The sequence below is a fragment of the Furipterus horrens genome, unplaced genomic scaffold (assembly GCF_987537825.1).
Source record: "Furipterus horrens unplaced genomic scaffold, mFurHor1.1.pri manual_scaffold_17, whole genome shotgun sequence".
Lineage (NCBI taxonomy): Eukaryota > Metazoa > Chordata > Mammalia > Chiroptera > Furipteridae > Furipterus > Furipterus horrens.
The window spans coordinates 99,913,672-100,057,850 of NW_028327187.1; the positions used below are offsets into that span (position 1 = coordinate 99,913,672).

The 144,179-nt window shown below is 39.9% G+C and overlaps 1 protein-coding gene and 2 pseudogenes across 5 annotated transcripts; all 3 read right to left on the reverse strand.

Moving 5' to 3' along the window:
- Positions 1 to 31,652: 31,652 nt before the first annotated feature.
- GK (glycerol kinase) lies at positions 31,653 to 100,202 on the reverse strand. Of its 5 annotated transcripts, XM_090265456.1 has the most exons (22): positions 99,917 to 100,202; positions 89,985 to 90,058; positions 87,557 to 87,663; positions 80,863 to 80,940; positions 74,125 to 74,208; positions 69,912 to 69,988; positions 67,170 to 67,307; positions 65,268 to 65,377; positions 64,698 to 64,764; positions 63,595 to 63,612; positions 61,733 to 61,768; positions 61,294 to 61,361; positions 54,575 to 54,617; positions 53,876 to 53,956; positions 41,204 to 41,282; positions 40,012 to 40,108; positions 39,293 to 39,377; positions 38,656 to 38,776; positions 38,385 to 38,528; positions 37,154 to 37,234; positions 35,453 to 35,539; positions 31,653 to 33,687 (listed from the first exon to the last, which is right to left on the reverse strand). In XM_090265456.1, exons 1-22 carry the CDS (start codon positions 99,992 to 99,994, stop codon positions 33,677 to 33,679), a joined length of 1,764 nt encoding a protein of 587 aa, XP_090121582.1. In that variant the 5' UTR covers positions 99,995 to 100,202; the 3' UTR covers positions 31,653 to 33,676. The 5 variants fall into 5 exon arrangements, with proteins under 5 accessions (XP_090121582.1, XP_090121584.1, XP_090121583.1 ...); XM_090265458.1 differs by lacking the exon at positions 74,125 to 74,208 and having other exon boundaries at positions 99,917 to 100,201; XM_090265457.1 differs by lacking the exon at positions 63,595 to 63,612 and having other exon boundaries at positions 99,917 to 100,201.
- Positions 54,976 to 58,363, reverse strand: LOC149991684 (transcription elongation factor A protein-like 8; annotated as a pseudogene).
- A 41,430-nt stretch (positions 100,203 to 141,632) lies between the features above and the next one.
- Positions 141,633 to 142,384, reverse strand: LOC149991685 (heat shock protein HSP 90-beta pseudogene; annotated as a pseudogene).
- Between the last annotated feature and the right edge of the window lie 1,795 nt (positions 142,385 to 144,179).

Sequence of the window (144,179 nt, forward strand, 5' to 3'; positions counted from 1 at the left end):
TAGGTTGTGGGTTTGATCCCAGTCAAGGCACATACAAGAGTCAACCAATAAATGCATAAATAAACAAAAAAACAAATTGATCTCTCTCTCGCTAAAATAAATAAATAAAATAAAAGAATATGCCCTAAAAGTGATATTTTGTAAGTAACAAGCAAACTATTTCCTAGGAGAGAACATTTTTAGCAGTTTTTAGCTAACTGTACTTATAGATTAGCTATACATAACATTAAGATAACTAAGAGCACAAGCCTTGATATAGAGGACACCAATTATTTTTCAGCATAAGTTCTCTTTTCCCGAACTGCCTATGTAGTTCTGTCATGGAAGGAAAAGGAGAAAATCTACCAAGGTCCTGAACATGAAGAATCTTCTATTAGCCAGGATAGGTTAGCTTACGCTGTGTTAATAAGTCCCAAATCCCAGTGGCTAAATACAACAAAAGTTCATTTCTACTCAAAACAGTCACCTTGGCCTAGGCTGAGGGCAGCTGCATCATGACACTTAGTTTTACAATCACTACAGCAGGGACAAAGGAGCGAGGCAGTGTCTCCCACTGGGCATTAAACGTGACATAAAACTTGGGTAGTTGTGGTAGTTATAATTTGTACCCTGTGAATCAGAAACAGATAATGCTGGTCTATAGTGACAGAGAATAAAGATCTTTGCCTGCAGAGAGATGACAGAGTGACAGAGATGTGAAGATGACCTAGTTCTTGGCTAAGCTGCCTTTTTGTACTTAGGGTCCAAGATACACTCTAAGGCCTGTCCAATAAATGCATTTGCATTTTTATTTTATTTTTTACTTGGCTAGAGCTAGTTTTTGTTGCTTACAACCAAAAGCTTTCCTACAAAATCAACACACTGTTTAAACCAAGTGTCCCCTTACTGGTAGAGTGAGCTCCTAGCACAGGCTCAGGCCTGTGCACTCATTATTGAGATCTATACACTGTCACCTCATTCCAAAAGAAATAAGTCATGTAGAGATGTAGACACCTTCTGAATTATTGTAATATATACTCTTATAGACTGTGACATTTTCCCTCAATTTCAGAGACTAAAGCTTCCTTTATTAATACCCTAATTAATACAATAGCTGAATGTACTGAGTATTTACTATTTTAGACATTATGTTCAATACTCATAGTTTAAAAAAAACCTGTAACTTGGTTAGCTAAGTACAATGCCCAATGTCAATGACCTAGATAGTGGTACAGATGATGTGCAACCTTCTCTCTCAGATTCCAGAGTCTATATTTACGGGTCTCTAAACATCAACCTAATCTAAACATCAATATCACAAAACTGTGAAGACAGATACATTTATATTTTTCCCATTAAAACTTTTTTGTATTGCCCTGGCCCGGTAGCTAAGTTGGTTGGAGCATTGCCCTGATACGCCAAGGTTGCAGGTTCAATCCCCAGTCAGGAAACATACAAGAATCAACCAATGAATGCATGAATAAGTGGAACAAAAAATATCTCTCTTTCTCTCTCTCAAATCAATAAATCAATAAATAAAGTTTTCAAACTTATTTTTATTAAGGAAGTATAAGAGCATTGTGATGGCCTAAGATGTTTCTCCTTTCTGTTCCTATTTTCAACGAAAAATTAGACATCTATCCAAGAACAAAAGCACTTCTGTAGGAGTTGTGGGACCCAAGGGACCTCGGAGGATTCTTGCCCGTTTGTGTATCTGGAACTCAGCCTACGGACATCAGTACAGGGGCTACAGAACCAGTTGGACAGCAAAGTTGCCCTAACCCCTTCCATCACAGTTGAGAAAAAACCTGGAGAGTGCTGACCTGGGCAGATACTCATGCAAGAGAGAGAAATGGCAGAAGTCCAGCCTTTCAAAGGGGAGATTTCACTATGCCATTGGAGAAACACGCGCGCGCGTGCGCGCACACACACACACACACACACAAACACACAGACACATACACATGCTTGGACACAGAAGAAATAATAAGAACTTTACCAGCACTACCTCCCCCCACAGGCAACACTGCACAGGGCTGTACCACCAGGTAGTGCCAACGTCTCCTGCTGTGGAAAAGGAGAGAAATGAGCGAGTACCCAACTACTCCCGTGGTACGGGATGCAGCTAGAGCAGCACCCAGAGTACAGCGACAGGACCTCCACGACTGGGAGTGTAGCGAAGAAAACAGGAAAGACAGATAAGAACATAAAATGGCGTTAAAGAGACACTGTTCCGTTGATTGCACTCAGCAGAAGTCCAGCCAAAAGCCTCTGGGGAACTACATTCAGGGAACTCCCTACAAGATCCACTGGCACCTCCAATACGTTGAGTGCTAAACACAAACGTCAACACACTCTGCCGCTCGCTCCTTGTCCACAGAGTGCAAGCAGCTAGAGCAAGCAGGCAGCGAGAAAACAGGGTTTAAGGGCACGGGAGAAAGCACAACTTGAGCTATAGCGCCACCTTCTGGAAAACAGAAGAGGTTTCCAGTAGGCAGCCTGGTTAGTTGTAAGAACCAGAAAAGACATAAGAGCTTAAGAATTCTGCCACAAGAGGGAGCAAGAAGAGTGTAGTTGGTGTACGCGTACAAAAGCAAGAAGACACAAGAAAACGCAAAGAACAGAATCCCCCATCTGAAGGCAACTAAGATTTAATGAGGTATCAGTTGCTTCAAATATGAAAGCAATGAAACAAAAATATAAGGAATATGAAAAATCAAGGGAACGTATCATCACCAAAAGAATTCAATAACCCGAAAGGCACAAAATTTTGCTATCTAGCTAATAAAAAATTCAAGAGATGTCTTGAACAAACTCAAGAAGCTATAAGGAAATACAGACAATTCAGTGAAGTCATGAAAAAATACATGTTTAAAATGAGGTATTTACTAAAAAGAAATCATAAAAATGAACCAAGCAAAAATTCTGGAGCAAAAGAAATCAATGAATAAAATGGAAAAAAAATGCAATAGAAAACATCTGCAGTAGAAAAGAACAAATGAAAGACAGAATGAGAGTATAGAAAAAAATTTTAAATATACTTTATTGATTATGCTGTTACATTTGTCCCAATTTCTTTTCCCTTTGTCCCCTCCACTCAGTGACACCCCCTCCCTCCAGTTGCCCCCCACTTAGTCCATGCCCATTGGTTGTGCATATAGTTCTTCTCAACATCTTCCTGTCTACTCCACTCCCTCCTACTATGCTTCTTAATTCCTGCATCATCTCCCTCCTTTTCTCCCCTTCCCCCTCCCCACTGACCTCCCCCCAATATGTTCCCCATACTTATAATTCTTTTTCCACTTTCGTTGCCTACTTAGTTTACCTTTGTTTCAGTTCCTTAGCTTCTGTTGCTGGTTGTTGTGATACAGCTTTCATTTTAATTTTCATAGTTTTGATCCTCTTTCTCCTAAACAAGTCCCTTTAACATTTCATATAACAGTGGTTTGGATCTGATGAACTCCTTTAGTTTTACTTTGTCCTGGAAGCACTTTCTCTGCCCTTCTATTCTGAATGACAGCTTCACTGGATAGAGTAATTGTGGTTGTAGGTTTTTGCTTTTCATTACTTTGAATATTTCTTGTCAGTCTCTTCTTGCCTGCAGTCTCTTTTGAGAAGTCAGCTGATAGTCTTATTGGGACCCCTTTGTACGTAATTCTCTTCTTCTCTCTTGCTGCTTTTAAGAGTCCCTCCCTCTTTAGCCTTAATTTTTGACATTTTGATTATAATGTGTCTTGGTGTGGTTTTCCCTGGGTCCGGTTTTTTCGGAACTCTCTGTGCTTCCTGAGCCTGTAAGTCTATTTCCTTCTCCAAGTTTGGGAAGTTCTGCTTCATTATTTTTTCACATAATTTTTCAATTTCTAGTTCTTCTTCTTCGCCTTCTGGCAACCCTATGATTCGGATGTTGGCCTGCTTATAGCTGTCCCAGAGGTTTCTGAGCCTCTCCCATTTTCCTCACTTTTCATTTCCTCTTTCTGTGCTGGTTGACTGTTTTTTCCTTCCCTATGTTCTGACTTGTTGACTTGGTCCCTGGTTTTCTTTCCCTCACCACTTGTTTCATATGTGTTTTCATTCATTTCAGCAGGACTACTCTACATTCCTTCCCCATCTTGTTTAAGATCTGCTGTCAGGTCTGTAAGCATTCTTATAACCAAAACTCTGAACTGTGCCTCAGAAAGATTATCTATCTGCTGATCTGTTAGATCAGATATTTGCTGTCTGGTCAGCTGTGTGATTGGGATCTCTATCATGATCTGTGCCATCCTGACAGCTTTGTGTTTACCTTTGCTTCCTGGGCAGGGCTGTCACACCTCCTATGCTGTGGGGGGCAGAGCCCTGTGCACTTGTCACTACGAGGGGACCCTTCTCACTACGCTGTAGTGTTTTGTGTGCGGAGGTGGGGGTCCAAGATGAATTCTTGCCATTTACTCTCTGCTGAGGGACCAGGAGCTTCTTCTTCCACCCCCCTGCCCTCCAGCCTTCACAGTCTGAAGCAATGGGGGTCTGCCTTCCTCGGCGTTGGAATCATGAGCTGATGGGTCTGGTCTGCAGCCAGAGTTGCTCCCCGGGTGCTTCTTGCCTCCTCTTAAATACGGGTGTCTGTGGTGACTGCTGTCCCGCTGCTGTCACCACAGCTGCTGCTGCCAGCACAGCTTGGCCTCTTTGCCCTGACTTTGTCCCTCCTACCCATCCGGACGAGCACCACTTGTTTATAACTTTATACATTGGACTTCCATGTAGCTTTATTTTCTGGAACTTCTGGTTATTTCTAGTTTTGCAGTAGTTGTAGTCTTTCTTAGTTGTGGAGGGAGACAGAGCATGTCAGTCTAGGCCTCCATCTTGGCCGGGAGTCCGAGTATAGAAATTTTAAAGCAACTCAGAACAACAACAAAAAAGAATAAAAACAGAAGAAAGTGTGATCTGTGTGATTCCATTAAAAAAAATTTTAATGTAAATATTAGAATAATCTGGGTTCCAGAGGGACTGATGGGTAAAGGGGTAGAAAGCTTATTTGAAGAAATAATAGGTAGAAAGTAAAGGCAAAAATAAAAGAATGGAGCTACATCAAACTAAAAAGCTTCTGCACAGCAAAAGAAACTGCCAACAAAACAAAAAGGCAACCAACTTAATGGGAGATGATATTTGCCAACAGGACCTCTGATAAGGAACTAATACCCAAAATATAAAAAGAACTCATACAACTCAATAAAAGTCCCCCAAACAATCCTTTTAAAAAATGGACAGAAGACCTGAATAGACACTTTTCCAAGGAAGACATATACATACACCACAGATATATGAAAAGATGTGCAATTTAACTAGTTACAAGGGAAATGCAAATTAAAACCACAGTGAGACCACCTCACACCTGTCAGAATGGCCATCAGCAACAAATCAACAAACAACAAGTGCTGGCGAGGATGTGGGGAAAAGGGAACCCTTCTGCACTATTGGTAGGAATGCAGACTGGTGTAGCCACTGTGGAAAGCAGTATGGAGATACTGCAAAAAATTAAGACTGGAATTACCACATGACCCAGCAATTCCTCTTCTGGGTATCTACCCCCCAAAATTGAAAACACTTATTTGTAAAGATATATGTATCCTTTCACTCAGCATTATTCACAGCGGTCAAGATATGGAGACAACTGAAGTGTCCTTTGGTGGATGATTGGGTAAAGAAGATGTGGTACATATGTGCAATGGAATACTACTCAGCCATAAAAAGATGAGATATTGCCATTTGTGACAACATAAATGGACAGAGTATTATGCTATGTGAAATAAGTTAGACAGGAAAGGACAAGATATATGATTTCACTCATATGTGGGATATAAAATAAAAAAGCAACAAATAAACAACAATGCAACAAACAACATAGCTAGATATAGGCAAGAGAATGGTAGTTATCAGACAGGAAGTGGGGTGGGGAAGAGGACAAAGAGGGTAAAGGGGGTCAAATACATGGTGACGAAAGGAAATTAGACTCTGGGTGGTGGGCCCCCAATAGAGTGTACAGATGTCATTATTATAAAGTTGTACACCTGAAATTTAAATGTTATTAAGCAATGTTACCCTAATACATTTAATTTTTTTAAGTACACAAAATGGACAGTCTTGGGAAACTACAGGAATAAAAGACCCTTAAGAGTGTCTAATGCTAATGAAGTATGAATTGAAAGCTAATTCAACGAGGTAAGTAAACACAGTTTCATACCATCATCATCAACAACAGAAAATGAACTCAATATAAGTAAGCAAAATAAAAAAGAAGCAAGAGCTAACTTCCCAAACATGGGGAGAGAATTGGACACTCCAGTTCATGAAGCTAATAAATCACCTTGTTATCTCAATGCAAAAAGACCTCCAAGAAATTATAGTGAAACTGTCAAAAATCAAAGAAAGAAAATCATTAAGCAGCCAGAGAAAAGTTTAACCTACAGAGGAACACAGTATGGCCATCAGTGTATTTGTCATGTTCATGGATTAGAAAAATTAATATTGTCAAAACTTCCATACTATCCAAAGACATCTATAGATTTTATGCAATTCTATCAAAATTCCAATGGCAAATAAGTCATGAGGATGTAATGTACAGCGTGGTGACTATAGTCAATAGTACTGTGTTGCCCTGGCTGGTGTGGCTCAGTTGGTTGGAGGATCGTCCACAAACCAAAAGGTCACAGGTTTGACTACCAGTCAGGGCACAGGCCTAGGCTGCGGGTTCAGTCCCTGCTCTGGGCATATATGGGTCTCTTTCTCTCTCCCCGCCCCTTCCCCTACCCGTCTTTCTCTGAAATAAATAAATAGATCCCCAGATGAGGATTTAAATAATAATAATATTGTATTGCATACATCATAACTTTATAATGTGACAGGGAGAAAGGGAAACTAGGATTATTGTGGTGATCATTTAGCAGTGTACACAAATATTGAATCATGTTGTACATCTGAAACAAATATAATGTTTCATATCAATTATACCACAACAACATAAAAATTTACCATCTTAAAAAAAGTCCAATAGCCTTTTCACAGAACTAGAAGAAACAATTATAAAATTTGTATGGAACCACAAAAGACTCTGAATGAGAAATAAAAGGTATAGCAATTTAGAGAGTATGCTATTGCCATTTGGAAAGACACATTGATTACCCTGACCAGCGTGGCTAAGTTGGTTGGATGTTGGCCCACAAAGGAAAAAGTCACTGGTTTGATTCCCAGCCGGGGCACATGCCTGGGTTTCAGGTTTGGTTCCTAGTCAGGTTGCATGTGAGGAGCCATTGATTGATATTTCTCTTACACACAGATGTTTCTCTCCCTCGTTCCCTCCCTTCTCCTCTTTCTATAAATACATACATATATACATATATTAAATCTTAAAAAAAAAAAAGACACATTGATCAATGATACGGAATAGGGAGCTCAGAAGTAAATACCTGCATTTACAACTAATATTTGACAAAAGCCAAAAACACTTAATGGGTAAAAGGATAGTTTTTTCAACAAATGGTGCTGGGAAAATTTGATAACCACATACAGGAAAATAAAATTGGACTCCAATCTTATACCACTTACAAAGAAATTAGCTGGAAATGGATTAGAGACAAACATAAGACTTGACACTGTAAAACTTCTAGAAGAAAACATAGGAAAGAAACTCCTTGACATTGGTCTTGGCAATGATTTCTTAGATATGACACCAAAAGCACAGGCAACAAAATAAAAATGTTTTAAAAGTGGGACTACATCAGCCATGGCTGGTGTGGCTCAGTGGATTGAACATTGGCCTGTGAACCAAAAGGTTGCCAGTTCAATTCCCAGACAGGGCACATGCCTGGGTTGTGGGTTGGGTCCCCAGTTGGAGATATGTGAGAGACAACTAATTGATGTTTCTCTCCCTCTTTCTTCCTCCTTTCCCCTCTCCCTAAAAATAAATAAATAGACTTCTGGCCAAGATGGAGTCCTAGACAGACATGCTGCATCTCCCTCCACAACTAAGAAAGAATACAACTACCTCAAAACTAGAGACAACCAGAAGTTCCAGAAAATCTAGCTGCATGGAAGTCCAACAAACAAAGATATAAAGAAGAATTACTCATCCAGACAGGTAGGAGGGGCGGAGAGGATGCGGTGTGGTGGCAGCAGGAGCAGCAGGCCAGTGGAAAGCTCAGTCACCTGTTTTAAAAAGTTGGGAGGGACACCTGGGGAGCACTCCCAGCACCAGACCAGACCACACCACGCAGCTCACGGTCCCAGAGCCAAAGAAAATAAAGCCTCATTGCTTTTGACTGTGCAAACCAGTGGGGGTTGTGGCAGAGGAAGAAACTGCCAGTCTCTCTGTGGAGTCCATTTGTTTAAAGGGCCCCCACAGTCCTAGAACGTCCGCAAACCCACCCACTCTGGGAACCACAACCAGGGCAACAGCTAGAGAGGTGCCAGGCCTATATGGAAGTGGGAGAAGTGCCTGGAATAGGGGTGAGTGCTAAGCAACTGACATTGTTCCCTCTCAGACCCCTCCCACACACACAGCTGCACAATGTGGTGAAACTGGTCGCTCATACTATGAATACCTAAGGCTCCACCCCTTACAATGTAACAGGAGCAACAGCTCTGCCTAAGACAGAGAGGCAAACAAACACAGGAGCCTGTCAAGATGAGGAGACAGAGAAGTATGGCCCAAAAGGGGGGGCAGATCAAGGTTCTGGCGGGAGAACTAAGCGATGAGGAGATAGCCAACCTAACAGATGCAGAGTTCAAAACACTGGTGATAAAGATGCTCACAGACTTAACAGATATGCTTACATGTGGCAAACACATAAGGGAAGAAGTGAAGGCTATGCTAAATGAAACGAAGGAAAATCCACACAAGACCAATGATGAAGGGAGGGAAACTTGGGTGCAAATCAATGATTTGAAACATAAGGAAGAAAAAAACAGTCAACCAGTACAGAATGAGGAAACAAGAATTGAAAAAAATGAGGAGAGGTTTAGGAGCCTCTGGGACAACTTTAAATGTGCGAACATCCAAACCATAGGGGTGCCAGAAGGAGAAGAGGAAGAGTAAGAAATTGAAAACTTATGTGAGAAAATAATGAAGGAAAACTCCTCAAATGTGGCAAAGGAAATAGACATACAAGTCCAGGAAGCACAGACTCCCAAACAAGCTAGATCCAAAAAGGACCACACCAACACACATCATCATTAAAATACCAAAGATTCAAGATAAAGAGAGAATCTTAAAAGCAGCAAGAGGAAAGCAGAGAGCTACCTACAAAGGGGTGCCTATAAGACTCTCAGCGGATTTCTCAAAAGAAACTTTGCAGGCAAGAAGGGACTGGCAAGAAGTATTCAAGGTGATGAAAAGCAAGGACTTACAGTGAAGATTATTTTATCCAGCAAAGCTATCATTTAGAATGAAAGGGCAGATAAAGTGCTTCCCAGACAATGTAAAGCTAAAGGAGCTCATCATCACCAAGCTATTATTATATGAAATGTCAAAGGGACTTAAGAAAAAGAAGATCAAAATTATGAACATTAAAATGACAACAAACTCACAACTAGCAACAAATGAATCTAAAAAACAAAAACAAAATCCAACTAAGAAAACCAGAATAGGAACAGAATCATCGGTATGGGGATCATTGGGAGGGGTATCAGCTGGGAGCAGGAAGAGGGAGCAATGTGGAACTGGTGCAGGGATTAAGAAGCATAATTGGTTGGTACAAAACAGACAGGGGGAAGTTAAGATTAATATAGGAAAGAATGAAGCCAAAGAACTTATATGCATGACCCATGTACATGAACTAAGGGGGGGTGGGATGGCTGGAGGGAAGAGGGGTACTGGGCAGAGGGGAGCAAAGGGAAAAAATTGGGACCACTGTAACAACATAATCAATAAAGTATACTTTAAAAAATAAAAAAATAAAATATATTTTTAAAAATGGAACTACGTCACACTAAAAAGCTTCACAGCAAAAGAAACAACCAATAAATGAAAAAGGAACCTACAGAATGGGAGAAAATATTTTTAAATCATATCGGGTAAGGATGTTAATATCCAAAATATAGAGAGAACTCATACAATTCAGAAACAAAAAAAGGCACCCAATTTAAAAATGGAGAGAAGTAAATAGACATTTCTCCAAAGAAGATATACAAATAGCCAACAGGTCCATGGAAAGATGTTCCACATCACTAATCATCAGGAGATGCAAATAAAAACCACAATGAGATGCCACCACACACCTGTCAGAATGGCCATCATCAACAAATCAACAAACGAGTGCTGGCAAGGATTTGGAGAAAGGGGAACCCTAGTGCACTGTTGGCAGCAATGCAGACTGGTGCAGCCACTGTGGAAAACAGTACAGAGGTTCCTCAAAAAGTTCAAAACGTTCCATATGCCAGAGGAAATAAAAACATTTTGTTAAGATACTAAAATTTAATCATTTCAACCACTAAAAAGAAAGAATAATTATGTAATGTGACAGAGTTGCTAATTATCACTACAATGGTCGTCGGCAGCCGTCCGTCTCGAGAGACGATGGTGTAGCTTCTTAAGAGTCTATCTGCACCGCCGAGAATGGCTGTGTAGTCCGACTCGGGAGTGACACGGTATCTGTCTCCTCCCGTGTTGAATCGACATCTTGCGATGACGCTGGAGTGTCCTCTCCAGTGAAGCTGAAGCTACAGAGCCTGGGCAGGGTGATATGGAGGGTCTGCTGTTGCCCATGCAGCAGACCCCCCCTCTCTTCGCAGCTGAAGGGTCCAAGGGAAAGACGGAGTCAATACAGCTTGGCTTCAGGTGCGCCGCAGGAGTTGCCGGTGTTGACTACAACGTCAAACCGCCTTAGGGACTCCGGCTCCGGATTTTCTGTCGGGGTTTACTCCCTTAGCCTTTCCCCTGAAGAGGTATGCCGCAAGGCAGCGGAGGTTTTTTGGAGTCAGAGTTTTCCTTCTCTGATGTGCCCTGACTGGAAGATCGAACCAGCGACACTTAGCTCGCAGGCCGACGCTCAATCCACTGAGCCATACCAGCCAGGGACGCTACAATGGTAATCATACTACAAAACATAAATATATCAAATTAACATGTTGTGCACCTTAAATTTATTCAATGTCAAATATGTTTGATAAAAAATAAGTGAAGAGCATTGGAAATGGTACAAAATAAGGCAAATAAACGTTTTTCCCTTAAAAAAAGAAAAACAAAGGAAGTAAAACAGAATATTGAAGAGATATGCACTTCCATGTTCATTGCAACATAATTCACAGTAGCCAAGATATGGACACACCTAAGTGTCTGGCGATGAATGAATGGATAAAGAAAAGTATATATCTACATACATACATACACATACACACAATGGAATAGTATTCATGCATGAGGAAAAAAAAGGAAATCCTGCCATTTGCAATAATATCGATAAACCTTGAGGGCTTTGTGCTAAATGACATAAGTCAGAGAGAGAAAGACAAACACTATATGGAATCACTTACGTGAGGAATCTAAAAAAGTCAAACTGAAAAACAGAGTAGAATGATGGTTACCAGGGGCTGGGGGTAGGAGAAGTGGGGAGATATTATTTAAGGATATAAACATTTGAGTTATAGATAATAAGTCCTGAAGATCTCATGTATAGCATAGTGTTTATGGACAACTATACTGTGTTATAAACTTCAAAGTTGCTAAGAAACTAGAGCTTAATTGTTCCCACCACAAAAAAAAAAAAAAAAAAAAAAAAAAAGATAATGTGATGTGATGGAACTGTTAGCTAATGTTATTGTGGTAATCATATTGCAATATATATCAAATCAACATATTGAACTTCTTAAACTTACAAAATAGTGTATGTCAAATTATATCAATAAAAATATTCACACATTTATTCATTAATATACACTAATGATGCAAGTTTTATTCTTGCATTCTGAGCCAGCCCTTGACAGCATAATACATTTGTTAAAAGTCTGTGTGGCCCATGCAGTGACTTGTGATCATTAATGGAGAAGATTCAAAGGAAACATTCTGATGGGCCAATAGTTTCTGCAGCGAATATGCATTTGCCTTTTATGAATAACCAAACTAGCATCAGGACCCTGGGTGAAGGTTGGAATTGCTTCCTTGGTATTTTAGGCAGTACCTGCATTGGTGAGCATGGGCAGGGAAAGTTGGAAGGGCCCATCAAAGCAGGTGTGGTTTTTTTGTTTGTTTGTTTCGTTTTTTTTTTTTTTAAATATGATTCAGCCTCAAGCACTAGATTAGATTTTTTTAAAGATTTTATTTATTTATCTTTAAATGATTTATTTATTTTATTTTTAGAGAGAGGGGGAAGGAGAAAGAGAGGGAAGGAAATATCAGTGTGTGGTTGCCTCTCACTCGCGCCCCCAGCTTGGAACCTGACGTGCAACCTAGTCATGTGCCCTGACTGGGAATCAAATCAGTGACAGCTGGATCGCAGGCCGACGATCAATCCACTGAGCCACAGCAGCCAGGGCTTTATTTATTTATTTTTAAAGAGAGGGTAAGGGAGGAAGAAAGAGAGGAAGAGAAACATCCATTTGTGGTTGCCTCTCATGCGCCCCCAACTGGGGACCTGGCTCGCAACCCACGCATGTGCCCTGACTGGGAATTGAACCCTGACCTTTTGGTTTGTAGGCTGGCACTCAATCCACTGAGCCACACCAGAAAGGGCCAGGGAATATTTTAAAAGGTAGATTTGGAGTTCTATTTGGGTCAACATGAGTTTGAAAAATTGCTTACCAGTTATATATAGGCACCTTTAAAAATATCTTCAGCCTAGATGGTGTTATTTTGTGCTGATGTTCAAGTCCTTGGTGCTACTTGTTCTGAAGCCCAAGTTTATCCTGTCCTTTCCTTCACTTGGTTCAGCTTCACCACACACAGAGGTCTTCCAATGAATCTTATCTTTTGGCTGAAGCTGTAGAGCAGTTAACTTTTACTGCATAAGTACCGTGAAACCCTGTGGCTTAAAGCCAGCACTCATTGAGCTCATGATACTGTGTGTCAGCTGGATGATTTTGAGCTACGCTGCCTTCGTTGATCTGACCTGAATTCACTCACACACCATGCATGCTGGCAGCTGGATGACCTAGAAGATGACCTCACTAACAGTCTGGCAGGCGGGTGGCTGTTTGGCTGGGGCACTGTGGAAATGACTGGGCTATGTGGTTTCTTGTCCTCAGCAGGCCAGCTCAACAGGACAATTAGAGGGTTCCATGAAGTAGGTACAAGAGAGGGAAAGCCCAAAGGTGCAAGCACTTTTCAAACCTCTGACTGCATCACAATTTTTAGTGTTCCATTGGCCAAAGCAAGTCACATGGTCAACTCAGATTCAAGGGATGGATAAACAGACTGCGTCTTGTGAAGAGAGGAAAAGAATTTTGGCCATGTTTGCAATCTACCACCCTAGTTCTAATTGGGTTCCTATCACTTGTGATCAACTACCATTAGAGAGTATTTTTTTAATTTTTAAAAAACGTTAAGGTGGAATAATGTTTATAATCATATCTCATTGGCACAATAGTCACATAACTCATCAGGAAAACTTTACCAGAAATATAGTTAAAGTTTATAAACCAACAGTGACTTCAAAGCTGTCTCCTACTGGCATTTTAACAGGGTAAAATCTCATTTTCAAGGACTTTGGATAGGATATTTAATGATTATACATATATACATCAATTGGTTGCCTCTCACATGCCCCCAACTAGGGACCTGGCCTGCAGTCCAGGTATGTGCCCTGCTGGGAATCAAACCAACCACCTTTCAGTTTGCAGGCCAGCACTCAGTCCATTGAGCCACACCAGCAGGGGCTGTTTTTTTTTTAAAATTATTTTGTTCATGACTTCCTTTCCTGTGCAGATTATAGAAACGTTAAGTAATTATGATCACAAGGTGTTAGCCCATAGTATCACACAATTGTTTATAGATGTACATCCAGAGAAGTACCCATTTAAATTAATCTTTTGTTTACAAATTAGTTCCATGTCTACACAAAAGACCATTCAGCGGATTATTTCCAATATAAAGGAAACAAATTCTTGCCTTCTTTTGCCCATATCCTTATTTATCCCTTCAAAAATCCTCCAATTAGATTGCTCATCCATTCCAAAAATAGTTTAGCTTATTATGTGTAAGGAACACAAGGCCATGTCAGATATGGTATTTCTTTTTGCTATCCCCTCCCTATCCCAGGCTTATTCATTCATTCATTTCTTATTCGTTCAGCAACTCTGTTTGAGTATATTTTATTTATGCCAAGTGCAATTATAGCTCTACATACCAAACTCACTCAGTCAACAAATATAGGCATGGTGCTAGACATTAAACCTCCCAGCTTGAGCAAAGCTTGGCATTCTTCACCTTCTGGAGTTTATAGTGTAGCTAGGAAAACAGACACTAAACTTAAAAATCACACGAATGTGAGTATATTCAATCACAAAATGAAGTAAGAGATAAGTACAGTAAAGAAAAAGAATATAACCCTCACTGGGGACCTAGAAAAGGCTTCTCTAAGTAAATGATGCCTGAGGTAAGAGGAGAAGGTTGGGAACAGTCAGTGGGGGTTGGGGGCGAGAGGAAAAGCATCAATGGCAAAGCGACAGCACACAAAAGGGCTCTTGCAGGAGGAGCACTGCCCCTGATGGTTAGTAGAACAGAAGGAAGGGCTGGGGCAGAGATGGCTTTGGGAGGTTGTAGAGATGAGGCTGGCGGCAGGGGGCGCGGGGCAGCTCCTGCTGTGAGGGACTGTGGATCATGGGAAATACAGGGGATGAATGGAAGTGGCTCAGGGGTCAGATTAACAAAAATGTTTTTTATTAATTCACTTTTTTAGAGAGAAGGGAAGGAGAAAGAGAGGGAAAGAAACATGAATGTGTGGGGGCATCTTGCGTGCCTCCAACTGGGGACCCGCCTGCAACCCAGGCATGTACCCTGACGGGGAATAGAACCCGCAACCCTTTGATTCACAGGCTGGCGCCCAACCCACTGAGCCACACCAGCCAGGGTGGTTTTTAAAAATAATTACTCTGTTACACTGCAGTACAGCTCCAAGTGGGGCCAAGGTAAATGCAGGAAGATGGGTAGGATTCCTTGTTTAGGGCAGGATTTCAGATTTAGAGGAAGTGAAAACAGACTTTGGAGTTGGGCAGATGCAGGCTGGTGGAGAGAGAGGTAGCAGCTGAATCCCAGGTCCCCAGATGGTTCAATAATAACCTTTAGTAGGGTTTCTGCCAATGATTCAGCATCTAATTCCAATGTGTGGGCTTTCCCCCCAACACGACGCACTAATTGGGTACAATTTAACTCAATTCTGACACTGTGTACCTGGAGACAACGACAGATCCCATAGGTTAGGAGCTCAATTCTATAAAACTGCCCCCTTGCCCCTGCCTTCGACGCCAATCACAAGTACAAGACGTTACCTGTGCCTCTAACCCACCGACAATAGCTCAGAGGTTCCCAAGACCCCCACTCGAGCAAGGTCCAATTAATAGGCTACACCAGCCATAGAACAAAGAGCAACATTTTACTTACTAGACAGCAGTGTACTATGAAAAGATGTAACAGCCGGAGAGGAGCCGCTCAGGGCAAAGCCTGGGGAAAGGGCATGCTATTTTCCCCATAGGTCCACGTGTTCATTTACCAACTCGGAAGCTCTCCAAATGCAGTCCTTTGGGGGTTTTACTGGGGCTTCATTACCCAGGCATGACTGATTAAGTCATTAGCCATTGGTGATTAATTTACCCCCCAGCTCTTTCCCATCCCAAAGATCTGGGGGCAGGACTGAAAGTTTCAACCCTCTAATCACTAGTTGGTTACCCCGAGTTAGGAACTTTCCCAAAGTCACCGCAGTAACATAACCGAAGACACATTTAAGGCTCTCAACCCAGCAAATTCCAAGGGTTTGGGGAGCCCTGTGCAGGGAGCTCAGACAAAGACTAAATGTATTTTTCTTATTACAAATCGCGATACAGTATCACATCACCAACTTGTTAGAGGTGGAAAGGAGGCACACTTTCTTTGGGATAAGAATTGCAAAGGCAATCCATGAGGTCGTTCACAAGGGCTCTCAGTTAGCTTTTATCGTGTCCTAAACCACCCCGAAAAAAATGCAATGACTCAAAACGATAATCATCTATCGCACAGGTGGTTCCTCTGCCGCTGGCCTCTCTGCTCCCTCCTGTGAACGCAGCCAGCTGGCCCTTCTGCTGCCCAAGAGCCCTCAGCTGGTAACTTACTTACTGTTCCGCGGGATCTTCTCATCTTCAGTGGGCAAGCCTGACTTCTATGCCTGGGGGTCTCAGGGTTCCAGAGAATAACAACAGTAGCAATTCCCTAAGGTGCCAGCCCTTTTCAAGCTTTTGCATGCATTGCATTTACTGTTTTTTCATTGGACAGCGCATTTCGCAGCGGCTCTCGCAGAGTCATGGCGCAATAGGATCTCTCAGGGCCCTGGATGTAGGGAGCTGGGACCAAATTGGGAAAAATTACTGAAACAACCTGCCTCACGTTTTCATTTCTTTAACTAGGAGTGACTTGAAAACTTGTGGGAAGATTTCATATGATCTCAGGGATTGATGTAGATTATATCGAAACAATACCTGTGTAATTAACTGATGGTGGCTCAGACACCAAGTGGGCCATCTCTACTCCTGTAAAGGAGGAAAGAGGAAGGACATCTCTAAAATCAGAGAAGGAAAACTCTGACTCCAAAAAACCTCCGCTGCCTTGCGGCATACCTCTTCAGGGGAAAGGCTAAGGGAGTAAACCCCGACAGAAAATCCGGAGCCGGAGTCCCTAAGGCGGTTTGACATTGTAGTCAACACCGGCAACTCCTGCGGCGCACCTGAAGCCAAGCTGTATTGACTTTGTCTTTCCCTTGGACCCTTCAGCTGCGAAGAGAGGGAGGGTCTGCTGCATGGGCAACAGCAGACCCTCCATATCACCCTGCCCAGGCTCTGTAGCTTCAGTTTCACTGGAGAGGACACTCCAGCGTCATCGCAAGATGTCGACTCAACACGGGAGGAGACAGATACCGGTTATAAGCTCATCCGATTGGCGAAGGAAACGAGCGCCAGGGGTCTCCTCTGACGGTGGGAGAGGTCATCGCACCTCACTGGACAGCTACCGCCCGCCTCAAGCTGGGCAGCCCCAGCCAATTAGGTGCCGTCTCGCCATGGCTCGCCTGCCCCACTGGGTGCGTGGGGATCAGAGAGGCGCCTCTCGAAAAGTGGGCCACAAAACACCCGCACCAGTTAATTCCAAGCAAACAAGAAAGAAGCCTCCGGCTCTTCGCCTCGCTAGCTGGAACATCAGGACCATGTGCCCCGGACTTACTGCAGACCTTCCGTGGATCAAGGGTGCCAGGAAAACCGCTGTCATCGATAGGGAACTGGCACGACTAAACATCGACATTGCGGCTCTACAGGAGACCCGGTTGGCCGACAACGGAACTATCAGAGAAACCAACTACACCTTCTACTGGCAAGGGAAGTCTCCGGACCAACCAAGACAGCACGGTGTTGGGTTTGCTGTGAAGAACACGCTTGTTAACTCCATAGAGCCACCCACAGGAGGCACAGAGAGATTACTTACCCTCCAATTGTCAACAACTTTCGGCCCAGTCAGCATTCTTAGCGCGTACGCCCCAACCCTCTGCGCCACCATCGAAGAGAAAGAACAGTTCTACCATGCACTGGACGAAGCGTTATCCAAGATCCCCAGAAGTAACGCTCTCTATCTCCTTGGAGACTTCAACGCAAGAGTAGGAGCCGACCACATGGCCTGGCCCACCTGCCTTGGAAACTTTGGGAGAGGAAAGATCAATGAGAATGGTCAGCGACTGCTTGAGCTTTCGTGTCACCACGGCCTGTGCGTGACAAACACATTCTTCAAGTGCAAAGAGATCCACCAGGTGTCATGGAGGCACCCCCGCTCCCGCCATTGGCACCAGCTTGACCTCGTCATCACCAGAAGAACAGATATTGGCAGCACCCTCCTCACCCGTAGCTACCACAGTGCAGACTGCGACACGGACCATGCCCTCGTGGTAAGCAAGGTGCTCATAATGCCGAAGAGGTTGCACCACTCCAAGATGAAGGGTCGCCCACGCATCAACACCAGTTGTGCTAGCAACCCAGTTAAGACCCAGCAATTCATCAACAAGATGGAAGATGCACTCGGCAAGGGAGTGGCGGCAGATGACATTATCGAATCCAATTGGCCACGTCTCCGCGACGCCATATACAATTCCGCCATTATTGCTTACGGGAAGAAAGAGCGGAAGAACGCTGACTGGTACGAGGCTCACTGGGAAGAAATGGAACCCGTGATCAAGGCTAAGAGGAAGGCCCTACTGGCTTACAAGGCTACGCCCACTCCCAGTACACTTCAAGCTCTACGGGCTGCCAGGAACAAAGTCCAGAAGACCGCCCGCCACTGTGCCAACACCTATTGGCTAAACCTGTGCAGAAGCATTCAGGAAGCCGCCGATATAGGCAACGCACAAGGAATGTATGAGGGTATCAAGAAGGCAACAGGCCCAATCCCCTCCAAGATCGCCCCCTTAAGTCCAAGACAGGTGAGGTCATCACTGACCAGGAACAGCAAATGCGGCGGTGGACCGAGCACTACCTCGAGCTGTACGCAATGACGAACACCGTAACAGACACTGCTCTTAACGCCATCCCAGACCTACCAGTCATGGAGGAGCTAGACACCCCACCTACTGCGGCAGAGCTCGGCAAAGCCATCGACCGCCTCGCTTGCGGGAAAGCACCAGGAAGCGACGGAATCCCTCCAGAAATCCTAAAGAGCGGGAAACCAGTCCTGCTACAGCCGCTCCACCATCTACTCTGTCGCTGCTGGAAGGAGGGTTACATCCCCCAGGATATGAGAGACGCCAACATTATCACCATGTACAAGAACAAAGGAGACTGCAGCGACTGCAACAACTACCGGGGCATCTCTCTCCTCAGCGTCGTCGGCAAAGTATTCGCCTGGGTCGCTCTTGCCCGCCTGCAGACCCTTGCTTCCCGCGTCTACCCAGAGTCCCAGTGTGGCTTCAGAGCTGGCCGATCAACAGTGGACATGATCTTCTCCCTACGCCAGCTGCAGGAGAAGTGTCACGAGCAGCATAAACCACTCTACCTCGCCTTTATCGACCTTACGAAGGCATTTGATCTGGTCAGTCGAAGCGGACTCTTCAGCTTGCTACGGAAGATTGGCTGTCCACCACATCTGCTTGCTGTGGTCATGTTCTTTCACGACAACATGCACAGCACGGTGTCCTACAACGGCGCAACCTCTGAGGCCTTCCCAGTCAGCAGCGGAGTAAAGCAGGGCTGCGTCCTCGCGCCTACGCTGTTCGGAATCTTCTTCTCCATGCTCCTCCAATACGCCTTTAAGGACTGCAGCGAGGGTGTCTTCATTCACACCAGATCCGATGGCAAGCTCTACAACCTGGCCCGTCTACGAGCCAAGACCAAAGTCAAAGAGGTGCTCATCCGTGAGATGCTCTTCGCCGACAACGCAGCTTTGACATCACACTCCGAAGAGGGACTCCAGCAGCTAGTCACTTGCCTTTCCCACGCATGCAAGGAGTTCGGACTAGCCATCAGCCTGACGAAGACGAATGTTATGGCTCAAGGCACGGGGACTCCCCCATGCATCACCATCGACGGGTACACCCTGGAGGTTGTCAACGACTTCACTTACCTCGGGTCCACCATCTCGAGCTCTCTGTCAGTCGACTTGGAGGTCAACCGGAGAATCGCCAGGGCAGCCACAGTTATGGCCAGACTGAACCGGGGAGCGTGGAACAATTCCAGCCTCACTGAGAAAACCAGACTGCGCATCTACCAAGCCTGCGTACTCAGCACTCTCCTCTATGGCAGCGAGACGTGGACCACCTACGCAAGGCACGAAAGGAAACTCAACAGCTTCCACATGAGGTGCCTGCGACGCGTCCTGCATGTCGCCTGGCAGGATAAGGTCCCCAACACCGAGGTGCTGAAGCGAGCCAATATGAGCAGTTTGCATGCAGTTCTTAGCGAGAGACGCCTCAGGTGGCTCGGCCATGTCAAAAGAATGGATGCAGGCCGTATCCCCAAAGACCTCCTCTACGGCGAGCTAGCAGAAGGCCAGAGGATGACAGGGCACCCAAAACTGCGGTTCAAAGACATCTGCAAAAAGGACATGACACAATGCTCCATCAATCTCAACACATGGGAAGTTCAAGCAGACGACCGCCTACCCTGGAGGCTCGCGGTCAGGCAAGGTACGTCACGCGCGGAGGCTGCGCGCAACGAGGAGGCGGTCCAGAAAAGACCGAGGCGGAAGCAGCGTCAACAGCAGCAACAACGGCCATCTGCCTTCACCTGTAACAAGTGTGGCAGGGATTGTCACTCCCGAGTCGGACTGCACAGCCATTCTCGGCGGTGCAGATAGACTCTCAAGAAGCTACGCCATCGTCTCTCGAGACGGACGGCTGCCGACGACGACGACGACGACGACGACGATATCGAAACAATAGATTGTTATCCAGGCACCACTGCTATTTGACTTAGTGTCTAGCTGTGGTGATATCATGTATGTCCTCAGTGGGTCAAGGCCAGAGCATAGACTTGACTGATGGTCAATCCATGCCTTGGCTCTGCCCCTGAATCACCACAGCTTTGATGCATTGATTCCCTAGCTGGGTTCCCAGACACTGCAGGATCATTTAGTGTGATTTTTGTGCTTCTAATGAGGAAATTTTGAATCACTGTATTTTCTGGTTTCAAATATCTTGTATTTGACTCTGAGGATTGCATGGATCGCTATACCTTTGCTTTCCATTTAAAAAAATGTCCTTTCTAAAAAACATATCAGTCAGCTATTGGCATGTAATGACAGAACGCAACATTTCACCTAGACACGTAGCTCAGCATCATCCTGATACCCCAAGGTTGTGGATTCCATCCAGGTCAGCGCACATACATGAACCAACCACTGAATGCATAAATCTCTCTCTCTCTCCTCTCCCATCTTCTCTCTCTCTAAAATCAATAAATAAACATTTTTTAAATGTTAAAAAAATCACATTTCTATGGCATACAACAATAAACGCTGATTATACTTACATGTCTCTGGGACAGCTGGGGAATCTGCCAATCTAAGTTCTATTAGGGCCAGAGAATGACATGTTGCCTGCCTCATGACCCGCCACCTGAGTCAGGCCTGGCAAAACAGGCTACGACCAGTGGTCACTGTGTTTTCGGGAGCTGTGGCCTGCGGTCATGCAGGACCTGGGCCACCGCCTGTGCCTAAACAAAGAGGGTCTGCGTCACCAGCCATACACCTGATCACAAGGTTCCCCATTAACAGAGGCGACTAAGACATAGCTGCCGCATCCTGCTGAGAGCTAACTACACTCCCATTGCCCCTTCCCCTCTCCCTTAATCATTTCCCACAAACAAGGACCATAAGTCTCCTGACAGCCACCCCTAATCAGGGGACATTGTTCTTTCGCAAACACCTATACCCTGGACTCTGGAGCCGACCAGCAGGGCGACCCAACCCCCTGAGGGTTTGCTCCAAGCCCTTAAAGATCCCTCTACCCCTTCCCTTGGTGCTGCAGTTTGCTCAGACTCAACCGCCTGCTTTAACATCTTTCAGTAAAGGCTTTGAACTGGTCCACCCGACTCCTCCCTTCTTCTGGGCACAAACTTAACGAGTTCAAACAGGGTCAGCTCCATGTGTCTCTCACTGTCCTTGATCTATAAAGGGGTAGCTAATAAGGCTTTTCAATGGCTTATCTTTTAAATCTACTGGCCACACTGAGTTCCTGGGTTGGTTAGTTTGCTTGTGTTTTTTAATTTCTCTCGTCCTTGCTCCCCTCCATGTTTATTTAAAATGTGGTTTTTAAAAAGTTTCAAGATGTAGTAGATTATTTCTTCAACTTTTTATTTCCAATTTTTGCGTAAATTATGGTTGTTTATCTGAGATACCTTTTCTTTTATCTATTTTATTTATGTAACTTAAAATTATTTATTTATTTATTTATTTTAAGATAGAGGAGAAGGGAGGGAGAAAGAGAGGGAGAGAAACATGGAAGTATGAGCGAAACATCCATAGGTTGCCTCTTGCACGCCCCCAAACCTTTGGTTCGCAGGCCAGCTCTCAATCCACTGAGCCACACCAACCAGGGGTATTTATGTAATTTATAGAGACACTTTAGTTTGTCTATTATTTCTACACCAGTCAGTTGCCAGAACAGGTGAATAAGATATTTGTTCACTCAACTAAGTTATCAAGTGTATTACTCACTGTGCCCTTTTTATCCTAAGTATGATATATAAAGACATTCTTTCCTTTTCTGGTATTATTATTCAAAGAGGAAGGATCACCTTCTGGCCTCAACTTTAAAATGGAAGTTCTAGACATTTATCAAACATCCAGCACTTTCAAAGGCTGCTCAGGCTATTTTTTCCAGTTATCTGAGAAGCAATGGCCATGAAAAACAGCTCTGAAATTCCCCCAGAGAATCAGTGATGAAAAAAATGAATTACTTCTGGAACAGATAAATCTTTTGTGGTTGATGGCATAGGAATTTGCCAATTTAGGGTCACCTCCTTAGGCACAATTATGCATGCTTTATGGATTAATAATAAATATTAATGGCAGAGGTTACTGAAGGAGAAAATAAAGTCTTGCAAATAAATATACCTGCAAATATTCATCCTAGCAACTTTATTGAGTGAAAAGGAGCCACATTTTGGGAAGCAAGCCCGTGTCATACACCAGAATGTGGAATCAAAGCTAACACAGTAGGATTTCAGGGCAGGTGGCTGAATTGCATGTCACCACCTGCTGTCTCCCTACCATTTCCTGGTTACATTTCTGAAAATGTACATTACCCACTTTTTGGCCCCAGAAATGCATACAGCACAACAACAGTTACTCATGATCAGAAGAGAACCAATGATGTTAAAAAGTCTGCTTGAGAGCATTGACTTTGGAGTCTGACACACGTGGACTTGGGTCTCAGTTTTGTTGCTCACTTGCTCTCGACCTTGGGCAAATCACTCACCTTCTCTGAGAAGCCTCAAAGAATTCAGGAAGCTTGTCTGTCTCTGGGGAAGATACTAGTTCTAGGATCAGCCTCCTTGAGCACCAACCACTGCTCCTCCCAACTCCTGCCCACCTGAGAGGCTTCCAATGTGCCTTCCCCAAGTCTCTGTGGTGGAAACTTGGGGCTCTGTCCCCTTTCTTTCCTATCTTTCCTCACTGCCCATAGAAAAGTTTCTCTCTTTCTTCCTCTCCAAGTGATAAAAGGGGGAAAAAATACAGTAGAAAAAAACCATATTGTAATAGCTCAATAAATTATCTAGGCAGAGTGGAAATAGTATTACCTAATTTGCAGGGCATTTATGAGAATTAAATGTGACAATACATGATAAAGTATGTAAAGTGATTAAGCTGAATATATAGTAACTCAATAAATATAATTTTTGTCTACCTACTGCCTCACACGAGCAACATATTATAAACAAGAGGGCTAATACTTTGTATTAATCCTCATAGGCATTTTGCCCCGAAGACCAGCCTCGATTCAAATTCTGGCTCCCCCTTTTTAAGGACACGCAATATATTTTAGAATTTGGTAACCTGTTTCTCAAGAGCTTCTGAATTATTGTAGTTTATTCTTATTTCCCAAATGTCTGCTTTATATGATATGAATTGGATTGTGCTAACAAAGATATTGTAACAGGAACCTGCATTCCCCCATGGTGACAATCCCCATTCACACAGGATATGTGGTCTGTTTCTATAGAGTTCTGTCTCTTCCTATTTTCTTTTATGAAGAAGGGAGGGAGAAGGAGAGGGAGAGAAACGAATTGATTGCCCCTCGCATGCATGCATCCCAACTGGGGACCTGGCCCACAACCCAGGCATGTGCCCTGACTGGGAATCTAACTGGCAACTTTTTGGACTTTTTGCTTTGTGGAGCGACACCCAACCAACTGAGCCATATCAGTCAGGGCTCCCTGTTTTTTTATTTTCCCTCTTATCTCTTTACATTTCTTGTCTGGCCTCTTTGGGCATATGACTGTTTGACCTGGGCACAGGGCACAAAGGCATCAGGAGGATCCAGAAGAAAGGAGAGAAAAAAACTCCATGACTACTTACCTATTAAATGATAATAGTTAACATTTATTGAGCAGTTGCACATGACACCCATTCTAAGCTATTTGTACGTATTCTTTCACTTCATTTTCACAACTGTAAGAGGTGGAGATTGTTATATTTATTTTCTAGATGACAGAATGATGCAAAGAAGTTAAACAAAGTGAAAGGTCGATGGTTCAATTCTTGTTCAGGGCACATACCTGGGTTACGGGTTCGGTCCCAGGTCAGGGCATATATGAGAGGCAACAAATCAATGTTTCTCTCTCACATTGATGTTTCTCTCTGTCTCTTTCTCCCTCCCTTCCCCTCTCCTTAAAAGTAAACTTTATATAAAAAGAATTCTACTTAACATACATTACCCAAAAGCTACCTAATGAATTAGGGTGTTAAAATTTTTTACTCAGTAATTGTTTTATGATTAAAGAAAGTTAAACCTATTTGTAGCTTATTAACATTGAAATAAATCTATTGTGATTGTTTTTTTATAAAGTATACCTTTTGCCTAATTCAACTGTATGTGGAAAATATTTTCACCATAAAATATTCTGTAAGTTAGATTATTCGCCGTTTTTCAAATTAGTTCAGGTTTATTATAATATTTGAATGCTAAAGTGTTTATAGTGTGCCTTAATGATGTGGATCAGTGGACTGAGCATGGGCCTGTGAACCAAAAGGTCGCCGGTTCGATTCTCAGTCGGGGCACATGCCTGGGTTGCGGGCCAGGTCATGCATGCCACAGGGAACCAATTTCTCTTGCACATTGATGTTTCTCTCCCTTTTTCTCCCTCTCTTCCTCTCTCTCTTAAAGTAAAAAATAAAAGTAAAATCTTTAAAAAGTGTTTATGGTGCTTAGAACATATGATTAAAATGCTGATGGACTGTAGTAACAGAGAATACCTTTTTAATAACTTCATAAAGCTTAATATGTAAAAAGCTAATGACAATGATAATAGAATTTTGAAAGATTTGTTCAGTATTGAGACAATAGTGATGCTACAAAATAAGGTATAATTAACACAATTTTGTCTTGATTTAATAATGTTTGTGGGTTTTTATAAAGAGATTATTTCTTTATAATTTTCTAGTATCAAAGGATGAAAGGCAAAAACAATCAAATAAGGAATAATGAAAACAAGTTGGTTTGTTTTGGGAAAATAATGTAGGCGTACCTTTGTCTTGGAATTGGTTGATTGATTCTACTATGTTGTCCCCAAGAGTTAAAGTTACGATGTAATTAGTAGAGATATTCCAGTTTTTAAATTGTTAAATTACAGATTATGAAGAAAATTATCTATAAATATGACTTTTATCATGAGCTGAAAAGTCCAAGGAAAATCAAAGTTGCAGGAAAGTGTAAATGGATTGATGGCTTCACTTAAGCCTTTGACTTTATGATTCTAGCATGAAGGCATCCTGGGCATCTCCCATGGTCACTATAATGCTTTCATTTAATTATGATTACCAGCAAACCTGTACCCTAGCAACCTCTGCAGTACACCGTGACGGGAAGACGGAAAAGCCTGAGTGTGGAAAACAGCGCCACCTAGGGTTAAATTTGTTTTTAACAAGAAACGAGCTTTTCGAGTTGTTACTAGATCCTGTTGTCCATGGCCTTTGGCAAGCCGATAAAAGATTTTAGATTACAAGTGATGAACTTGAAAAGATAGAGGAATCTTGTGTAGTACACATTAATTGTGATTGGATATCTGAGACATTTCATCAGAAATGGTTCGGCATCTGTTAATATTATAGTCACTTAATGACAGACATTACAGTGTGTGAACAAAGAGAAGTGAAATATCAAGCCATAATGGGGAAAAAAAACACACAGCATAGGTAAAACCGGATAATTGTTCCATTTCAGACCTCAAGTTTCCCTTTCATAGTAGGTGATAATCATTTTGGTCACCACCCTACCATTGTGGTTTATTTTTGTGGTCTTTTAAACACATGTTCAGAAGAAGACAAATTTCACCCAATTTTATTTAAGCAATACGCTTTTGTTTCACTCTTATGAACTAGAATCTGGTTCTAGTTCTTGTGCCTGACTTAAAATCCAATACGATGATGATCACAATTACTTTTTCCCTTGATATTGAACTTAAGTGCAGAGTTCAGACTTTTCTGTTCAGAAAATTTCTACCCTTAATATGTGATTATAAATGTGGTGGGCTTACAGCAGTGTAATTAAAGTTTGTGGAAGGTACAATATAGGAAATAAAGCAAATTGGTATTTCTTTTCTGTCTTCTAAATTCGGTTCCTAACAAGTGAATGGCTAAGCAAGAATATAATTTCTAATACATATTATTTCTTCTGTATATTGACACTTTAAGTAAAAAAAAAAAGATTTTTTTTAGAATTTATAGAGACAGGGAAGGCAGCGAGAAAGGGAGGGAGACAAACAGCAATGTGCGAGAGAAACACTGATCGGTTGCCTCTTGAATACCCCAACCAGGGACCTGACCCACAACCCAGGGATGCACCCTGACTGGGAATTGAACCCATGGCCTTTTGCTTTGCAGGATGACACCCAACCTATTGAGCCACACCAGCCAGAGCTATATATTGAAACTTTAAATGGGGTGCTTGAAATAATTGTTCCAGAAGATCAGTAATATTTCGATCCTTTTAATTGGGGAAGCTATCAGGATAAACAAAATTAGCTAAGTTATGAACTTGGATACAATTAGGATGGCAACCCACTTCATCTTATTATGAAATATTTCAAGAACACAGAAAAACATAGAATATAGTAAATACATGCATACCATCACTCAGTCAAGTCTTCAGGTTTTGCTATATTTGCTTTATTTTTTTAAAAAACATGACTTTCAGGTTCCAGTGACGTTCTTTTCCCTGATTCCATCGTCTCCTTTCCCGAGGCACCCACCCACCACCCGAAACTTGGATTCTATCATCCCAATGCAAGTTTTGCACTTCTAGTTCACTTGTCCATGTTCATATACATGATGCCTAATATTGTTTTGTATGTTAAAAATTTTATGTAGTTTATGAACATTCAAAATCTATTAAAAATATTTCCTTAAAGCTTGAGGGGAAAAAAATCAAAATAACTACAGGCATTATTTTTGGACTATGGATGATTTTCTACTCTTCTTTATAATCTTATTATTTATTCCAATTATTCTGAGAGTAGTAGTAGTTATTTTCAAACAATTTGATTTAAAAGGGGGGGGCAGTAGTGCTTGTTTTAAAAAGGGCTCCCTTGGCTGCTGATGTGCAGTGTGAACTTGCAAATATTTACTGCAATTTGAATTATATTTACAATTAATTGAAGATGTGAGTCGCAAACAGACCTATTGTTTCCTATTGTTTGATTGTCAGTCAGGGCACATGCCTGGGTTGCTGGCCAGGTCCCCAGTTGGGGGCGCGTGAGAGGCACCCTCACATTGATGTTTCTCTCCCTCTCTTTCTCCCTTCCTTCCCCTCTCTCTAAAAATAAATAAGTAAAATCTTTTTTAGAAAGCTGAACTTTTAGTGCTGGCCTTGGCAGCACATATACTAAAATTGGACAATACAAAGATGAAAATGCCCCTGCATGAGGATGACTTGTAAACTTTCGTCGGCAGCCGTCTGTCTCGAGAGACGATGGTGTAGCTTCTCAAGAGTCTATCTGCACCGCCGAGAATGGCTGCGCAGTCCGACTCGGGAGTGACATGGTATCTGTCACCTCCCGTGTTGAATCGACATCTTGTGATGACGCTGAAGCTACAGAGCCTGCCCAGGCTTACTTGTAAACTAGTGGTGCTCATATATACATATTTAAAGCTGAAGGTTTAAATTGAGTTTGGGGAGAAAGATGATAGCAAAAAGATGAAATTAAGCTTAAAAAAAATTAAAAGTGGCATAGAGGGTCCACTTAGGGAAAAGTCAAGTTACTGATAATTATGGTAATATATTTTGGTTAATGCTTTCAGAAGGCTGCCTTCTCCTATATCAAGTCTTTGGGGGAAAACAAGTTAACTGTGTCTTTTAATAACAGTACATTTAAAAAAAAGATGTTATTTATTTTTAGAGAGAGGGGAAGGAAGGGAGAAAGAGAGGGAGAGAAACATCAATGTGAGGTTGCCTCTCACGCGCCCCCAACTGGGGACCTGGCCAGCAACCCAGGCATGTGCCCTGACTGACAATCAAACCAGCAACTCTGGTTCGCAGGCCTGCGCTCAATCCACTGAGCCACACTATAGCTAGGGCTAATATCAGTACATTCTATTGGACAAACCATGAAAACCCTTGGGAAGGTGAATAGAGCACCAAATCTTTTGTCGCATTGATTTCTTATGTATTAGTGATGAAAGTATTTTTCTGTTTCCAATATTAAATGCTTGAAAACAGTGAAAATGCAATGAAAAGGAGTTAAATTTGTTAACCTCCATTTCCAAGGAATAAATAAAATTCATTTCCATTGGAGAACTCATTTCAGGGGTTATAAGCTCACATGCTGTCAAAGAATTGGTCATACATAATCCCGAAAGAAACTCCATACTCATTAGCAGTCACTTCCTATTCCCCTGTTGCGCCCCCGCCCCCAACTCCCCCCCCCCCCGGCAACCATTAATCTCCTGTCTCCATGGATCTCTGTCTTCCAGACGTTTCATGTAACTGAAATCATACACTATGTAGCTTTTTGTGTCTGGTTTTTATTTTGCATAATTTTCAGGGTTCATCCATGTTGTAGCATGTATCAGTACCTTACTCATTTTCATAGCTGAGTAATATTCCATTGTATGGATATTCCACCTTGTGTTTATCCATTTGTCAATTGATAGACATTTGAGTTGTTGCCTCTTTCTGGCTCTTATGAATAACGCTGACATGATTATTCATGTTGACCTCTGAATTTAAGGTCAAAATTTAAAATTAGCCTTGTAAATAGTTAATATGTTAACCTAGTTCAGTATTATACATATTAAAAATTAACATGGTTCAAATATATATATATTCTCACATGCTAGATTATCACTGTTTTTTACATGATGAAGACAAAAAGAACAACAACTTTAACACAGACAACACAGACATTGATATTGTTCAAGATTCTCCTTACCTTGTTTCAATCAGCAATGCAAATGGACACAGCAGCCAAGAAACCAAAAGAAGGCTGAAACTCAGAAGGGCAGCAATGGCAGAATTAGGGAAGATCATCAAGAGCCAAGATGTGTCATTAGAGACCAAGGCTAAGATCACGCATGGCCTCGTAGTCTCAGTTACTATGTATGGATACTAGAGCTGGACTGTAAAGAAGGCTTGATAGGAAAAAATAAAATGATTCGTTTGAAATACGGTGTTGGAGGAGAGCTCTGTGGATACCCCAGACCCCCAGAGAGACAAGCAGATGGGTCTTAGAGCAAATCAGGCCTGAAACATCGCTGAAGGCCAACGTGACAAACCTGAAGCTGTCCTACTTCGGTGACATCATGAGAAGGCAGGGATCTTTGGAAAAGACAGTAATGCAGGAAAAACAGAAGACAGCAGGAAGAGAGAAAGGCCAAATCTGTGATGGGTTGACTCCATAAAAGAAGCCACGGGCATGAGTCTACAGCAGCTGAGCAGGGCTGTCGAGGGCAGGGCAGTGTGGATGTCACTCATTCATAGGGTCGCCAGGAGTCAGAGCTGACAGAATGGCATGTAGCACAAGTAAACGCTATTATCATCTCCTTATATGCCCTTCCAGCATGGGCAAACATCCAAGCTCTCTTTATTTTTCAAGTAGAAAGGTAACACGCGCACACCTCTCCACCTTGCTGTTTCACTGATCCTGGATGTCACTGTGTTGTAGACCGCGTTGTCATTTTTCCTAAAGCTACACATTTTCTGTTTGTGGCTGTACCAGTTTATTTAACCAGTCTCCCTGTGATGATGTTTTGGTGATGACCGAAATGATCTGACATTTACTAAATGGATCCAGAAAATGTGGTGTGTGCATACAGTGGAGTATTAGCCTTAAAAAAGAGCACTGGCTAGTGTGGCTCAGTGGCTTGAGCGCCGGCCTGCAACCAAAGGGTTGCCAGTTCGATTCCCAGTCAGGGCACATGCCTGGGTTGCAGGCCAGGTCCCCAGTTGGGGGTGTGTGAGAGGTAACCACACAGTGATGTTTCTCTCTTTCTCCCTCCCTTTCCCTCTCTAAAAATAAATAAATAGTGCTTGCTTCGGCCGCACATATACTAAAAAATAAATAACAAAAATAAAATATTAAAAAAGAAATCCTACCATTTGCAGCGACCTGGATGGACCTGGAACACATGATGCAGAGTTGTTCAGTGGGTATACAATTACAGTTTTACAAAATGAGTAAGTCCTAGAGATCTGCTATACAACTTAGTGCCTGTAGTCAACAATACAGTACTGTGCACTTAAAAAATTAAGAGGGTAGGTTTGTGTTAAACAGTCTTTACACACACACACAAAAGGAGCAAAGGGATACAAGGCAACTTCTGGAGGTGATGGATATATTTATTATCTTGATGGTGGTGATAGTATGATAGGTGTATGTGTATGTCCAAGTTCATCAAATTGCATACATTAATATATGTGTAGTTTTCTATGTATCACTTGTATCTCATTAAATCAGTAAAAAATAATTTTTTTATTTCTATTTGTTATTAGGTAGACACTATGAGGTAAATACTACCTACTCTAATGTCCATGTTGTTAGTTCGTTTGCTGTGACATCTTTCATTTGGTAGTTTCTCCTAAATAGTCATCATTCTTTTCTATATTTAAAATATTTTATTTATCTACTTTCAGAGAGGGGAAGGGAGGGAGGAAGAGAGGGAGTGAAACATTGATGTGTGCAAGAGATACATTGATTGGTTGCCTCCCACACACCCCCAACTGGGGACCTGGCCAGCAACCCAGGCATGTGCCCTGACTGGGAATCAAACCGGTGACCTTTCGGTTTGCAGGCCACCACTCAATCCACTGAGCCAAACCATCTAGGGCAATAGTTATCATTCTTCATTCCCAAACGACATAAAACATCCATAAACCAAAGAACTGAGCTTTGGGTACTTCAAAAGAAACGCACTAAAAACTTCTAAGATATCATTACAGAAGCAAAGATGCATTACTTCTTTTACTGATTTATTTGGAGAATAAAAGATTAAGGTGTTTGCTACTGAGTTGAGAGAACAATGGTATATACTTGACTCCACCGACTAACCCAGGTAAAGAAAAACAACCATCGAATGAAACCAGGAGGTCATGAGACCCTATTGATAATGGCTGCTACCCTTACCAGGGTATTTTCTGGATGCTGAAATGGGACAATGTAGCCTTTTGTAATATAATGATTGAGGTGCTGCTCATCGTTCCAGAAACTACTTCCTCAGTTGCTGGTTAATTCTTCAGAATGTGCCTGATCAAGTGTTAATTGCTGAGTTTCTTGCTTCCTAAATATCTTTCTTACTTTAACTTAGATCTCAGTTAGAGTCTGTAAATGAGCAATGCAAGTAAGAATGAGGGGTCAATTTATTTTAAGTACATTTATCATGAAATATCAATGTGTACAATTTCAAACATTTATAAATATTGCAATTTGTAGAAAATGAATGTAATCTTAAAATTATTCGAACAGTGATTTTCACAATTATTTACAATTAACTTAACCTACCTTTGTAAAAACATAATTATGTTTAAAAGTACCCGGCCACAAAGTAGTGATTTCACAGTACCTTTCTCTAATACTTATGTCCCTAAAGTGGCAGCACATCTATACAACCCAGTAGATTCAACCATTTAGATACAGCACAATGAGAACTTCAAATCCAAGTTAGCATTAATTTCAAACAAAACAAAACTTTTTATATCAATATATAAATATTTTTCCATTTTCAGCACTGATTGAAGAAAATAATTAGGAGGCAGTATATTCTTGTTTGTAGTAAACAGTAATTAATTTTAAGGTATTTAAAAAATCAACATTGAGAAGCTACATTAGGCACACATAATACTAAATATTTTGAGAAATGCTTGGTTTCATTGGAAGCCATTTCTAATAGTAAACCTTTTTTAGTTGTAATGACAGTAAGCAGAGGTAATTCTCTGTCATCCCAAATAGAAATTATAATTGCTTATCAACAATTGATAACACATTTGGATGGAAAATGATTTTGGCTTTATTCCTAAAGTTTTTTTAACTTAACTTTTTAACCATTTTTGACATCCCCTCCAAAGGACCCCAAACTGTTAAATATTATGTCAAAGGAAAATAACTTTATGTGGACTAGTATTTGTGTTTAAAAACAATATATACTGAAGTATTCCACAGTTTCTTTTTTCTTTAGCATATATCCAGCTAAAAAAATTTATCTTAATGTAAGGTGTAAGAAATATAGTTGAAGTCACAATAAAATATATTTTCTTTTGTTGAGATAGAACACATACTTTGAATTTTAAATGTTGGCTCTTTAAGAAAAAGTTTCTCCTGGTAAATAATATGTATAACCATTGCCCCAAAACACATACAGCTGTTTTCACCAAAATATTTATGCACATAGTGGTCCACTTCAGACCAGCCCCATTATAATCTACTGAATACAATGTGCTCTTAATTTATAAATGGGTGACCTTCAGTATTATAAAATATATAGGCATGTATGTAATACATACAAAATAAGAACTATTTTTTAAAAAGTGTTCTTCCCTGTTAAGATCTGGACAGAAATTAGTGAGGTCATGTAAAATGTACTCTTAATTTATAAATGGCCTACCTTCAATATATAAAATATATAGACATGTATGGTATACATATCAAGTAAAAAATGTAAAAAGGAGAGATGGGTAAAAAAAAAAAAAAAAAAAAAAAAAAGAAGGACATGTCCTTCTGTATAAGATCCAGATAGCAATTCAGTGTAATTAGTGAGACCATGTAAAATGTCTGAAGAATTTCAGTTTTGGCAAATACTTTTCAGAAAAATATCTAAGCTATGAGGGTACTAAATTTCCATTTTAAGAATTTACTAGGGGATTCCATTTCAACATTTTGTGAAGATCCTGTGGTCTTCCTCATATGCAGAAAAGGGGACTGTTGGGGGTCTGCTAAAAGGAAGCACAGTCACTCATTTTTAGCCAGTGGGTAATAACCCCTTGATCAAATGTGTGTAGTGCAGAGAATCACATCCTGGCCCATCAGCGGGTGCCTATGCTTAAGGAAAGCTGCCAATAGACAGGATCTGGATTCTTCTAGACCTTAGAGGAAATGGGCAGGAAGTGATGGCAAAGGAGGGGTCAGCTCCAAAGGTGGCTGGTCCAATCTTATGGCTGATGTTAAAAAACACACCAAATGTTTCTATAGCATTCATTCGGCTGCATTTTCTTTATTTCAGGCCACAGGTCTACTTCGAGGGTCATGCAGCAAGTGGCTTATAAATAAAATCAGAGTCTATGAATAGTGTCATCACATTAAGAGACAGAATCACTGGAGTCTCTTGTTAGGTAAAGAGCTCACTTTGTTGGAATCCATGACTTGGTATTATTTATGGGACACCTAAAATAGGGGACAAAAACCATATGTCAATTACAACATACATGCAATTTGGGAGTTAAAGCAATGAGGATTGTTGAATCATTTATACAGTTAGAAATTCCATACGGGTTCTACATATTGCTTCATGGTTAAAATGCAACACATGTAATGGCCAATTCCAAAATTAGCAAATATTAACACTATTGCTAATTGTTTAACCAAGGCAAACAAATCCCACTGTTCTCCAATCTCAGCATATGTTACCAAGAGAGAACCTAAAGATGGTAACCATATCCATTTTGGAAGCCTAGGAATTTGGAAACTTAATGCATCCTTTAGCTGAGAGACATGCTACATGTCCCCATTTTCATAGAGACCCAGTCTTTTGATCCTCTCCTGGTACCAAAGGGGAAAAAAAATTCAATGAAAACATTTAGCTGCAATATTCTTTCCTTTTCCAGATGACCAGTGTGCATCCAAAGATAACCTCAGCATGCTGAAAAAAGCATAGAACTTTCCCCCAAAAGCATGTAAGTTTCTTTACAAATTTAAATTACAGTTTTTGGGGGGAATATTTGGACTCTTCCACCAAGAAAATAGACATCTGCTAATTCACTATGGATTTATACATACAGAAGCCCTTTGTAAGGTGTAAAGCGCCAGTATCAACACAAGGTATTGTTATTATGGAAGCAGAAGATTTGAACAAATTTATCTTAAGTGTGAAGAGTACAGAAAAAGGCAATCTTAGTTTTAAATTCTCATGCAAGTAGCCCATATTTTATCAATAAGGATAATCTAATGTTCTACCAATGCAAATAATTTCCATTCCACATTTTACATAGCACTAAGCTGATGATGGCAAGCTGAATTAAAGCTTGTTGGATTTCCATAAACAGATATTTCCCTCATATCAGTAGTTCAAATTTTTACATTTTAAACCCAGGTCATCATCTAATTAAGAGAAATAATTTAACTCTCTCCCTAATCATGAAGACTTTTTAAAATGATTCACTTTCTTGGCAACATATGGAACAAGTTATTTCCATTTAAGCCATGAATTTGAAGAAAAATTGAGCTATCATTAGGAACAGCTTCCAAAATGATAAATATACTTAAATTAGTATAGGTTATGGAATGTATTTCATCACATGCCAAGCGATTTTACTTTCCTAAGAATATTCGGTACAAGTTAAGTTGCAAACATAATAATTCAGTTTTAATTCAACCCCCATTTATTTAAGCAATAATTTAAGAACTTCGGTTCACAAAATGTATTCTTTTCACTAAAGCAAAAGTGACTATAAAATTTCCCCAGTTTTAAGAGCTTTATAGAAACTCTGCTAACATACTCTGGCCAAAACAATTACCAGAATTAAAATCTTAAGCCATGCATAGCAAATTTTCATAGTATGAAAAACGTTTTATGTACATTTGAAAGCCAATTTAATGAATGTCAAAAATTGTACTTTAACTTTCATCTGTCCCTTTGAAAGTCCTGTCACTTTAACAGTAGTACTTTCATTTTTGCTCATTGCTATAGTTGCCAGCAGAATGCAGCCCCTCAAAGAAATCATCATCTACTAAAAATGGAAGAGGTTAAGCAGAGCCACAGTCCTTACTTCTGACAACTGCAAAAGATTCATTATTCTAATTAGACCTTTAATGGATTTTCCAGGTTCCTAAGCATAGGAAGAATGAAAATCACTGAAAACCTTCTGCTGAGTTATATACAAATACATTATCACTAACTAATAAAATGGTCTAATTTAAAAGAGTAACTGACCTGAGAGGTACCTTGCTCCGATTAACATTACCATGCTACTGATTATAAAAAAGCCCAAGGGTAGACTACAGAAGATACTAGGGTCACCTGCGGTCATCCAAGTAGAAGGAATTCCAGTCAAGCAAACCAAAAGAGAGACACATAATTACAATATTTGTGTTAAGAATCACATGATAGGAAAACAAATTAAGTTATAAAAATAGTATATTCATAAAAGCTAGCAAAGAGTTATTACTTCAAATCAAAAAATATATAATCAATATTGAAGGTTTATGACAATGAACAAACAATACAGATAGCATGCCACAAGTAGCCAAGAACATAATGCATGTAGACCATAAAGCCTTCCACTGGCAAAGCCCAAGAAAGCCGATGGAGAACTTTTTTGGGAGGCTGTTGATTTTAGCTTTCTCGAGTCTTCCCTGAAAGATACAATATAAGCAATCCAATTCCCTCGAAATTCAAATTTATAGATCCTTTGGCTATCGGAAAAGTTATATTAGTCTACTTAAAATAATGATCAAAACCCATTGGTTTTGTTTTCTTTTAAAAATAGAATTCAGTGTATAAGGAGATGTACCCAACTATTAATATTACTCTCATTTAAACACTAAGTTGTATTAATCTACATTCTGAAATATTATCTGAGAACATGGTTGTTCTGGTGTTCTTTAAAAATGAGTCTCAGAATAAAAGATTGATAGAAAAAAGATATTAAGTTTATTTAGGAGAAAAAAGAAAACCAGAAGTTTCAAGTAGGAACATCTAGAACTAAAAATACAGATCATGGCGATCTGTGGTAGTGGATGGTTCCAGAAGCTTCTCCTAAAAGCCAGATACATTAAAAGTGGCTCTAAGGAGTGGAGGTGGGAGAAAAAAAGTGGTTCTATACCCACTTTGGGGTCAGAAGACAGGTTATATTTCATCTATATTATTGGTCATTGGTACATTCATTATGTTCCAAACCTTACATTTAGCAAATAATTAAAATATTATGTTATATTAAAGGCCTGTTTAAGGCTGTTTAAATAGCACAGACATAATTAAAGGAAGCTTACGGCTACTTATAACTAAATGGTTTACTTAAGTTGAATACTTTCCTACCTAAATGATTAAAAAAAATACTCCTCTGTTTTCTTCCAAGAGCATGTCCTAATCTATTATGACACTTCTAATTTACTATGTTTACTACATTTTCTCCTCTCTGATTCTAATGAATTTCCATAGTATACACTCACTAAGAACTTGGAATCAGCTTAGGAAGTAGTGAAATATATTCTGAAATTAATATAGCTTTTGGTTGGTTCCAGTCATGAAGACAGCCCCCCAAAAAGGTAAAGTAAGACATCAAGAGAAAAAAAAAAAAACCAACAAAGACTGAAGTTGATTTTTTTCCATTAAGAAGAAACTAGAAAAAAAAAAGAAATAAACTAGAAATAATTTTACTTTTAGAAAGCTAAACTATAAATCGAAGTACTAGGGATAAACTAATAAGGAAAGATGTGGCAGGTTGTACACATATCAACCTGATAATTTACATTTTATGTTTAGAACTTTAATATGTTTTCAAATGTTAGAAACTGCGGTTATATGCTAATGATTTCCTTCAGAGCAGCTTTGCTAAGTATAAATGGTCAGATACTTAACTAAGCTATTTAACATACTAAGACAAAGTGACAATAATAATAAAAGCATAGTTACCACTTTGGGAAGACTCAGTTGTAACCCAGCCCATTGACTTCATCACGGCTTTCTTCCAGGTAGAGTAACGAATTTCACTTTCTAGAAATAGAAGAGAGGAAACACACACACACAAAAGGCAATTTACTGCGATATTCTAGGCACCATACTTAAGTTCACTCAGCATCCTTGATCAATTGTTACACATATTAAACCAATGTGCAGCTTTACAAGGACTCAGATTTGGGAGAGTATGGTTGCTAGTGACAACCAGTGACTGGGAGAGAAAAGCTTGTTGGAAAGTTGGAGGGGAAATTCAGCATGGTCCACAGGGTGACTGGGAGAATGGGAGACAGCCTGCCCCCGAGACCAGACCATTTGCAAGCAGGTGGTGATGGATTAGAAAAGGGGGTCTCATTTATATCTCTTTTGGGGGTGGTGTTTGGGATACAGGGAGGGGTATGCTATAATGTGGAAAAACTAGGAGGGTAATTATTTTGGGTCCAGTCAAAGGATATAACAAGTCTTGATTTCCCATAAGATTCAAATTGCATTCCTGTGAGACAGTATTTTGTTATGTTTTTAATGTTTTTATTATTTTCTTATTGATTGGTTTTAGAGAGACAGGAAGGGAGAGAGAAACAATCAATTTGTTGTTCCACTTACTTATGCATTCATTGGTTGATTCTTGTATGTGCCCTGACTGGGGAACAAATCCGCAACCTTGGCTATTGGGATGATGTTTTAACTGAGCTACCTGGCCAGGGCTGATACAGGATTTCTTTAAGGCAGAAATCCATGGTAACAGGACTAAAGAAAAATGAGCACTGGCTGCCCTTCCCAGTGTGGCACAATAGGTTGGAGTGTTGTCCTGTGCACCAAAAGGTCACTGGTTTGATTCCCAGTCAGGGCACATGCATGGGTGTCAGACCAGGTCCCCAATTGGAGGCGTGCGAGAAGCAACCGCACATTGATATTTCTCTCCCTCTCTTTCTCTCTCGCTAAAAATAAATAAATAAATGAAAAGCTTTAAGAAAAAATCGTGGTTCTAGAGGTTTTTTTCTTTTTAAAAGGAATGATTTCTCTCATCCACTGTCATTGAGTGTAGGCCAACATGCTTCGTAGCCAAACCTGAGACAGTAGCGTTTGCTATTGTGCTTAGTCACTTAACATATGAAAGGGATGCTCTCACTGCGGCTGTGTTCTGCTGTGTTCACCATATAGCATGAAAGGTTTCATTTTTAACATGTACCTTCAGCATTGATCTGGGGTTCAAACCGCTCCATTGTGACAGCTGACAGATCCTCGGGTTCCAGACTCCAGACACCCACTCCTTCTGCGGCCCCTGCTGCCATGGCGGCTCCCAGGGCAGTTGTTTCCGGCATGGAGGGCTTCACTGAGAGGAGATAGCCACATCAACAACTTTGGTTTTTTTTTTTTTTAACTTTTTTCACATATGCCTCAAAAACCAGTTCTTCCAAAAGAAACAGTCTTATGACTGAAAGGAAAGAAGGTCTACTAACCTACTGGGATATACAGAATGTCTGCCTGTAGCTGCATAAGAATTTTGTTGTTGGTCATTCCCCCGTCTACCTGCAGATGACTGAGTGGAATTCCACAGTCACGGTTCATGGCATCCAGGATCTTAAATAAAGCAATGTAACAAACGTAAGTAAACTACTTCACAGTAACATCCCTGAAAATGGCGATCTTGTACTCAGAAATGCTCAAGAGCTTCCCAAAGACTGCAGAATAAAATTGAGACTTCTTTTAGGCCCTCCTTGGTCTGGTCACAACCAACCTTTTCTCTCCCTATAGCTCTGTTCTCACCTATAACAACTATCCAGCCAAACAAGTACTTTATACTCGGGGTTCCTGCCTGGGTGCTTGTTAGTGCTATTCCCTTTCCCTAAAATGCCCCACTCAGCATCTCCCCCAACCATAACATGCCCAGTGCCTAGCAGATGACAGGAACTCAGAAGGTAATGCCAGCTGGAAACAGAGCAAAAACTTACTTTTATTAGATTAGTGTTTAGGCACATTTGATTTTTGATTAAGTATTTAATAAATTCATTGTTTAATAAATTTATGACACAAATATGTAATTTGTTTAAGAATGATGAAAGTAAATTAAGTACTAAGAAAATTCAAATTTATTACCTCTCGGGTTTGAAAGCAAACAGCTTCTAATGCAGCAAAAGCAATATGGCATTTATTGGTGAACTGAGTGAGCCCACAGATGATCCTAAGAATACAAAGATTTTCAAAGTTAGAGTGGTAAGAGCAATAAGAAACAAGTCATTAATCTGAAATGTCGTAAATATAGAAAGCTTGAATTTGGTAGATAGAAATGCGGAGAGGAAAAAAAATAGACATTAAAAAAAAAAAACACTAGTCAAGGAACTAGTATGAATGACACGGACATGGACAACAGGGCAGGGTTTGACTGTGGGAGAGGGGGTGGCAGGCTGGCAGAGCCACAGGAGAAAATTGGGTCAGCTGTAAAAGAATAACGATAAAAAAAGGCAAAATAATAATAATAATAAAGCTGGACATAAACATTAGGCAGTTTAGAAAGTCTTTGTGGTCCACAATCTGCCTCTGCATATGAAAAAGTTCTTGATCCATCTGAACAGATGACAAAATATAAAACAATATCAGCATCTATCGAGATGATGCCCCTTTGATACATCACTTGCAGGTGCCTTGAAGATAGAAGATAATAACACTAACATGAATATGGACATGGTGGACACTTATTGTCACATGACTTATAACTTTTTGGCGATTAAAGATTATGAAATTATACTCTCCAAATAGAAAAGGTTTCCTCAACAGTTTAAAATCACTTCAAAGCATACCTGATTTTTAATCCTTACCCTCTTGCACTGGGCTCCCAGTAAGGTGCATATAACCCTGAAAATGCTGGCACGAAATAGCAGCCATATGAAGTACCTACTTCTTTAGCAAGTTTTTCTAATAGTAAAAAAAAAGAAAAACAAAAACAATAGTCACTCTAACATATACTTTAGTCAATAAACACATCTATTTTTAAAAAAAATCAGGACAGTGCTTTTGGTTTCCTATTCATTAATACAACAAAATGTTCCTAGGCCCTGGCTGCTATGGCTCAGTGAACTGAGCATCGGCCTGCGAGCCAAGTGTCGCTGGTTCGATACCCAGTCAGGGCACATGACCAGATTGCACGTCAGCTCCCCAGTTGGGGGCACGAGTGAGAGGCAACCACACAGTGATGTTTCTCTCCCTCTCTTTCTCCTTTCCCCTCTCTCTAAAAATAAAATAAACAAATGAACAAATAAACAAATAAAAATTTTAAAAATATCTTTAAAAATCCCAAACCATCATAATTAAAAAAAAAAAGTTCCTAATTATAGCAGTATGCTAGGAGCAAAAAATAAATAAGTAAAAAAAATAAATTGCCCCACATTGAATAGCACCACTAAAATGTAACCTAGCCCGCCCAATAAAGGAATTAATTTGTTTCATTAACGTATTTGAGCTCATTTCCATGATTTTTAAGGTTGCTAACTATAAGATGAAGAAGTGACCTCCAGTGCAACCCTAATCAGAAATGTGTTTCTGATGATCTCACCTTCAGACAAAATTAAACAAGTTAGATGCAAAAAGTGGGTAGGTGAGTTCAAAATAATTATCCATGAACTGAAAATATCCATATTAATACTTAAATCATAGGTACTGGAGTTTTCAGGCTCCCTCTAATTCAAGAGCTTTTAAAGCTTTCTCCTCAGATAAATTTAACTGGACTACTTTACCTGAGGGTTCTGGCAATCTTTGGTGTTCAATTTTACTCCTGGGTAATTTTTATGCCCTACCTTGCCAGTTTATTAATAACCTCCACTAAATATGTCAACTCATTTTATAAATCTTCACAAAATAGTCTTTTATGTATAAATCAAACTCATAATAGGGATCTATATAATTTAATGTTGCACATGGGGCAAAAAAGCACAAGTACTAACAGATGGCAAAGGTAAAACATGAAAAATTTTTCATTATTCAGATGTTAACCCTTTGTTAGAACATACTCACCAATTTCGTCTGAGCTCTTTATAATTCCAAGATTGTCTCTTAGCCAGCGAATAACAGCACCAGCTATAGCTACAGAACCCTATGGGGAAAAAAAGGAATCCAAGAGAAATATGTTATCACTATAAAAAGTTGTATTGGGCATATGCTCTGTGTATGACATTAACACCTGGATAAAATTCAAAACCTTCAGCTTTGGGACTTCCACAAATAATAATCTAGGTCTTCTGACACAAACATAGTTTTAATCTAGGTAATTATAGAAGTTTTCCGTGACACAGAGAGAAGAGAACCCTCCAGCGCACCCTTGGACCTGTTCCCTCCCAGCCGCCCATAGGTGGACATCAATGTGTTGAGCGGTTTGCTTCTTGTACAATTGTTCTACCTGCTGCTAAGCTAAGGTATATTATCACCTAGAAGACATTCCCATCTTATCCACAAATTTATCGGGGGAGGCCACATTACAAGTTCTTTTCAAGTCTATTTCCCATATCTAACAGTATGTTAAATCAGAGAACAACAAGAGAAAAGTTAGTAGAGATGAGCACTATGAAGTAATTATTCTTTACAACAAAATCATCAGGGGATGGGGGTGGCAGCTGTGCCAATGAGAAAAAAAATAACAAAAAACGATTTGGAGTCATATGAACCAGGTTTGAGTGTTAGTTTTGGTTCTTAATTGCTGTGATCTTAGATAAATTGCTTAGGCTTTCTGAGACCCTGTTTCTTCACTTATAAATTGTGACGTTAGCAACACCTACCTAAACAAACTACTATGAAGCCCAATATGAGAATATACAGGAAGGTTCTTACTGAATATAAATATTAGCTTTGTTAATCTTTTTAAGCATTTAAAAGGTTTCCACTGCCTGATGAATGGATAAATAACATGACCCTGACTGGTGTGGCTCAGTGGGTTGGGCATCACCCTGCAAACCAAAGGGTCACCGGTTCAGTTCCTGGTCAGGGCACATGCCTGGGTTGCGGGCCAGGCCCCAGTTGGGGAAGGTGCAAGAGGTAACTGATCAATGGTTCTTTTGCACATTGATGTTTTTCTTCCACTCCCTCCCACTCTAAAAAATAAATAAAATCTTTAAAAAATAAATAAAATGCAGTGCATCCACACAATGGAATATGATTTGGTCATGAAAAAGGGTAAAGCTCTGCTACAACATGGATGAACTCTGGAAACATGTGAAGTAAAAGAACCTAATCATAAAAGACAATATATTATACGATTCCATTTATAAGAAATGTCCAGAATAAGCAAATCCATAGAGGTAAAGAGTAAATTAGTTTTTGCCTAGGACTGGGATGATGAAAATGTGTTGAAGTTAGATTGTGGTGATGGTTGCATGACTGAATATACTAAAAGCATTGAATTGCACACTTCAAAAATTATTTATTTAGTTAGTTATATTTGTTTGTTTGTTTATTTTATTTTTAGAGAGAGGGGAAAGGAGAAAGAGAGGGAGAGAAGCATCACTGTGTGGTTGCCTCTCACTCGCGCCCCCAACTGGGGACCTGATGTGCAACCTAGTCATGTGCCCTGACTAGGAATCGAACCAGCGACACTTGGCTTGCAGGCTGACGCTCAATCCACTGAGCCACAGCAGCCAGGGTCAAATTGTACACTTTTAAAAGAAAGAATCATGCAACATGTGAATTATATCTCAATAAAGCTGTTCTAAAAAGATCCTGAGGGCAAGAAATGTATTAGCACAAACCATTTGGAGTTCCATAAAAAAAGATTTTTGGTTCTGATGTTTCTTTTTTAAGATTTTTATTAATTTATTTTTAGAGAGAGGGGAAAGAAGGGAGAAAGAGAGGGCAAGATACATCAATGTACGAAAGATACATTGATTGGTTGCCTGGCGACCTTTTGTTTCATTTACACAGATTATTAATGTAAATTACAAGTGATATTAAGTGTAGGAAGCACAATGTTTATTTGTTGCCTACCTCCCAGTTCCCAGTTCAATGAACTGAATTACAAATGGTCACCCACTTCTTTTTTTTTTTTTTTTTTTTAATTATTTGTTTGTTTATTTTATTTTTAGAGAGAGGGGAAAGGAGAAAGAGAGGGAGAGAAACATCACTGTGTGGTTGCCTCTCACTGGAGCCCCCAACTGGGGACCTGATATGCAACCTAGTAATGTGCCCTGACTGGGAATCAAACCAGCGACACTTGGCTCGCAGGCTGACACTCAATCCACTGAGCCACAGCAGCCAGGGCCGGTCACCCACTTCTTGCTGTCAGTTTTTAGGATGTAAATGAAGTCGATACTGAATATGTTGATATATTCTATCATTCATGGCTTCTATGAGAACTCACTATATGTAAGTGCAAAGCTGCAGACCATCACAATTGTTCTTTATACAGTGGCCTTTTAGCTGTAAAAAATTATTTGAGGAAGAAATTTGACATTGTTGTGCAAATATAACCAGGTTTTAAAAAGGAAACAAAGAGCCCTGGCTGGTGTGGCTCAGTGGATTGAGTGCTGGCCTGTAAACCAAAGGGTTGCTGGTTTGATTCCCAGTCAGGGCACATGACTGTGTTGTGGGTCAGGTCCCCAGTTGGGCGCACATGAGAGGCAACCACACACTGATGTTTCTCTCCCTCTTTCTCCCTCCCTTCCCATCTCTCTAAAAATAAATAAATTTCAAAAATAAACTAAACCTTTTAAAAAATGGACAAAGAAAATTCAACAAATACCTTATAAGAGACTCTTAACATATTATTTCTCCCCACCCCAAACAAGTTCTTAATATACTTCCTAACTTTAAAAAAAATGTTTATTTTGCATTGGTCTCAGGTGTACAGCTCAGTGCTTAGATAATCATATACTTTATAAAGTGTCCCCCTGATATATTTCCAGTACCCACCTGGCACCATACATAGTTATTATAATATTGTCGACTATATTTCCTATGCTGTATTTATGTTGTACTTCTTAATCCCTTCACCTCCTTCACCCAGTCCCCCAACGACCTCCCCCCCCCAATCTGGCAACCACTAGTTCTATGAGTCTGTTTCAATTTTGTTTGTTTGTTTTATCTTTAGATTCCACATGTAAGTGAAATCATATGTATACTTCCTAACGTTGATATCTTATAGATTTAGGTACTTTAGTGGGACTATCGAAGGAACTAAGTAAATTTTTGCTTAGAGAGACTTGAGAATGTTACTCTCAAATTTCCTTTGGGAGCAAACAATTCGGAGACAGCAGTTCCCAAAGAGCAGTAGATGTGCACTGTAAGATTTTCTAGACCAGTGTTGTTAAGTAGAAAACCAGGGGTGGACAAAAGTAGTTTTACAGTTGTGAGTACATGAAACACAGAGTTTATTCTTTTAAAAAAATTTATTGATTTTCAGAGAGAGAGAAACATCAGTTTCTTGTTTCACATATTTATGCATTCATTGGTTGATTCTTGTACGTGTCCTAACTCGGTATCGAACCCATAACCTTTGCGTACTGGGATGTCACTTTAACCAACTAAGCTAACCAGCGAGAGCCCGGAGTTTATTCTTGTATTATTATTTAATAATTATTGCATTATTAGTTATTATTCACCTACTTTTGCCTACAACTGTAAATGTGAGCCACATATGTAATTTAAATTTTCTAGTTGGTATGTTAAAAAGGTAAAAATAAACAGGTTAAATAAATTGTAATATATCTTGTTTAACCCAATATATTAAATATATTATTACAGCCTGTAATCACAATAAAATTATTGATACTTTATAATCCACGTATAATTTGTACTAAGTCTTTGAAATAGAGTATATATTTTACACTCACAGCACATCTCAATTTGGACTCGCCACATTTCAAGTGCTCAAGAGCCACATGTGGCTAGAGGTTACCATATTGGACACCACAGTTCTAGGTCTAATTGGGAAGAAAAACCAAAAACAAAACCAGATGTCCCTTCTCCTTAAATGCTCAAAAAGACAATAACCTGAAATGACACTTAACCAAGAAATGGGCATAGTTTCAAATAGTTTTAGGTGAGTACTCTATAAATGTTAAAAAGCTATCATGCCAGAACTCTAGTAGAGTGATTTTGTGGCCATCAGCTAGTGAAATTTTCTATTTTGGGAAGCACAGTGCTGAGGTACCTCATTTCCATTGAAAAAAGCAAGATATTACATGCTTAGACAATTTTTTTTTTTTGAGAGGAGGCAATACGGTTTTATTAGAACAAAAGTTGAGGTCTTACTTAAAAGGTAACTGCTCGAAAACCAGAGGGTATTATTTAGATCAAAACAAAAGAAGAAAAAAAAGCCACTGTCAAGACTCCAGAAGAAAAACATTTTAAATGTGGCCATCAGGAGTATACAGGAGTGTTTTGTTGTGAATGAAGAAATAAATTCAATATATGAAAATCAAAGGTAGCTTAAAAACATTTACCTGAAAGAAGTATATAATTTTGGTATCAGGGTATAAACATGGCTTTAGTCTTTAAAAAATTAATAAAAATAAAAGAAACCTTCAAATTCACAAAAAGTATGGCCTTCTGTATTCAGAGGCAGACGATAATATGGAAGGTGGAAGCCTAAAATGACAGAAGGTGACTGTCTACTCGCTATCAAATAAGTTACTGTCAATTATATTCTAAATATAAAGACCGGATACTTCAGCATGTCATCTACAAATATAAATCAACCCTTGTTCTAAGTCATGAAAGGCGCACACAACACACAAGCCTAATAGCTGTACTCTAAGAAAGACAAAAGAGAAATGAGAGGGTATAAAGAAGAAGAAACTAAATGAGAACAGGACAAGAGGAATAACTTATTAAAAAACTAGACACATAGCCTGAAATAATAAAAGGCTAAGAAATAGGCAATGGGAAGGCTGGATTAAAAATAATCAAGTAGACCTCATGTAATGTCGTAACAGGTAAACATACTTTTCCTCTAATGTTCCTTGACATGGATGCCACTGCCATGAACAGATTCAGTGCAAAATAGGTATTTCAGGATGCAGTGGATTTCTATCTTACAAGAGAGTTACAGTTAAAATCAATAGGTGTGGAGAAAAATTATGTAAAATTAAAATAAACCTCAAATTGCTTAAAATCCTCCACTAGGCATAGTAAACAGGTTTGTGTATGCCACAGTAGTATCTTTCCACATATAATTTAGTCTCTACTTCATTTGTATAAGATTACAAATGCAAAATCTAACTCTATAGCATTTTTAATCGCATAGAAAACAGAAAAAGAGCACAAAGTGGAACTGGGAGAGCAGTATTTTTGAAATGTATTCTATATCACTAGTGCTTCAGCAACAAGTTAGGGCATTAAAATTGAAAGCATTTATTGCTCAGAAAGCATAGTTTCTAAAAAACTACATGGCAGAAGTCCATGAACAGTGTTTACAGGTTGTGACAGACAGATCGTTAACTAAGGCGGCCCCCAGGATCCCTGCCTCTCGGGGGTCATGTCCTTGCATGATCCCTCCCCTTGAACATGGTGGGACCTATGACTTGCTTCTAACCAACAACACATGTGAAATGTGCCAGGATGTACGTGATTATGTTGCATCAGAATATCACGTTAGCAGTCTTCAGGTGGAAAGAACAGAGGGCAGCCTATGGCTGACAGGTAGCAAGGAACTGATTCCACAACCGCAAGGGACTGAATTCTGCCAATAACCTGAGTGAGTCTGGAACAGGATGGAGCAGATGGGGCTGCATATGAGACGGCATCCACAGCCAACACCTTGGCTGCAGCCTGAGCAGAGGACCCAGCTAAGCAGTGCCTAGACTCCCGACCCACAGAAACTGAGATAACAAAATAAATGGGTGTGGCTTTAAGCCACTTACACTTACACAGCAATAGTTAAGTAATGCATAGGCATATACCTAAAATTGAATAGCTGGCTTGAGAGGCATGAAAAACTAAAAAGAACATCTTAACACTATAATTATAAATCAGACAAAAGAAGACAGGGGAGAAAGCACATTGAAAGAAACTAAGGGGGAGCCCTGGCTGGTGTGGCTCAGTGGATTGAGTGCGGGCCTGACAACCAAAGGGTCGCCGTTTTGATTCGCAGTCAGGGCACATGCCAGGGATGTGGGAGGGGCAACCACACATTGATGTTTCTTTACTTCTCTTTCTCCCTCCCTTCTTCCTCTCTAAAAATAAATAAATAAAATCTTAAAAGCAATTCTTTTAAAAAAGAAAAAAAACAAGGAGGGTCAGAATACAGGAAACCCTCTTTGAAGCTCATATTTAAATAGACATTAACAGCATAATATAGGATTTTGTATGTAAACAATACTTATTGAGCATTTACTACATGTCACTTGGCTGGGATGGAGTGGTGAAAACAGACATGTACCCTGGCCTCAGGGTATTTATATATTAGTGAGAGAATACGGAACACGGAAGTCTCAAGTCTTAAATAAACTCAAGTTCATGATCATATCAAAAGCCCCCAAAGGATTCTGTTTAGTGAAATAATATTTAGAAACAGATGAGCGAAGACAGGGAGGAATGCAGCTTCGGGAAGAAAGACATCAGAGGGGAAGCAGAACTAATCAACCGCACTCTTTTGCTTCAGTCTCTTCCATCACTGAGAAAAAAAACTTTCACCTAGAAAGAGTGGGACAAATTTAAGCAGCTAAACATGAACTTAAAACCTTAAAACAAGTAAAGGATTATGCGACCCAATTCCTTTTCAGCGAGAATGAAAGCAGAAACCTAGAGATGTTAGCATGTCAGGTCTAGATGATCACATGCCAGGGGTTAGGACGAGACTAAAAGAATTCTCTCAGTGATGAAAAAAAGTAGATGTTCACATGAACAGAGATGGTGAGTTTGCACCATCTAAACACAGAGGGTTACAGACAAAATGTAAAAAGAGAAAACCAAAATAACACATGCTGATTCAAACACAGAATAGTGTCGATGTGGACAGAAACAGAAATGCATGGCCATGTATACCTTGAAGATACAGCATGAGTGGTTCTTTAAAAAAAAAAAAATTTTTTTACTGCCCTGGCTGGTGTGGCTCAGTGGATTGAGCGCCAGTCTATGAACCAAAGGGTCACCGGTTCGATTCCCAGTCAGGGCACATGCCTGTGTTGTGGGCCAGGTCCCCAGTTGGGGGAGACGTGGAAGAGGCAACCACACATTGATGTTTCTCTCCTTCTCTTTCTCCCTCCCTTCCCCTCTCTCTAATAATCAATAAATAAAATTAAAAAAAATTACTTATTGATTGATTTTTAGGGGGTTGGGGTGGAGAAGAAAGGGAGGGAGAGGGAGAGAGAGAGATTCGTTGTTCCACTTATTTATACATTCATTGGTTGATTCTTGTATGTGCCCTGACAGGAATCAAACCCACAACCCTGGATATCAGGACAATGTTCTAACCAGCTGAGCTACTCAGTCAAGGCAAGCATGATGGGTTCTGATTAATTTCTGCAGGAGTGGTGGCTGGAAACTGGCTCCTCTGGCGGGAAGAGATCCAAAATGTCCAAAATGTCCAAAATGTTTTGTGTAACACAAGGAATAGAATCAGCTTCAGTGTTTGAAGTCAGACGCTAGGTGGCGCTCTCCTACCACTGTAGGGATGATTGCAAAAGCAACTGTCTACTTGCTGACTAAGGCTACAGCTTAATGTAACAGAGACAGGAAGTGAAAATTCAAAAATACAAGAAATCTATTATTAAGACATTAGGCAACAAAAGCTAACAGTCTGGCAAAGACTTTAAAATAAGTATGTGCTAAAAGTAATCAAAGAAATAAATTAAGGTATGGTTTCCTTTTAAAAATTCATGAAATTAGGAATCAAAAGAAAAGGGAAATAAAACGAAATCAGGTAGATATGAAAAATAACCAATTAAAAATCCTAGAAATAGCCCTGGCTGGTGTGGCTCAGTGGGTTGAGCACTTGGGCTGTGAACCAAAAGGTCTCTGGTTCAAGTCCCAGTCAGGGAACATGTCTGGGTTGTGGGCCAGGTCACTGGTTAAAGGCGTGCGTGCAAGAGATTTATCCCTCTCTTTCTCCCTCCTTCTTCTCTCTCTAGAAATGAATAAATAAAATATTTTTTAAAATCCTAGAATGAAATTACTGAGTGAAATTTAAAAATGTAATAGATTAAACTATAGGAGAGATAGAGATGATGAATAAATTAAGTGTTCCCATATACTGCTGGTGGTATTTTTATATAGTAATGAGAAAAGTCAAACAATAACTACATTAATAACATGGGTGAGTCTCACAAATACAATGTTGAATGAAACAAGCCAGATAAAAGAATACATACTGTGCGACTCAGTCTCTCTCAGTTTCTTCTCTTTCTCTTACATTTTAAATGTATAGTATATTGAAAACATGCAAAACTAATCTCTAGTGCTTTGGGTTGCACATTTAAGTGTTGACACTATAAAGAAAAGTAAGGAAATTTTCTAATAACTATGTATGGTGTCAGATGGGTACGAATCACTAAGAAAGTTATACAATGTCCAATCACTGGGCTGTTACATCTGAAACTAATAATACTGTATGTACTCTGTAATCGAAAAATAACAAATGATTTAAATTTTCAAAAAAGATAAGGAAGTGATTTTAAGAAAAGTCAGGGCAGTGGCTGCCTCAGGGGGAGGGAGGAGGCTGTGCTCCCGAGGGGCACAGAGGGGGTTCCTGGGGGTTGACAGTGTTCTGTTTGCAGACCTGGATGAGGGTACACAGGTCTTCTCTTTAGAATAACTGGTTAAGCTGTACATGACATTTCATGCATTTTTCTGTATGTGTCTTATATTTCACAATAAAAAAGGTTTCGTTCTGTTTTATTTGTTTTAAAAAGAGAATTTGAAAATGTAACGCAGATACTGAGAAACTCACCAGGAATATTGCACAGAGAAATGAAGAGACTTTAAAAATACAAAAGTTATATGTAAATGCAAGGGAACCAAAACAGCCAATTTCAAATAGTTATTTACTATTATGTAATCGTACACTTGGAACCTATATAATTTTATTAAACAATGCCACCCCAATAAATTCAGTAAAAATGTTTAAAAAATACAAAAGAGCAGTTAAGAGACAGGGAGGGTGGGGGTGAGAGGTTCCAATTTCCATACAACAGCAAGAGAATGGCAGTAATGGTAGAGAAGCAATAGTTGGAGATAATTGCTGAGAATTTTCCAGAATTGAAGGTAGACTTGTATCCAAGTACTGAACAGAATAAGTAAAGATAAATCCAAACATTCTAGTAAGACTTAGAGAGCATCAATGATAAGGAGATAACGTTAACTCTCAGATAATAAAGAAGATTATCTACAAAGGAACCAGTTAGATCAGAGCAGCAGGTTTCATTAACATCAAAAATGGCCAGAAGGGATGCAGGAAAAACAATTGCTAATTTAAGATTTTTTACCCACCCCAGACTCTTACAAATTAGATTTACTAGAGACCAGAAAACAAAATACAGTACTCCCTCACTTATCGCAGGTATTACATTCTAGATGCCCCCCCCCCCACAATAGGTGAAAATCCGTGAAGTAGAAACTACATTTATTTTAGTATTTATATATTTTTAAGGCTTTATAAACCCTTCCCACACACTTATAAACCGTTCCCAGTCCCTTATTAACCTTTCCCACTCCCTTATTAACCTTTTCCACACTTTTATAAACACTACTTATGTTCCTAAACATATTCTACACTCTTAAACCTACGTAACTTTAACAACATACATATACGGTACCGCAAAATCCCACAATATAGCAAGAAATCTGCGATAAATAATTAAATATAATATTTTAAAAAATCCTGCGACACAGGGAGGCCGCGATAAGTGAACTGCGATATGGAGAGGGACTACTGTAGTACTAATTGTTGCATGTTTAAGAAAAAAGGGACATGAAAACTAAACGCTGGTGGAGGTGGTGAGGGTGAAGCATTCAACGTCCTCATCATGGCCAGGAGGTTAAATACTAAACAACTGTAAGCACTTTTAGGGAAATATGTAATTAAGTAATACCTTAAACGTTTCAGGCACCACAAAAGAAAAAAAAAACCCAAACAAACAAAAGTTAGAAATGCATTTTGTTGCTTCCAAATCAGGAGAGGGAGAATAAAAAGACTAAATACTAAGATGGACAGCTACAGTTTCAGTTTTTTAAAAGGGTAGAAAGTGAAATTTTCATACCTCAGATTGCCAAGCCTAACAACAACAAGCTGTCAAATTAAAGAAATGAAAATTAAACGTGTGCTTTGTAAGCACTGAGAGAAAAAAGGAAGCAGTGTGACCATGTGCCATTAGCATGAACTGAATGAGAAAAAGTTTTACCAATCAAGCTTTATCCCTGCCCTCTTTATTTTTTCATTTGGTTTAATTTTTTTAAGTGTTTGTTAATTAGACTAAGGAAGTGGCATGTGAGACGCAGTGGGGAAAAAGAACTGAACTTGGGAGACTGCAGTCCTGAATATTCAGATTTACAAGGAAGGAGAAGGCCCACTGGGGTGGCGTAGGCATCTAGACTCTGAAGCCCAATAGCCTGGATATTTGCCTCCTGGATCAGCTAGCTACTCAGTAACTGTCAAAAGTTACTTGGGCCAAGTGACTCCAATTTCACTTGTCTATGCTCAGATTCCTTGTGTGTAAAACAAGGGGAGAGGAGGGTGTCACAAAGCCTGTTGCCATCTCAGCTTTAAAATTTATGAATCTAAACAAAATTACATGAATTGAAACAAAATCAAAAAGCACATGCTTGTTAAGTCTCCAGATGAGACAAAACTGAAAGAGTAACAGACTAGCATGAAAAAGAATTCAGTCTTTGTGGGTCTAGGCTGAAATCACTATCACAAAATTTAACAGGAAGAAACAAAGATCTGAAATTAGAGTAACGGAAGATCTGTGCAGATACAGAATGAAGCAGACTGGGCTTGAAATTATTCATTGGGAAAAGTGCTAGATCCTTTACCATGTGTTCCTAGAACCAACTATATGAGGTTATCAGACTCAATTAACGCAACTCTCGGGCTAGAAAAGCCAAAGCAGCGTTTATGGTCAGCGATGCCCACATCACTCTAGCGAGTACAGGTCACGTTGCACATGGAATATTCTACTCTATTCTGGAAGACCCTGGCAAAATTGGGATGCATCTAATAAAGGCAGCCCAGAACTCAAAAGCATTTAGCAATCATGTGACATCAGGGCACAAGGAAGTTTGTCCTGGATAGGAAGACCCAGAAAAACTGATAGCGGCCTCCTAGTATATGAATGCTCTTGACAGCCGATCTAGGTCCGATGGTTAGTAAGAAGCAGTTTTTGGTGTTAACTTCAAACAGAAGTTGGAAGGATATGGACAGAGGATAGAGGAGAAGGCTTTTCATATTGGGATGGAAGTTAAGGTCAGGTAACCTGTATTCCTCAGGCCCTTTGCAGGTTGAAGGTATCTATAGTTCTAAAGGACTGGCTGTCTCCCATGTAAGGAAAAAAAGAGGAACTGGTAGGAGTTTAAGTTTGAAGAAGTATTAGGATACCTTTAATATACAATTCAAGTGTTTTCACAAATGCTTTTTATTACCCATAAAAAGGGGATTGGCCCTGGCCGGTTTAGCTCAGTGGATTGAGCACTGGCCTGAGAACCAAAGGGTCACTGGTTCAATTCCCAGTCAGGGCACGTGCCTGGGTTGTAGGCCAGGTCCCCAGGTGGGGGCATGCAAGAGGCAACCACACACTGATGTTTCTCTCTCTTTCTCCCTCCCTTCCCCCTCTCTAAAAATAAGTAAATAAAATCTTTAAAAAAAATTTTTTTTTAAAAAAGGGATTGGGGCCAAGGTTACAGGGGTTATATAGGGAAAGGGCAAGAAAAAACTGAAATAACTAAAATTCTTCATGCTCTAGGCTTAACAGCTAATAAAATGTTTTAACTAAAAACAAGTCTAACACTTTTAAGCAAATTATTATTAGATACTCCAGGAAACAAGAGTCAATAAGTTTTCAGATCATATACTATATTTATATATTACAAGAGAGACATTTAAAATTGACTGTAAAGAAATGCTTTTATGAAATGTACCTGATTTTATTGAGGATTACTCTGCTTCTTTGACTTCTGAAGTAAATGTTTGCTTTTTTATGCCATGATTTCCCTTTTTTAATTTAAATCATTTTTTTATTGCCACTAGAACTGACAAACACGTTTTGAAACAAAAGCTTTCAGTGAGAAATGGCATAAATCTGCGCACTTTGTTTCCCACATCAAAATGTGACACAAAGTATTTGTATGGAGACACACGAAGAGAGCTGCACTGCCTTTTTGTGCCCAGTGTTTCTCTTCGTAACACTGGTGCACTGTGGTTACAAAAACAGAATTTTCAAGCTGAAAGCAATGTTAGAGCAAATCAATCCCTCATTAAATTTGACAAAGAAAAATCTTACACTGCGAAGCAGCTAAATAACAATGAAGTGGTTAAGCCCACAATTAATTGGGAAAAGAACTGCGGAACCAATATACTCAAGGTCTCCTGGGAGTCCTGACCCCCAGCTCAGTCCCGGGTGCCTTCCATTCAACCAAATATCAAGAAGAAAACAGTTTTTTCAGTGCTATATATTAAAATTTACCAGAAAGATGTTAGAAAACACTTGAGATTTTCTTAATTTTGAATGTTTGTCACCTTATCCATATTGACTGAAAAGTACTTACTTCCAATGCGTAATATACGGGTTTGTCTCTGCCGAGTTTGTAAGCCACTGTGGTCAGAAGGCCGTGTTCAGAAAATACACACTATAGGAAAGAGAAAAAGACTTCAGTAGTCAGGAAAATACAGACAGCTTTTTTAAAACTTAAAATAACCTAGGTACAAAATCATTCAATAAATATAACAATTAAAAAAATAAGCCTTAGAAAAATTACCAGTACTTCTAAATTAGATTTGCATTAAGAATCTATCAAGGTCCAAAAAAAAAAAAAAAAGAAAAAAAGAATCTAACAACGTAGAAGGTCCTAGTGTACATATCACACCAACACAATTAAAAACATATATATATATAATTCATGCCCTGACCGGTGTGGCTCAGTGGGTGGCTGTCATCTTGCAAACCAAAAGGTTGCTGGTTCAATTCCTGGTCAGGGCACGTGCCTAGGTTGTGGGCCAGGTCCCCGGTTGGGGCATGTGCGAGAGGCAACCAATCAATGTTTCTCTCCCTCTCTCTCCCTCCCTTCCCGTCTCTCTAAAAATAAATAAATAAAAATGTTTAAAAAAATAAAAACATATATAAAATTCAAAGAACCTAGAATGGTTCTTACTAGAACCATTCAAATTTAGTGACATTCATCATTGAGCGCATTATTTATATAAAGTTAAAGAAGACTTTCACCAATCTTCTGATCTGAAAAACCCACCTTACGGCCTGTATTACATAGTAAGAAGCAGCCTGTTCCATACCTATAATTGGGGAAAGAATAAACAGTATGACAATTTTATTAAAAGTGGTGAAACATTAATAGTACAAATTATTTAAACTGACATTTAACTTATTACAATAAAAGTCATTTTATTAAAGTTTTAGAAAAGTTCCAAAAGGTAACCAACATCACACACTGCTTTTGGAATCATGTTTTAAAGCTCAGTCTAGAAGAAAATGTACTTAGTGCAATTTTAGTGGAAAAATGCAGGTATCACATCCAGTGGTTAGCCAGGGCTTTGTTTATAAAATATCACTGAATTATAACCAATTCTACCTTCAGTTACAGTGATGTTGCTACTAATTCATGTGGACTGAAGCAATGTGATTAAGAGCCATTCACCCACCAATGGGGCTGGCCAGCTTAGCTCTATCATTAGCATGGTCACAAACAGAAACGCCACTATTTTCTGACAAGAGGAGGTCAAGTCCAGAGTGCGGGGAAGTGTAGCAGGACTGCTGGGACAGGTCTAGCTTTCCCATCTCAGCAGGATCAGGTATTCTTTTCATTGACTGATTGATTTTAGAAAAACAGAGGAAGGGAAAGAAACCTCAATTAGTTGCTCTAATTACTTATGCATTCATTGGTTGATTCCTGTATGTGCCCTGACCAGGGATCGAACCCACAACCTTGGTTTATTGGGAAGATGTTCTAACCAACTGAACTACCCGGCCAGGGCCAAAGCTGGGCATTCTTAACAGTGCTGGGAGACTGTAACATGGTTGTCATGGAAGAACTGTATTTATTCTGTGGCAGCTTTATCAGCGTAAGCTTCGGACTCTGCAACAAGTCTGGCATGTGGATGTGAGTAGTTTTGACTTGTGCCAGGAAAATAAGCAGCCCAGACTAATACCAGTACGGGCTACAGGGAAACATTTTTCAACAGAGTTGGCTGCGACTGTCACCTTGGCTTTCCACAAGCTGTCCTGCCTGAGCTCTGGATTGCCTCCCAACAGGCCCTGCTGCTATGCTCTGTGACATACTTTCTGGCAGATGGGAAAAGGGGCAGTATTCAGTCCCAGGGCAGGCAGAGGGATCCCAGCAGAAGCTACTTTCAGTCAGCACTATGTCAACAGACCCCATCTGCCGCATCTGTCTTGTGGAGCACACAGAAACCAAGGGCAATTTTTTTCCAATCAACGTTTTTCCAGATACCATAGTTCTGAGTAAGAATTAGCCCATGGCATCGTATCTCTTCCCAACCAAATATATTCTTGGCCTGCATGACGCACAGCTGACATGTTCAAGGAACATGGCATTAATGAATATCTAAGTTTTTAAAGACACCAGTCAAATAACATTAGGTATAAGTAATAATACATTTACAAATGAAGACACCTAAATCACATACCTTTTTACTTCTGCAACACCAAAAAAGCTATATATTTGAAGTTTATACATTTTAATAAATACTCATAAAAATGGAAGTTAATGATTCTGTATCAATTTAGCACCCATATAAACACCATTCACATGAACGGTGGTTTACAAGTCTTAAAAGTACAAAATTGATGGGAAGGCTCAGGGCACTTGGTAAAAGTGAATCCTTAAGTTAGTATACTTAATAAGTAATCAATGAACATTAGCAATGTATGAAGAGACCCACTGCTACACTGAGGCCACAGCTTTCAAAGCAGTACACAGGCAATTTTTTTTCCTCTTACATTTTATTACTCTTTCTTTGCAGTCATCCAACAGATTTAGTGTTTTTAGCAACAGATTTAGTGTTTTTAGCATTTATATGGTCTATCTGACCTTCCTTAAGAGTGTCCTGTGTTCAAACATCCCAGAGAGACGTCTGACTTTTCTAACCTCTGCAAAGGTGAGAAGTCCTTGGCCCAAGCTGTGAAGGAGGTTAAAAGGTCTTCTTTATTACTCTTAGTACCTCTGGGGAGAGGAGGCATCTGTCTTAGGTTCTTTCTCTTAAAAGCAAAATTGATGTTCAAGTAACTCATGTTCACTCTCAACAAGTTAGAAAATACAGGTAAACTGAAAGAAAAATTAGAATCGCCCATCGTTTGCTCCTTCACGCAGAAAGAGAGGGGTTTCCCATTGAATTCTGAGCTGGCTGTTACTGGCTCCCTACTGAGGTTCAGAGAGATTAACTGAATTCTCAGTCCCAATCTCTCCAGCCTCTTAGGACTTTGTTCTGCTCATCACTTATCTCCTGTTTATTTAACAACTTCCATCTGTTCTCTCCTCTGACTCCAAAGAAACATTCTCTGGTCTGGCTGTGACTAAAATCACAAACGAAATTCTCCAAACTTGGTATGACCCTGATTTTTTTTTTTTCTTTTTAAATTTTATTTTTTGGTTTTAATCTAACAAGTGAGTTTACCATTCCTGGATGGTTGCATTTTTGCAAAGCAGATACTGTCTTGCTACCTTTTTTTTTTCCCACCTACGCACAACACCCATTTGACCATTTGCAAGCTGGCTTCCATCTTGAACATTCCACTAAAGTCTCATCCTTGGAGGTCCCACTGAAGACCTGACTTCTATGTACAATGAATGGCCTGTTCTCATTCTCAGCCTCCACGATCTTTTTTTCTTTTTTCTTTTTCTTTTGTAATAATTGCCAGCTTTATTCCACTGGCTAAGAGATCCAGAGGTGATTTGAGGTTTATATTTTAAGTTATTTAGTCAAGAGGTCAGATGCCCTCACCACCCTTATAAGCTGGTTGAAAACTATTTGATTCTCTTATTTAAAATCATTTTAATTCTGTCTGTGACACGTGTTCATTAAAAAACACATATAAGCATAAAAAAAACTCACACCACAAAGAAATAAGAACAGTTAAGTTTTTTGATGTATGCATGTACGTATATGCACACACATGCACACACACAATTTGGGATTTTTATCCTACATAACATGAGCTGATACTAAATATGCTGCTTTGTAACTTGTTATGTTTTACTTTACAATATGGGATGAACATATTTTCATGCATTTGTGTGAAACTTCCCAGTTAAATAGACTGGAGAGTGGGTCAAAATACAAAACCCAGTAAGATGCTTGTGACAGGGAAACTACCTAAAACAAAATTCCACCAGATGATTAAAAGTAAAACAAAGGTAAAAGATACATCAGAAAATTCTAACAGAAAGAAAGCAGGGGCCAGGTTGTACATCAGATAAAAAAAAAACAGAATCCAAGGCCTAAAGCACACAGGATATGGACGTTTGCTTCCAATGCACCATCACAAACTTGTTTCTTACTTTTCTTATTTCTTCCTTAAGCCTTTCCAACTCATCTACTCTTCTTAGCTTTTCTTCTGGGTCCAAATGCCTAATGGGACTGTCCTCTTTAAATCCCTGGGCAGGCCCTGGTTGGTGTGGCTCAGTAGATTGCCGGCCTGCAAACCAAAGGGTCACTGGTTTGATTCCCATTCGGGGCACATACCTGGGTTGCAGGTCAGGTCCCCAGCTGTGGCTGAGCAAGAGGTATTCACACATCAACATTTCTCTCCCTCTCTTACCCTCTCTCTAAAACTAAATAACATCTTTAAAAAAAAAAAAAAGTTGTCCTAAATAAATCAATCAATCCTTGGGCAGGCTGAGTTAGCCCCTTTCTAAGGTTTCCTTATGCTCCCGGCTTACACCTTCTACGGAAGATTGAGGACTTCCTTCTGCCTCCTGTGGTACATCTCCTGAAGGGCGGTCTCCCGCAGCCTTTGGCATGTTCTGTGGTTTTCCTTCATTTCCTTCAGAAGACTTGTGCATGTTGAGTCTTTTTCTATGATTTCCTTTTTGAATTAAATGAATTCTGCAGGGATCCTGGAAATTTTTCTCCTTCCCTCACTCTATTTGTGTCACTCCCCAAAGACCAAGTGTCCTGAAAGGACCCGGGACACTTTTCTCCTCCGGCAATAGGGAGCTTCCACGACCTTTTTGTAGTCTTACATACTGCTGACCAAGCCTCCCTCTTAAATATCTCTGCTCTGGACTTCCACATGAATGAATAGCTACATTCTATTATTCTGAATTTCCCATCTCTGTGTCTCTTATTTCTCCTAAATATCTCCTCCTCCTGTACACTTTTTCATGCTAACTTTATCTATTACTATTGCTTCAAAAAAATCACCTGTAAACAGGGGACATTCAAAATCTCTCCTTTTATACTAAACTCATTCCACATTTCCAAATACGTGCAATATAGAGCCTACCAGTATCACAAATATTTCCCAGACTGAAATTCTCCTACTTGGACCTGTTCTTTATTTTCATGAAGCCTAACTACTCAGTGCAGGTGACTGGCTTCTATACCTACTTCCTGTATCTTGTTTCTCTGCAGTGCCATGGACATCTACCTGCAGCCTTCCTTTATCCCCACCCCTCTTAGTCCTTGCCTTAGTTACAAGTACACTGTAGTAGCCTCCTCTAGGGCCTTTGCCTCTAGTCTCGCCTCACTTTGACCTAGGACTGCCATATTAAACCAACAGTTTCAGTCACCTCTGAACACCAGCTCACAAACCTCCAGAAGTGTCCCACTGCCTATCAAGAAAAAAGTCCTCAGACTCTTTATGCCATCTGGGAGCCTGGGAAGGCTGCCAGGAACAAGACTCGGTAACGACAAATGTGCCTGGAAGGCTGTGGCCAAGGCCATGTGTGCCTGCTATAAGCAGGGTCTCAGGAACTAGAGGGAGCGCACGGCTCTTCTTAAAACTGAAGGTGTCTGTGTTCGAGATGAGACTGAACTCCATCGGAGCAAGAGATGGGCTCATGGGTACAAAGCAAAGAACAACACTGACTCCCAGTGGCAACGTGAACAGAACCAGAGTCGTCTGGGGAACGGAGCCTCTCGCTCGTGGGCACAGGGTCTGGTGCGAGCCACGTTCCTAAGCCACCTTCCTGCTTATGCCACTGCACACAGAACCGTGTCATGCTGTGCCCTCATGGATGGAAACTCACTGAAGAGCAAGTAAAGAAAACGGAGTTGTTCCCTTATTAGGAAGAAAGGAAGGAAGGGAGGGAAGGAGGAAAGAAGGAAGGAAAGAGGAAGGATGGGAAGAAGGGAAAGGGAAAGGAAAGGAAAGGAACAGAAAGGAAAGGAAAGGAAAGGAGAGAGAAAAAAACCCTCAGTCCAAAATTTAGGGCTTCATAACATGATCCTAGTCTTTCTTGCTACCACTTCCCTACCTGAATGTTCTCTATAGTCTTTAAACAAAGCCCTCCATTTCCTCCTCTCCATCTTTGTTCCTTCCGTGTTCTGTGTACTCGCCAATATGGCTCATTCCTCAAAACATCTTATTGCTAAAACAATATTTAGTAATTTTTCTCCCCTTCCTTTGGAACCCAACAGCCATATTTCAAAGTTTCTTATGGCACTGAAGTTCTCATTTATAATATGATTAACTGTATACTTGTGTCTTTTCTCCTCAGGAAGAGAAATAGGAGCCCAAAGATCTTCTAATGTGTGATTTCCCACCTCCAAGTTGCAGCGGCTACAGAGTTACTCAACAAGCTGAATATGTTTCCAGAACCATGCTGACTCAAGCTTTTTTGGTCTTGGTAAACCTTGGATACCATGGCCTGCAAAGAATTTTCATTATCTCCCCTCTCCCCGCCGTACTCACTGTCTCACACGAGGACTGCTGACCTTGCTAGACTACAAGAGCATTTAATCTAAAATGTTAGACATTCTGCTCTGGTTAGTGTGCTCAGTGGATTGAGCACTGGCCTGTGAACTGAAAGGTCACTGGTTTGATTCCCAGTCAGGGCACATGCCTCGGTTGTGGGCCAGGTCCCCAGTGGGGGGGGGGTGAGAGTCAACCAATCAATGTATCTCTCACACATCAATGTTTCTCTCCCTCTCTTTCTCCTTCCCTTTCCCTCTCTCTAAAAATAAATAAAAATAAAATCTTTAAAATGTTACACATTCCATTAGTCACAAAAGAAGAACTTAATCACTGAAGTTAAACATTGATGAGAGATTTAGGAAATTGTCAAGAAAAGAACAATTGCATGTGGACAGTCTCTTGCCAGGCCTATGGAAATCTTCACCACACAGGGGGCAGTAAAGTGTAGAGGTTAACAGCCTGGCTAATTCAAATCCCATGGATGTGGGTGGAAAGATGGCTTCTGTCACTTATTACCTCAATCTCCCTGAGCATCTGTTTTCTCATCCTAAAGTAGGAGCAATCTTATTACTCTTAGATATGGGGCTTGTTAGACTCCACGTGTGTGAGCACTAAGGAGACCAGATTAGGAGGAAAACACACCAAATCTCCACTTCTATCATTCCTTCTGCTTCTTCGCTAAGGAGAAACTCCAGACAATGGAGAGAATGCAGTGGCAGGAGAACAGCACCAAAAATTCCACAAAAATATGACTTTCTAGTCATAGTGAGAAGTCTAGGGCAGGAACAATATGTTGAAAGTTGTCATTTTAAACATGGCTCTTCCTCACCCCTGCTCAGCCCTCCCTGCCAACCTCTCCCCAAAAGCCATGAATATACTGTAAACCAAAATTTAGTTTTTGGATGGAAAAGATATTGAACTTTATAAATGAAGGTCTTCAGAAGTTTCATCGACGTGTCTACACATGGCATAGTGCATTTTATCTGACAGAGCTAAAGCGTTTCCTCATTCAAAGCACCAAAGGAAAAAACAAACAGAACACCGTTGGTTTTTAGGTCTGTTTCTTAAACTCACGTATTTTTGGCTTGTCCATCTCGGAAACACATTTGTCCCACCAATGCAGCGGACTGGTCCCCCAAACACTGCAAGTGTAAATGACAATAAGAGACACTAAGACAATATGATTTACTTCCTTTTTAGAGGAGCCATAGGATTTGTTTTCCTTTCTTATTTGTCAAGGAATGAATTATGGTTTCTTTTGCATCGCCTCCCTCTGGCCACTTCCTATTTGTTAATACCCCTTTGAGATAATAGGTATGGGAAGGGGGTGTCACAATTAATTTATTCAAAAGATTCTCAATCCACACAAGAACAAGAATTAGCCAGTTTTGCTACTCTTACTTCCTTTACAGTTTAGGAAGGGACGGATTGATGAAGACAAAGGAAGAAAGCCTTAACGTGGAAGAAGTGAGGGTGGGGAGGTAGCAGTGAGATGTTAGGTGATGAAACTTACCCCAGATATTGGCACACCTTCCAAGGACCCAGCTTTCTAATAAAAATTTAAAAAGGATTATGAGTCATCAGAAATTGTTGGCTCTACTAACATAACTGTACTAGGAACGAACATGAATAGTGACATGCCAGAGCATGTGGGGCGGACAAGACAAAGCAAGTGTTTCAACTACATGAGTGGTTCAAAGACAGATATTAGAAGTATTCCTAAAACGACAAGAAGAGACATGGCACATTGGAGAATGGACATGAAACACTGGACTGGGAGTCAGGAGATGTGGGCTCTACTTCTTGTTAGTATTAAGCCACTGAGCAGGTTGCTAACACTTCTCTGTGCCTTGATTTATTTATCTACAAAATGGGACCTGGCCTACATGAATGCTGAAGGCATTAGCACTTTGCTATTATCGCCATTACTAAGAAAAGACAAACACATTCTTTAAAATGCTGTCAGATCAGCATGGAACTTATTTATTTTGGAAGACTGCATTTTATCAACTATTTTTTCTACCCAGACTGCTCTTAAGATAAGAAACAACAATGTTCAGGTATTGGGTACTATTTGCTCATAGCTAACGTCATTTTTTAAGTTTAGATAAGCAAGAGCTAATTTATGTGATAAGTAGTGGTTTTAATTTTCATCAAGTATGGCCAGAATTCTAGGAAGAAAAACAAGATATAAAAGTGGCTGACTGTGTACTTCAACGAAGTTTATTTTAAAAAAGAAATATACACTAACACAAAGCAATATGTCCTAGTATTAAGGAATTAAGGGAAAGGAATACGATCCCTGAGTACAGGTGTGATGTACTAAGAAGAGCACCAAATAAAAGCTCTGGACCCTCCCTGGCTGGTGTGGCTCAGTGGATTGTTGGCCTGCAAACCAAAAGGTTGCTGGTTCGATTCCCAGTCAGGGCACAGGCCTGGGTTGCAGGCCAGGTCCCCAGTTGGGGGCATGAGAGAGGCAACTGATTGATGTTCCTCTCTCACAACTGGTCCCATTTGTGGGCAGGTCTGGTGGCTGGGAGCTTGGGGCTTCATATTTGTTAGAGTGAGGGTAAGAACAGGCCTCACATGGCTCTGATAAGGAAATAATAGCATATACATGGAAACTCTTTACAGAACAGAAAATACCTTCAGATCGTGGATGTTATTTTCTTTCTTTCATGCTTTCTTGTTCATTTAAGACTGCTATTTTTATTTCCTGTATATAATCTTAGCAAACCTGAACCTGGGTATTAAGTGAAAGATAAATTTCACAAAAGGGAACCTAGAGGCTGTCTAGCTTCATATATTTAAATACTAAAAGAAGGCTTTGCTTATACTATTGATGTTATTTTCCAACTACCAGCAGGATCTACTATATGAGGTCAGGCACGGAACATGTTCCTTTTTTGTCACAGGAAGGGGGTCTCTAGAAGAATCTTGGGAACATCCTCTGGTGAAGCATGCAGAAAAAGTGACAGTGCATTTCCAACTAACTGGTCTGAAAGGTTGGTCAAAGTAGATGTTTAGGACATTGAAAAACTCCATCTAACTTTCCTATTATGCTAAAGCTCAAAGCACATCACAAATGTACTTTGTAACAGGGAAATCAGAATTTCTCATGCCAGGAAACTACCGTAGACTTTTATTTTGAAACATCACTCTCAGTCTTAAGGAAAACTTAAAAACAAACAAATAAGATGAAACTTAAAAAAAAAAAAACCCTACAGCTAGACTAGAGCTTATAATAATTTGAAGAGTCATGATTCTAGATCGCTCCATTTGGTAAATGGACTTCTGCTTGTTTCAAACTAAATGGAAATGCACTGTATCTTTTCCGAGTGAATGGGTAGAATAATTGGTGGGCAACCTACTCACCAGGCTATGAGAGATTTTCTATAGTCAGCAAGGGGGAAAAAGGGGGACAGAAGCATAATGTTTGAAATGCAAAAGAAAACTAGGCCAGTTTAATGCTTTTTCAACCATCCTCTGAAACGGTTTCTCAAGAATTGTGTTATGTCTCTGATTCAAGTCAGTTTGCAGACAGCTATAAAATCATCAAAGCACTTTAACAATAAGCAGTAACTATCCTTTAAAAAGCTCCATGCTGCCTTAAAAGGCTTTATTATGAATGGATCATTCAAGAATTCTTGCTCAAGATTTGTGCAGAACATGTAATGTTCAACTTATTAGTAACTCTGTAGAGTTTCTAATATTTGCCATGAAATGTCTAAATATTTTTTGCAATTTTAAGTTTTACCATAAATTCCAAATTTTGGTGTTCAAACATCAGTTCAAATCCTCCTAGAGCTTTTCATCCCTGACATGTAATCAAGAGATATTTCAATGATGCTAAGCACATTTTTTTGCTGAAACTACTTTTTCTCAGAGAGTTTCCATGAAAATGACAGTAAAAATGTCCACTATAGAACCCAGTTTAATTAGCAACCCCATATCAGAAGCAGACCCTTTGCATTCAGTTTCTTTGCTAAAGTTGTACTCGGGCTAACAAAGGATGTAATCTAAAACATGGTTTGGCCAGTAAAAGAGATTGTATACCAACTATATTTAAATAAAAATAAAATTTTAAAATAAAGAGATTCAACACAGAAAAGAGCACTACTAAATTGTGAAGAGACCTTCCTATAAATTAAAAGCAGACACCACAACTAGTAAATAGTTATTTAGATTAAAATAATAAAATAGCTCAAAACATTCCCATGCCATCCTCTGTCATTAGATTATCCCAGTAATAATTCTAAGTACAATACTCAAAGAAAAGCCAATTCAAATATATAAAGTATAAAATGATTGGTAAAAACTTTACCACTTTTAAGTTATAAAAGTCTTTAAATACTAAATTATTACTTTACAAACTACCAACAATCAGGCAAGTCACAACTCTCAAACTATCAAATGTAGCATAATTGACATTTAAATTCTGAATAGTAAAGTTTTTAAAAATGAAAATGTATATTTACCATTAAACCATAAATTTCAGAAGAACTCCGGACATTTGGAAGAATTTTCATTGGAATTCCAAAAAATCTGAAGAAACAATAAGATAAGATTGGGTATTTAACACTGTTTTTAAGTATGTAAATATCTAGAAACATTTATATGCATTGAATGGCAAAAAATGTAAGCAACAGTTAGTAAATGGATGTATTTGAATATAAAATTAAGTAGTAACAAATAAACCAGCAGAACATAGTTGTATGCCTAGATATTTAACGTTCTAATTTTATACAAACCAATCAATAAAAAATAAAAAGCACTCAGAAACCAAAGTACTGTGCTAAAGGCACCTAACCTTCCTTGAAATCGAGGCAATAATCAAGAATAATCAAGGCAATTGTTTAATTGGCCATTTTATTGTGTATGCCACACTAATTTCTCTTAAAACAATACACAACATAGACTTGTATATTGTGGTTGAAATAGCAACATTTAAAGGTTGGTGTTTCACGGATGTCTGAGAAGAATGAGATTTAGGTCACAACGAGGTAACATAATTTGGAAAACTCTTCTTAGGGGCAGACATAACTCACTCGCAGAGCTCTTTATCCCATTGTAAAGAATGAATGTTGAAGAGCATCGTCCTGCTTGCATTTGTCACATCAGTACAGTGGACGCCTCCATTGGTTCCTCCTGTCAAACTCTAGACAGCAGAAAAAGAACATCTTACATCTGCGCTTATTTGCAATTTCATTCACATTTTGTTCAAGAGCATAAAAAGCAGGAGAATGGCGTGTTTTAATTACTTTATTTCCCAGTTTTCAGCAGTGTCCAATAGAAATAGAATGTGAGCTACATTTGTAATTTAACATGTTCTACCAGCTACATTTAAAAAATGTAAAGAAGCAGGTGAAATTGATTTTAATACTACTATACATTTTATTTCAACCCAATATATCCAAATATCCTTTTGCCACTGGGACGTTTTACCCTTTTCTTGGTACTAACTCTTTGAAATGCCGTGTGCATTTTGCACTCCCAGCACATCGCGACTCAGACTGGCCACATTTAGGGCAAAAGTGGCTACTGTCGTAGATGGCATGGTTCTCCAATAATTAACTGACAGTTCAACAGAAACCCAGTTTTGTTTTCATCCTCTTATCTCTGGAAAATGCAGACATTTCCTAAATCTGGCAAAGTGGAATAATTGAAATGTCTGCCTTTTCAGGATCTTACGAAACTCTGTGTTGCCTGCTGCTGTTTCTTTTCGGTTTGTTTTGGAATTCTCGCTGGGCTGTGCCTGTAGAGCTTTAAACTTTCTGTTGTTAACATCGTCAGACCAGAACCGAAACCGCTGTTGCTTATTTTTTTAAAAAAAATTTTAAGAATTATTTTTAAATCTTTATTGTTATTATTATTTATTTTATTTTTTTAAACTGCTTCTTTCTTTTATGTTGAAGCAATGAGGTAAGAAAGGAACAAAAGTGGAGACAGATAGCTCCCTTGAGTCCCCTGCAGCTCACGGCTCCCACGTCGTGCCTTATTTTACTTCCAGGCTATTGTCACATTGTCAGTACTATTTCGACTGTGACTGACATGTATGAAAACTCCTGGTCATGAGCACAAAGCACAGCCTGCTAACATGGGTGTGTGTGCGTGGCGGGGCAGGCTCTGAATAGCACATCGGGTTGGAAAGGATAGGGACAATATTCCCTTGAAGCTCCCTGAATGTTAAAAATACTGAAATATTTACAAATGAGATTACATGTCTGGGATTTGCTTTACAATGATCTGTGGGGAGAAAGAGTATGTGAGTATAGTTGAAATAAGATTGGCCAGAGTTTGATTGCTGTAGCCGGCTCACTGCTATACAGGTTTGTTACATTATTCCCTCTGCTTTTGGGTATATTTGACAATAGTTATAATAAAAATGAGAGAGAGAGAGAAAGTGAGAGAGAACATGTACTTTGAAAGACATATCTGCGACACGTTTGAAATGTTAGCTCTACTTATCCATGTTCAGCTTAGGCAAAAAGATTATGTATAGAAAATGTCCTCTATGATTTTTCATATTATGGCTTAATTAAATAAGAGACAGCTAAAAAAGTAGCGTAGGTGTTTTACCATGTGCAATAGTTATTTCTTCTAAACAATGGCTAGTGGAAAACTTCATGATAGGCAAGAAGAAAGGCTACTTAAATTACCAAGTACTAATTACTTAAATTACTTATTCTAAAGAAAACATATGAGACATGGTTTTGGTAATCATCCTCCATTTTTACTGAAATTAGGTAAGAAAAAAATAAAGAGCAAGTAGGCAAAAATGCTCCTCTCAAATGGAGACTGAAACGTTCTGCTATTTCTTGAGTGGCTTTTCTGAATAATGCTGCCAACTAAAAAGTTTGAACTCTTAGTAGAAAATAGATAGCAGACAAGGCAGTCTAAAAATTTTTCTGGAAAAAATTTCTCCATACAGGCATTCCGTTGAAACATACCCAAATAAGCCATGAATCAATGGTCCCAAAGAGAGCTCTATCTTCTTCCACAGCCTTTTGAACTTCTCTCACATTGTCAAGAAGCCAACGGACTTTCACAGCACTGAAGTAAGTGCTAAGTGGAAGGCCTGTCTTGGACTAAAAACAATTGCAAATGAAATTCATAACAGTTTACAATGAAACAAAACACCAAACCAAAAACCTCCACAAATCACACAATATTCAGTGGCCTTAAAGGCAATCCCACGATATGATGGATAAAAATACTTGACTTACTTATCTCATGACACAGGAAAGCATGCTTATGAACAAAGATCAGTGATATGTTTGCAGTTCAAAGAGCAGCCACGTAGCAAGGTAAAGAGAAATATTATATGGCACAGCGCCCCGTAATCTAGACTTTTGTGATGAGTTAGTATTAACCTAGTCCAAAGCTCTGCTTTTTATTTTATATTCCATGAAAGTAATATTTAAACTATTACAATCAGGAAGTATATCAGATTATAAACTAATGATCAAAACCAGAAAAATTTGTTCTAGAACATTTAAGACTTAACATTATATTTATGTGCATAAAAATATATATTATAAATATATAACCTGGCTGGTGTGGCCCAGTGGATTGAGTGCCGGCCCTGTGAATCACAGGATCGCCAGTTCGATTTCCAGTCAGGGCACAGGCCTGGGTTGCGGGCCAGGTCCCCAGTCAGAGGCATGTGAGAGGCAACCACAAATTGATGTTTCTCTCCCTCTCTTTCTCCCTCCCTTCCCCTCTCTCTAAATATAAATAAATAAAATCTTTAAAAATATATATTATAAATATATATATATATATACACGCATTCATATTCAAGTAATATAATATAAAATTAGTGGAGAATAAAGTAGAGCTCAGAGACACACCAGATTAAAGCAAAACGGAGCTGCCCTATGTAAGAAAGTAGCTGCCTAAGTGAGCGAATAGATTATAAACAAAGGGAGGGTGGACTGAATAAAGGTTAAAGTGTAATAATAAAACACATATGGGCTTACTAATCTTCCTTGAGAATGGATCAGGTCCAACTCTTATTTTTGTTTGCATACTAAATACCAAATTTTTTATAAGGGCTGACAAAAGTGGTTAAGGAAATACATAAATCAAAACAATGCTACTATCTTTCCCGTCCCCATCCTTAGTGTCCTCATTTATCTCCTAACTACAGAAAGTGATCTTTTTTTCCATTTATCTCCTATGGATATGTTTGGTAAGAAAACTCAAACCATGCCCTGACTTGTGTGGCTCAGTGGACTGAGTGCTAGCCTGTGAACTGAAAAGTTCACTGGCTCGATTCCTAGTCAGGGCACATGCCGGGGTTGCGGGCTGTATCTCCAGTTGGAGACAAGCAAGAGGCAACCAGTTGATGTTTCTTTTGCACACCAATGTTTCTCCTCACATTATCCCTCCCTTACCCTCTCTCTAAAAATAAATAAAAATAAAATCTTTTTTAAAAAAAGGAAAATTCAAACAAAAGTATGTAATACTTTCATGCATCCTATAAGTTAATAGTCTTAACTCATGGTTTTCTAGCTTTCCCAGAAAAAGAATACATCAATGATCAAACATAATGAAATGAAATAATTTATGAGAATATTCCCCCACAATACTAATAGTGAAGTAGTATACATTGTCTCATTTTCACGACTTAGGTAAAAAGTGTAAAAGTTGCCTAAAATGGCACTGGAGAGAAAAACATGCATTCCTTGAAGCAAAGTGTAGCTGGAGGTAGGGGTGAAGATTGGACAGGGTGAGAAAGAGGAATACAAAATGGCTGGTGTGGCTCAGTGGATTGAGTGCTGGCCTGTGAACCAAAGGGTCACCGGTTTGATTCCCAGTCAGGGCACATGGCTGAGTTGCGGGCCAGGTCCCCAGTCGGGGGCATGCAAGAGGCAACCACACATTGATGTTTCTCTCCCTCTGTCCTTCCTTTCCCTTCTCTCTAAAAATGAATAAATAAAACCTTTTTTAAAAAATGGTAAGGGTATATTCAGGACTAGCCTGAAGTTATGTGGGTGGGTGGGAGCAGGGAATGGTTTGTTAAGCTGCTGTAATTAATAGGATCTGAACACCAGTTTCAAAACCAAGAATCAATTGTCATAGGAGTCCCACTGAAAAATATAGAGGGGATAAACCAAAGACCAGAACTTTTTGTTTGGGCACTAGGAAAATTTGGCCTTGAACTTGCTAAGAAAAATACCCTGCTGGTTTCAAAAATTCCCTCCCTCTTCATTTATCTGAAGAGAGATGTATGTAAGGACTGAACACTAGGCAATTTTTTATTAGCCACTTTCACAGGAAGAGAGTGGAAATGTACACTACAGTTCATTCTACTTTCTCTCCCTGAATCCAGATGCCTGAACACTCAAAAGCACCCAGAACTCTCTTTGATGGACAGCAGAAAACAAGTGAAAGTCAGGGTTCAATTATAGGAAGCACCCCCCACCCCAGGCAATATGCCATGACCAGCGATACTTTATAATTCCCTCCAGCCTACCAACCTTGGAATATTATTCCTCCCATCAACCACAGGATAAGGAATAGAGAAAAGACTTGAGTTGTCCTCAATTATCTGCAGAGAAATACTCTATACATTGTATCAAATAACTATTGTGTAATAAGCTGTAAGGCCAGAACAGTCTTTTTGGTGAAATCTCTAAATGTTTTAACGAGCATTCTAATAGTATACTTTAGAAGAGCTCTCTTACCTTGACAAAATTATTATTTCCTGGAATTCTTTTACTAAGGTTCTCAACGGTAGACTGGGTTCTTAGATCAAGCCACACTATAGACCAAAATATAATAATATATATGAAAATTTTCATTAAAATAAAATCAGATCTTAATGAAATCACTGTCAAGGATAGGAGACTGATTAGTTTCCATAAGCAATTAAAATGCTATAGCTTTCAAAAGACAGAAATTAGAAAATTAGAAATGAATGGGCATATTGTTAGAAGAGAATAAATTTATGAGGGAGAATTTAAAGCTTTTATGCAAAATCACAGACCAAGTTAGGAGAATAATACAAACCTTAGGATGCTTATTTTGTATCCATTTTATAGAAAAAAAACCAAAAATGTTTTGGATATGGAATTTCTAAGAATACGTGAGTGCAGACAAAATCTGAACGCTAGGCAGTCTAGATGCCAGGGCAGAATGCACAGCCCAGACTCACCATACCATGTATAAAGCATGTATGTTTCAAAACTTGGGAGCAATCTGTTACAAAGTAGAGAACCTGATACTCTTACTCGGGGGGCGGGGGGGGGAATGAAATTTTGTCTCTGATGTATGAAATGCTTATTGACATTAAATTCTGTCAAACTAGACAAGAACCTGGAATCATTAAAATAACTATTTCACCATTCTTTCTCCATGGTAGTTTGTAAAAAACAAAACAAAACAACCAAAACCCATTTTAACAGATCAATATTACTTTTAACTAAATAACTATTGCCCACTATCTGATCCCCCTAGTAGAAAGTATTTCTGTTCTGCTTCATGACAAAAGGCTTGAGAAAGAGGAACTGTGAAAGGTAACCAATAGTATCAGCTGAGCTTTATTTGCCCGATTGCAGTTTTGTTCTTCACTTCTATCACTTATACTGTGTTAGTGGCCACTGGGTGTGTTTAGATACCAACTGTGCTCAGATGGCTAATGAAAAGATCCAGGCCCATAGCCTATTTCAAGGACACCCGGGAAGATTATACAGACTGGCCCAGGACACCTGTGAATACTAACGGTTCTTGTCTAGTGTGGGGCACTCTTAATTATAGAATTCCTTCCTCTTCATTTAAAAACGAGTAAAATTCCGGTAGTGAACTTTAATCAATTCTTTCTAATTACTTAAACTGTCATTTCCCTTGTGACCCTGGCTGGTTTGGCTCAGTGGATTGAGCGTCGGCCTGCGAGCTAAGTGTCGCTGGTTCGATCTTCCAGTCAGGGCACCTCAGAGAAGGAAAACTCTGACTCCAAAAAACCTCCGCTGCCTTGCGGCATACCTCTTCAGGGGAAAGGCTAAGGGAGTAAACCCCGACAGAAAATCCGGAGCCGGAGTCCCTAAGGCGGTTTGACGTTGTAGTCAACACCGGCAACTCCTGCGGCGCACCTGAAGCCAAGCTGTATTGACTCCGTCTTTCCCTTGGACCCTTCAGCTGCGAAGAGAGGGGGGGTCTGCTGCATGGGCAACAGCAGACCCTCCATATCACCCTGCCCAGGCTCTGTAGCTTCAGCTTCACTGGAGAGGACACTCCAGCGTCATCGGAAGATGTCGATTCAACACGGGAGGAGACAGATACCGTGTCACTCCCGAGTCGGACTGCACAACCATTCTCGGCGGTGCAGATAGACTCTTGAGAAGCTACACCATCGTCTCTCGAGACGGACGGCTGCCAACCGACCGACCATTTCCCTTGTGTGCTGTGCTTGATTTTGACAGTGGCTACCACACATGACATTTAAATCATGGACTTCAGGACACTCTTATTGGTTTCCACAGGTGTGCAAAGCAGCAAAAAGCATGTCACAACCAAGGAAACGGGAAGCGAAGAGGAAGACCACGCAGCCTATAGATGACATCGGCATTTGCTCTCCAGCATCCCATTCATCTTGCTCCTGGGAGCAGCAGTTCCTGTTCTCTTCAGGCAATCATCATCCTCTCACCTTCAGCCATGTGGTTTGCCTGAGATTTGACTGCACCCCCAGCTCCAGAACCCTGTCCCTGACCCCAGAGGTAGCTTCGGGAGAGAGCAAGGGGTCTAATCAGCCCAGCTGAGATTTGTGCTTGGTCTGCAGGAGCCCGTTTTCTCAGCCCAGGTTGGGAGCGTGTGGCTGGGGGCTGCTGCCATCATGAAGAGAACTGAATCAGTCACATCTGGAGGCATCCCAGAAAAGACAGACCTGAAGGGATCCCGGTGACTGCGTCTGGAATAAATCAGCACCTGAACTAATAAGCTACTCTCGAATTGCTGGTTCCATGGGCAAAGAATTCCTTTTTTTAAAAAAATTCCTTTTAGTGCAGTTGAATTTTCTATTACTTGCACTGTGATTGCTACAAGCCATTAGCAGCAGCATCAAGAAGTTGGCAAGATGTCCTATGTCCCAGGAACAAGGGCAGTCCCCTTTTGTACACAGTGGAAGTATTGTATGACTGTGACAAAAGTGGGCTTTCCTCAGGGGGCAAGCAGGTGTTAATGGCTTAACGGCAGTAATGGGGTAAAGTAGAGGAATTGGGAGAAAGAAGTTTTCCATCCGTGATGGGTAGAATTAACAACCACATCTTGACCTTCGGTTTTTCAAACTACAGTGGGTTAGGGGGTTTCCAAACAATTTAGTGAGTCTTGATGACCTACTTTGAAAAAATAAAATAGGATGGATTAGGAAATATTAGCTCACTGAACTTGGCAAGACAGTATTGGTTAGTGAAACTTGTAGTTCTGTGGGCTTGCTGGATCATTATGCAAAATATATTTCTTACCAAGGAAAACGAGTAAGACACATGGAAGCCATTGCTCTAGACCTTCAAAGCCTTCTAGATCAGCATTCTTCCATATTTTAATGAACATAACAATCACTAGGGAGTTCAAAGATGACGCCCCCACCCCCAGAAATTCTAGGATAATAGGTCTGGGGAGAGGGCCCAGAAATACACCTTTTAAATACACCCCTTTAAGAAATACTGCTAGACTCCATAGTAGTTGTTCTTGCCCAGAAAGCACACCAGAACCACCTGGACAACTTTGAAGTCACACATCTCAGGCCCTACCTTGCAGGATTCTGGCTGCAGGTCTAGGCAAGGAAGGCCTGACTCTGCTTAGGTTACAAGCATCCCAGGTACTTCAGTATTATACTAGAGCTTGAGAACCTCTTCTAGGGCACGTTCTTTAGGATACTAGATTTGTTCCCATCATTTATTGAAATAAAACAAAAGACAAACTGACGACCAGCTATATAGTTCCCTGAGTCCAGTGGCTCTGTGACTCTGTTGCTCCTTGACAAGGGCCACTTAAGTAACCAGGCACTTCACTCCTGATTTAAAAGCTTGCAAGTACCCACAGTGGTATCTGCTGAATTAACCCCTCACCAGAAAGAGTCAAAACACTTGGTGTGAAGTGAAATCAGGAGACCAAAGTTCTACATCTCCTAGCTTTGCAACCAACAAGCTATGTGAGTCCAGCAAGCCATTTTACCCTTTGTGGCCTGGATTTCCTGAATATAAAACAAGGCATTTGACCTAGATGCTCTCTAAAGTTTCTCTCCTTCCATTAGTCCATGAGCACAGAGGGCTGGCATAATACTTTGTTTTTTATGGCTCACAAGTTTAAGACAATTAGAATACATACAATAGCCCTGGCTCATGTGGATTGAGCACCGGCCTGCAAACCAAAGGGTCGCTGGTACAATTCCCAGTCAGGGCACGTGCCTGGGTTGTGGGCCAGGTCCCCTGTTGGGGACGCGTGAGAGGCAACCACACATTTATATTTTTCTCCCACACATTGGTGTTTCTCTCCCTCTTCCTCCCTCCCTTACTCTCTCTTTAAAAATAAATAAATAAAATCTTTAAAAAAAAAAAACAAAAAACCACATACTGTGAATTAGTAGGACTGCCAAAGAGAAAAAAAAATGTCAGTGGCTGGTATACTATTAAGCGATTCACAAAATGCTCAAAATTAATTAAGAACACACAAAAAAGTTAGAAAACTCATTAGAGAAGCTGAGATGGCAGAATTAGATTTGCAGAATAAGAGACCAAAAGCCAAAGAGAAGACCCCAAGCTGGAAGACTAAGCCCCTTGTGGAGGTCATTTCTGAGAACAATCAGAAGAAGTGCCAGATCCAGATCCAGCGGCAGTGGTCAATTTCCCCTAGCATGTCCAAGTTGGGAGGCCGGGAAGTGAGCAAGAGCCAGTGCACCGATACCTGAGGAAGGGCCAGCAGCTGGAACTGAAGAGCCAGAGGGAACAACGGCAACTGGATCTGAAGGGCCAGGAGAAACTGGAGCAGCTGGAGCATTAGGAGAAATAATGGCAATTCATGCTAGAGATGGCCAGATTCAAGGTCTGTGTTCCCTTGTTGACCACTTAGGAAACGGCAGCTCACTCGCTTGGGCAAGTTCATCAGAATGAATTTTTTTTTTCTATACATTTGAGCGTAGAAAAAGACGAGACATGGGGAAGAACGGTCTAGTCAAGAGTCTCTGGTTCAATAGGATTTTTATTTGAGCAGAGAGCAGGTATAGACCTGTTTTTGGTTCAGGATGACTCTTCCCTACCTGGCCACATGTCTGCAACCTAGTTAGAAAAGAGGCTTAGATAGTTACTGGCCACTCACTCAACCACTGGATTGCAAGGCTGTGTGATATAGTGAGTGAGCACATTCACAGGGGATGTCAGACAGTCATGCTAAGTGTCGCAGTCTCTATTGAGGCCACCTGTGGGAAGGCATGAAAGGGCTGCTTTACGAAGGCATGGCCCCAAGGAAGTGCTTCCCTGCTAAAGTGGCTGGAGGTGAAGGCCATCACCACAAAAAGAAACATCAGGTCTAGAAGGGACAGGGAATAGTTAAGTTCCAAGGTGACTAAAAAAAAAAAAAAAAGAAATGAAAAATAGATGCTAGGGAGTCCAGAATATTATACAGAATGCTTCTAGAAGGCATCTCCCTCATTTAGTCCAAGTAAATTGGATTTAAATGGTTCAGGCCATCAAATGAATTGGTAATGAAAGAAAAAAAAAACAAAACCCAACTTGGATGACCAAAATTTTTCATTTGTATTAAATAAACTCACTTCCACCCTGGCCGATGTGGCTCAGTTGGTTGGAGCATCTTCCATAGACTGAAAGGTCACAGGTTCGATTCCCAGTCAGGGCACATACCTGGGTTGTGGGTTCAGTTCCCCCTCGGGGAGTGTACGAAAGGCAATCAATGTTTTTTTCTCTCTACCCACCTTCCTCTCTCTCTAAAAGCAATGAAAAAACTGTCCTCAGATGAGGATAGTCACTTCCACTATGTCTGTTAGATTTGGTTTATGCTGAAAACCAAAGTTTTAAGAATGAAGAGAAATGCAGTTGCCTCAGTGCCCATGGACCAGGGTTAGTTTAGTGATGTAGTAACAGCACGGAGGGAAAAATTATTTTTAGAATATTTAGAAATTTGTGTTACTGTTGGTTAGTCATAACAGTAGAAGGGGAAAGTACCTAAGGAAAAAAATACACTAGAGATCACCTAGATTACTTTTGGTTGACTAGAAGCAAAGGCAAATAATACTTCTCCTCTGAGATGGGTTGTTATGAGGAGCTACTGGCCTGAGAGGAAGTGCGATGAATGGGAGGCTCCAGGTCAGGGAACACACCCTCAGCAAGGACTGCTGACAGCTACAGAAAGTGATATTGAGTCATTTTCCCCCCCAAAAGACACAATAATAGTAAACCAAATTTAACTGCCATGTGTTACCACTTGCCAAAAGTTAAGCTATTAATTAAGCTGGGTAAGAGGTTGTTTGCAAAGGGGAAGAGGTTATGTTGACTGCCCCTGATGACACTTTCAGAGATCAGGTGGGGACAAAGGCAAGATGGAGTGAGGTAGGGGATGAATTAAAATACATATATGCATATGCCAAAAATGTGGGGGCTGTTAGGTGTATAAATGCCAAAATGCCAATAATGACTGAGACAAGTGAGTATGTCCCTGGGTAGGCTCTGCATTTCCCCTAAGAACAACTGTCATGTATAAATCATTTCCTCTGGCATTCCTGGATTAAAAACGCTATCAGCCAATTCAGAGCAGTGGCCAGGGCTAATGCTTACTGAAGCCTTGTAGTTGGCTGTACTGTTTTACATACCCCGCATGTATTAACTCACTGATGTGCACCTCAGACCTATGAGGTCCGCAACTTTTAATTTCTCTAGTTTAACTGTTGAAGGAACAGGCACAGAATGGTAGTAAGTGGCAAAGCCAGGATCTGAACCCCGAGTCTGAACCCAGAATTAAGTCTCTATGATGTAGGTATAGCCAGGATGATGTCATAGTCTTAAACAGAATATGAAGAAATACTAAAGAACAAAGACCTCATAGTTGAAATCTAATTCAGCTACATTATTTTGCATTTTTTAAATTTAAATTTTATTTTTCAGTTACAGTTTATATTCAGTATTATTTTAATTCAGTTATTTTAAATGTAAACTGGCCAGAAATCAACCATTGCAAAACATGGCTGTATCTCTTTACCCGGGATTGAAGGCACTTGTAGAACTGAACTGTGTCATAAAAGACTTGAAATAATAAAAAATCAAGTGGATCTCGATAAAGCTAAATATGCTAGATTTTACAAAAGGAAAACATCTGTAAAACAATAAGAATAGAATCACACTTTTGTTGTTTAAGACCAAATATGCTTAGGAGATTTTGGTGGTTTGCCATGTATGGTTTTCATTTATGCTGATACTCTGAAACCTAACCCAGTCCAGAAAAGATTCTAAAAATTGAGTCCAAGGTTCTTTTAGATCTCAACAGATTATTACACAGGATTAATCATTGGCCCAGAGTTAATCAGTATGTAAAAAGAAAAAAAAAAAGGCAAAGAGGATGAGAAATGTTTAAAATTGCACACTCAGCCACAAGAGTTATGTGTTATAGGGACCTTTAAATCCAACATCTTAGGAGAAAGTTTTTTTTTTTTATTTGACTATTTAAATAAGGAAAATTTTGTTGGTGGTTCTCTTTTAATAGACTGAAGGTCTTCGATCAGTGGCCTTTGCCTCCCTGGATATCAGTCCTTACTGTGGTCTATCCTAGTTCAGCCAGAACGTTTCACTGGTAACATCAGGGAACGCACTAGATATCATTCATTCCAGTCTTCCCCACCTGACATTTAAACCACTTAGCTAGTATGGTACATCTTCATCAGTTTAGTCTGTGTTGTATTTATAAACTCAACCTTTTTTTCAGTAGGTCGGAGACACCAAGGTATGTAGATGACTCACTAATAAAGTTGGTTTTGGAAGAAAGAGGCTTAGAAAAATGGCAGGGAGTGGGGTGGAGGAACTCTTTGGAAAAGAATATTGATGGAAACAATGCGAGGATACTGGAAGACAGGCGAGAGCAGCCAAAGCCCCGGTTCAGATCCGGGGCCACAAAGCCCCTACAATCCACCTGTGAGGTCATAACAGTAAATGACTACATCACGGGACAGTGACTGGGAAGCAGTGATGCAAAGGGACACTTCTTCATTTTAGATACCACGCCAATGTTTACCTTGCTCAAAGAATTAACACACAGATTCTAAAAGTATATTAAACTACTAACATGGGCCATCTGCGCCTCAATGGATCCATTTAAACTTTTTTCTAGGCTTATAATTGTATCCAAAAGATGTCAGTATACCAACACATCTTTACTGCAAGCAAAAACAAACAGCCTTCCTCACTCTTCAGCTTCTTCAATGAGCGTATTTCATGTCCACTGACAGTACACTGAAATTCTCCTATCTATTACTGTACTGGGATAAGTGAGCTGACGGCCTGTCAAGGACTCCTGAGCCATAAAGAAAAGGCCAAATGAAAGGCAATTTTTAAAAAAGAGAAATGTAGACTTCTCTGATATGCTTGTCTATAGCAAATATTGCTCATTAGTTATATTTAGTAAATAGAGAAAAATGAAAAGGGCTGGCCTAGAGTGACAGAGATTGACTAGAGAAAGGGAATAAGAAAGAACACACACACACACACACACACACACACAGAAAGCAAAACCCAAACTGTAATATAAACAAAACAAAGGAGCTCCTATTGATATGTAGAAATCGGATTTTGTTTCACTCAATTGCACCTTGTATTGTTTTAAGATAAAGCTGTTAAAGGTTTAATATTATGTTGATATTCTCAACTGAAGATTTGCATGGAGATATGACACCTTAGTGTCTTCCTGGTGAAATAAGTGGGAGGCAGAATTCATCCTTGTCATTACTAAGTGGCTTCTCTTCCCAGGGAATTATTACTCCTCTCTCCTTTTCTGTTACCCCTTCTCTCTTCCAGATTCTTACACTTAGCCTTCTGTGCCTCCCTGGTTTGTCACTATGTGCCTTGGGGTCGTTACAGAACCTGGTGCCTAGAAAGGCACCTACATTTTTTATTGGATTAATTAATTTTACATTCATTCCTATAGTGAATTCATGTATAATAAACTAAAACTATCCCCTCTGTATTACCTACTTTTAAATATACATTTTGAACAATCATCTTCTAAAAGAGCCACAGATTTCTAATTACCCAGAAATTAGCTTTGAACACAAGGCCAATACTCACCTTACCCAAAAAAGAAAGGCATTTTTTCCCCCCAGGTTGGCGCCCCTTAAATATTACTTAATTTCCTTCTGTTCTCTCAGGCTAAAATCCCTGTAGCCCTGTTTTATTTTTCCCTCACCTTTATGTCCTGTCCAATTTACAAACATACAGTACAGGTTGTATCTTCCCTCTGAAAGTTCTTGCTGATCTGCCTTCTCTCTATTCTCTATTTCCATGCACTAATCCCATGAATTCATTCACAGTATCAATTTTACTGCAAAGAGATGAATCCCCTGCTTACTTTACAATCTGCCTTTTTATCTTCAGGCTCAGCATATGTTTATGTTTGGCTTTCTGTATTCTTCTTGCACAGGGATCAAAATGCTTCTTGATTCTGTGCCTTGATATTTTTCATCCCTTTGCAAAAACTTTATCATCCATCCCTCTTTCCTTTCCTTTTGGGACTCCAATTACAAATATGTTGGACCTCCCTTATCTTACTCCATAGTTCTCTTAGACTCTCTTTTCTGTATTTCTTGGGTGAAATAAGTATACACACTTTTACCTTCATAGCTTATTTACACGATCCTTCAATTCTCCCTCTTCCTAATGTAATACAATACATTCTTTGAGGCCTAACATGGAGTTCAACCTTCTCCAAAGATATGCCAAAAATTCAATATCCATATAAACCTGTACTTGCTCGAATTCTTCTTCAACTTAGAAATACACAATTTATTAACTATTTCCTAATTTTGTGTTAGCCACTTTCCAAAACTAGATTATAAACTGTTTACAAAAACAGCCAATATTTCCTATCCTCCACAACACACTCAGTATAGCGTTAAACACGCAAGAAGTTCTCAAAACATTCATTTGGCTCATGTACAGAAAAAGTGCTTCATATTCCATAGGTATGGTTTGAATTAGTACTCCAAAACACAGAGAATGGGCGAAGGGGGCAGAGGGGCACAGAAGAAGAAGAAATGAGTAAACAAGCATATCACAAATAAAGTTTTTCTGGTACAATATTTACTTGGAATCCTTCACTATAAGCATAACTTCAACTAACCTAGTTGCGTTACTTTAAAATGACAACTCAAAGTCCAAAAATTGACTTGGAGTTATCATTTAATTCAAGCTTAGAGTTTAACAGGAAATTTCTGGTTCCTTTGACTAGGCTCTTTCTTTCACTAGGAAAAGAAAAAAGTAAAACCCAAACTAGTTCAAGCAGTTGGTTGATTTGTGAAAGAGTACTCTCTTAGGTACTAATCATTAAATTGTAATATCCTGCTTTATTTATATTCAAAATGAGCTGCTCATGAGAATGAGGACAAAAATAAATATTTAAAAGACATACTTTTGTGTAACAGGAACTTTAGTTGCAATTCTTTGACAGTTTTTGAGTCTTTTTGAAATCATAACTGCAGAAGACATACTAAATGCTTTCTTATAGCACAATAACATTCAATGCCTTAGTTTTTTATAAAGATGGTTTCCAAAGGATTTAGTCTACTCTTACAAGGCACCTTTTTTAGTATATTTTCTGTTCCAATATCACTTTCTTCAAATTGACACGAAAGTAACTCTATTACTAATGTCACTGTAAAGTAAAAATAGCTCACTCTATAAATCATCCCATTTCTGACAATTTCTGCCTCCATTCCTCCCCCCACAACCTGGTATTTTATTGACAGAAATGGTGCTTTCCTATCTGTGACACAGTGATGCCTTTTAGTGATTATATATTTGGAACGAAATTTTCCTTTTAACAAGTGACAGTATCATTCAGTACTCAATTGTCATGTGCTACGAGTGATGTTAAAATATACTCACTGTCATTTACATTTAATAAGACGTGATATCTAATGGTGGTATAATTGAGATTTTGAGTTTTTGAACTACTGAAATAGCCTAACTTATAGCAGAAGGAGCTAAAATTTTGAGATTTTGTTTTCATAACCTCAGAAGAGTCCATTCAAAATCCTGGGTGGGAAGACCAAGTATACCAGATCTTTACAGAGAAATGACCACGAACATTTGTAATTTTGATTTTTGAAGGGAAGAGGAGGAGCTGAAATCTCTTTTAGGTGTCAGAAATAGCAGGCATTACAAAACAGTTCTGGCAACAGCGACCCACTTGTATAACACAAATAATCAAAACAGGGGGAGAACATGGGAAAGAGTTAATTCACAATGTGAATAAATGGCTAAAAATGGTGGGCATATAAAACAATGAATTTCTTAAAAGGACTCCTCTGCCCATCCTGTCAAATTACAGGCATCATGATTGCAGGCTTTTTTTAGCCAGATATTTTAGCGTGACAACATGTGGAAGTGGAGAAAGGCCTTCATGCGACATCCATGCACAGCAGCTTACCTACAGCATTGTAGAGAGGCTCTCCGGTTATCTTGTCCCAGACTACTGTGGTTTCCCTCTGGTTACTGACACCAATAGCTTTGAAGAGAAAGTTAAAACAGAAGAGACTAGAACATTAGACAAGCAGAAAACTACTTCAGGACAATTGTTTTTATGGGTACAACTAAACAGAACAATTCAAAAAGACATTTGGAACATCTGCAGTGGTATTGAGTTTATTTTCTTTGAGTGGCGCCAGGAAAAGAACACCCAGTGTCAAGTGTTTCTTTTTATTGCTACAGACTCCTTCCTGCTTTGCCACCAGCACTAGATGACATGAATCCAGATCAATATCCAAATAAAAGGCTCCCAGATTGCCTTATAAAATGGGAATGCATTCACTTTCCAAATTTACAGTATCCTATTTATTATTCTGAAGAGACCAACAATCACTCCATTCATTTATTTACTAATCGCTACAAGAAACTCCCGTCTAGGTGTATGCAAGTGTGTGTGTGTGTGTGTGTGTGTGTGTGTGTGTGTGTGTGTGTGTACACCTGTGTTTAAAGAAAATAGCCATGGATAAGATCCCTTACGTTAGGCAAATGCATATTATGGCTAGTTATAAATTCAATTTTATTTCTGTATTTTAATAATATAATATAAAACATAGGAGCCCTGGCTGGTGTGGCTCAGTGGATTGAGCACCAGCCTGTGAACCAAAGGGTCACCACTTTGAGTCCCAGTCAGGGCAAGTGACTGGGTTGCGGGCCAGGTCCCTGATTGCGAGTGGGCAAGAGGCAGCCACACATTGATGTTTCTCTCCCTCTTTCTCCCTCCCTTCCCCTCTCTCTAAAAATAAATAAATAAAATCTAAAAGAAAAAAAAAAGACACGAGTTTGAATCAGGCATAGGTACAATATGTGATGGCATTTCCACTATACTGACCTACATACAACTCAAGTGCTACAATTACAGTAAGTTACTGTTAAGTGAAATATGAATCCATACCTCTTATTCAATTCAGCTTAATTCCAGCTCGATTCAGCTAAATCAGAGGCTCTCACATTTGGTTGTACATTAGAATCAGCTGCAGAGCTTTAAAAAATATATCAGCGCCCAGGCCCTGGCCAAAACATTCTGATTTATCTGACCTGGGATGGGATTTGAGCATTAATACTTTTTGTTAAAACTCCCTAGGTAATTGTACTGTATAGCCCAGGTTAAACATACTGGGCTAAAAAACAATTGAGCTCTTTCAGAATTTAAGATCAAGACAAACCTTAAAGGCTATTTATATAATCAATGACATGTCTTGTGCTCAAATCTCCTCTAAGATCACCTGTCACATGACCTTTCAGAGAACACTACTAGTGACGAGATACCCACTACCTCTCTCGAGGTGGAAAAGTCTCTATTGCATAACTTTGCTATGAAAAATAAAAGTCCTTTTCTGTGTAGCTTCTACCTTTAGATCTTATTTATATTCTTTGGAGATACACAGAATGAGATTAATCCTTCCGTCACATGTCACTCTGTCATATCTAAAGTAGCTATTTTGTCCCTCAAGTCTTTTCTTCCCTTGTGTAGGCTCGACAATTCAGTTCGCTTCCACTGCCCCTGCCTCTGTATGCCATATTCCTCCTCTGCTCGGAACATGCAGCTATCTGTATTTACTCAAATTGTACACCCACAATAAAACATAAGAACATTCTGACCAACACAGGGTTGAAAGGAACTAGCAGCTCCCTTGTTCTAAAATATCTTTATCCCATGCAGATTTTACTTCCTTTAAACACTTATTCTAGATGTATGGAGATGATTGAGATTCTGCTCTGAGGAAACTTAGAGGCATAAGGTAAAAGGAAGAGATTTGGGGGTGTGTTTTTTTTTTAAAAAAAAAAGAAGGGCCCTGGCTGGTGTGGCTCTGTGGATAGAGCGCCAGCCTGCAAACCAAAGGGTAGCTGGTTCGATTCCCAGTCAGGGCACATGCCTGGGTTGCAGGCCAGGTCCCCAGTTGGGGGCACGTAAGAGGCCACACATCAATGTTTCTATCCCTCTCTATTTCTCTCAATTCCCCTCTCTCTAAAAATAAATAAATAAAATCTTTGAGAAAAAAAAAACCAGAAGGCATACACATTTGGAGGACTAGAGATAGGAGAATGGTGGGGGGAAGGAGGCTGGGAATCAATGGGACATGAACCTAATCTTTGTAGTGATACAAGGGGAGGAGATTAATGCGCAGGTGGAGGGAGGAGTCCCACGCAGGGCAGAAAGGTGGCAAGAGATCCGACATGAAATACAGAAACAGCAAGTTGAAGAATTAAGGCCCCAGAGCCTCAATTCTGTGAAGCACATAAGGTTATCTGCTGAAATGGAGCCTAGAAAAAGTTGGATCTCAAGTCTGGGGAACTATTTGGTAGTGCTCAGGCTCTGAAGCCAAACAGCTGGGGTTCAGATTCTAATTCGTCTGCTTCCTAGCAGCATAACTCTAGGTCTCAGCTTTATCTTCTGTAAAATGAGGACAATAAGAGTCTGCACCCTACAGGGCTACAGTGAGGAATCCCTAAGTTAATGCATATTAAATCAGTGTCTGGTGCAGAGTAAGCACTCAATAAATGTTACTTACTGCTGCCATTCTCATTGTCATCATAACTGGGGAGTAGAGTTAAAGAGTTGCAGAGAATGAGACTAGGCAAAGCAGGACACGTGAAGGAATTCCCCAGCAGCACTGTGGGCACAACAGAGGCTAGAGACCTCACTGGGACCCCGGTCATAGGCTACCAACGTGGAGCATTGTGAAGGTGACAACTTTACAATGTGGGCTAACAATGATTCATGGTCTACTAAACCTGCTATTCCTCCCCGCTACATGAATTTTCCACAAACAGACTGATGGCTCCCTTAGCCAGCATCTATGAGTCACTATTCTATAACCCCTCACATTACCTTTTTTTATTGGCTCATTCTAACTTGTATTCAGAATGTCATCTAGAGCTATTCCCATCTGACTCATTGGTCACAGGTTCCTCCCTGACCACTCCTTTCCCCTCTATCTTAATTCCTTCGTGCCAAGTAAAACTTTTTCTTGCAAAGTCCAGTGAAATAGCTTCTCAGGATTCTCTTGCAGCCAGAAATACAGCTATTAATGGTTTCTCCCCAGAGCACACAGGCCTTATGTAGGGCCCTGAACGTTTTCAGTGTTCTAATTTCTTGTCATTTCCCCCCCGAAATCCTGTTTTTCTCGAAAACTTTATTGATTGCTAACCCCAGTATTTGTGCCTCTGTTAATAGCTCTTATTTTCTCTTTCTCAGAATAACACATTCGGGTTTTGTAATTCTCCACCCTAGTTCACTACCATTTAAGAGCATATGAAAGTCACTGTATGTCCTGGCCTTAAAGTCTTTTGGTTATAGATGCTATAATCATTGGCATATGTAAACTCAATGTAGCACTCCTACATCTAACAGGTTCATGCTTCACTTATACATGCTTTCTCAGGGGGTATTTTTGTTAACTCTGACTATCTCTAGTGAAATTAATGAAATTAACTACTTAAATGCTACATTTAACACCTCTGGTTGAATTGTATAGCCTTTGATTAGTAGAAGTATGTACTCTTTCTTAAAATAAAGTGAATCAAATATTTCTGTAGATAGGAGTGGGCAAAAGTAGGTAGTCATTTGTATGAAAACATAATAAAAACACAAGAATAAACTCTGGCCCTGGCTGGTGTGGCTCAGTGGATTGAGTGCCAGCCTGCAGACTGAAGGGTCACTGGTTCGATTCCCAGTCAGGGCACATGGCTGGGTTGCGGGCTGGTTCCCCAGTGGGGGGCGTGCAAGAAGCAGCCAATCGATGTTTCTCACGCACATTGATATTTCTCTCCCTCTCTTTCTCCCTCATTTCCCCTCTCTAAAAATAAGTAAATAAAACATTTTTAAAAAAGAATAAATTCTGTTTAACATACTCACAACTGTAAAACTTGGTAGTTCCTTCAGTCCAGTGACAGGCAAACAGAGCTGTTTACTCTCTTAAGTCAGGAAGGAAAGACACAGCCTATTTACTTGTCTTGTGCTCATGTGTGCTGTTCAGCTAGAGAGTGAACTTTTAATTTTTGGAGGTATTGTTCCTAGGGACCTGAAATCAACCAACTTTCTGAAAGCTGAGGACAACTAAAAACAATGAAACTGGAATTTGCAAAAGAAATACAACCAGCTCTAATGACCTCTTACTGATTCTCGGGGAAGACTATAAATGACAAATTGCTCTTCAGTTAGAAAAAAAAAATCATTTATTTGCAGCTAAAAACTGAAGTGGTTTATGAGGTTTCTCATCGGTGCGGCTCAGGAAAGAGAGCATAGGACCAGGAGACACATTGTCTACCACTGCCCAGCTATGTGACCCGTAGTAAGTCCCCTTCCCCCACTTGCAGCTAGGCCTAGGTGACCAAAAATCCTTCACAGCATCAGTGTTCATGATGTAGAGTTCTATACAGGCAAGCAAAAGCTTGGTCCTTGGCAGGGCCAATCAATAAATTACCTGGGGGGAAAAACTACCACAATTGGCTTGATAGCGCTGAGCAGGAAGTGCTGGATACCTTTGGCTCAGGTGTAGGTTTCAGACTGGCCAGACAGAGGAGTGTAGAGCAGAAAGCAGAGTGTTCAGTACTTTTACAGACCAGTTAGTGCAAGTGAACGACAAGTCACTTGGATTGGAGTTTGCCACATAACAAGAGAAAAGGGCACGGCAACTGAGTGGATATAGAAGGCCAATTTGTTGGAGCCTACCTTACCTGCACAGGAGGTGAATAGTGTCAAACCCACAGCCAACTGCCCTGGAATCTATATCCAGTACAAAGCTTTAAGCTACTCAGATGACTTACATCTCTGGTAATGAATGTTTTGACAACAGAGTGTGCTACTGAATGCCTCTTATAGGTTCACACTGTTTAGACTGAAAGCTGTGAGAACAATTCAAGGAAATGTCCAACAGCCACGGGGATGCACAACTGACCTGAAAATGCAAGTCTAAAAGTTTGAGACACTTCCACTTAGTTGTAGGGATAAAGTGAGGGTAAGATATTTAAAAATTGTTTAGTCTTTTTTATTTTCTAAATTTTTAAAAAAGATTTTATTTATTTGTTTGTTTGTTTTTGGGAGGGGAGAAAGAGAGGAAGAGAAACATCAATGTGTGGTTTCCTCACACGTGCCCCCAACTGGGGACCTGACCCACAACCCATGCATGTGCCATGACTGGGAATCTAACCAGCTACCCCCTGGTGTGTAGGCCAGTGCTCAACCCACTGAGCCACACCAGCCAGGGCTGTTAAGTCTTTTTTAGAGTGACTTTTATTTATACAAGTTGGGGACAGTCTGAAGAAAAAAATCACCACATTTCATCTCAGGAGTGCTGGTAAATCTCAGAGTCAAGACATGACATGACTCTCAAAGTCCTGCCATCACCAACTACATAATGAAGGAAAAAAAAAACAGCCCTTGAATGATGAACTTATAAAATTTAAACTATAAAGATGTGGCCATTACCACATTATGCTTCTGCCCTTTTCACTATTTTACCAATTTTGGATGACTGGGTTATTTTTTTTTCTCCCTGTATAATGATGTAAAGCCCTACTTAGGTAGATATTCTATTAAACCTACTAGGAATTAACAGAGATCTGTAATAGTCTAACAGCCTCAAACGATTATTTCAGGGAGGTTTTACAAGCCAAGTGTTTGGATTTCCAACAACCCTCCCCTTTCCTGCTGCTCCTTATTCTAGTCCTTTTCTCCTTAGGAAAAGGCATCCCCACCTGTCCAGCAGCTCCAGCAAACACCCAAGCATCATCTGTGACCATTCTTCCCGCAACCCCACTACTCTCTTTACTCCTCTGACAACCAGTCCATCAGGAAGTTCTGGCCCTTTCTCCGCAACTTCACTGCCATCATCCTTTCTCTCAGGACTCCCACAGCAGCCTCTCCACCAGTCTCTTTGTGTCCACACTAAGGCCTTTACCATCTACTCTCTACATGGCTCCACACAGCAGTCAGGGAGTTGTCTTCAAACCACAAATCAGAGCCTGTCACTGCTTGTTGTCTTGCCTAAAACCTTTTCATCGCTTTCTGTGATACTAAGAATAACATCCGATTCCTGACTGGAGCTACAAAGCCCTGTCTACTTCCCCGGTTTCAGCTCCAATTAAAACCTCTTACCCACACCCCTCTTGTACTCTGTTTTTGACGTGCTGGCCTTCTTTCTGATCCAGTAATGTGCGACAAGCTTGTCCCTACCCCAGGACCTTTGCATGTGCTGCTTCCTTTTCCACAAATACTCTTCCCCCAGCTATTTGCATGGCAGGCCCCTTTTGGTCTTTGAGACCTCAGTAACAGTGTCACCTCCTCAAAGAGGCCTTCTCTAGCCTTCCAATTTAAAGTAAGCCTCTCTAGGCGCACCCTACCACATTACTCAGTGTCATTTTCTGCATGGAACTTATCAATATCTAAAATTAGCTTGTACTTGTCTGCACTAATTGTTGGTCTCAAACCCACCAAACAAAAGCCTCATGAGAACAGGGACCTAATTTTCCCATTTATCGTTGTGTCCTCAGTTCTCACAGAAATGCCTGGTGCTACACTGGCACTCAATTCTGTGCTGAACGAATGAATTCAATTGAGATAATCACACCATGGAGTAATATTGTATTAAAAATACCTTTTATGTTGGAAATGTCAATATTGAGCTGTTCAAGTTTCTCACATGTTTTCTCTATACACTCATAGACAGACATCAGAATTTCCTTAGGGTCTTGTTCCACCCATCTTTGAACAAAAGAAGGCATTTGGTTAGTTCACAAGAAAGCAATACAACGTAAACTTATATCTCTAGAAATGTTTACTTATGAGGGTGTGGCTGGTGTATAAATTAAAATCAGATGAGCCAAGCATATTCAATACTCTAAAGAAATGATTTAAAGAAAAGGCTATTTTCTTTCCCTTACATTTTTATTATTCTTCATACAGTAATCAATCATTTGAAAGGAGGCAAGGAATAACAGATAACAAAATAGCAAATATTCTGCCTACTTTTAAATCACTTTTTCATACCCAGTAAGTAACTAGTCCCCCAATTATTTATACCTGTGGGCTTGGTAAATTGATAAACTATCTGCATATTTCATAGTTACTAGTTATTTCTTTCTTAAAAAATTATTTTTAAGTAGACTGATATCTGTCAATCTAGAAGAGGAATGCTGAAAAGTCAAATAAATATACTAATGTCTTCTGCTATTTTTCTCAAAATGTTTTGTTTAGTATTTAGGGACTAATTTAAATTTGTTCTTGTAACTACTTCAGGTAGACAAGTGATAGGTCCAGGTTTTCAGATCCAATCCCAGCACAATTTTGGTAAGGTACCAGGACTTTGGAAGGCTGAAAGGCTCATAATAAATAATGAGGAAGAGAAACCTGGAAGAAGCAAATGGCAACTGAGGAGACCCCCAAAGCAGAAGTGACACAAACTGAAAGAATTCTACCCCTAGGATCTGCAAGTTTCAAGAGAATTCCAAATGCCTTTCTTCTCTGCATTCCTCAGGCCTGCCTGGCTTTCCTGAGCTTTGAGTACTGTCTCTAAACTCTCTTTTTCCAAAAACGCAATCTCCTTTCACATATTTCTGAGTTTCATCCCTCCAAGACACAGGTATCCTCTTCCAGACTGCACTGGGATCAGGCCTGTGGACAGTCATTTTAATGCTGCTAACATATCAATAGCTTTTATTATTAAACAAATGAATTCTTTAAACAGAACTTTTTAACTTGGTAGGACACCAATCTTTTCCTTTTCTTAAATTGAAGTAAACTTTACAGTGAAATGAACAGATCTAAAGTGCACAATTCATTGAGTTTAATAAATGTATATACTCATGTAACCAACAACCCAGTGAAGATACAGAATGTTTCCGTCATTCCAGAAAGCTCTTCTATGCCTCCCTCATGTCAATCACATACTCCATGGGCAACCAATTTTTGGACTTCTGACATCCTCAATTAGTTTAGCTTCGCCTTGAATTTCAGATACAGCCATGAAGTATGCATTCTTTGGTGTCCAGCCTTTTCCACTTTCCATGATATCAACAAGCTTCATCTATGTTGTTGCGTGTATCAGTTCACTTTTTAAAAACTGCTGAACAGTATTTCATTGTTACCCATTCTACTGATGACAGACATTTGGGTTGTTCCCAGTTTGGGTTATTATGAATAAAGCTGCTAAAAACACTCATGTGTAAATCTTTTTTTAGAAATATCCTTTCACTGTTATTGGATTAATTCCTACGGGCGCAATACTACAGATGTGAGAAACTGCCATATAGGTTTTCAAAGTGGTTGCATAATCTACATCATTAAATTTTAAATCAGCAATTTTCAACCTTCTTATTTCATGGCACACATAAAACTAATTAATAAAACTCTGTGGCACACCAAAAAATACTTTTTGCTGATCTGACAAAAAATATATAATTTTGCTTTGTTTATACCAGATGGCTATTGTTATGTTGGCTATTGTGATATTTTATTTGATAATCTAAAAGAAAAGATGTCAATGCCCCTGACTAAATAAATAAGGTATTGCATGTTTTAAAAATTCTTGCAGCACACTAGTTGAAAATTGCTGTTTTAAATAATATACTTGACATTCTATCTAATCACAATCACTACATTTGAATATTATTCTAAAAAAGGATGATTTTAGTATTAGATGATAAGATATATACATGCTGTTTAGAAAAACATATCTTTATTTAAGAAAAAAACACACACTCAAATCAGCGAACAGCAGTTTGGCAATGATGTGGGTGCAGAACTAAATGACTACAAGGTTAATGCAGAATTTCCAATATTTAGTACATCTTTGTTTTATTACTTTATCATTCCCTTCTTTTCTGTCACTGAATTTCTAAGCCATCAAATACCCAGATATTTTGCTGAGCTACCAAGTTATTGCTCCTTTTCCTGACTAACACCTACCTCTCAAGCCTTCTCAGGACAGTATTGGGTCAAGTTGACTTTAGAAAACCCCAGGGCAGGTGGGGTGAGATGGGCTAGTAAATGTGCTATGTCTTTACATATTAAATCAGGAAACATACCCTTCTCTTGGAAATTCTTGTTTTATTTCCACTTGATGATGACTAAGTAGTTCAGCTGTTTTTGAATTGAAAACCTGAAAAATATATTGCAATATTATGGTCAAAATGCAGGCAGAGAGCAAAGATGTTTAAAGTTATTCAGCAACTCAAGTTCTTATTTGCCGATAGGAAAAGTCCAATCAGATGAAATGCCATAACATAAAAGTTATAAGGTAGCTTCAGAAATAATAACTTTCCTTCAGATAAATAAAAGACTATTGAAGATAAAGCTAAAGAGGCAATTCCTTATTCTTTAAAAAACAAAAATGGCTCCAGATGTAGGGGCCAACCAATTACTAGTATGGTTTTCTTTTCAAGAATAGGAAAACCAAGAATAAACGAGAGCTGGCAAAGCGCTAATAGTGATGGCGCAAGGTTCCATTCGGCATCCATCTTGGATAGGGAGACAGAAGAGTCAGAAATGCCTCACAGGGAAGTGTACTGCGGAACTTCCTTTGGCGGGAAGGGCAGCAATGCACCTAGCACCTATAAGAGGTAAATAGAAGTATATCCTGGAATCCAGCTGAGGGCTCTCTGTGATATCCTTGTCATGAATAGCTGACCCCTGATACAGGGCCTTAAAACCCAATGGATGAAAGCTAACAAAGAAGGGCTGTACAACCCTTTACGAATTTAATGCTACTAAAACAACACTTTAAAAAGCTTAGCAACCTTTTTTTTCATACAGAGTTGACTCTTGAATAATGCGGGGCGGAGGTTGTTCTCTCCCGTGCAGTGGAAAACCCTCGTGTAACTACACCCACATACTTGGAGTCCCCACTGCACAGCTGACCCTTGAGCAACATGAGTCCATTTAACTTCTGCCACTTTTTAAAAAATTCGTTCTTCAAGAGTCAACTGTATATTGTTTTTCACCTGGGAGTAGCTATAACCAAATACCAAAGTACTTAATCTTTCAGAGTCAAGATTCGTGTTTTCATTAAAGTTAACTTCCAAAATCACTGTAATTGCAGTGGTGGAGTCACATCCAATTAGGTAAGAACATATTTCCACGCTTAGATTTCCAGTAGGAGAAAATTACCTGAGCAGTGAAGACTAAGAAAGAGAAAGAAATAAGAGAAAACATGTGGTGTGAGTTGCTGCTTTGCCCCCTCACCCCCACCTCGTTTTGGGGAGGAAGTGATGCACATAACCAAAGGAAGAAGGCAAATTCCCAATCTTGTTGAGGAGATAAAATATTTTACAAGTCAAAAGTTAACTTAATACATCATAAGTAAAGGGTACTTGGCAGAAGCCCATGTAGTTCACAACTTAGCATCTCCATGCCTGGCATAGAGTTGGTGTTCAATGAATATTTGCTGCCTGTTGGAAAAAATATGGTCTATCAGATACTTATTAGGACAAACATTATCAAATAAAATAAGAAACAGTTATGTAGCCTAAACTCTCATAGGGAAACCACAGTTGTATTCTTTTCATTCATATTACTGCTCCTCCCAGGATCTATTCTTAAATCCCCAAGGGACTCTGGTGCCATAACAATGTGTCCCTTTTTGCTGGCTGGATGCAGAAAATTTTCAATAGCGAGACTTAACGGTGACCCTTTTTTCACCACCTCCTAATTTTAGCTAGCCTAACGTCAGGACCCTCACACTAAAAATGGATTTATAGGCCTTTGAAATAGGTAAGAATCTGAGCAGAGAGTGGATACCACCATTAGCTGTTCAGAATTTGACTCTGTGCACCACTCCCAAGCTTGTTGACACTTTTTAGATTGAATGCTTTTAGAATCTGCAACTTTCTTAGTGCAACACCACCGAATCATAATGTGATGCAAATCACAAACACAAGCCACATCTGTAATTTAAAATTTTCCCATTAAAAAAGTAGTAAGAAGGAACAGGCAAAATTAATTTCAATAACACATTTTATTTAAACCAATATAAAATTATCATTTCAACACATGACCAGTATAAAAATTATTAGTGAGAGCCTTCATTTAAAAAAAAGTTTTTTTAGAGCATAGTCTTTGGAGTCTGGTCACAGAATGGGTTAGATTGACATCAGGTAACCCACCAACTTCAAGAAAAATTTCCAGGCACCCAGGAATGCCATAAAATAGCACACAATCCCCAATCCCAAGGAACGTCCCCCTCACTTAGGTATTGGTCTGGCTCCCAGAGGCCTAAGGCTTAACTAAAGCTGTTAATGTGCATGTAAAAAAAAAAAAAAAAGCAGTGTTTTTCTTTCATTCTGAGTGTTGGCTCACTACCTGGGGCTTTTATTATCTTCTCTTTTGTCATTTTGTGGATCCATGACAGCTTTCAAGGGACTTTATCTTTAACATGGGATCTTCACACTCTAAAAAGTTCCTTCCTTGCTTTTAAAAACATAATGGACCAATTTAGGCAAAATAATTTAAAACGCAAAACATTTCTTTTAAGTTGACCTCAGAATACCCTCCCTAACCTTAAAAGAGGAAGATTCCAGTCCCCTTGGGAACAATGGACTGCATTCTTTTATTGATATGTAGAAGCTTCTAAGAGACAAAATGACTTTAGAAAGACAAAACAGCTCTAAAAGGATCCTAAAAGAAACTTTTGGCATCTGGGCTAGTACTTTAAATTTTCTTACTAGTTTTCCCACTGGAAACCTGACAAGATATTTGAGAGGTCTTAACTTTTAATCAGAAACTTGGCAAAATTGGAAGGTAAATATTCAGAACCTAATAGAAAAAAATTTTTTTTAAAGCCTTCTCCTCTAAGGTAAAATAAACTATATACCCAGATGGAAAGAAGCAAATTTGGAATGACGTACTTAGACTGGTAGGTCAACCTACCATGTCACATAACTTACAGTCAAATTCCTTGGGGAGAGGAGAGCAAGTGTACTTATCTTACAAATCTTTAGGGAACCGGAAATGCAACTCGAGAAGCAGTTCAAAGCCCACCATCTTGACCACCCTTAAGTCCTAGGACTAAAAATAAAATATAGCCAATGAGGGTTATTCATGTTTGTTTTTAAAGTCCAGACTGCTGCTCTGGCTCTTTGGCACCTTGCCAAGAAATATTAATAAGAAAAAGCCTTAGCCACTTGAACAAATAAACTTAACTTATTCCAACTGTTACACATTAGTGGATTTTTTTCCTTATTGTACCTGTCTTATGGCTAAAATTTTAATTTTATTATATCCTAAGCTGAGGACATTTTTTCATTGCTTTTAGAGAGAAAGGGAGAGAAAAACATCGACGTGAGAAACATCAATTGGTTGCCTCCCATATGTGCCCAGACCTGGGATCAAACCCCAACCTAGGTATGTGTCCTGGCCGGGAATCGAACCCAAAACCTTTTGGGTATGGGACGATGCTCCAACCCACTGAGTCACACCAGCCAGGGCTCATGGCTAAAATTTAAAAAACAAAACTATAAGGTCTCTGGTTACATCTAACGTTAGTGTATGTATGTCTACCTCCAGAGAATATTACTAGGATTGGTTTGCAAGAAGCTCTGTTTAATCAGCTTAAAGGAATTAAATGCTTATATAATAATTCTCAAAAATAAAATAGAAAACTAACCCAAATGCTCTTTCAGGGTCATGTCATATGAGTAAATATTTGATCCTAAGTCTGGTTTGAGTTTGGTTTGGTTTCTTAGGCATGTCCTCAGGGTATCGTCTTTAAGTATAACACTTTTATTCTACCTGGGCTCATTGGGTCAAGTAAGTCCATATTTTCTCCGTTGCAAAATTTGCCAGCAAGAAAAAGAAATTCAGTGTGATGAAATTTCATAAGTAACTTAAACCTAATTATTGAGAACAAATAAAATAAATAGATGAAGATGGGTTAAAAAAATTTAGGTAACTTCTCAGCAACATTAGTTTTAAGACAAGACTACGGACTGGGAATTAAACCTACAACGTTGTGGTTATAGGATGGTGCTCCAACCCACTGAGTCACACCAACTAGGGCTCATGGCTAACATTAAAAAAATAAAACTATAAGGTCTCTGGTTACATCTAGCATTAGTGTATGTACATCTACCTCCAGAGAATATTACTAAAATTGGTTTCCGAAAATCTTTTGGTAATTTGAAACCTTCAAGTTTTGCCAAGTTTAATAAGTCAGGTTAAATCCATTGAATATGTAGATCATTTTCAAATATGATAAAATACTGAAACATTAATTGTTAAATAAATCTAAGTTTATCTACGTCTTGTTACAGATCAACTAAAAGATACATTTTGGACTAGTTAATAAGGCAGATGAGAGCTTCATGCCGGGTGTAACAGGGGGCTAGGAGCACAGAGCGCAGGCTTGGGGGGTACAGAGCTGGGGGAGAGGGGTCAGGCCAGCCTTGACCCCATTGGCTATTTAACTTCTCTGAACCTCGGCTTTTCCATGTGTAAAAGGATTAAATAAAATAATTTATGAAAAAATTTGGCATCTGAAAGATTCACCACTACTGTTGCTGCTATGACTGCTACTATTTGTATTACTGTTGCTACTATTACCACCACCACCACCACCACCAATATGCGATAAGAGTTAGGATTTGAAATCACCACTTCCACATTCACCTCTAAGCCTAAATCATGTATCCCGATTTTGTTTGGTGAGGAGGACAATAAAAAAATGGGAGCTACAAGGGAAGTTACTATAGGAATGGGTTTGAGCAGCGTAGGCACATACCATACACCCAGAAGATATTACCACTACCGCTGCTATTACTACTACTGTACCTCATCATTGTTGTTACTGCTACTACTCCTACTATTACTTATAAGTGGTAGGATTAGAATTAGAAGTCAGTAGCTCTATAGTCTCCTCTATGCCTAAATCATGACTCAGTTCCAGATTTGGAAGAGGGGGATAGTTAAGAAAACTGAAGGGAGAAGGACAATTATTTTCCTAAAAAGTTATTTAAAAAGAACTTTCTGAAACAATACATCCCCTCTCTTAGAAGAGTGGAGAGGCAAAGTGCTGTTCTTACCTAGTAACTGTCCTTTAGGCTTGCCTCACTCATCCTATGACTAATTCAGCCACCCCATCATAAATATGCACATTCATTTCCCTCCCCATGTGATTTCCCCACCAGCCTAGTCTTTTATGCCACACTCAACTTGACTATGTGATAAGACTATTCTCAGGAATGTAAATTCCCTCTCTAGGACACTATGATACTATATAAATTTAAATGACCTAAAATAAAAGTTACATTGCAAATTTGACCACAAAAGGCATAGTGGCATCTTCCAACAAGCCACAGGAGGAAACATAGCAAATGACGCTGTATTTTTCTTCAAAATGAAATTGTTTCAAATCGCTTACACATACATCTAACACATATAGAGTTGCCGAATTTCACTCTTTCCAGACCCCACAAGGTTTAGCTTCCTAGTCTTCCAATACGGGACTTCTAGTCAACACCTCTGAGCTCTGTAAGGCCCCTCTCTTGGAAGGTCTATTCATACGACAAGCACCTACCACATGCCAGATGCTGTATTAGATTTGGGGGGAGGGGAAAAAAGACAGGATTCTGCCCCTCAAGGAGCTCAAAATTGAAAGCGGACAAAAGAAGATGGCAGCTCTCTGCTGAGAATGTGTTCTTGCTACTTGTGTAATGGGATGGGTAAGAAAACAAACCAACTTAGTGGCGGGTGGCTGGGGGGGAACCCCACAAAAGGAATCACAACCATAGTTATCACAAGAGTGTTCATGCCAGCTATGAATCAAATTAGTTTTACCAAATTTACTGTTCATTAGTCCCTGGCCCCTAATGGGTGCTTAATAAGTGTGTTGAATAAATAAATGAAAGAAAGAAAGCGGAAATCTGTCCCTGAGCCTCATGAGGTCTCTAAGTATAATGAGACAACTGGGGCCAAGGCAGTGTTTCCTGCCAAAATAAGCACAGAACTACAATTCTGCTCATTCTTCATAGATGTTGGCTATTGGAACAAAATGGTTACACAACCATTATCCATGGTGACTATACTTGAACCCAGCCCGGGACCTACTGAGTCACAAGATGATTAAATCATCAGTACTCATTCAAAGGCCAAATTTTTCACATATTGCAAAACCAAGCTGTAATTATATTTTTCTTGATCAAGATTCATTTGTGACCATATAATCGGAACTGACACTTGAGTGATAGGTAAGTAAGTGGCCTCCTTCAGCCTCCCATCTTCCTTTGAACAGACTCCAGGCAGCCAGGGAGCCATGGCAAGGAGTCAGGAGGACACGCTTCCAAGTGCTCCAGACCTGAACTTGAATCCTAGTTTCACCAGTTACTCTGCGACCTTGGGCACAATCCCCAGCAGAGTCTAATTACCTATGTAAAGGAGCTTAATAGCACTACCAGCGTCACAGTTGTTATACCGGTTAAATGAGATAATGCTGGAAAAGTCCTTATGTAATAACTGATACATTTCCAATTACAACACATTCTAAGCCCTTGTTTATTCTTTAACATTCAAGTTAATGGGGGAAGAAACAAAGTTACCAAACCTAAGAAGGAAGTTGACTGATTAAGTTGCAACTTTTGTCTTATAAAGAAATGGCCCCTCCTTAAAACCTGTTACAGTAATTATCTTTCCAAGAAGTTGTTACTCTGTAATCTGAGTAACCATGTGCCAACCACAGTTCACTTTCCTATGGGACAAGTTAGAAATTTTCCTTTAGTACAAAGAATATTCATTCATAGGTTGCCAAGAGTAATTCTTTGACAACTGGAGGAAGAAATGAATATATTCTAAAGCTGCAGATCTGTTACTAAAACAGAAGAAATTAAGTAATCGAACATGCCCAAGTTAGAAAGTTTTAAGATTTTTTTTTTGACTAGGTAAAGAAAGATAACCAGAATTAAAATTCAGCTGACCTATTAAAGAGAAATAAAATCTATTCAATATGTATAAGGTACTCCCTGTAGACAAAACAAATGTTCATTTGTTGTGTTGACCAAGATGTCTTAAAGAATACAAAGATGAACTAGACTTAAAAGGAGTTCCCTGCTCTCAAGCACAGCAGGTATAGAATTTTAATACAAAGCAGAAAATACGAGCTACTAAGGGACATATGAAAACTGGCTGGTGTGGCTCAGTGGATTGAGCGCCGGCCCGCGAACCTAAGGGTTTCCGGTTGTTACCGGTTGGTCGGGAATCCTTGCCTGCGTTGTGGGCCGGGTCCCCAGTTGGGGGCGTGCAAGAGGCAACTGATCTATGTACCTCACACATGGATATTTCTTTCCCTTTTTTCCTCCCTTCCTCTCTCTCTAGAAATAAATACATAAAATCTTTTTTTAAAAGTTCTATAGAAAGGAGGAGAAATTCTGACTAAGGGGTTGAGGAAGATTTCTACTAAGAGATGGCAGTCGAGCCACTATATGGAGGCAGAGTAGAATTTCAAGAAGGTATGGGGAATAGGAGAGGAGGCGTTTTCCTCGGATGAAAGACTATAAATAAAGAAAACTTGTGTCCTTTATGGGAGAAAGTTAATATCATTAGCAGAGAAAAGGTGAGAAGCTTGGAGAGGTTATTGGTCTTGTGAAAGTTGAACTGGATATGCAAATTGAATGAGTAATGTCCAGGAAATTATTTAAATGCCTTTAACTTTATAAGCTTCCTTATGACAGTTCTTATCCACTGTAGTCTTTTTAAGAAAGAAAGCAATTATTTTTGAGTCATAATTACAACGTGGAACAACTCCTGGGAATCACCTTGGGATTGAAGCACTTATTCAGCAAATTTATTATCTGCATTTTGCAGGGAGTGGTTTAACAAGCTCTTTTCTTTTAACAAAAGTGGGGGGGGGGCTGCTAAACCATTCCTAAGTTTTTCTTGACTTTGCAGAGGTTCTCTAAGTGCTTTATTTAACTCTGAAGCACTTTCCTTAGTTGTTTCTCCAGGGGTGGAAAACTTTATTGATCGACTTTTACATATCATACTATAAGCAGTATGGGAATCTCCTGAATTTGCACCTTAGCTTACTTATTGAGATCATGCCATACGGAGCCCAATAAACAGAACTCAACTTTCAAAAGCTCATGTTGTTCATGTCACATACTAAACAAATGATTGTGAGAATACGAAGTGGACTTATTCTTTCCCCGCCAGTGCAGAAAGATGTCTATTGGGCAACAGAATCTGAGGGACCAGGAACAACCTGCAGTGGATCAAGAAGATTGCTGGGTCATGTGGAGAGCAAGAGTGAAGAGTTGAAAGAAGAGAAGCTCAGTCAGGCTGGCTCCTAAAAGGCCCACAAAGCTATAAAATATTTTATGGACTTTCATAGAAGGCAATGGCTGGATAAACTTGAAAACAATCACCTTGTTTGATTTGGCCCCCATGCTGCTTTATGAAGTACTTGCCAACATTCAAGAATAGGAGGATTTCACCGAAAACTCAAGATGATCACATTTTCTTAAAGAACCTGAAAATGTGGCAACACTGCGCTTGTGTTCCTGCTTGGCAACTATAGACTATTCTCTTGGCCTGGGTCTATTCTCCAGTTCACTCCCCAACTTCTACCTGCCTGGCCCCTGCAGGCATTTGCGTGGGCAATTCTTGAATATGGCTTCAAAACTCAACCCACAAGTTAGATAGAACTTGTGTCTTAATGGTACTTTCTTCATTTTAAATACACAATGATGACTAAATATTAATCAAATCCAGTTGGGCAGACATCCTTACTTATGATTCAGGATTACTTTACAAACATTTATGAAAATAAGACAAAGTGAAACCTGCCCTGGGTGATCAAAAGATAAACAATGTAAGAGGTTGCAGAACTGTGTCTTGGCAGCTTCAAGTAAGGTAAGTCATGAAGTAAGATTCAAAATAAAATTGCACCGAAGGTTTTCCAATGTAGAAAAGAGAACAGTACCAAAATGAAGGCGCAAATGAAGGTTTTAGTCAAGCGATCAGCTAAACAGAAGTTTGGAGCAACATATACACTATATGTATAATGTATACATATAGTATACATCCACATACATATACATACTAAATAATGCACAAAAATATGATTTGAGGTAAAGTAATGAAGATAGAGCTAAATAATCATTAAATATTTACATCAACTTGCCAGGTTAGTCCAATGGGCTCTTAACCAACAACTGTTTATTTAAATTACTTTAAAATTATCTTACTCAACTCAAGAGGTATGGTAGATAGATCACTTTAAGAGTAAAATTTCTAGCAGAGAATCACTCAAATAGCAGTCTAGTATGGTAAATAAAAAGAGAAACAGAATTTCCCCGTCATTCTCCGCTGTGAAGCAGTAAGTGTTTGTAATAGGCAAAGTATCAGAACTGGAATTTGCGAGGGTAGATTAAGTAAAGGTTCTAATAAAAGTGATATACTGTCTTTTTCCTAATCTGTTCTGCGCGCCCTAGCCTCCCCGTAGCATTCTACCTTCTACAATTTCTGTGAGAGGATGACAGCGCATCATCACGCTAATACTATATTTGTTCTAGCGCTCCAAAGGACGTTGTGTTAGGCTCTCACTGCCGTGACACAGCTTTCCCCCCTTCCAAGGACGTCCTGCGCCCCGCAGGCCAAATGCTCCAAGGGAAGACCGCAGCAGCGGTCAATGTGACCACCTGTCTCTGGCTGCAGGCGGGCGGCTCCACACAGATGCTCGCCGATTCCTAGTTTCTTTTGGAGTTCCCCATTAGTAGGTGACCCCGCTCCACCACCGAGGCCGGGGCTGCTCAGCTCGGACGCCGGGGTCGCGAGAAGCCGAGGTCCCCCGGGCCCGGGATGGGGCAGCTCCAGCGTGGCAGGTCCTGCTCTGGGGGCCTTGGCCTCCTTCCCTTGCCTAGAGGCAGGGAGCCGGGGGAGCAGAGGGAGGCGCGGGATGGGGACGCGACACCCAGCGCCGGCGTCCCGGGGCTCCCGCCCCGGCTCAGCTCCTCAAATGTCACCCCGGGCTCACCAAAAAACGCGTCGAGCTGGTGCCCTGGTCCACTGCCCCTACCAACGGCCCCAAAACTGCTTTCTTCGCGGCTGCCATGAAACCAGCTTCGGGTCGGCGGGAGATCGTGGCCGGTTTCCCCGGTGACAGCTACCGGAGGAGGGGAGGCGGCGTGTGACCGCAAAACGATCAAACGGCGCTCCAGGCAGCCCCTTTACGCGCGCGGAGTCTTCTCACTCCGCCCCTCCGGTCCAAGTCCGTCCCCAGTCGCGGTCCCCAGGACTCTGGAGGCGTGGCGGCAGGGGCGCTGTCTGCCAGACCGGCCAATTGACAAACGCAGAAAGAAACTGAACGTCGGGACAGAGGGCTCTCTGACGTCACGGGGGCGGGGCCTGGGCGCGCCGGGGGCGGTGGCCCGCGCGGTAGATCACGTGGGGCCCGGCGACTCGGCCGCGGCGGAGCCAACCTGCCGCAGGGCCGGGGACGGAGGCTGGTGCTGTCCATTGGCAGGGAGGGCCACTAGCCCGTGGCAAGGGCACAACCCCACCAGCGCCTCCCGCGCCCGGGGCCTACTGCCTGCGGATGGGTCTCAAACTGCAGGACTGCTTGTTTCTCTGATGGGCTGTGCCCTGTGCGGTGTGAATCGCTTTTTGGACCTAACCAACCCGCCCGGCCTTCCTGCGCTCCCTATATCCCACCCACCTTACACGCTCTTCGCCCTGGGTAATAATAATAATCCCCTCTACAAGGACTGACCCCAAGTAGTGTCACCGCCAGAAGCAAAGCAAATCCCTCACCTTTGTCGGCTTTTCAGGGACAAGGAACGCGGAAGTTCTTTTGATTTACCATTTAAAGGAAGCGCTCAAAATTAACCTCCCCAAGTCCCTTAATTGACTATCCAGGCAAAAAGCACTTCCCTGTCCCGTTGTGCCCGCCCTTCCTTCTCTCTTGACCTCACTCTGGTGCCCCCTCCCTCACACGCCATTTCCTCTCCGTCCCTTAACTACTCTGATCGGCAAAGGGGGAGAAAGGGAGCTCTCATTTGACCTTGAATTTACCTTGCCAGGATCCTTTCCGGTCCTGTGTTTCAGGATCTTTCAAACTTCGAACCAAGACCCATTGTAGGAAATAGTTTGCAAAGGAGCCCCAGGCGTGTGTGTCCACGTTCATTTATTTATAATATATATTACAGTTACATATACAAAAATACACTTTATATATATTTACGTGAGGGAGGAATAAATTTTTCTCTATTCTTCTAGGTTCTTTCAGCTAGTCTAATAATAAAACCCACATGAGACAGATTAACAAGAGAAAATAACCAAAGTTAATTGCATACGTTATTGATAGAAACCCCACATGAATGAAAGAGTTAGAGACCCACATGCATGAGAGGTTCGGAGACAGAAAGGGAAAATGAGGTCTGTATGGCATTCTGGCTTAATGATGAGGTGAGGCACCTGAGGCTTCGGAGGGGAGGAAGGTCATTCTCAGGATAAGAAGAGCAGATGTTGCGTACTTAGAAGTTTGCCCTGCCCTATAGATAGGTCATAAAAAGTAATTCCTGATAACTCATAATGGGCAAGACCCCCCCAATTTGAATTACTTAAGGGAGAAGTAAATTTCTCCTGAGCCAGCAGATTCCCCAATGCCTTCAGCCAAAAATAATTCACATGTCAGAGGAAGACAAATACCATATGGTTTCACTTATATGTGGAATCTAAAAAGAAAAAAAGAACGAACAAACAAAACAAAAGCACGCTCATAGAAACAGGGATCAAATTCATGGTTGCTAGAGGGAAGGGTGAAAGGGGGGTGGAGGGGTGGTTAAAAAACGTTAAGAGGACTACAATCAATAATATTGTGATACATTTGCATAGTGATAGATGATTACTAGACCTAGTGGGGCGATCACATTGGAAGGTATACAAATGCTAAATCACTATATTGTACACTTGAAACTAAAATAATATTGTATACCAACTATACTTACATGAAAATAAAGTTTAATAAAAAACTTTTTTTTAAATTAAAAATAAAGAAAAGTAATTTACATGCCAAAGTTTCAAACCTGGGGGAAGACTGTCCTGAACCTCTTCATTTACATATATTAAAAATGTTTCCAAAACAATATTTATTCTTCCATCTATGCATTCTATATTGTTTTACTCTGTTGCATAGCATTAAAAAAAACAACGCTGGTTGAAAACCACTAAATTGATTTTGTAAACCACCATGCTTTCTATCAATTTTGAAAGCACTCTACTGTTCCAACTCTTACTGTTTTCCATCCTTTTCCCCCATCTCTCAGTGTTCCGAAACATCAGTTCCTTTTCTCCTCTAGCCTTACTGTCTACACCACCTCACTTGTCCATCTCCGCATTTGTGGTTTTACCACACTTGCTCTGGAAGTAAGTTTTCCTAGACTGTTTAGAAATCAGATTCTGGTGTCTCAGATGAGGCCTGCTAATGGGAACGCTGCACTTGATAACTACTGATAAACTGGCTGGCTTTAGGACAGGCGGGATACAGATGAATCAGCATTTCTGAATATCCTGGAAGAGGAAAAGACAGACAGGCACAGCAGGCAAATGTAAAGGAGCTAGGCTAATGTGCCTCTAAACACCACGAAAGGCATTGATTGAATGATGTGGATAAGGATTTCTGAGACTCTAGAAAGACACATTAAAAAAGAAATTCTCATCGTTTTTGAACTTTCGCACATTTTTGACTCAGATTCAAACTGCACAGCAAATTATTTGTTTGGCAGTAGAGTGGGATCAGAATTCAGACATTTCAGAATAAGTAGGGCTAGATGTACATGAGAGATTTTCAAATGTATTGATCCCGTGGTCCTCACAACAGTCTGTTTTCTACATCTTCATTTCTTTTACCAAAACAAAACTGACAGGTCAAAATGTTATTTGAGCTGTCAGGAATCACATACATACATGTAAGCTTCCTTTTAGAGATCAGGGAAGGTCAAAGGGAAGGGTCCTAAATGGGAAGAGTCTAACTCAACCTATCTTGATTCCACATCCTAAATACTTACTCTGACTCTCATAGACCCATTGCCCTACTTCCTTTTGGAATTACTCCCATTTGTCTGCTCTTTCTCATTTCTTCAAGCCACATCTGCAGTCTGAAAATTCAAATTTAAACAAATGTAAAAATCAGCCAATAGGTATTCTGACTGCATTTATCATGCTACCATTGAGACAGAGTTGGATGTATCAATAGGGCACACTTGAGGCCAGAGAGCCCAAGTGACTTGTCTAAGACCAGCCAGCCTTTGTGGCAGAACCAGAACTAGAATATTGATTTCCTGACATCAAGCCTAGTGTACTTTTCCTGCAGCCTGAGGGAATGGAAGCTGAGGAAAATTAGGAAGGAAAAATGATAAAAAGGAAGAAAGTAGGATGCTGGTCCACCTGGATCTCCCCGCCACCTACCCCAGATCTGAAAGCAAAGCAGTAGAAGAAACATTGGATTGGAAAGTGAAGAACCTTGGTCTGACCTTGGCCCTGCCATTCAACACTTGATCTTCCTGACTTTAAGTGATTCATGTCCTCCTATGGCTTCCTTTTGCTCATTGGTAAAATAGGGATAATGTCACTGATGTCGGTGGGTTAATGTGACATAATGCCTGAGAAACCACTCTATCAGCAGCACAGATAATCCCAAAAGGCAAGATGTATTCTCACTGGTAAGTCTGTTTCCACTAAAGAAACCCACAGGTGAAGATCAAGGTCTTTCATGCAAAAGATTTAAGTAGCTTGAACCATCTGAAGCTCAATGTGATGATTTCTGACTGATAGAGCAAGAAATCAACGTTAATCCCCATTTACTTCTCCTCTGGTTTTCCCTGTTCTTTGTTAATTTACACAACAGAATTTATATAAGAAGGAAAACTACATTTCCTTAGAGAATTTATTTTTTTGGTACAGTAACACTTCTTGGTCTTCTTATATTTGCCTCACTTATTCTGTCTAGTCTAGTCTATTTGGTAAATTAGCCTTTCCTTAATCTCTCTTTGCTGTTCTAATGACAACTTGGCTATGGATTGATATGGATTTGGAAAGCATAACATGGAAAATTAGTGCTGGAAAGAAGACAATAAATAGCACAGGCACTCCTTTTTTCTAATGGACTGGGGTGATTTAGGCAGATATAAGAAAAGATTTGTCCAAGGTAGCAGAAGGAGTTGAAGACAGATTAAGAATTTAAATATACTTGATAACAATAACCAAATTGGGAGCCTTCCCTCCACCCCCACATGCAAACTGGAGAATCTACTCACATGAGTGTTAACTATCTCAGTGTAACTACCTAAAGTTATGTATCACTTCATGCAATGTTGCAGATGTAAATAGAGTTAGAATATGGCAATGATTCTCAAACTTGACCTACATCAGAACCATCTAGAGGACTTGTTAAAACTTGGTTGCTGGGCCCCAGCACCAGAAATTTTAGGTTAGTTGGTGAGATCTGAGAATTTACATTTCTAACAAGTTCCCCCGTGATGCTGTTACTGATAGCACAGGTACTGCCCTTTGAGAACCACTGGGCTATGAGTCTGCAGGAATCTCTTATTTTTCTAGGTGTGGATGGAAAGTGGCCACATTCTAACAAGCTCAGGGGAGGCCTGCATAGCAGAGGCAGCCTTACAAACTCAGAGACCTGAAGTAACCACATAAGCTAGTCTAAAATTAAAACTTTTTAACCAAAAGCAGTTCATGGTGCAGTCTTGTCCTAGGGCAGTATTTTTCTCTAACCAAGGTCAATCTGCAAGTGGAAACACACACATGCACACGCATGGTCAGTCTTCACTTTGACTGAGCCTGTCTGTTGTCCTTTTGCATCTAGGATAACACGCCTGATAAGCAAGCCTTTGAAATATCAAAGTGATTTCCTTCCCCACCCCACCATCCCTCATCACAACTGAACCAGAGCAGAGGCAACAAATTCCCTCATTGTTATTGTCATCTTGTTGTTGATTATTAACTATCATGTACCCACCTGTGTAAAGGAAGTATGACTTTACTTTTTATCCAATCTCAGAAGTACCCCCACCTTTGCTTTCTTCCACTTCTCTAATCTATCACCAGTGGGTTTCATTTAATTCACTTATGCCTCCTTTTGATTGTAACATTATAAAGTAAGGGGCAAAACATCAATTTCCAGACCAATTTCTCAATCCATTGAGGTTTTGCTTCTTGGCAATTGTCATCAGTTTGGTTCAAATAAACTCATAAGAATTCTTACAGGTTTGGACGTTTATAATGTTGACATAGGAGCTGACAGAACTGAGTGGTAAGAGGAATCTGCCTTCTGATTTGTGTTAGTGCACTTTTCTCACAAATCTTCATTTTCTGCTAACAGTCAAGCGATCCACTTGATTGCTTGAGAATACTGCTAGAGAAAGGCTTAGGCACAGGCTCGCAAACATTAGTCTATGTCAGAATCGCCTGGGCTACTTGTCAAGGATGAAGATTCCTGCTACCTTCTCCCTACCCCAACCCCTCAAATGCAAGGTGGTAGGCTCCTTGATGCCAAGGATTTTGTCCCGATCGTTATGATATTCCTAGGGTCTGGGTGTTCTATAAGTAGTTATTGAATGAATGAATGAATATGATAGACTGCCACAGGAGGCTCCTGATGAGTCATGCTTTCTGGTAGTAATGTCCTTGTGTTGTACCCTCACAATTTTTTGGTTGTTTGCTTGAAAGTGTAACAGAGTGGGGGAAGGGTCCCCAAAGTCCCCACAGCTCCTGGTTTTGGGGATGGGGAAAGGAAATAATACAGTTTTTAAGGTACTGTGCGTATCTGTGACAAGCTGGTAACTAGAAAAGAGCTGTGCTGCAGTCCAGGGCAAAAGAGCAGGTGATAGGCTTAAGATACTTTTCATAACAATGATGTATGGTGCTTCAGGTCAGCATTTAAAATTAGGGAGAGCCTTGAGAAGGGAGGGAAGCCATGTGGTCTGGGGTAGATGGGAGTTGGCTAGGTCTGGTGCATAACGGGACAGCCCCATGGTTTGGAGAGTCTGCCATGAGGTCTGGAGTAAGAAAGAAGAGACCCACTGGGAAACCTGCCTGGAGAACACAGCAGCACGGCCAATGAGGTTGGAATTGCGGGGACCTGCCTAACCATGCACGGATTAGTGGGAGATGCCTGGAATGCTGAACTGTGACTGGGAATGCTGAGCCATGGACTTTGCTTTTCTGAAAGATGGTACCTCTGACTGGCGTTTTCTGTAATTGGCCTGGTTCGGCAGGGGGAGGCAGGACTAAGTGTTTTTGGGTCCTTTAAAGGGAGTGGGACATAACAGTAGAAACCTGACATTATTCTGATTCTGTAAAACTTTAAAATAAACCCCCTTTCCTTTTCCACCAAACTCTTGTATTGAGAGTCACGCTTCTTGGAGGCGGACAATCGGACCCCACAGCTGTCCCAGAACAGCATAGGCTGGAGTTCTGTAACAAAAGTTTCATTGTAGCTTTGCTGCTGGATACAAAATGAAGGCATACAACTGTCACAAGTAGGGCTATATCTACAAAATCTTAAGCTGTAAAAAACATTTCAAAAACAAACTTGATTTTTGGAATACATTGTGTCAAAGGCTGGCCATATGAATACTTTGGGGACAAAACATTAACATTTCCCTTGAAAAGCAGACAAAATGCATCCGTTACCTTACACACATTCCCATCTCCTTGTAACTGCTCTACCTGGTCTAGTCTCAACCACCCTGATTAGTCACAACTCAACATCTGTCCTTTTATAGGTGCAGAGAAGACTGGGGCTGTGCCACGTGACTTGCATGATCAATGGGATGTTAGCAAACGTGGTACAAGCAAAGACTTGATAGCGTGTGTACAAAAGTGGATCTTTCTCTCTTGTAACCTAGCTGCCATGCTGTAAGAAAGCCAACTTCATCTACTAGCAGATAGAAAGCCGTGTGGAGCAGAACAATGACACTCTAGCTGACCCACACCAACTTCCAGACATATGAATGAAACTGTCTTGTGTATTTCAGCCCCAGCAGAGCTTCCTCTTGATTGTAGCTGCTAAATGGGTGACTTAGTTGAATGAGTGACCTTAGCAAATATTACCTAGAGCACAGGGAATACCCAGCTGAGCCCAGCTTGTCCACAGAGTCAAGATAATAATAAATGGTTGTTGTTTCCGGCCACTTGGTTTTGGAGTGGTTTGTTATGCAGCAACAGATAAATGATAGAATGAGTACATTTTGGTGTGATCTCCATTCTTCACAGAACTTAATATTTGGTCATATTTGGTTACAACCAAGACATTGGGTCTTTTGGAAAAATCAAAGTATGGGCATCCAGAACTTTTCTTATTTTCCAAACATGTTTGGAAACTTGCAACTCTGGCAAGTTGAGAACTTTTCAAGGTTCTGGGGCTCAGAAGATACCGGAAATGCCCTTGAGGTCTTGCTAAGGACAAAGTGGTGCTTAAAGCAGGATCATTGCCACTGGCTGTTCTTTCTTTTCAAAGATTTTATTTATTTTTAGAGAGAGGTGAATGGAGGAAGAGGGAGAGAAACATTGATGCATGAAAGATACATCAGTCTGTTGATTCTCGCATGCCACCAACTGGTGACCTGGCCTGCAATCCAGGCATGTGCCCCGACTGGGAATCAAACTGGCAACCTTTCAGTTCACAAGTTGGCAGTCAATCTACTGAGCCACACCAGCCAGGGCTAAATACATAAAATCTTTTTTAAAAATACAGATATTGACAAAAATGAAGCCAAAGTAACCACAATTATGTTCACAATTATGTTCAACTATTTTTGTGATTACAGATTCTGTATTACATTTATAATCCTGTGGCACTGACTTTTCACATGCTCCATCCACACATTATATTATATAAAAATTATTTACTGTCTTCTCTGAAAAGTCACATAGTAGACACAAAATGTATGTAGAATGGATGAAAGGAACTCAGTAATCTTGAGAGTACAATAATTCACTTGCTGATTCTTTGAAAAAATGTGTGCTCTTGAAAAGAAAAGGTAATTACAGTTTATTTGTTTAGGTTTCATACTTAAAGTTGATTAGAAAAAAACTGGAAGAAAATTTATCATCTATCATTCAGCAATGTCATGTAAGGAGAGAGGAATGATTTTTTTTTAATTAAAAAATATTCTTTCTAAAAAGATTTTATTTATTTATTTTTCAGAGAGAGGGGAAGGGAGGGAGAAAGAGAGGGAAAGAAACATTGATATGAGAGAAACATTGATTGGCCACCTCCCATACATGCCCCAATGGGGAACTGAACCTGCAACCCAGACATGTGCCATGACTGGGAATCGAACTGGCCACCTTTCACTTTGCCAGACAAAGCCCAAGCAAATGAGCCACCCTGGTCAGGGCAAGGAACAGTGATCTTAACTGAAGAATATTCATTGTCTTCTTAGCAGCAAACTATACTCATTTTTGAACCATTTCACTGAAATCACATGTATCTTTGGGGGCAATTCTTATTTGTGAAAGAACATGTAGGCTTATTTATTTTTTACTTAAAACATTGGAGAGAACATTAAAGATTGTCTAGCTCAGCTGCACATATTAGAGCTGAAGAAAATACAGGCAAAAATGGGTAGCTTGTCCAAGATCACTCAAATGTATTAAATTGGTCACCACATGGTGAGATGTAAATGTGTGTTTTATGAATTTATCATTAATTACTTTTAAAAAATGAACTCAGAGTAGCCCCAGCTGGTGTGGTTCAGTTGCTTGGGCATCATTCCACGAAGCAAAATGTTGCCCATTCAATCCCCCACCCCACCCCGTCAGAGCACATACCTGGGCTGCGGGTTTGTCCCCTGTTGGGGGCATGTACAAGAGGAAATGAGCTATGTTTCTCTCTCACATTGATGTTTGTTTCCCTCCCTCCCCCCACCTCTCTCTCTCAAAAAAAAAAAAAAAAAAAAAAAAGGAACTCAGAGTAAAATGCAACCTACAATGAATCAACAGTACTCTTTTCACAAAGATACTATAAACATATAAACATTATATGTATAAATAATTAAGCCATCACTGAAACATCAAAGGCTGGTGAGGATGTTGAGCAACAGGAACTCTCAAGTCAGTGCTGCTGGGAATGAAAAATGGTGCAGCCACTTCGGAAGACACTTTGGCAGTTCCTTACAACACTAAGCACACTCTTACCATACAATCCAAGAATTGCACTACTTGGTATTGACCCAAAGGAACTGAAGAGTTATGTTTATGCCAAACCTGCACCAGATGTTTATAGCACCTTAAAAGAAAATTGCCAAAGTTGGAAGCAACCAAGATGCCTTTCAGTAGGTAAGTGGATACATAAATTGTGGCAAATCTAGACAATGAAATATTCAGTGCTAAAAAAGGAATGAGCTATCAAGCCATGACAAGGCCTGGAGGAATCTTAAATGCATATTACAAAACAAAAGAAGCCAATCTGAAAAGGCTGTGCACTGGATGATTCCAACTATATGACATTCTGAAAAAGGCACAACTATGGAGACATTACAAAGATCAGTGCTTCCCAGGGGCTGTCTTGGGGTGGGGGTTGAGATGAATTGTTGGAGCACAGAAGAATTTTAGGGCAGTGAAACTACTCTGTATTGATACCACAAATGTGGACATGTGTCATTATACATTTGTTTAAACCCATAGAATGCAAACACTGAGAGTGCACCCTAATGTTAACTGTGGACTGTGGGTGGTAATGATGTGTCAATGTAGGTTCATCAGTTGTAACATATATGCCGCTCTGATGGGGGCTGTAGCTATGGGGGTAGGGGTCGTATGGGAATTCTCCGACCTTTCCATTCAATTTTTCTGTGAACCTGAAACTGCTCTAAAAAAATAAAATCTAGTTTCAAATAAACTGTAGAGATCGTTTTGATAGATTTGGATGGGTCTGTTCCCTACTAATTGTCCTCAACTGACTGCACAGCCCTGGGCCATCATTGCCTTGGTGGAGATATGATCACTCTTTGCCTCCCATGGCCATTTCAATTCTCTTGTTTAGACCTCCTTTGCTTTTGACCACATTAATTTTTTGGTGTATTTCCTTGCATTATGATCAAATAAGTTTTATTAGAATTCTTTTTAGTTGTATTTAAATAAGCTTATGAATTCAATGTTTTTTAAAAGATTTTATTTATTTATTTTTAGAGGGGAGAAAAGAAGGAGAAAAAGAGAGAGAGAAACATCACTGTGTGGTTGCCTCTCACACGCTCCCAACCGGGGACCTGGCCTGCAACCCAGGCATGTGCCCTGACCAGGAATCAAACCAGCGACCCCCCCAGTTCTCAGGCCAGCACTCCATCCACTGAGCCACATCAGCCAGGGCTGAACTTAATAATTTTAAAAGCTAAGTTTATTTTAAATATTTTGTAAAAAAATTGGCACAACATGAAAGCATTAACTTATGGGGAATAGCGTGTTTTTTTTCTCCTTTTAAAAACAGTTGGTTCCAAAATTCTTGTTCTTTAGGAAAACTTTACATACACTTTGTACTGACATTTTCAAATACAACTTAACTTCTCTGCTTACCTTCATGCCCTTTTCCCTAATTGCTGGTTAATGATGCTCTAGTCCGCAAATGGAAAATGTTTCTTTCTAGTTTGTGTCTGTCTGGCTGCCTGGAAATAATGGTGGTGTCACAATCATTGGTTGGCAGTTAAGCAACACAGCAAGAGGAAACGTGTTAAAGGGGAAATAACTTCTATTGGTAAATGTTTTTGTACAATTAAGAAACCATAAGTCTGTATGACTCTCCTCTCATAACTCCCTCTTCTTCTGGATGGGGTTGATACAACGTCTGCTTATTGGAGAAAATCGGCTTTGATATAGTGCCTACGTTTAGACATTTTGGGATGCCTACATATTCCACAGGTGTGACAAAGTCCCTATTGCTTTGACCTTTGGAGACCTCCAGTCTGCCAATCTCATGCATATGGACACCCAGACTAGTAACATGTTCAGGAAAAAGGAACAGAGTGATTACTTTTAACTTATGATTCACAGCTCTGTGGTTTTGAAGCTTAAAGGAACAAGCCCCATGTCAACTAAGGGTTTGGTACCTTCTGTGGTATCCCTAGTGAAATGTTTGTTTGTTTTTCTATCCTCACTGGAGGATGTGCTTATTGATTTTTAGAGAGAGGGGGAGGCAGGGAGAGAAAGAGGGAGAGAAATATCGATGAGAGAGAGAAACATCTATTGGTGGCCTCTTGCAAGCACCCCGAAGGGGGACTGAACCTGCAACCTAGGCATGTGCCTTGACTGGGAATCGAATCTGTGACCTTTCAGTTCAGGGGATGATGCTCCAGCTGAGCCACTCTGGCCAGGCTCCCCTCCCTCCCACCCCAGGAAAATATTTTGCAGCAGAATAGGGTTTCTTAAAAGATTTTATTTACTTATTTTCAGTGAGAAGGGATGGGAGAAAGAGAGGGAGAGAAACATCAATGTGTGGTTACCTCTTGCATGCCCCCAAGTGGGGGCCTGGCCTCCAACCCAGGCATGTGCCCTGACCGGGAACTGAAACGGTGACCTTTTGGTTCCCAGGCCAGCATTCAGTCCACTGAGCCACACCAGCCAGGGTGCAGCAGAGTAGTTTTACTTCCTATAATTATGTTTATTATTTGGGAACCTTTTCTGCTATCAAGCATAAGAGAGCTTGTTATGAGGATTATATTCAGGACAGACTGTTTCCCTTCTTTTGTTGTTTTCCCCATGAATGCTACTTAAATTCTAACCATTTTTTTTTGTCTTTCTGAGACTCTGAAACTCTTTGACCATCTGTTCTGCTTTCTTACTTCACTCTGAAGATGGCTTTCTGTTCATCATCAAGTTGCACAGGTTTCCAAATGACACCTTAGCCTCTAAGTCTAGAAGACCCTATCCCTTATTGCTTACAATCTATTATCTATTTCTAAACACAAACCCTCAAAAAGATTTCATTGGCTCATTTCCTTTGCTGCCCTTGAATCAAATGATGACCCCAACCTGGACAGCAGTGGTAACACAGGACAGATAGGGTGAGCAAGAAGACCGTGCAGTTACTGGTTGGCTGGCGTTCTGCTGATCTAGGCTGGACTCAGCTGGGTGTCCCTGCCTCAGGCTATGGCAGCTAGGGTGGTTCTTCTTGTCCCTTCAGGCTGTGTATTGGATAGGGTGGCTCTGCTCCATGTGTGTTATCATCTACCTTGGTCCAGTGAGATAGCTCATTCTTAGTCACGTTCATCTCATGGTGCTGGTGAAAGTACAAGAGAACAAATGGGAACACGCAAGGTCTATTAAGGGCTAGGCTAGAAATGGTTACACTGGTGCTTTTATCTAGATATCATTCACTGAAGCAACTTACATGGCCAAGCCTCAAGTCAAGGGGCAGGGAAATCCACTCCACTCATGATGAGATCATGGCAAGTGTCTGCCCTGTAAGTAAGGCTGAAAAATTGGGGCAAGCAATGCAACCTAACACACTTCCTCCTTTTGTCTTTCCTAAAAAAAAAAAAAAAAAAAAAAAAAGCATTATGTATTCTGTTTTTGAAACTGATTTTTGAGAGAAGTAAGAGAGGGAGGGAGAGAGGGAGACAGAGAGAGACAGACAGACATTGATTGTTGTTCCACTTATTTATGCATTCATTGGTTGATTCTTGTACATGCCCTGATCAGGGATCAAACCCACAACCTTGGTGCATTGGGGCAACACTCTAACCAACTAAGCTACCCAGCCAGGGCCTTCGTGTCTTTGATATACTCATTTTTGGATGAGCAGAGATGGTAGTGTTGTTGACTAATGTTGAAGAGCTGGAAGAGATGGGTCTAGGACTACAGGAACTAACTTGTCTATAAGGATGGCTTCTAAGATTGCCAAAGTGACAGAGTTTAAAGGGATATGATGGATATGGGCTTGCTCTGGATCAGTGTTATTATTCCAGGAGGTCCCATCTGGCACTATAACTGCAACCTCTAGGCCCTAACATGGCCCAATAGTGTAGAGAACCAGCCAGGTTGTTCAGGGCTAAGCTGTAGTCCCTGGAATGAGAAAACTGCTCTGCATCTCAGGAAAGTGACACAGATGTACAGTCATATATCTGGCCAATGAAAGGGGTCAGAGGCAAGGTGTATCAGCACAACAGCAAACGTGGGCCCAAGGCTAATAGAACAAGACTAGTTCAGACCCCAGAAGGTCTGCTTTGGTCAGGCTTGGTTAGAGCCAGAAATGATAGCTTATTGAAGGCCCTCAGGGCCTGACAAGAAAAATCAACTGTGGCCTAATCCCCCTAGCTCACAGTGCCTTTTCTGCCTTGTAAAGCCACTGCCTCCCACTCACTAATCCACCGTAATCACTTGTCTGAATGACTCATCTGGCAATTCATTCTGTGTTGCCTTATCTATTACCTTAACTTGTCTTGTGTGGATCATGTGCAAAATCATATAACTATTTTTAAAAATAAAATTCAGAGAAGGCCATTGTCCACATGGTAGATTCTGACTGTTTAAGGTGTAGAGATGTAGAGATCAGGGTAACAAGGGCAGAAGACCCAGTAAGTGTAAACTTATGGTAGGAAGGAGAGGCAGTAAAAGTAAATAATCAGCAGGGGTTTACTTGGAGAGCCCTAGAAGAGGCTCCTAATACAAACTAGTCACTTCTGGTCAGAAAGGAGGCTGTGACCTGACTGGAAGTGTTAGGGGAAGTGAGGGAGGAGCTTGCTCTTAGCACTTAGGGAAGAAATGGATGGAGGCCAAGCAGCAGTGGGAACTCTTCAAACTTCCTCATCTCTGAATTCAGAGTAAGCTCGTGTTTACCTTTCCAGCCTCATGCCCCACAACTTCCCTGTCTGTACTCTACCCATTGCCAATGAGCAGGATTTCCCCTCCCCAAGGTCGTCCTGCTCTTCCCCTATTCTGTGTCCATGACCATGCTGTTCCCGCCACGTAGGATGCTATCTTTCCAGTGTTTGCCTATCAAATAGTCTTATTCTTCAAGGCCGATCTCCAATGCCACTTCTTCCATGAAGGGGATTACTCAAGCAAATAGGACCTGTTCCTACTTTAAGTCCCACAGGACAGATCACAGTCTGCTTTATATTATCATTTTACCTGTTACTTCTTTATCCACCCTTTCTTTCCTCTTCCCTCTGTGTTAGTTATCTATTGGACATCCAGTGTTTTCTCTAGGCCTATAAAGACACATGTCCTCAAAATCTCTTCTCTCAAAAGACTCCAGTTGGTCTAAAGGGAGATGCAGATGGGTAGATGGGAATTGTAACATGTGGTAAAGATGAAACAGAAGTAAGCCTAAGTGCTATTGGAGCCTCTAAGAAGGGAAATCTTAATCAGTCTTTTAGAGTCAATGCTGAGGGTAAAGGGCAGAAGTAATTCCAACAGAGTCAATAGCATGTGCAAAGACCCTGGGGTTATTCACAAATTGCTGTAAGGAGCAACACATTAAATATTTCCGTGTAAGTATTGGTAAATTAATAACCTAAGTGTATATATTACATGAATACTTACTTTCTTATTTGTTATATCTTCTGACAACTTCCAATAAGCTATCATTCCTCCCAATTTATAAATGATGAATCCAGGTTTAATGATTAATCTGGAGTCAATCAAATTCAAAGTAGAAGAGTAACGATGACAACATAGGTTTCCTGATGCCAAAGCCATGCTCTTTCCTCTACATTCTGCTTCTCTGATCTGGCTCCTCCTGGTAGGAGAGAACTGGACAAAAGGTCAAGGAGAGGTTATAAAAGAAAAGTTAGAAGCTGGAGGATAAATGACATAACCCTCACAGTGTTTGCCCCAGACTAACTCTGCTTGGTAAAGTATACCAAGTCCAACGACAAGCAGGTAGACCAGAACACCTTAATGCCTTTCCCAAGGACTCTCCTCTACTTTCAATGGTTGCCACTGCCATTCATATAGGTAATAAAAAGGGGAAAGATACAGGATGACCTCGAACCTACTTAAAGAACTGATGTGGATGCAGTGATAGTAGCCCACAAGAATTTCATAACATTCAAGTGTGAATGTTTGGCTTGAAGTTGTACAAATCACCAGAGTGAAATTTGAACCTCAGTAACAGTGACACCCCAATGGTGCACCCTAAAGAAAAAAACAGGATAGTACTAAATTCTAATTTGAGACAAAGCTTCACTTCCTTTCCACTTAAAAAACATACACATGACATTTAGCAGATGTAATAAGGGTTTTGGAAAATCTAAGATTGTTGGAACTCCAAAAATTCTGGTCTCTAAAGAGACCAGCACTGCCACCCTCAGTGAAAGGTGGAAACTGCATGATCAAATAGGAGTATTGTAGCCTTAAATTAAATGTAAATTATTCCCTAAATTAACAGCCTTGAATGATGGAATATTTGTCTTGGAAGAAACCTTGGAGGTCACTCCTCATTCTCTACACTAAAAATTAAACTAAGAGAAATTTGGTGACTTTGCCAGGTAACATGTCTTTGAGATTTTCATATACATGATGCCATTTTATCTTTGAAACCTTGTGAAGTAGAAATGACAGGTGGTATTCCAATTTTATAGATAAGAAAACAAAGCTCCAAGAATTTAAGCCTTGGTTATTACCATAAAAGGTCATAAATGGCCATGCCAGGATTTCTGTGCTTTTTTCCTGCACCACGTGACCCTTCATGAGTTTTTTTATTCTGAAAGAAATGATAGTAAGGAATAATAACAAAGAAAATACTTGGCATTTCACTGTTTTCCTAGGTAATCCAATAGGGAGGTGGAAAGTGTTTTAGGTCAGAGCCTGAGACTTCTTTCCAGCAGTTACTAGCTGCGTGACCTTGGGCTAACTTCTTACATGTGTTCTCTGAAGTCACAAGCCTGAAATTTGACCTGTCTCATCAGGTTGGTGTGAGGCTCAAATGAGATAAAGGTTGGGAAAGGGCTGTGTAAATAACAAACTGTTAAGTGCTTAGATGGTGAAAACAAATTCTGAAACGATCCACGCTTTAGAAATGTAGGGGACAATAAAAACACTAACTGTCTAGGTACTAATCTAATGAAGGACAGCTGTAATTTACGAAGGATGATTCAACAGCAGAAACGATAATCTTGAACACAAGAAGAAATATTTGTACTCCTGTTTGGGAAGAAGATATAATAAGGAAGGCATTTCACAAGTTAATTTACAGATTCAATTCATAACCACTTAAAATCCCAACAGAGTACTTAACAGAACTTGACTATCTGCAAATCTTTTATGGAAAAACATGCATCCAAGCAATATTTTTAGAAAATAAGATAACAGCATAGGATTTACTCTCTCAAACTTTGAAATGATTGTTGCAATTTTCTGGTCCTATATTAAGTAGAGAAAATAGAATGATGATGTAGGATAGATATAAAAAAGACTAATAACATTTTAAGATATCAACACATGGCATCAAATGACACAAAGTAATAAAAAGGAATTACTAATAAATGTGTTAAAGAAAGTGGATATGAATACAGATAAAGATAAATTTGCAGCAATATCTTGTATCACATCCTAAATATATTTTAAATTATAGAGTTAAATGTAAAAAGCCACATGCAAACTAATCTAGAAGAAAGTGGAATCATAGATCTTAAACAGGTGGTGGAAGGCAGATAATTTCTTGATTATTAAAATAAAAAAAGTATCTGTGGTAAAATGGGTATAATAAGAAATTCAACAGCTCTGGCAGGTGTGGCTCAGTTGGTTGGGTGTTGTCCTGCAGACCAAAAGGTAACAGGTTCGATTCCAGGTCAGGGCACGAACCTGGGTTGTCAGTTGGGTCTCCATTTGGGGCACATGCAAGAGGTAACCAATTGATTTTACTCTTCCTTTATTCCTCCCTCCCCTCTCTTCTCTAGAATCAATTTTTTAAAAGAAAAAAATTTAAGAAAGGGAAATGCAATGTTTTCCCACAACAATGAGCAATAAAATGAACACAAATCAGTGGCCCTGACTGGTGTGGCTCAGTGGATGGAGTGCTGGCCTGATAACCAAAGGGTCACTGGTTCAATTCCCAGTCAGGGCACATGCCTGGGTTGCGGGCCATTTCCCCAGTTGGGGAAACATGAGAGGCAACCACACATTTGGTATTTCTTTCCCTCTCTTTCTCCCTCACTTCTTCTCTCTTTAAAAATAAATAAATAAAATATTAAAAAAGAAAACAAATGAGTGGAAAATATATTTGTAATGCATATGAAGAAACAGAAATTTTAGCCCTAATATATGTAAGCAAGACAGATATAGGTTTATAAAGGCAGTAACTACCTTCTAATAGAAGGTCAAAAATATGAATATACATTTATGTAAGAAAAATATATGGAATAATGAAATATTATTCAAAAGTTTAGATTCCAGAAGAATTTAAAATTTTGTTAGTTAGACTGACAGTGACCAGAGGAGAGTGGGGAGGGAGAGAAGGGAGGGAAGAAGGGGAAGGGTCTAGTCAAGGAACTAGTATGAATGACCCATGGACATGGACAACGGGGTGAGGATTGACTGTGGGAGAGGGGGTGGGCAGGACAGGGGAGAGCAAAGGGGGGAAAATGGGACAACTGTAATAAAAAAACAATTTAAAAATTTTTAAAAATATTGTGAATTAGAGTAACTATGCAGTGTCATCTTAACTATATTTAATTAGTAAAAATAAATCAATTTGAGTATATTATTGTTGACAGAGTTGTGGGGAAAAATGATATTTTTTATATATTGCTGACAGAATTTGAGAAACCATTAACAAGAAAATACTTCAAAAGAAAGGAAAAGAACCCACTTACAAAGACACTTATATTTGCATATTGTACTCTGGAACAAACTGGAAAGTATCTGAAATTACCACTGTGGAGAAATTGGTAGGCAAACTGTGATGTGTTTGGGCAATGAATTAATATTCCTATTACAGGCCTGGCTGGTGTGGCTCAGTGGATTGAGTGCTGGCCTGAGAACCAAAGTGTCTCTGGTTCGATTCCCAGTCAGGGCACATGCCTGGGTTGTGGGCCAGGTCCCCAGTTGGGGGCACATGAGAGGCAACCACACATTGATGTTTCTCTCCCTCTCTTCCTCCCTCCCTTCCCCTCTCTCTAAAAATAAATAAATGAATAATCTTAAAAAAATTCCCATTACAAATGACAGATGTTAGGACCATATAAATATGTGGAAATAAATATATAAAATAATGTTAAGAAAAATAAAAAAATGTACACATGTTGATACTGGCCTTATAAATTTAATAGCATAAGCAGTAGGGTTGGAAGGGACCCTGTTGCTAAACAGCAAATAATTTTTAAACAAAGGTTTCCCCCCCTCATTGAAATATTTTGGTTTGACTTTATTTTATATTATGTAACTAAAAACCTAAAAACAAAAATATGAAAATACATCAAAAAGTCAGAGATAAATAAAATACTCCCCAGGGCTATGCATTATTATCTTTTAAAAAATAATTTATTTATTTGTTTGTTTATTTATTTTTAGAGAGAGGGGAAAAGAGGAGAGGGAGAGAAACATCACTGTGTGGTTGCCTCTCACTCGCGCCCCCAACTAGGGACCTGACGTGCAACCTAGTCATGTGCCCTGACTGGGAATCGAACCAGCGACACTTGGCTTGCAGGCGGACGCTCAATCCACTGAGCCATAGCAGCCAGGGCCGCATTATTATCTTTAAAATTTTATTTACACCTGCACATTGTAATTTATTTACTTCTATAGACTGAATGTTTGTGTACTCCCAAATTTGTGTGCTATAACCTAATTCTCAATGTGATGGTGTTTGGAGGTGGGGGGGGGGGGATTTGGGAGGTGATTAGGTTGTAAGGGCAGGGCCCTCAGGAATGAAATTAATGAAAGACCTTATAAAAGTTCCCAGAGAACCCTGGCTGGTGTGGCTCAGTAGAGGGAGCAATGGACTGTAAACAGAAAGGTCGCCGGTTCGAACCCCAGTCAGGGCAAATGCCCGGGTTGCCAGCCAGGTCCCCAGCTGGGGAAATGCGAGAGGTAACCAATGGCATAAATGATATTTCTCTTTCACCCTCCTTTTCCCTCTCTCTAAAAACAAATAAAAAGAAACTTTTTAAAAAAGTCCCCAGAGAACTCCTTGTCCCTTCTTCTATGTATTATTTTAGTGAGATACGAACCAGGAAGGGGTCTGCTGGTTCCCTGATCTTCCCAGGCTCCAAAACTGTTTGCTGTTTGTAAACCACCCAATCTGTGGGATCTTGCAGTCCAACTATTTAAAATGTGATATCTTTTGATACTTTTGAGACTTTTTAAAAATCAACTCAACTTGTAGACTTGGAATTAGAAAGAGTCTTAGAGATTATGTTGTCCAACCTTCTCCTTTTGGGAATTGAGGCCCAGAGAGATAAAGGGACTGCTCAAAGTCACAGAACTGGTCAGTCGCAAATTAATTTTTAGATTATATACAGGCATTACTTATTTTCTTATAAACAGACCTGCCATATCTCAAAATGAGCATATGATCCATCAAATAGAGTAACTCAACGTTAAAAGTATTATTACCACAACCTTGTTCATAATTAAAGAAAGGAAAATTAAAATAATAAAATGCTATGCATCACTTCAGATTAGTAATAAGCTAAAAATATATTATGATATCTAGTGATGGTGAGAGTTTGTGAAATAGGCATTTCCATATTGCGTTGGAGGGAGTGTTAATCCACACAGTGATTTCTGGAGGGCAATTTGGCTATAGCTACCAATCATTTAAATGCACTTTTCATCCAGAAATCTCATTGCTAGGAATTTCCCCCAGAGATAGACTTGAAAAAGTTCTTCAAAGTCTGTTCAAAAGGATGTTTGTTACAACATTATTACATAGGAAGAAAAGAAATCACAAAGGCACTGACTAATTGGAAACTGGTTAAATAAATTGGGAGTATCCTTCAAATAGAATACTATAAAACCACTAAAACTGAGATTGTGTATGTCAAAATGAGAAAGGTCTGTAGGATAAATTAAGAGAAAAAGAGCAAGGTACGCATTCATGAGTGGGACATGCACACACGCACACGTAGACACACATGTATGTATGAATTCTAGAATAAAACAAAAGAAACTTTGAGTAATTGTTGCCTTTGGAGAGAAGGATATGGAAGAAGGGAGAATGGATAGTTTTCACTTAACACTTGGTGCCAATCTGTACAGTATGGATTTTCTACCTAGTTACATCTGTTACTGATATTTTAGAATACCGACAGAGTTTATGTAGGTTGTGGAATCATGGGTCAGTATTTTTCCTTTATGTTTCTTGTTGCAACTTTATACTCCTCTGCATATTTTATTTATATTTCTCTGATAAAAATAATACATATTTTAACTTTTATACTGATTTATACCCATGTGAATTGACCTGGAGAATACCCATGAACTTTTAAGTGAAAAAAGCAAGTTGCTTTCTCCCCTCTGTATCAATGAGTTTGTTTCTGTTTTGTTTTGTTTGTTCATTTGCTTTGTTTTTTAGGTTCTATATAAGTGAAATCATGTGGTTTTTGCTCTCTGTCTCAGTTATTTCACTTAGCATAATACCTTCTCAGTCCATCCATGTTGTTGAAAATGGTGATATTTCATTTTTTTAATGGTTGAGTAATAAGAACTACAAATTTTCAATTATAAAATCAATGTCAGAGCGATGTTGTATGGTAAGGGACGGTTACTAGACTTATCATGGTGATCACTTTGTTAGGGATATAAATGATGAATAACTATGCTGTACATCTAAAACTAATATAATGTATATTAACTATAAGTTAATTTTAAAAAGCAAGTTGCAAAGTGAAATTTTTATTAAAAAACCTCAGAAAGGATAACTAATACATTATAACTTTAGATGGACAGAATTGTTAAAGAAGAACAGAAAATCTTTATTTTTTAAAATAAAAATTCAGCCCTGGCTGGTGTGGCTCAGTGGATTGAGCGCCAGCCTGCGAACCAAAGGGTTGCCAGTTTGATTCCCAGTCAGGGCACATGCCTGGGCTGTGGGCCAGGTCCTCAGTTGGGGGCACGTGAGAGGCAACCACACATTGTTTCTCTCCCTCTCTTTTTCCCTCCCTTCCCTTCTAAAAATAAATAAATAAAATCTTTTTAAAAATTCAATAAAGTAAAAAGTTAAATAAAAAAATAGCACCATGAAGCCATAGGGTACCTGTATTAGTTTCCTATGGCTGCTGTAACCAATTGCCACAAACTTAGTGGCTTAAAGCAGCACACATGTATTATCTTACAGTTCTGAGGGCAGAAGCCCAAAATGAGTCTCACTCGGCTTAAGTCAAGGTGTTGTCAAGGCTGCCCTTCTCTGGAGGCTCCAGGGGGGACAATCTGTTTCCTCACCTTTTCCTGCCTCTAGAGGCTGCCCACATCCCTTGACTCAGCCCATCTTCAAAGTCAGCGGTGGCCAAGCCAGCCTTTCCCACGCTGCATCATTCTGATGCTCTCCTTTTTCAATTTTTTAGGACCCTTGTGATAACATTGGGCCCACCAAATAATTGAGTAAATCTCCCCTATTATAAGGTCAACAAATTAGCAACCTTAATTTAACTCATAACCTTGATTCTCTTTACCATGTAAGGATATATATTCAAAAGCTCCGGGGATTAGAACAGGGACATTTTGGAGGGACTATACTTTGCCCACCACAGGACATGAGGACAGTGGCCTCTACCGGGACTATACAGGGATACTCCTAGTGTGAGCCAGAGGGGCTAGAATGCTAGTAATATATGTGGAGCAGCTGAATGTGGCTTTATAATCTCACACTGACAGTGCCTCAGTCTAGCGTAGCCAGAAGGAAAACCTATTACGTTATTTTCTCATCTGAGCTGAATCTGGGAAGCAAATAGAACTCCCAGTTGTTTCATTCCTTTATCTCTCCTCTCCTCTTTTTAATTTTAGGATGTATTTGCTGGCCCCACATGTGCATCGATGCTTCTGCCCTTTTGTGGAGTCCTTCACCCACCAGCACAATCACATCCTCAAGGGGAGGCTGCTGCCCCAGGACTGTGCGCTTCGCACACTTCCTGAGGAAATTCTACTGCTCACCAGAGCCCCCGCCGAAATACACTGATTGTCACCACTCTGCGTAGACAAAAAGTAGGTTAGCAGCGCTGATTTTGTAGTAGGCAGTTAGACACGAGCAGAGTAGGAATGAGAGGCCATTATGGAATGTCACCAGTGTGGAAAGCCCCGGGTACCTAGGAATGGGCAAAATTGGGGAAACAAGGACCTCCATGGTAACACTTCTTCCCCTAGTTTATTGTTGGTCATGCAGTTTAGCCCCGGGTGTCTAGCAATGGACAATTGGAGGGTGGGACCTTTGCCCCAGGGTGACCTTTCCACCCCTAGCTTATTGCTGGTCATGTAATTTAGACTCCATATTCCTGACTGGGAATGCAATTGTGTCTTTGCTTTTTCTCTCCGATGTCCTAAGGGAACTTTTATATCACTGGTCTCATGATTCGGACCCTCTCTTGACCTTTCGTCCCCTACCATGTCACTAGTCAAGTGGTAGACCCCTTTAGAGGAGGAACAAGGGGGCTGGAGAATAATAGCCTCAATTGTCTCCCATAGGAGGCCTTGCACAACCACTCCTTTAAGCATTAAGTCATCAGGACAATGAGGTTTTGACCCACACCAAGTCACCTTAAGAACAAAGCCTCAGGTCTTGTTGACCACAGAGACAGAGTTTTGGTCAAACTAGAGATACCATCTAGGCCTCAGTTTTGCTCAAGCTCCAGGCCCAGAAAAGCAGCGAGATTCAGGCAGAGCTCTCCCACGGATGACATCAGGACCAGATATAATGACCAAGGTTCCCAACTGTAGCACTGACCAATCCGTAGAGACCATGACCATGAAAGGACACACCTGGAAAGTAGATGAACAGTCTATTGAGATCCTCCCCTGGGACCTCCCTTGAAATCCCCGCCTTTGGAAAGCAAATAAAAGCCTTCAAGATGCAGAACTCAATGTTCTCCCTTTTCTCTCTCTCTCTTTCTCCCCCCCTCTCTCTCTGTGATTTTCACGCAGTATGCCTCAAGAATTTTTGAAACATTCAATACCTGACTATTTAGTCAGGGGCAGTGACCTCTTTTCCCTTAGATTGTCAGATAAAACAACGACAACAGCCAACACAACAATAGCTGTCCGGTGTGAATGACTCAAAATTATGCCTATTTTTTTTGTTAGATCAGCAAAAGTAATATTTTATGGCCTGCCACAGAATTCTACTAATTAGTTTGTGCATGCCATGAGATGAGAAAGACTGGAAATCACTGCTCTAGAGCTTCCTATGCCTTCTTTTTTATAAGGCATGTCTGCTTTTTCTCTCCTAAGCTCCAAGGGCCCTTCTTCTGCCTCTGTAACTTGTTTCCTGGGCCCATGCAGCCCAGCTGGCTCACTTCTTCTATGGCTCACTTCTTTTACCTCTATGACTTCCTAAATAAACTTAGGCTTGTATTTGAGTCTTGGCTCTGAATTCTTTCTTAGCCAGAACTCAAGTACTGAGGTTTCTGAACTAAGGTCCAATCGCTGGTAACGTTCTGGTGCCGTTTTGCTGCTAACAATTTGAGTTGTATATTTGTGACAGACACACATACACAAAATTGACTCTGCAGGTTTAGGTAAGAAAAGAAAAGGAGGCTATAATTTGACTGGAAATGGAAACTGTGAGAAACGCTCACAATAAAAACTGGGACACAGGACTTGAGCAGTAAAGCGAGGCCTTTATTCACGAGTCTGCAGAGCCGGGCGCACCCTCACAGCCAGGAGAATGTGCGCCAAGTAGACAAAGGAAACTGGTTTTATAGTCTTAACTTCCCCACCCTGAAATTGCCACCCTAAAGTGATTATCTTTTCCACCCTAAAATTGCCACCCTAAAGTGATTATCTTTTCCACCCTAAAATTGCCACCCTAAAGTCATTAGCTTCTCCACCCTAACGCAACCAGCTCCCCCTCCCCTCTCCGTCTTCCCCGTTTCTCCATTACTGGCTACTCCGGAGTTAAATCTAACACGGTTATCTAAATGCCCCTACTGTGATTTGTAGATATGCTAATGCTGTCAGCTCCCTTCTCAGAGATCCTTTAATTACATTTGCCCTTAAGACCCTTTAATTACATTTGCCCTTTGTTACTAATGACTTTTTACTGGTTTGGGAGTCACTATGTTCTTATTTCTTACAAAACCTCATACAGAATTCAGAAGTACTCATAGACACAGACAACAGCATGGTGATTACCAGAGGGGAAGGGGGTGAAGGAGGTAGAAGAGGGTAAAGGGGGATAAATGGTGATGGAAGGGGATTTGACTTTGGTGGTGACCACACAGCACAATATACAGATGATGTATTATAGAATTGTACACCTGAGACCTATGTAATTTTATCAACAAATGTCACCGCAATAAATTCCATGTAAAAAATTCAGGAGTAGAAGTTAATTTGGGGATAATACAAAAAACTGCTTCCATCATTAAACAAAATCATGCTGTTTAAGAATATCAATTCTTTTCTAAGGTCTCAAGTGCACCTTTTTGTAAACAATTTTGTAATTTCACCCCCGAAGCTTAATCTTCCCTTCTGATTCAGGGTGAAGGGGCACAAAGTTTTTCTTCTTAACGTGCTGTTTGAGGTACTGATTTTAAGCTGGTTCTTAAGAAATGAAAGATTAAGAAAGAACCTTTGCCCTCCCCACTTTTCTGCCTAAGATTCAGATGAAAGGGCAGCTCCAGGAAGAGGCTTTTAGCACAATCACCTTAGCATTAGCTAAGGAGGCTCTAACTAGGTAGGGGCCTGTTAGCTAGATCCTCTCTTGTGTCCCATTCTTTCTGGGGTGCCTAACAAGAATTTGCTTGCTACTCTTTTCAGCTACTGGATGAAATCCCAGACCTCTGTCACCCTTCCTCTTTAGTGCATAATGGCATATAAACCTTAACTGCCCAGTGCCTCTTTGGGTTACATTTTTATGGCATCCTTAAATGTGCATTTGTATATTAAACTTAGACATTTTCTCCTGTTAATCTGCCTCTGTTAATTTCATTATTGGCTCAGCTTAAAGAACTTAGAATTTGGAAACCAGGTCAGAAAAAAAAAAAAAATCACCACCATCTGAAATGAAGCTAAAATGAATCAACATGAGGGAGATTAATCATGAACAAGAGTGACCTACCTAAAGAGGTGAGATGGCTTATGAGGGTTAGGAGGGAACCTAGCCAGAACTTAAGTGCAGGTCTTCTGACTTCCAGTTCTGGAAGTGTTACTTTTTAAAGCGGAGACAAAAATGCTGATTTGTTACATTTCAGAGGGATGGGCAAAACTTCAAGGCTGAGGTGGCTGTACAAATAAGAGGATCTGTCATTGTCAGCGCAGGGCAGGGTTAGAGCGTCCTGTTTGGGAGCCACTTCCTGTATTTGCTCTATACCTGGTATTGGGGAAAGGTATGGGCCCATCGCAGGCTCTTAGCAAGTTTCACTTGCTGCTTGACATGGTCACTTCTCCAGTGCAATATTCTTTTTAACTTGGTTAAACGTGCAAAATATAAGAAACCAGGTGACAGCTTCCCCAATTTTTTGTTCACAAGGAAATGATGTTGGGACAGTGTGGGAAGAGGAGGCTTTAAGGTGGGGCAAGGAGTGGAAAATACGTGTGATTTTGGGCCTGGAAATCCAGGGAAAGGCTGCTGAGACACACAGTTGCTGTGTCATTTTCAAGGCATTATAAAGAGCTTCATTCATCTGCATGGGGCTCCTTATGTAACGTGTGTGTGTGTGTGTGTGTGTGTGTGCTGGGTGGGGGGATAAATAGGGAACACATGAACGCCTTTCTCCCAGCAAGCCTACAGAACAATTCCTGCCACCCTTGTTTCCCTCCCATTTCCTCCCACTCTACCCACCAAGAGGAAAGACAGGAATACCAAAGCCCACTTCAAACTACATTTACTCAAAAGCCGAGTGCCTTTGTGTAGTTAGCACATGTTATTTAAATAGGTTGCTGCTGCTGATGACATATCCTGACAAGGTTACAGAATCTGCTTGTGAAATGCACAACAAAGAAAGGCAATATCTTCCCAGCCATTGTAAGTTGCACACCGATCTTTTTCCCCATTCACTCAGAGTGTAAATCGACTTGCCCATCAACTTTGGAATCCAGAAAAAAAGGACAGACCGACTGAAAAGCAGAAGAGTTTTCATTCTGTTAGAATCCAAAAAAGATCAACCCTGGTGATTTTTATAAAGCTCTATTTCCTGAGTGAAAGGAAAGAAATCATTAGTGTTAGATGTTTAGTGCTGCCATACTTTATTTTCTCTCTTCCAAATAAGGTTTCCTGTGCGTCCTTATTGTTGGAAATTTAAATGTTCTATGTTTATCCTGACTATAGATCAAAAGTAGTTAAATGTCCTTCAGCAAGAAAGAACATACTGAGAAATCACAGATCATTGCTCTGTTTATATTTCAACTGTAAGAGTTAAATATTTGTTTTCAGTAAAAGAGTATTACTTTTAGTCACCTCTTTTAGTGAAAGTTTTGTAGGGAAGCCATTTCAGAGCTTCCAGAACATAAAAATTCTGTGTTGTTTTCTTATTCTATTTTATAGCAGGAATCAAAGCTCAGTCAATGCTCTAACTTGAAGACACCCCTAACTTAATAAAGAACTCAATTTCTTTTGGTGTTTTTGGTCTTTGTTTGGCAATATTTAATGAGTTTGTTAATTGTTCTTTGGAAATTAATAGGTAATTATAGAAGACCAAGTGGGGGATGAGAAAAACAATTACTCAGGTTAGAAACTCCAAAAAACTTAGTTTTAAGGCCATAACTCATGAACTGAATGACCTTGGAAAAGAGGTTGATCTGAAACACCTCTCAGATTTAAATCATATGAGTTATACATAAATTGAGGGAATGGTAGCTGTAAAACTATAACCTGGAATAATTAGTATACTAATTAGGTCTTGAGAAAGGACTCTGGAGTTAGATTGCATAGGTTCAAATCCCAGCTCAGTTGTCTATGGTATTGTGACTTGTAATAAGTTACTTAACCTCTCTGGGCATCATTCAACCATCTATAAAATGTGGATGAAAATAGCCACTATCTCATAGTTAAAATGACCAAATGGGCTAGTATGTGAAAAACACAGAGAAAGCACTATGGAAGATTTAGTTATGTTAAGAGTGGTCTCAATATTGAAACTGATTAATGATCAATGCGTTAATAATTTGCCACACATCATGCTTGAATTTGATCAAGAAGAAAAAAGAAACACCCTTATGAATGACAACCCAAACCATCTATAGCCACAGAGCTTACTGTCTACAATCATTAATATCACTTTATTACTCCATATTCCTGACTGGGAATGCAACTGGCAACCTTTCACTTGTGGTACTTCACCCAACTGATGGAGCCACAATGATCATGGCAGTTTTGTCTTATCAACAAGTTGTTTTGGCGACATTTATGGGGAGGTCAGTATTCCACATGGATTAGTGGACACAACTCTGGAACTTGAGTTAGAAGGTATGAGTCGAAGTCAGCTCTATCACTTGGGGAGATCACTAATTTTCAGATGTCTTTTATTGTAAAATATATATATATATATATATATGTGTGTGTGTGTGTGTGTGTGTGTGTGTACGTATATATATAATGTGTACATACAGCATATATAAAAGTACCTAGTACAGTATGTGGTAAATAATACGTAATAAATGTTTCTTACATTACCCTGTTGGGGAAGGGCAAGCTGGGGAATGACTATATTGTTAGTCTCTTCGAGCCATCATCTTTGGGTAAATGCTCTTTGGCCTTTAGTAACACCTTATAAATACAGCCAGTGCAAGTTGAAGACCCTGGAGAATGGAAATACAGTACGTCTTTCTGCCTGCGACACCATAGTTTTCTGAAGGAAGTGCACACAGACTCAGAGCAAACATTAAACTGTTTTTATCTGCAGAGAGCTAGCACCTGATCCAAAACCTTATGGGCAGAGGGCTGAGGCAGACCAACAGGCAGCTCCTTTGTTCCTCAGAACCTTGTCGGTATGTGAGAGGTGTCCTATGTGGACATTTTCTAGGCCTTCGTCACCCGGCTCAATGATTCCTCTCCTTCTTTCTCACCTCCTGTGCCAGTTATTGATTTATTGACTCTCTTTACCCTTCTGCCTGCTATGGGAAAATGGATCAGGACCCTTTAAATCTTGCTTTACCAGCGGCACAATGTTAAACTTTGTCAGTAGAAGGTGCCGGAGGGACATTGAAGGAGGAAAGGGTTTCAAATCGTGGTCTGATGTGCTTGCTCAGCAGGCTCCTTTAGGATGCTGGTCTTCACCTGTGCAGCTTCTTCAGTATTCAGGACCCATGGTACATGAAAGCCAGCAGCATCTACTGTGCTGAAGCTCCCCCTGGCACACACCTCAAGTGGTTTATTTTTATTTTTCACATAAAGTTCTTGGTTTATTAATCCTCTCCTAAAAAATCTGCACAGCCCTGGCTGGTGTGGCTCAATGGACTGAGCACCAGCCTGTGAACCAAAGGGTCACCGGTTCGATTCCCAGTCAGGGCACATGCCTGGGTTGCAGGCCAGGTCCCCAGTTGGGGCCACACGAGAAGCAACCACACACTGATGTTTCTCTTCCTCTCTTTCTCCCTCCCTTCTCTCCTCTCTAAAAACAAATAAATAAAATCTTTAAAAAAATCTGCACAATCACCACAGGTAAAATCACTGAAGAATCTTTACATTGGCCTTCATAGTCCCCCTGACTCTTCATTCTGCTCTTGCATTCCTTTCTGTGTTTCCTTGAGGTCTTCTTCTCATATAGACCATTGTCTTGCAAGTCTATGTTTGGCTTCGTTTTTCTTTGTGAAACCCAAGGAATTATATAAATCATGCCAAAGTGAGGTGTCTTGGCACCCCAAAAATGGGTTGTGGATCCAAACACAAAGATAACATCTAGTGGAATCTTATACACTTTGGTTAGTTTTCCTTGAATTTCTGTCTTGGGTACTGTTGCTTTCCCAGGGTGAAGGACAGCAATGATCATTTGTTTCTGCTAAAGTAGCCCGTTGGTCACGAATTTCCTAGTCTGGATAGTTCCTGTGTCATTCATGATGGTGGCCGATGTTCAAGCAGCCAGGATGAAAAAGAACCACCTTGAGTGTTTTTATAGCAGAGAGCCTTTTGTGAGAATCCTCTCTGTGAACAGGTTTACAGGAATTATAGGGAATTGATTTTTTTTTTCAGCAGGTTAGAATGGGTTTCCAGCAAGCTCTACGGGCATGAAACTACAGTGACTTCTGTGTCATCAGTAAGTCATGACTGTGACTGCTCAACAGAATAGTGTCGCTAACTTTTTCACATGAACAACAAACTAAACGTATTTTATAAGGAAAACAGAAATAACCCATCTTTTATTGGTATTGTCCATGTTTCTATTCTAAGAGAAGATAGTGTTGAGTGTGCATACACACACCCACACACATACACACAGAAGAATGGGAAAACACAGTGAAAGTAAAATAAGAAAAAAGAAACATATCAATTGGTATACCTCATGCTGAAATCCTTTAAACTGAACATAGGGTCTCCAAAAAAAATTAATAAAGGATGGTATCTTCTTATAGGTTAAAAAGACATTTAATCGTCATAGAATTGCTCACCCACAAAAGTCCAGCACTTAAGATAAGTATACTCATTACTGGTTGTCTCACGAATCCAGGAATACTTCAGCTTTGAGAATATATTCCAACCATTTTGATTCTTATTTCTTATTAAATTGGAAGGCAAAATTAAACTTCCCTAGCATACTGCTTCCAGAAACATCTGGTATTTATAAGCAGAAGCTTGTGATGAAGACCATGTCTCCCTAATTTGTCAGCAATTCAATACTACATTGATAGACACAAAACTTTAAGAATTATGTTGGCCTGATTAACTGTGGAGCCATTGTTCTAAACTATTCATTTTCTTTTCCTAGGGATCTTTAGTTTAATTTTACTTTTCAATGGTTTATTTGTGAATTCATATAATGGTGCTCTTAGAAAGGTCTTGATATACTGTCTGAGGACCTGTCTGAAGGCTCAGGCCCAGCAGGAACAAGATCCTACCACAATGGCTTCCTCTAGACCCATTTCTTTTCATTTCTGCAGTACCACACTTCTAATGATGTGAAATTGAGCACCCTCTGGGGGAAGTGTGTGAATGAACTCTGCTTCAGTCATACTTAACTGCTTTATTAGACACAGAGCCAAGTGTAGGCTATGATTATGATTTCCTGAAAATCTTAAATTTTACCTCCTTTGAGTAGAATGAAATCTCAGCTACCAGAGCACATTAATTAATATAGCACTTTATATATATGATGGTTGTCTATATCAGTCTGAGGTCTTCTGGTTCACATTTCCTTCAATGAACTTTCCATTTTTCCAAAATTTGACATTTATAGAGCAGCTAAGTTTCTTTGCTCAAAAGACTATTAGTAGGGTGACAATATAGTTTAAAGAGGTATTAACAACAGAGTATACTTTGAGCTCTGGTTTCAGATTGACCTGAATTTAAATTTGGCCTCATTATTTGCCTCAGTTTGCTCACTTAAAAAAAAATGGGGTATGATTAATATCTAACTCATGGGGCCATGAAAATGAATAACTGAAATAAAACATGTAAAGGGCTTAGTAGTATGCTCAACACATGGCAAGTGCTTAAGAAATTATATTTTTGCCTCATATTAAAACCAGAACACTGGGGATGTTTTCAAGGGAGTGTAAACCTTTTATAAAGATGGAAAATTTCTGACTTTCTGAGGAAATAACAAATTGAAGTAGGCTATTGTTTGGTGACCTTGGCCCTCTGAGGAAGATTATCTTGTCTTAAACCCAAGTGTCCCTTGCTCCCTTTTGGTGCCCCATCCAACATGGGGTAGGAGTAATTTTCACGGTCCCCTTTGAAAACCATCTACCACATCCAGATTCACCATTAGTGCAATATTAGCGTAAATACCTGGCAAGTGAAGGGGCTTCAGACAAGGCACACCAGATGGAGGGAAATGGGTTGGTATCCAACAGGGACGAGCTAGGAAATAAATATGTGCCTGGTCCTTGAAGTGAAGGGGAGAAAACTTTGCAGACAGAGAGGGGTCTTTTCATAGAGACCAAGGGTGGAGAGGCACATTTGAGGGCGTATCCAGGCAGTTTACAAAGTAGAAGCCTGAAACGGAAAGCATGCTAAGGGTTGCAAAGACCACACAAGGTACAGAGTGCCAATTCGAATTAACTTCAGGTTGTTGAGGAGGAAAAGAAACTACAGAAAGTCGACAAAAGAAAGTCTTTAAATTATTATCTGAGGTTTGATTAGTAGCCCCTCAGGACATCCTCTTATGGTACAGGGTAATGAAAGTTGTTTACAATGATGATATCAACTCATCAAAAAGAAGTTAAATTACATTTAAGACAGACTGTTTAAGAAACTAGTGAAATTACTAATTTATTTACAACTATTTCCATCAAACGTAGTGGCACCTGTGATTTTAAGTTTTATTTCATGAGGGATAAAGTTATTTTTAAAATATTCATGCCGTGGATGGTGTGGCTCAGTGGATTCAATGTGGGCCTGTGAACCAAAGGGTCGCTGGTTCGATTCCCAGTCAGATCACATGCCTGGGTTGCAGACCAGGACCCCAGTTGGGGGCATGCAAGAGGCAACCACACATTGATGTTTCTCTTCCTTTCTTTCTCTTTCCCTCCTCCACTCTCTAAAACTAAAGAAATAAAATCTTTTAAAAATATTCATATAGAAAGCATTTATTCTGCAAATCTGGTGAAGAACTGGAGTGTTATTGTTTTGCTATTTACTGCTTTACCTGGTCTTTTCCTTTTAGTCGCTGTAATGGTCATCTAGGAGCATTTGAAGCATGTGCATAGTGTGAGGATTATCTTTATTTATAAAGATTTAAGTATAGCTAGAAAATATAAATGAATGATGGGTACAATAAATACACTTTCGAGTACTTATTACCTACCTCCACACTGACAATATGAGATGACCAAAAGATCTATGTTGTAGACTGTGATGTGAATGCACCCTTCAAATTGTGCAATGTACTAGAAAATGTACATGAAATAAGCCTATTTTCATGTGGCAACAAGAACTTGAACATTGGGCATATGAGGAAGAATGCACTAAGGTCCACAGCATAGACTAGGATATCATTGGCACAGCTTTAGTTATGAAGTACACTCAAAAGAACATGCAATAGTCTCCTTCGATGTGGTCATTCATTGCCTCCACATTGAGCATATGAGATTCAGAAGATCCGTGGCATAGACTAGGATCTGATGGGAACCATTTACATTTTGCTGTGCACCCAAACTATGTAGCACAATCTAATTTCATGTGGCCAACCCTTAACTTCCACATTAAGCATATGAGAAATCCAGAAAGATTCATGGCATGGACAGCTATGTGAATAGAATTGTTCAATTATGGAGTGCACCCACGTTTATTTTCATGATATGGTCAGTAACTCCACACTGACCACATGAAGACTCCAGAAAGTTACATGGCATATACTGCAATGTAAGTGACACTGATGGAGTCACGCAGTGCGTCTATCGGCACTTACCTCCATTTTGAGCATACTAGGAGTCCTGAAAGAAACCTGTGATGTGAAGGTGAAGGGCATCCTCTGAGTGTATAGGGCTCACAGCCAACATGGCTAAGTCTTCTTTGATGTGGCCCTCTCTTACCTCCACATTGAGCATGTGAAGAATCCAGAAAGATCTGTGAAATAGAGTAGAATATGAATGACCCCCTGCAGTTGTACAGTACACTCAACCATATGTGGAATGTCTACTTCTATGTGGACATCGCTTGCCTCCACACTGAGTACATGAAGAATTAAGAAAAATCCAAGGCATGAACTTTGATTTGATTGGCATCCCTTGGTTTGTGTAGTCCTTTAACCATTCATAGACTAAGTTTAGTATTATGTGGCATTCACTAATTCATATTCACATATGAGCAGTCCTGAATAATTTATGATATAGATCATGAATTCACTAGCTAGTGAGTGGAATATCTCTTGTCTTTGACCCAAATAGCAGTCTACACTTTAGGACTATTTCTATTCCTTCTCTTTGTTATGAAGAAACTACTTAAAAACAAACCCAAAACACTTCTCTTACATGATGTATTCCACATACATAATTATCAATTATCATTGTCTTTGTGGCATCTTCAAACTCCTTTTGTTACAGATCTTTGATTACCTTTGTGTATCTAGGCTCCAATCCTCCCGAACACACACCATCTCCATCTATGCTTCTGTTAGCCCCATTGGTTTCTGCCACATAAATTTCTTCATCATTCCTCTCTCAACACTGAGTGGAATAGTCTTCCTCACTGTGCTATCCTTAAAACTGATTATACGCTTGTCACACTAAGTCTCTTATTCTCTGGGGTATCTCACTCTTTGGAATCCCTCCTGGGTCTATCAATGTGTGTTTTCTTACCTATATGTGTTCCTAGTTACTGTAATGTCTCCTAAGCAGAATCTCTTTTGCAGGGGAAATCTAGGTTTTAGCTTGTTTAATCTTAGGTATAATTATCACTTTTGTTTTTCTGATCATTCATGCCATGGGGAAGAGGTCAGGAGCCATGTCTTGAAAACCAGTATTTGGAACAAAACTGCAACAATTTTTAAAATTAAGTTTTTTGGGGGGGGAAATAGGTAATATAGACACATGTTACAAAAGGGTAAAATGTTAGCAAAATCATAGGTTTCATGTGAGTTCCCCCAGAAACATTCTAGATTTAAGAGAGAGAGAGAGAGAGCGCACGAGAGAGAAATTGCATACATATTATGCAGGTCTTTTTAAAAATTTGACAATATATCTTTAAGATTGTTTTATATCAGTACATGTACTGTGGCTACATTCTTTTAAATAGATGCCTTATAGTTTATTATTTATTTATCCAATTCCTTTCTGGGTATTTTGTAATCTCTTACTATAATGAAAATGCTGAAATGAGCATTCTTATGCATACATCATTTCACACACGTGACAATATCTCTGATAAATAATAGAATAAAGCTGCTTAGTCAGAGGGTTTGTATAATTAAATGTTTTATAGATATCTTTGCCTATTTTTGTGAGGGAAAAATGAAATCATTTTCAAGTTCCAATTTACATTTCTCTGATTACAGTAAAGTTGAGCATCTCTCAGCAAATTTTCCAATGACTTCACAACCATTTCATCTACTATTCAGCTATCATCCTTCCCATTCTGAACTAACTCTTCATTGTTTTAGAGCAGCGATTTTCAACCAGTGTGCTGCAGCAGCGATTTTCAACTAGTGCGCTGCAAGAGTTTTTAAAACATGCAATACCTGACAATTTAGTGTAGGGCACTGACCCCTTTTCCCTTAGGTTGTCAAATTAAAAAATGACAACAGCCAATGCAACAATAGCCATCCGGTGTGAATGAATCAAAGTTATACCTATTTTTTTCTGTCAGACTAGCAAAATATATATTTTTTTGGTGTGATGCAGAATTTTAGTAATTAGTCCATGTGTGCCATGAGATGAAAAAGGTTGAAAATCACTACTCTAGAATATCCTCCTCCCTTCAATGGGCACTTAGGGATGGGAGAAGAGGCTGAGTGCTCTTAGGCTGAAGGATTCCTGGTAGTGAGATCCTAGGTGGTACAGCACCACTGTTGCTTCTGTCCTCTGTATTTCCTCTCTCGTGATTCAGTGATAATTTTGTCAGTTTTTTTCCACTCAAGGGCTATGGCATTTTCAGCCCCTTGTGGAAGGAAGCCGCTAGAAGTTTCTTGTATTCATTTAGGCTGGCCAAGGCTTTTAGTTTCTCTGTGTTGGACATTCAGAGGAACAGAACCACTAGATTATTTAGTACACAGACATACATAATTTGTATATGTAATTTGATATTCTATATATAGAAAACCCTGAAGACTCCACCAAAAGACTATTAGAAATAATAAACAAGTGCAGTAAAGTTGCAAGATACAAAGTAAACATACAAAAATCAGTTGCATTCTTATATACTAACAACAGAATACCAGAAAGAGAAATGAAGAAAATCGCATTTGCAATGGCAACAAAAAAGATAAAATATTTAGGAATAAACTTAATAAAGGAGGTTAAGGACCTATATAATGAAAACTACAAGATATTGTTGAAAGAAACTGAAGACACAAAGAAATGAAAAGATATTTGTGTTCATAGATTGGAAGAATTAACATTGTTAAAATGGCCATATTACCTACAGCAATATACGGATTTAATGCAATCCCCATCAAAATCCCAATGGCATTTTTCACAGAAATAGAACAAAAAAATCCTCACATTTGTATGGAACCACAAAAAACTGACTAGCCAAGGCAATTCTGGAAAAACAAAAAACAAATAAAAAACAACTCAGAGGCATCACATTCCCTGACTCCAAACTATACTACAAAGCTACAATACTCAAAACAGTATGATACTGGCATAAAAACACACACATAAATAAATTGAACAGAGAAGAGAGCCCAGAAATAAACCTACACATATGTGAGCAACTAATTTTCTTTTTTTTTCATTGTCATGGACATGAATGCCAACTTTTAAAAATTTTTAATTAAAGTTATTGGGGTGACACTAGTCAATAAAATCACATAGATTTCAAGTGTACAACTCCACAACACATCATCTGCACATGACACTGTGCATTCACCACCCAAAGTCTGTGGGCAACTCACTTTCAACAAAGAAGCCAAAAACATACAATGAAGAAAGGGAAGTCTCTTCAATAAAGGGTGTTGGGAAAACTGGACAGCCACATACAAAAGAGTAAAACTAGACCACTATCTTATACCATATACAAAATTAACTAAAAATGCATTAAAAACTTGAATATAATTTGAATATTATATATAATTTATATATTATATATAATTTGTATATTATATATCATACTATAAATAGTATATGTTTATTACATGAATTTGACCTCATCTAATTTGAGGAGCTAGTTTAAAAATCTACATTAGGCAATTGTTTCTTTTTCTATTTTTATTTATCTTTTAATTTTTAAATTCAGTTTATTGGGGTGATATTGGTTCACAAAACCATACAGGTTTCAAGTGTACAACTCAACAAAACATCATCTGCACACTGCATCGTGCACCTATTGCCCAAGGCAAAGTCTCTTTCTGTCTCCATTACAACCCCCCTTTGCGCACCTCCACCTACTCCCACCCCTTTCCCTCTGGCTATCACACTGTTGTCTGTGCCTATGTGTTTTATATTTATATATTTTTCTTTGCTTAATCCCTTCACCTTTTTCACCCAGCTCCCTAATCTTCCTCTTCTTTGACAGCTGTCAGTCAGCTCTATGTATCTATGCTTCTGTGTCTATTTTGTTCGTTAAATTATATGTTATTAGATTCCACATGTAAGTGAAACCACATGGTAATTGTCTTTTTCTGACTGGCTTATTCACTTAGCATAATGTTCTCCAGGTCCATCCATGCTGTTGAAAAGGGTAAGATTTCCTTGTTTTGTTATGGATACAGCAATTGTTTTGGAGGCTGTTGATGCTGAGCCTAAAGGGTCCAGGCAGGCAGGTGGGAAGGAAACAAACATGAAGTGGGAGAAACTAGAATAAGCTGGAACCTGTGAGGCTGAGCTGGAACCCAGGAAGGTGGACTGGAACCCTTGCCAGTCTCTCACAGCCTTTAAGCTTCTAACTTTGATGATGGGCGGTGTCCCTTTTGCACAGAGTTAAACACACTTTGCCTGGGAGTCAGAGGAGCTGGAGGAGGATGTGATAAAACATGGAATATTGGTGGGACCTGCTGCTGCTACATAGCAACCAGGAGACCCAGAAGACAGGTGACCCATGCACAAGCTGCAACCTTCCGAATTAAAGAGAAAATGACTGCTCTTCTACTTCCACCTTCTGAATGATGTGCAGAATGTCCCATGATTCCACCTAACTGGAAATATGCAGGGAAGGGAGTTCTGGGAAATGTAGTTTCAGCTTAGTTAAGTTGACACTACAAATCCTTCACACCCTTCTGAGGTACCTTTTTCATTCAGGTTTATGCTCCCTCTATTTGGGGACCTGGACCAAGCTGTCAATCATACCTAAGTAGCTTTTCCCACCATTTCTCATGTTGGGCCTTTATTCATTAGTTTTTATTGTGTAACAAACCATTTCAACACTTAGTGGTTCAAAACAACAAACATTTATTATTTAGGAGTTCTCATGCTTCCGTGTGCTTGTGGCCGTTGGGCAGTTGTTCTTTGTTTCACCAGGATCTGCTGGCAGCTGAGTGGTCTAGGATGCTGTCACGTACAGACAGTGGTCAGTCTGCTGTGCAAGTGGCCTCTCTGCTGAGATGGCTTATCTCTGCGCTACTATGCCTTACCTCATTAACTCACATTGTACTGGCTCTGTCTTTTTCGGCATGGCAAAGGCCTCTGGCATCCTTCCATAATCTTGTTTTCATTAATTTTTAATTATATTTTATTGATTTATACTATTACAGTTGTCTTGATTTTTTCCCCTTTGCCCCCTTCCACCCAGCACCCCCCTGCCCCCGCTCTCTCAGGCAACCCTCCCACCATTATTCACGTCCATGGGTCATGCGTATAAGTTCTTTGGCTTCTCCATTTCCTGTGGGGAACTGCTCCTTGTGGTTGTGGGAATTGTAACCCGGGCTGTGAGCCTGACTTGCCTGCCCCGCCCGACTTGTCTTTAAGTCTCAACAGCACACTAGAAGGGTGTGTGGGAGACATAACCGAAAACCATTCAGAGGGTTTCCATGGGAGTTGGATGTAAAGAATGCTTATTATGCTTTAGAACTTGCTCTGCTTTTCTTATCTCTTAGTTAACTATAAACAATCTCTAGCAAGGAAGGTATGAAACCTTGCACCTAATGCCAGTGTGGTGTCGGGATGTTTAATAGACCCTGACACAGACTGGTCACTGTGCCCTCTGTACTGGTACTTCTAATCTGTTATTGTCAACTGTAATCTAGGTGCTTCAAAGCTATTGATGATTTATGAATTTTGACTTTGTATCTCCCATACATACCCTTCTCAATAAAAAGGCATGATGGATGGAGGCCTTGCGCTTTCTCCACTAGAGGGAACAGCCACCTCCCTTACCCGCCAGGCAAAATAGTGTCCTGAATAGATTTGTTCTGCCCTGGTCATGAAACCTCTGTTGGACAGAGTAGTTTCCAACTGAGCTGGGGCATTGGAGGCAGGACAGCCTCATGTGGCACCTGGATGTGGGGCCTCAATTTTCCATACTGTACTTTACATCCCCATGGCTATTCTGTAACTACCTATTTACACTTCTTAATCTCCCCATCTCTTCACCCATTCCCCTACAACCCCCTCCCATCTGGCAACCATCAAAACGCTCTCTGTATCCATGATTTTGTCTCTGTTCTTGTTTGCTTTGTTCGTTAGATTCACTTGTTGACAGATATGTATTTTTGTCATTTTATTATTCATAGTTTTGATCTTATTCTTTTTCTTAAGTAAGTTCCTTTAACATTTCATATAATAATGGTTTGGTGATGATGCACTCCTTCAGTTTTTTCTTGTCTGGGAAGCTTTTTATCTGCCCTTCAATACTAAATGATAGCTTTGCTAAGTTGAGCAATCTTGGATGTACCTTCCATAATCTTAAAGGTACATGCAGTTATTCAGTTTTTGAGTCTTGGTTGGGGTCTCACATAAGCTCATCACTTATCATGTCAAGTTATTCCTCTTCAGTACTCTTGTGGATATCTGTTTCCCACAGAAGCAGGTTGGTATCTACAGCCTAACCCAGATAGTGATATCCCCACTCCATGATAACACTGATGTTTGTGTCAAGAGAACTTTCTTCTTAGGTTCTTAATGCTGCAAACCCTCAAGGTATCAGTACCTCTTTTTGTTCCCTGGAGTCCTTGATACACCAAAGAGAGGCGTTTTTTACACACAGAAGTGGGCAGAATGTCCACCGTCCCCCACTCAACATTGTACTTTATCTCCTGGGCATTGACCCAGGCCTGCTTGTGCCTCTGTGCCAACATTTCCTTTTAAAACCAACTCATCAGCTTCCATCTACAGTCCATATTCTCCATGGTAAGTCAGGAGTCCAGGGGCAGGAAACTCATATGTGGGACAGACATCGGGCTGTCCTTTTCATTGATCGAAGTTATCCTTGTGCATAAAGCGTCCTGCTGACTGTACTCACCAGTAAGTCAGGTAAGCCTGAATCCCAGCTCAGGTGAGGCTGGGGTCACGGCTCCACAAGCTGTGCTAGGTCCTTCCCAGTGGAGGTCCCTACTCCTCTTTCCTGGCTCTTCTCCATCTGTCTCCTTCATATTCATAGCCTCACCTTACCCTGGTCTCAGATCTCTGTGCTCTAACTCCAGTGAATTATTGGCTTCTCCCTCATTGTGCACCAGCTTTCACATCTACTTTTATTTATTTATTTATTTATTTATTTTTTATTTTTGGTTTTTCAATTACAGTTGTCCCATTTTTCCCCTATTGCTCTCCCCCACCCAGCCCACCCCCTCTCCCGCAATCATATCCCTCCCTGTTGTCCATGTCCATGAGTCATTTATACACGTTCCTTGACTAAACCCCTCCCTTAGTTATCCCTCTTCTCTCCCTCTCCCCTCCCCCCTATTGACTGCTATTCTGCTCTTTGTTCTATTTACTTCCTTTGTTTGTGTTGTTCTTTAGTTTCCTGTATTAGGCGATATCATATGGTATTTTTCTTTCTTTGCCTGGCTTATTTCACTAAGCATAATTCTCTCTAGTTCCATCCATGTTGTTGCAAATGGCAGGAGTTCCTTCTTTCTTTCTGCTACATAGAATTCCATTGTGTAAATGTACCACAGTTTTTTGATCCACTCATCTACAGATGGGCACTTAGGTTGTTTCCAGCACTTAGCTATTGTAAACAGGGCTGCAATGAACATAGGGGTGCATAAGTTCTTTTGAATTGGTGTTTCAAGATTCTTCAGGTATAATCCTAGGAGTGGAATCACTGGTTCAAAAGGCAGTTCCATTTTTAATCTTTTGAGGTAATTCCATACTGTTCTCCATAGTGGCTGCACCAGTCTGCATTCCCACCAACAGTGCAGTAGGGTTCCCGTTTCTCCACATCCTCGCCAGTGCTTGTTGCTTGTTGATTTGTTGATGATGGCTATTCTGACTGGTGTAAAATGATATCTCATTGTGGTTTTTATTTGCATCTCCCTGATGGCTAATGATGTTGAGCATTTTTTCATGTGTCTATGGACCTTCTGTATGTTCTCTTCGGAGAAGTGTTTGTTAGGTCCTTTGCCCATTTTTTAATTGGGTTGTTTGTTTTCTTGATGTTGAGTCGTATCAGCTCTTTATATATTTTGGAGATCAGTCCCCTGTCTGTGATGTCATTGGCAAATATGTTTTCCCATATGGTTGGTTTCCTTTTCATCTTGCTGATGTTTTCTTTTGCTGAGCAGAAACTCTTTAGTTTGATGTAATCCCATTTGTTTATTTTTTCCTTTATTTCTCTTGCTTTAAGAGATGTATTCGTGAAGAAATTGTTACGTGAGATATCTGAAATTTTCTTGCCTATGTTTTCCTCTCGGACTTTTATGGTGTCATGGCTTGCATTTAAGTCTTTGATCCATCTTGAGTTTATTCTCGTGTGTGGTGTAAGTTGGTGGTCTAGTTTCATTTTTTTGCAAGTCCCTATCCAGTTTTCCCAGCACCATTTGTTAAAGAGGCTCTTCTCACTCCATTTTATGTTCCTTCCTCCTTTATCAAATATTAGTTGACCATAGAGGCCTGGGTTTATTTCTGGACTCTCTATTCTGTTCCACTGATCTATATGTCTCTTCTTATGCCAGTACCAGACTGTTTTGATCACAGTGGCTTTGTAGTATTGTTCGATATCTGGTGTTGTGATTCCTCCTGCTGTGTTCTTCTGTCTCAAGATTGCTTTTGCTATTCAGGGTCTTTTTTGGTTCCATATGAATTTATGGAGTATTTGTTCTAGGTCTGTGAAATATGTCATTGGTATTTTAATAGGGATTGCATTGAATCTGTAAATTGCTTTGGGTAGTATGGCCATTTTGATGATGTTGATTCTTCCCATCCAAGAGCATGTTATTTGCTTCCATTTATTTGTATCTTCCTTAATTTCTTTCTTCAATGTTATGTAATTTTCAGAGTACAGGTCTTTTATCTCTTTGGTTAAGTTTACTCCTAGGTACTTTATTTTTCTTATTGCTATACTAAGTGGTATTTTCTTTTTTGTCTCTGTCTCTGATATTTTATTGTTGGTGTACAGAAATGCCTTAGATTTCTGTATATTTATTTTGTACCCTGCTATTTTGCCAAATTCACTTATTATATCAAGTAGTCTTTTAGTGAAGTTTATAGGATTTTGTAGGTATACTATCATGTCATCTGCATATAATGATAGTTTTACTTCTTCTTTCCCAATTTGGATGCCTTTTATTTCTTTTTCTTGTCTGATTGCTGTGGCTAGGACTTCCAACACTATGTTGAATAGGAGTGGAGAGAGTGGACAGCCTTGTCTAGTTCCTGAATTCAGGGGGAATGCTTTTAGTTTTTGTCCATTGAGTATGATGTTGGCCTCAGGTTTCTCATATATAGCCTTGATTATGTTAAGGTATGCTCCCTCTATTCCCATTTTGCTGAGTGTTTTCATCATAAATGGGTGTTGTCTCCAAATAAAGGGTTATGGGATAACCTATGAACTGTAAGTGCTTCTTCACCACTTCTTTGACCCGCCTCTCCTCTAAGTACTCTGTCTGGTCTTCTTTGAGGTGAAGGATCACTTTGGTACCCCAGTCAATGGGCTCACCATGGTCAGCTTGCACAGTGAAGGAACCCCCAGCAGAAGACTCCCAGGCATACTGCTCATCATCATTGTGCTTTGTGATCACTACTACTTTCTCTGCCACCAGGTAGGCAGAATAAAAGCCAACACCAAACTGTCCAATCATGGAAATGTCTGCACCGGCCTGAAGAGCCTCCAGAAATGCTTTTGTGCCAGACTTGGTAATGGTTCCCAGATTATTTACAAGATCAGCTTTGGTCATGCCAATGCCTGTGTCTACCAGAGTCAAGGTGCGTTCCTGGGGGTTAGGGATGATGTCAATTTTCAGCTCTTTACCACTGTCCAACTTAGAAGGGTCAGTCAGGCTCTCGTAGCGTATCTTGTCCAAGGCATCAGAAGCATTACTAATCAACTCCCGACGGAAAATTTCCTTGTTAGAGTAGAAGGTGTTGATGATGAGAAACATGAGCTGGGCAATTTCTGTCTGGAAGGCGAAAGTCTCCACCTCCTCCTCTCCATGGTGCACTTCCTCAGGCATCTTCAGGGTGAAGAGATGCAAGTCCTAGAGAACAGGGTCTGTTTTTGGCTCGCACACCTTAGAACAGCATGCACAGGGTTGACTCGAGAGAGGGGCCAGCTTTCACATTTTCTTAACTTGCTCCATGCTGGTCTCTCTGCTTGGAATATTCTTTCACCAGTTTTCACTTGAAGGTTGTTTCTTCATTCTTCCTGACTCAACTGCAATGTTTAGTCATCTGCCAAATTTTCCTCAAGCCTTTTGGACATAACTAATTACTCCAGTAGCACTTTTTAAATAGTTCCGCACTAAAGTATCTGTGATATGCTGACTTGAAACTATTTGTCTCTCAAACTTGGCAGTCACTAACTGGGAAGTCAAACACAGACAGCTACTTGATGGTAGGAGCTATCTCCCACCCTCCGGCACAGAAGATAAGGCAAAAAAAAAAAAAAAAAAAAAAAGACCTTATGTAAATGAATGAGGAAATGACTAAACAGGTAAAGAAGGAATGGTGTGGAAGGCAAGACAGCATGTGGGAGGTAAATGGCAATGCCACTGCTCAGGGCAGGTAGAAATAACAAGTGTTGCCCTACTTCTGGGAGTAACAAGTTCTTTCTGAAGACTAAGAAAGGGGTTTGCTGGAATCCTTGACTTCTTGGTCAAGGCACTTTGATCAAGACACATTCAAGGGGAGGAGGTACAGTTCCTGAAGTTGGAACTTGTCCCTGTCTGGGCAATGGGCAAAAGATATTTGTATACTAGCTACCTATCAGGGAATGTCCTAGATGATCCTGAGATGAGACTATCCTGAGCAGGGGCTCTCAGGTCTTGGACCTTTCAGAGGTTCGAGGATGTCTTAGACACAAAGTTGTGCTGTATGGTGTATATTTATAACAAATGGGGCAATAAATAATAGAAAATATGTTTAGCTTCAAATTGGGCAGCTATAAGGAAGATATATATGGCAATGTATACGGCACATTTCTGTAAACAGTCTCTTTCCCTGTCCCTTGAATTTCTATAATGTATCTTTTATGTATGGCAATATTCCATTCTCTTTTAAGACTTTGTTTTTCAGAGTTGCTCCAGGTTTACAGCAAAAGTAAGCAGAAAGTGAAGAGATTTCCTATTTATTCTCTGCCTTCACACATGCTCATTTTTATTTTCCACTTTATTATTTTAATATACAGGCAGAACATTCGTTCTGAAAGATAAAATCCTCAAGTAAGCAAAAAGAGAGGAGAAGGAAACTTTTTTTAGATAACATCATTTAAATATAACTACTGTTAATTTTTGGTGGCTACCCTAATATAGGTAAACGTTTTTTCTTAATAATCTTGCTTATAACTTAATTGAGCAGAAAATAATTTTTCTCATACACTATAATTTTATTTTTTGAAAGATTTGCTCTCTTTTGCAGAAAAGATAATAAGCACACACAAGTTTCAAAAGTATCAATGGGTATGCAGCTTCTTCCATACCCTCCCAGAGACAAACATTATTCAATATCTTATTTTTTACTTACAATGGAGCTTGGAGATCTATTACATTTCAGTTCACCAAAGTTTTCTATACTTTTGCTAGGTGGCAAAAACTACTAAAGTCAAAGATATCTTTTTTCATGTAAGAATAATTAAACAATTAAACAGTGAAAGAGAAGCCAATGCCTTTTGAATGATACTCAGAACTGCTACTATCAGGAGGCACAGAGAGCAGGGATTAGGCAAAGAGCAAGAACTAGGGAGCAGATGGTAGGGAACAGGCCAGAGGCTGAGGGATGGTGGGGAAAGAGTTGCTCAATTCTAGCTGTGAAGAGAGGAGGCTGGGAAGAAGGGGAGTGGTCAAGGTCAT

Coding starts and splice junctions, on each gene's coding strand:
- GK (XM_090265456.1), bottom strand. CDS start 99,994: ATGGCAGCCGCGAAGAAAGCAGTTTTGGGGCCGTTGGTAGGGGCAGTG. Junction 54,618..61,293: donor GATGGACAAGCCAAAAATAC/GTGAGTTTAAGA, acceptor CCCCAATTATAG/GTATGGAACAGGCTGCTTCT. Junction 38,529..38,655: donor CATTCTGTATATCCCAGTAG/GTTAGTAGACCT, acceptor ATCTCCTCTCAG/TGAAGCCCTCCATGCCGGAA.